The sequence below is a fragment of the Periplaneta americana genome, chromosome 2 (assembly GCF_040183065.1).
Source record: "Periplaneta americana isolate PAMFEO1 chromosome 2, P.americana_PAMFEO1_priV1, whole genome shotgun sequence".
In the NCBI taxonomy this organism is placed as follows: domain Eukaryota; kingdom Metazoa; phylum Arthropoda; class Insecta; order Blattodea; family Blattidae; genus Periplaneta; species Periplaneta americana.
The window spans coordinates 178,830,025-178,951,920 of NC_091118.1; the positions used below are offsets into that span (position 1 = coordinate 178,830,025).

At 36.1% G+C, this 121,896-nt stretch overlaps 3 protein-coding genes across 8 annotated transcripts; all 3 read right to left on the reverse strand.

Moving 5' to 3' along the window:
- Window positions 1–14,578: 14,578 nt before the first annotated feature.
- LOC138694878 (juvenile hormone acid O-methyltransferase-like) lies at window positions 14,579–41,236 on the reverse strand. 5 transcript variants are annotated; one of them, XM_069819036.1, is made up of 6 exons: window positions 36,564–36,655; window positions 30,286–30,453; window positions 27,012–27,382; window positions 19,906–20,038; window positions 16,945–17,089; window positions 14,579–14,991 (listed from the first exon to the last, which is right to left on the reverse strand). In XM_069819036.1, exons 3-6 carry the CDS (start codon window positions 27,377–27,379, stop codon window positions 14,813–14,815), a joined length of 825 nt encoding a protein of 274 aa, XP_069675137.1. In that variant the 5' UTR covers window positions 27,380–27,382; window positions 30,286–30,453; window positions 36,564–36,655; the 3' UTR covers window positions 14,579–14,812. The 5 variants fall into 5 exon arrangements, with proteins under 5 accessions (XP_069675137.1, XP_069675136.1, XP_069675135.1 ...); XM_069819035.1 differs by lacking the exons at window positions 30,286–30,453; window positions 36,564–36,655 and adding an exon at window positions 41,123–41,236; XM_069819034.1 differs by lacking the exon at window positions 30,286–30,453 and having other exon boundaries at window positions 36,564–36,691.
- Window positions 41,237–45,362: 4,126 nt separating this feature from the next.
- LOC138694883 (juvenile hormone acid O-methyltransferase-like) lies at window positions 45,363–62,640 on the reverse strand. 2 transcript variants are annotated; one of them, XM_069819045.1, is made up of 5 exons: window positions 61,918–62,640; window positions 53,597–53,967; window positions 51,128–51,260; window positions 50,758–50,905; window positions 45,363–50,358 (listed from the first exon to the last, which is right to left on the reverse strand). In XM_069819045.1, exons 2-5 carry the CDS (start codon window positions 53,959–53,961, stop codon window positions 50,180–50,182), a joined length of 825 nt encoding a protein of 274 aa, XP_069675146.1. In that variant the 5' UTR covers window positions 53,962–53,967; window positions 61,918–62,640; the 3' UTR covers window positions 45,363–50,179. The 2 variants fall into 2 exon arrangements, with proteins under 2 accessions (XP_069675146.1, XP_069675147.1); XM_069819046.1 differs by lacking the exon at window positions 61,918–62,640 and adding an exon at window positions 56,741–57,499.
- A 10,244-nt stretch (window positions 62,641–72,884) lies between these two features.
- LOC138694879 (juvenile hormone acid O-methyltransferase-like) lies at window positions 72,885–119,125 on the reverse strand. Its single transcript, XM_069819038.1, has 5 exons — window positions 119,020–119,125; window positions 106,825–107,195; window positions 97,795–97,927; window positions 80,737–80,884; window positions 72,885–73,459 (listed from the first exon to the last, which is right to left on the reverse strand). Exons 2-5 carry the CDS (start codon window positions 107,190–107,192, stop codon window positions 73,281–73,283), a joined length of 828 nt encoding a protein of 275 aa, XP_069675139.1. The 5' UTR covers window positions 107,193–107,195; window positions 119,020–119,125; the 3' UTR covers window positions 72,885–73,280.
- Between the last annotated feature and the right edge of the window lie 2,771 nt (window positions 119,126–121,896).

Below are 121,896 nucleotides of genomic sequence, written 5' to 3' on the forward strand. Positions count from 1 at the left end.
GTGAAAGTTCTTATAATTGAAACGTTTTACCGGTAATCTATATTTCGAAAATCTATACTAAGCGTTTGTATTTCATTTTATTGCTATTTACTCGTATATCAACTGGCACAATAAAAAGCTCTGAAAGCAGAAGATAAATGTTTTCTCCACCGCTAGTTGCTACTCTACAGCATGCACACTGGTACAATCTGCACTGTGTCGCTCCCCCCCCTGACTTCATAATACAAACTATCATTCCTTAATCTAATTAATTATTAGTTGAAAATACTGAAAGAACGACACTAAAATATACTCAAACATGTAATTGTCAAATATCTGTGTCACTGTATTTTATATCCACTTATGTACTTTATTTAATATTTTATTTTCTTGTGTGTACAACTTGGGGGGGGGGTGCAGGTTTAAGAGGTAACAGCTACCGGTCTGTTACAGACGACTCAGGGACAGTAGAAGGGGAAAGAAATGCGTTCGCATCCTCTCAACTTGTATGAAATGTCGTTTAGGTAACTTTGCTTTGTACTGTAATATTGTTTTGATTAGTTTATCTATTACTTTTATAAGGCTAAGAATACCATCAATATCAATTCCAACTTACCATGTCATCCTACTTAATCTCTTTCTTTGGGATATTACTTTCTTTATGAATGATGTTTCATTCACTTAATACAGTATAGTTTTACTACTATGAAATTTATGTGAATATTCCTTCTTATTCGTTATTATGTTATTAACTACATTATTAAGAAACTGGTGTTAGTATTTTGTTTTACAGACAATATAGATAATATCAAACAGCAAATAGCCATATAAAATAACGACATAAAATTTCACGTTCCGTTTGAAGTTTGTACACCACTGTTTTCTTAATCCAACAGGCTCCTTAATTATACACATAATCCTTGCTCCTTCCATACCTAGCGCTTGATGCCCGCGCACGACGTCAAGGTCAGAAAAATGCGCTTGCTTTGACATCACTGCTCTAGAGATTCATTTTGTTTGTTTATGTAATCATGTTAAACTTTTATTACATATCCACATGTCGGTTTGGGGCACATAGCTTTTTCAGTTTCTCCAGACTTAAATGTTTTTACATGAAATAAAATGTTTTTTCTTGATTTCTTAATGACTCACTGTATCACTGCATTTTATTCCAATATCAGCGACATACCTTTTTCTCATCCTAAACTTTCATCAGACGCACGGCCGCATGCTCTATCTGTACAGAGCTCCCACGGATCGTGTGTAGCGCTTGCAGGTGGACAGAATTCGCTACGCTAGGGAGTGACACTGCATAGGTACAATAAGGACGTAGTTAAAAATGTAAGGAAAAAGTTTTTGATATCACTGTACAATCTGAGGGATATTTTGGGAGGTGAAATAACAAAACAAAATACAAACTACAGAACTTCAATTCTGCCAAGAACGATTAGTTTTATTTCTCAGTTAAGAAGACAACTTCACAAATATACCATACCAATAAGTCGTTTCATGTGAACTCAACCATTTAAAAAAAAGTGTGAGTTCCGTGGACAAAATAAGTTTTTTAGTATTAAAAGTAAACATTTCGTTAATTAATATATGTTTTCTAACACAAAACCAGATTGTATTTGTTAATATGTTTCAAGTACGGTGTGTTCGCTATCATCTGGTGAGTAATAACATATTTTAACTTCCGTGATTTATTCGAATCTCTAGTTTTGGGAGCCATATTTGTTTCAAAGTGCACCCTCTTGCACCTTTGAACACAAACGATCTTGTACCATGGAACATGTTCCAAAGTACACGATACTATCGGTTTTTGTTTTTCTCTTATTTTAAGATCATGCCACGAAGTAAATCTGGAGTTAAGAGGCCCCAATTGATCCGGATGCCTTGAAGAAAGCTGTTGAAGCAGTTATTGCTCCTCTAGGAAATAAAATCTCAATCAGAGAAGCCTGCTCTGGTTTATGATGGCAAATACATTTTAAATATGATTGTTAGTTTTTACAGCAATATTCCCACATATATTCCATCTGTTTCAAATTACAAGAGGGTATGTTCCAAGGTACATGAACCTGTTGTACCTTTGAACACATTACATATCCCTTCATTTTATTTTTTCCATCCTTAATAGATCTGTAAAACAGGAAAATACATACAGGAAGGTGTAAAGGAATATTCAATAATTATTTCAAGTATTTTTTCAACAGTAATCTCACTAGAGGTTTTGATTTATCTAGAGAAAATCAAAACTCGAGTGGGATTTAATTGACTATTACACGATTAGAAGAAAGTATATAAAGATTAAAAGAAATAAAGTACTTCAATACAATAAAATATTAATTGGCTTATGAAAATACAACTGTATTCAAATGTATTATTGTACCATCTTAACATTACGCTAGATGGCAGTAGTGTTTTATGATTGTTTTCTTGTTATCAGTTGTGCCAACTATGGAATCTTCATTGAACTCTGTGGAAGGTTACTAGTCAAGAAGGCTTTGTTGATTCAGTTTCATTTTTATTAAAACATTTGCATTCCACTTCAATCATCCGGATCCCAGTAATCAACGTCACTTGACAGATGATTTTTCAATAAATCTTAGTATTAAACAATCTCTGATACGTAACTATCCATAATATCATATAGCAGAAGCTATAACAAACATAACCTAAATAATATAAACAAGTGTTAGAAAAGTTTTAATTAGGGATGATGAAATAAACAAGAAACGTTTTAATTAACGATGATGAAATAAAAAATAAACATGAATAATTTTAAAAGAAACAATAAAATTATTGAAAGTACAATTTTCAAATTTGAATGTTTTAGTGGTTGGTGGTTCAGTTGATGTTATATTGGACGTGTGCGTAAAAGAAGTGAACTCGTTGATGTACATGGTGTATCCCTCAACTTATTCAGGATTTCCGAATGGTGCTCTCCATTTATTTGTAAATAGAGTTTCAGGGAATATGCATAGCAATGACCAGTGATCTTTATTAATTCTTGTTCTTGAATGCCAATGCGAGTCATATTTGAAAGTGATGTGCATTGACTGGAGTGGTTTGTAATTTTCTGCTTTTGACGTCCAGACCAGTGCAGTTTGAAATGTTGGCAAACAAAGAAACAAATGATAGGGTAGTGATAAAAATAAACAAATGCTAGGGACGCGATATAATAGTGAGATAAGCAGCCATGATTGGTTGAAAGACGTCCTTTCGTACCGTTTTATTGGTCAAAAGTAGTATGACGTAGTAATAGTGTAATAGTCATAGTAATCATAACCATGTAGTGCTTGTGTACAAAACAAATTACACAGTCATCAGAGAAATGCTCTTCCAGATAGTAGTTATTTATAAGCCTACATGTTCGTAAATGTTCTCTTTTTGGCACGCGTGTAAATTTGTGAATCGAGGTGATACCGAGTTTGACACACACGAAAGCCAAAAAGATAACTTTACGAATGTGTATCATACAATTTTTTTTCTTCAACAGCCCAGATTTACACTAAATAAATACTTCAAGTTGGAGAGGTTATAAGAACGATTTCACTGCCATCTAAACTCAGAACCATTAAGAAATAATTATCCATGCAATTACAGAGTGTTTTGTTCATGATCACAATTTCATGGCCGTCTAAACCGGTCATATAATAAACAAAGCAGTTAGGAAAAGTTGAATGTTACATGTTGTTGCAATGAGTACAGATGTAACTTTAGGATAATAAGGGCTAAAATTAGGCTAAATATTAATGTTAAATTTGTTACTTATTTGTATTACGTGTAATATTTACGTTATGAAAAATCGAGGCAATATGTTAATTCCTTATTGAATGAAGTTTTGTAACATTGAATACTGCAGTGGCGTACGCAGAGTTATGTCAAGGCGGTTGTTATTTAAATGGTTTACAATTTACATTATCGGTATTTTAAATTTTGTGTATTAATAATAATAATAATAATAATAATAATAATAATAATAATAATAATAATAATAATTTATTTTATGGTATATTTATTAATATTACACTATGTTTCAATAGACCATATTCATGAATATCCTTATAAAATCTTTCAGACGTAATTTTTTCACATCCTCCCATTTTTTTTTTTAATTTTAACTTGTGTGTCATTTTGTGTAATAAAGCACGCTTGCGTCATTATGTGTATATATAGTGCATTTTGAATCTAATCTCAATTGGGATACACATATTAAATATTCATTTAAGGAGGCATTCTCTATTCTCCATTCACTAAAAAGATTGTATCATTATCCATACTTACTTACTTACTTATTGGCATTTAAGGAACCCGGAGGTTCATTGCCGCCCTCACATAAGCCCGCCATTGATCCTTATCCTGAGCAAGATTAATCCAGTCTCTACCATCCTATCCCACCTCCCTCAAATCCATTTTAATATTATCTTCCCATCTACGTCTCGGCCTCCCCAAAGGTCTTTTTCCCTCTGGCCTCCCAACTAATACTCTATATGCATTTCTGGATTCGCCCATACGTGCTACATGTCCTGCCCATCTCAAGCGTCTGGTTTTAATGTTCCTAATTATGTCAGGTGAAGAATACAATGCGTGCAGCTCTGCGTTGTGTAACTTTCTCCATTCTCCTATAACTTCATCCCTCTTAGCCCCAAATATTTTCCTAAGAACCTTATTCTCAAACACCCTTAATCTCTGTTCCTCTCTAAAAATGAGAGTCCAAGCTTCACAACCATATAGAACAACCGGTAATATAACTGTTTTATGAATTCTAACTTCAGATTTTTTGACAGCAGACTAGATGACATAAGCTTCTGAACCGAATAATAACAGGCGTTTCTCATATTTATTCTGCGTTTAATTTCCTCCTGAGTGTCATTTATATTTGTTACTGTTGCTCCCAGATATTTGAATTTTTCCACCTCTTCGAAGGATAAATCTCGTATCATTATCCATACAAATTAAAACTCACCTGGTACAGACACTCATTCTACCTCACTTCGATTATTGCGACGTTTTGTTCAGTGATCTCAGGATTGATTCCGCTCAGAAATTACAGCGTGTTCATAACGCTTGCGTCCGCTTCATTTGTAATGTTCGATAATATGATCATATCTCACCTTCTTTCGAGAAGTTATCATGGCTTAGATTACATGAGAGGAGAAATCTGCACTCGCTTTCTCTCTTACATCGAATTAGGCGCTTTTCATCCCTCTCTTATTTACTCGCCCGTTTTCATGCTCTTTCTCGCTCTCATAATATTAATACTCGATCACAACGCGATAACACGCTAGTAATTCCACTTCACACATCATCTCTGTATTCCTCATCTTTCACTGTTCCTACTTCTCGTCACTGGAACTCTCTGTCGTCTGAAGTCAAGGGCTGCCGAATATTGAAATCTTTCAAATCCAAGTTAGAAAATTATCTTATGACGAGTTGCCAAACTAACTTACTATTATGGCAAGTGTTGTATTGCTTGTTTCCACGTATTCACATTTTTTTATGTTCTAGTGATATTTAACTTATTGTATCTTTTTGTTTTCATATTTCCCGATAATGGTACATCTATGTGATAACTTGAGCTAAGCTTATATATAATCATAATTTTCCTTACTGTGTGTACCTAAAAATATTGCATTCATTGTAAGCTTTGTACTTCACTATATTATTATTATTATTATTATTATTATTATTATTATTATTATTATTATTATTATCATAATCAATAATTGTATTTTTTTATACTTTGTATGTCTCATTTGTTTTGACCTGCTGTTCACATTTTATTATGCTTTTACCTTCCTTTCTGTATGTTGCGAGTATATATTATGTCTGATTTCTACTTACTTGTTGTTTACATTATATTAATATCTTATTCAGTTTTGTGTGTAAAATTGTAGTGTACCTTGTAAATTTGTAGTGTTTTTTGTAACGCAATTTTAGAGAAGTGTTAGAGAAGGCCGTACGGCCTTAAATCTGTCAGGTTAAATGAACCATTATATAGGCCTATATATATATATATATATTCAGCAGTTATTTGTATGATAGGTAAGACACTTTACTTAATAGGAAAATCCATGGAAACAATAAAATAAATTGAAATAAATTTAATTATTATATATAATAATGGAACATGGAACTCGCCAAAGATGAAGAATGAAACTGTCATGATGAATATATTGAAGGTGGTGTAGGAAGACTATAACTTATGTCGATGTAGATTTTGTTACTCTGACAGTGAAAATTGCAGAACGGAGGACGATTATGGATAGTCTAAATATGTCATTTCTTTTTTAAATTCAAGGGGGTTCAAACTCGGTAAACTCCCCTTGTATAAGTCCCTGGAATATTGCATTTTCTTTGGCAATGGGTAAAGTGATTACTTAATTTTTTACGAACTGATGTTTTAAAGGATCACTTTACGCACTGATAACGTCCTGCTTTGCGCATTATCGTAGAAAAATACTATTTGGTGTCATTTAAAATGTGTTCGATGACGTCTCAAAATATTTTTTCATATCCATATTCCTTTGTAAATAAAAGGTTTGACGTATCTGTACTTCTTGTCCAACTTCCCCCAATTCAATTTTAATTACAATGATATATTACTTTAGAAAAACCCTGTGTATGACACTTAAGCGTCTTGATTGTGGGTTATCTAGAATTACTATTACTTGCACTTGTGTTGTTTCTAAGTGTACTTCGTGCAGCATACTTACAATTTGTTGAAAGTACCGTAGATGTAGTTACGAAGTATTAGGACTACTATTAACACAAGAAAAGTGAAGTACAGAAAGCCAGTGATTGGAGACAGACGGGGAAAGAAAATTGGGAAAGAAAAGCGAAAGAGAAGAGGGAGAGAGAGTGGAAGGGAAGAGAAAGAGAGAGGGAAATTACCCTCACGTAGGTAATTTCTTTTCCCGCTAATCTTCCCTTCCTTTTCCCTCACCCAACTTACCACGTCTCGTAGTGTCTCGGGGTTTGGATAACTGATGGTAACCGTGTTCTGGAAATTTTCCGAAGAGTCTTTGCGAGATCTGTTTTTATAGAATTGTTATGACATTACCCAAACTTATAGGTACCGGTAATTTGAAGAAACGATCTCATAGCTCACATAGATAAAGGCAGACTATTATTCTTTTTTATGTGCATTCTTGACTGATAGCCTACACAACCCACAACCTGTAAGAGACTAAGTCTGTAGTGTTATACATTATCTACAAGGTTGGTATGTTCATCAATTTCGGGATATTTTCGTCTTATCATCCTGAGTATATCAACTCGTGACAGTAATTAATGCCACTCTTACGCCCACGCTGTTTCTCAAGCGGTTGAATTATATTGTTGTTTTTACTTCAATAACTCCTATGTGACATAATCTTCGGTTTTCATATTTTTGCTCTATTAAATAACTCGAATAGTCATACAGAAAATAATAAAATCTCCTACATGTAATTATAATTATTTGTTTCGAAAATGTAAAAATTTACAATCTCCTGTGCACCACTGCCATAGAATGAATAAGTTGTTTTTTCTTCCTACTAAAAAAATTATTTTTTGCACATAGGATTTATTACAGGAACAACGACGATATGCTAATTTGTCTCTAAACATTTCTAGAGACGTGCTGTCTTTCATCTTATAAAACTTTTATTATTTAAAAGAAACATACATAACTTTTCCTATTAAAACACATTCTAAGCAGTAGACTACAGAAGAACCCCGATTATCCGTCACTCTATTAACCGATCAGCGGATTATCCGACCGTCTTTCTCTCACTCCATTCTTTCTTTCTTTGCTGCGGAAAAAAAGTATGTAGTGCTATTCCTTATATTAGTACCTATTCTTTTCTAGAGTCTATTATTATAAGCCTTTATCCTTACATATTACAAGTGTACTGTCAGCAATAGAAACAGTTACCGGTAGGACTATTTGAAGGTGTTTTTCCCAAATTGTAAAATAATCACTACCTGCTTTCAAAGAAATGGTCCCCAAAAACTTCCGCAAAATCTAGAGCAAACTCGTGCAGTCTTTATTCTACTGTTAGAGTGCTCGTACTACATAATTTCTATCCAAAATATCTTCCACAGGTGTCAAAAGTGTTTTACTAAATATCAAAATAAAATACAAATAACATAATCGATCGATTTGGGGAAAGACAAATCGCGTCTCCTCTCGCATCAGAATTCGAGATTGGTATTACAAATGTGAGCGATTTAATTAAAAACAAGAATGAAGTGTGTAAAATCTGTAAATTTACAACAAGAAACCTCTACTATTTCTATCTTTCCACAAGGAATCAACGCAAGGAATTTACTTGGCCCTTATAAAACCATTGTTGACAATCGGACACAAATTATTACCTGTAAACTTCTGATTCACTATCTAGCATGTTAAACACAAGAACCACGGTGGAAATTCTGGAACTGTGTTATGCACTTAATTTACGAAAATATTTTATGATACGGATTATCCGATTTTTTCGGTTAACCGTCCAGTCCACCCCTTTGATTACCACGGATAATAGAGGTTCTACTGTATAATTATGTAAGCCTGCGGTATCTTCAAAAGAACTAATCCAATTTTCTTGTGAAAGTCATAATATGGGGCTATTCAATGATTGGGAAACTTTAGATATCGAAGAACCTGTTATTAAAATGAGCTTAGTTCATGCATTCACAGCGTTCTGCCCAAGGGTAGGCAGATCTTTCACTGCAAACACAAACTATTTCCTACCTTCCGTGTATCTTAATGTCTATCATCTCATAACTTCTTCTGCTACGAGATTTCCTTCCGTTCACCATTCCTTCCAGTGCATCCTTCAGCAGACAGTTCCTTGTTAGCCAGTAAAAAGCAAATCCATGGCGCTACAGCCCATGAAGGGCCAAAACCGACCAGCCGGCTGCTGGCCTCACGTCCACATGCCAAAGCAGAGGTGGACGATCATCCAACCAGAATGGAGGTATCGTGTGGTTAACACGATGATCCCCCAGCCGTTATAGCTGGTTTACGAAATCGGATTTTCGCTATCTATCGTAGCTCCCCAAGTGCATCATGATGCTGGGTGGGCACCAGTCCCATACACTGGCCGAAATTTCATGAGAAAATTTCTCCCTCATGAGGACTCGAATCAGCGCGCATTCCGTAACGCGAGTCCCAGGCAGAATGCCTTAGGGCTATACTACACGAACGTTAAAAACGTTGCGTTGACAACGTTCTTTTATAGAAACTTGGTTTTTGGTAATATGATCGCTTGTATAATTGCATGACTATACTACACAAGCGTTAAAAGTGCTGCGTTTGGTTGCGTTGCTTCGACGTTGAGAAGTTTCAACGCATAGGTCTGCGTTGGCAACGCCATCTTTTGCAAACGTATTCATACTACATGTGCGTCACCAACGCAACGTCAACAACAGACTGGATATTGTCAAGCAAATGCAGTTTTTACTACCAACTCTTGGTGAAAATGAAACCATTTCGAATATACCTCCACCTAAGCAAGAAGACATACCGGATGTATTATTTCTCAGGTTACTTCGGCTCATGAGAGTAATGTAAACGATACCCAAACGAAATCGGGACCATCTCTTCGCTCGACAGGGACAGGAAGAAAAAAAAAATCTGAAAATATTCTAGTAACTACAACAAGGGATATTACAAATATACTATCAGAGAGCGTGGCCATACAAATACAAGACAGAGAGAATGACAAGGATGTAAACAAAGCTTTCCTATTATCATTTGTCAAAATCATGGACAATTTACCTCCAGAGCTTGCAATTAAAGCCAGTTTCAAATTTTCTGAAGTGTTCAGAAACCTGCTTATCGAGCAACGGGCAACATCAAGAATGTCCCAATTGTCAGATATGTTGCCGTTGAGTGTTATTGCCGATGGTTCAAATTATTCTGAGTTCATTGTTAATTTCAGTCAGTAGGCCTACTGATTTCTGCAGCTTGTAATGTTCTTAATTTTCAACATATTATGCATAAAATAAAAATATAATCATTTTCTGCAGCTTATAATGTTCTTAATTTTCAACATATTATGCATAAAATAAAAATATAATCATTTTCTGCAGCTTATAATGTTCTTAATTTTCAACATATTATGCATAAAATAAAAATATAATCATTACAAATTAAGGCAAATTTTATTACTTACCTTAATGTTACAACCAACTTTTCGACAGGCTAAATTGATTTTCTCATTACAGTATTAGTTATCCTAATTTTATGAGAAATTAAATTCAAAAGATCATCAAAACTTTTTATTGACGTTTTGTAATAGAGAAAAAAAACTTGACGGGGTAATGTCGGTGATATTCAAATGCAGTACAGTATAAAACTTTCCTGTCGAAAGTCTCTTAGAGTGCTATTCATAGACATTTCGCAGCACGCGCTACGAGCGTACTAAGCTAGCCCCGGCTATCCACTGGTTACTAGTACAGAATTCAAATCATATCCTATCGCTAACACTGGTTTATGAATACGAAAAACGCTGATCATCCACCGGAAACCCGCGCTAAAAATGTCTATGAATGCGGCCCTTAATGTTTGCGGAATGAATTCGCCATCTCCTTTTCCTCTTTTTTTTTGAGACAGACTTAACGCATAGCAGAGCTACAAATGCAGCTTGTATAACATCCATTGCAGTTCTGAAACCAAACACAGCGTCCCTAAAGCAACGTGTAGTTTATACATTTTTCATGCGTTACCAACGCCTGTCAACGCAACTACGCAACGTGTAGTTTATACATTTTTCACACGTTACCAACCCTGTCAACGCAACATTTTTAACGTTCGTGTAGTATAGCCCTTAGACCACGACTCCACGGCGCGGGACATGTTAGTCAGTGGCTCGGTCAATTTCTTTTTCTCTTCCTGTTCAGTTTTAGCATTGAGTGAGAGATGAAGTAAATAAGTAAATAAGCAGATAGCTAGACAGATAGACTGACAAATAAACAAATAAACAAAGAAATAGAGAAGTAAGTAAAAAAGTAAGTACAGAAGTAAGTAAGGAAATAAGTAAGTAAAGAAGTAAGTAAGGAAATAAGTAAGTAAATAATTAAGTAAATAAGTAACTAATAACTGAGTAAGTGAATAACTAAATAAGTAAATAACTAAAGAAGTAAATTAGTAAAAAAATTAAATTAATAAAATAGTAAATAAGTAAATGAGTAACTAAGTAAATAATAAATATCACCTTAAACTCTCTAGCAATATCCTAAATATTTCTGAGGTTTCAAAGGCGTTGACTAATATTTACTTTGACAATAAATATACAATTTGGTCTGTATTCAACAGTGTTCACTAAATTCATAAAATGCAATATAATATAGTAAATAATACAACAGTTGTGTATACAAGTGTACTTGTCGAGCTTCTTTAATTATTAAGATCAGACATGTTTCGGGGATTGCATCCCCATCATCAGTGATGGTGAAGACAGAGCGATTTCAGATATGTATCGTTTTGCGTGACATGTGTCTTAAACGATATGATTATGGCGAAGCACCGTTCAGGCGTATGTGTGAATTTTGCTTGATCCTATTACCTGGTTTGATATTTTCGAGGCTTTCCCGAACAATGTAAGACGAATGCCAGGTAATTCCAAAGTGTGTAATACTGAATCAATAATATTGACATTACGCATCAGTATTTTATACTGTCCTTACATAGTCAGTAGTGCTGATCAGTAAAACAGAGTCAGTAATAGTGACAGAACGCATCAATTTTTTTATTCTGTCCTTAAACGGTCAGTAGTACAAATCAATAATAGTGACAGTACGCATCAGTATTTTATGCTCTCCTTACACGGTAAGTAATAATGAATCAATAATAGTGACTGTAAACATCAGTATTTTAGCTGTCCTTACACTACCAGTAATACTGATCAGCAATACTGCATCAATAATAGTGACAGTAAGCATTAGTGTTTCATGCTGTCCTTACACGATCAGTAATACTGATCAGCAATACAGTATCAATAATAGTGACAGTAAGCATTAGTATTTTATGCTGTCCTTACACGATCAGTAATACTGGTCAGCAATACTGAATCAATAATAGTGACAGTAAGCATTAGTCTTTTATGCTGTCCTTACACGGTCAGTAATACTGATCAGCAATACTGAATCAATACTGGTGACAGTAAGCATTAGTATTTTATGCTGTCCTTACACGATCAGTAATACTGGTCAGCAATACTGAATCAATAATAGTGACAGTAAGCATTAGTCTTTATGCTGTCCTTACACGGTCAGTAATACTGGTCAGCAATACTGAATCAATAATAGTGACAGTAAGCATTAGTATTTTATGCTGGCCTTACACGGTCAGTAATACTGGTCAGCAATACTGAATCAATAATAGTGACAGTAAGCATTAGTATTTTATGCTGTCCTTACACGATCAGTAATATTGATCAGCAATACTGAATCAATACTGGTGACAGTAAGCATTAGTATTTTATGCTGGCCTTACACGGTCAGTAATACTGGTCAGCAATACTGAATCAATAATAGTGACAGTAAGCATTAGTATTTTATGCTGTCCTTACACGGTCAGTAATACTGGTCAGCAATACTGAATCAATAATAGTGACAGTAAGCATTAGTATTTTATGCTGTCCTTACACGATTAGTAATATTGATCAGCAATACTGAATCAGTAATAGTGACAGTAAGCATTAGTATTTTATGCTGTCCTTACACGATCAGTAATACTGGTCAGCAATACTGAATCAATAATAGTGACATTAGTCTTTTGTGCTGTCCTTCCACGATCAATAATACTGATCAGCAATACTGAATCAATACAGGTGACAGTAAGCATTAGTATTTTATGCTGTCCTTACACGGTCAGTAATACTGGTCAGCAATACTGAATCAATAATAGTGACAGTAAGCATTAGTATTTTATGCTGTCCTTACACGGTCAGTAATACTGGTCAGCAATACTGAATCAATAATAGTGACAGTAAGCATTAGTATTTTATGCTGTCCTTACACGGTCATTAATACTGATCAGCAACACTGAATATAATAGTGACAGTAAGCATCACTGTTGCCCCGCAAGGTCGTCTGTCATGATGGTTGGCCTTACACTGCGCTCCTCGTCATGCATATTTTGGTGTCCTGCAGCAGCAACGCACCATCTGCTTGCTCATGACGTTGGGCCCATAGACCTGGCACAGCTGACGATAAATTTCAATCGGCGCTATGCCCTGTGCATTCAAACCTGATCGCACTTCACACGCGGCGGGAGCTGGAATAGGAGCGTCCATCTTCAACCAATGAAACGAAGCTACTGAGAGCACTCGGGAAGTTCCGCTAGCGCATGCGCCGTGCCAGGACATTACTCTATCACTTACACGCAGTCGCTTCGCGCAACATATGAAGAGTTTGCGGGAAAAACGGTGAATGTCACAGTTTTCTTAAGGTTGATGTCATTATCAAATTCAATGGATCACTGGGAAATGTTGTTCTTATGAAAAATGGTAAAAAGGAGAATTATCTCCACGAATACAGTAATCCTTTCCTTTATTTTCTATAGAAACAGCACTACATCTTGCAGTTATAGATTCAATTAGATCATTATCTAATCCTTAATAGAAATGTGACATTCATCGTTTTTCCCGCAAGCTCTTCATATGGTTTTCTAGCTGTGGGACGAGTGAGAAAGTTACTTTATGGACGCGCCTCGTATTAAAGTTATTTATATTTTGTTATCCTTCTTTAGTGATATAAATAATATTCAAGTTATCATTTGTTTTCTGTTACCGTTCTTTAGCATTATAAATAATATTCAAGTTATTATTTATATTCTGTTTCATTCTTTAGCCATATAAATATTACTCATATTCTGTTATTGTTCTTAAGCGATACAAATAATATAAATTTAAATTTGGATTTGGAAGAAAGCAGTTGCATAATACTAGTGTTAGTTGTTTCTTCTCATATTATTACATTATACTATCCTGAAACACAATAAAATGAAACGGAGTCACGAGGATTTCAACCTGAAACTTTGACATCTAAATTCCGACGTTCTCCTGACGAAGCTACAGGAGCACAAGCATATACGGAGAAATTAGCCGAATCCCCCTCCAAGACGTCCTGATGATTATGGGAGCTCGTCCAGTATGCCTGGAATGCCGTGACTAAGAACAGTGTCTATTTGCAAAGGCCAGTCGATTTCATGCCCACTCGACTGCAAGAAGTGATAGAGATGGGAGGAAGATGTACTAAATATTGAATCGTGGCGTTTTGTTTTGTTTTTGAACTTTTAATTATTTGAATTTTCTATGGCAGGCGCTATTAAGTTTGTTTTGTTTATGCCACGAAAGACATTTTTGTTGAGAATAAAATCTTTGTTTCTTTCCATTTGGAACCATGATGTCATAATAAATAATGATAAAGTCATAGCATGTTACATTCATGACTTCATACCGACCGACTACCAAATCTCCGCATATCTCTGGGGATACGCGTACCAGAGTTTGAGAACTCCTGCACAAAGATATTATCTGTCACTGTAATAAAGAACACAAATAATGTTAATTCTGGTGTATAAGTTTAGTAATAAATTTGTACATACAGCTTTCCCAAAATATAATATTCTTTATTATATTGTAATGCCAAATTTGATTATCCATGTACATTTTCCAAACTAGATAAATCATTTCTAAAGTTATAAATGAGATTCATTTATATTAGATGCTCAAGTTTACGTATCATACACAAAAATAGCAAATACGAACACCAGTCCACATGAGGCAAGCAAAACTGACTTCACTAACACAAAAACAACCTATAGTCTATTGTTTGTTCAACTTCATGTTTTTTTGAGCAGTGCACCGATTTGTTCGTACTTTATTTCAGTGATGCTATCGTTATCGATGAATTCTTTTTTGAATTTGGCTTTCGTTAGTTCCATTAGAAAGTCGGTTATGTAAATGTCCTGCAGCTCTTTTGGTATCTTGGAATGAAAGGGGTTGATTCCAATCATTAAATCTGGTAAAAAAAAAGAAACATTTGTGAGTAATAATATTGTAACACTAGTTCACGTGAAGAACGGCAGAGTAATTCCATAATTATGTCAGGCCTGGAGCCTATTCCACAGAGGTATAGTGAGCATTACAAATTACTGACGAAAGATGTTGTAAAGTATGGAGTAGTACAGAGTGATTTATATAGAACTGACAGATTTCTTTCTTTAATTATTCCGTTGGAAATTAATTCAATGACCCAATTATAGCACCAAATTAAGCAGAATGTTCTGGAGTTTCGATTCCTTGTCACTAGATGCGCAGATGTTTATGTTTTATTCCTATTGTTGGCAGCACTGACCCAATTTTAGCACCAAATTAAGCAGAATGTTCTGGAGTTTCGATTCCTTGTCACTAGATGCGCAGATGTTTATGTTTTATTCCTATTGTTGGTAGCACTAGATGCGCAGATGTTTATGTTTTATTCCTATTGTTGGCAGCTGTTTCCGACATTTTGTGTCAACGTGAAAATGCAGTACACATTAAATCAACGACTCTTTATGTGAACTCACAGAACTCACGCCATTGGGCCATCGAAAATCCACATGTCATCCAAGAAGCACCTATGAACACGGTTAAAATCGGAGTTTGGTGCGCAATATCCGCACAGAGAATAGTGAGGCCAATTTTTTTTTAACCAGACTGTGAACACTGCAGAGTACCGACTGATTTTCATGGAGTTTGTTGAGCAACTGGACGATGTAGAGCTGAGTCAAGGATATTTTCAGCAAGATGGCGCTACATGCCATACATCAAATGAACATGGAACTAATTGCAAGTTTCTTTGACGACCGAATAATTTCCAGGCACCTGTGGCCACCGAGATCTCCGGATTTGACAACGCCGGATTTCTTTCTATGGGGTTACTTAAAAGACAGGGTTTACGCCACACGTCCCCAGATATTGTACGATCTAAAGCACAACATCACATAGGAGATTCAAACTATTGACAACAGAGTCCTCCAACGAGTGACCAGTAACATGGAACGACGTGTTGAGTTGTGCCTTATGCAGGATGGAGGACATTTTCAACATTTGCTACAGAGGTAAATAATCTCCCAAAATTCCTCTACATTTTAGGTATAATAAGTTGTCGCTAGCACAATTCGTTTTGAAACAATTAATGAAAGAAATGTGTCAGTTCTATATAAATCACTCTGTATCTTTCTGTTTCACGAAAGAATTAAAGCGTGTTGTATATTGCCAATGAATCGCTACTATAGGGGAACTACTTAGTAAACTCCGTTGGTCTGCGCATGCGCCAATCTTAAAAAGTGGCACAATCCTCGTTCCTAATTGTCAGCCAATAAGGGAACAAGGCGTTACTTACGCAAACTTTCAAAAACGCAGAATATTTTCACATTGTTTATACTTAATAATAAAAACTCAAAAAGTAGTTACAGTAAGGAAAAAAGCATGTTGAAGGGTATTGTTTGCAGATTTTTAAGATGTTTGAATCACCGAAATATAACAAATGTAAGACTTGTTAATTATAGTTTCTTTTATACTATTGTACTGTGAGAAGATATGTCAATCAGCGATAAACTTTTTTCTTGAAAAGATGAGTGGGTAGTTGCTGTTTATGAAATCGTCGAAATAGATTAAACTCTGTTGAGAAAAAAAAAACATATTAATTGAATGAGCCAACAAGCTGTCAAGAGAAAAGAAATTGGCTGGGTCACTGGCTAAGAAGAATCTGGCTACTGAAGGACCACTGGAAGGAATGGTGAAAGGGAGAAATGTACGGTGCAGAAGAAGATATTAGGTGACAGACAACATTAATATATTATTATGGGTCATATATGCTGAGACCAGAAGGAAGGCAGAAATTAGGAAAGATTGGAGATGGCTTTGCAGTGGAAGATTCGTCGTTGGACAGAAAACTATAAATGAATGAATGAATTAATGAAACATTCACCTCTCATTCTGCTAGTGAGCTTGAAATCGTAAGAAAGTTCCCTCCATTTAATGTCTACAATCTCGAACCCCGCACCTTTGTAGAGGCTTCTCAAATCTTCAACAGGGTCTTTTGAATGCTGATAGGGTGCTGGAATGTTTAAGTCCTGAAACAGTCATAAAATTTTTCTGAATAAATATAACCGGTCTCAAATTAGGTAAGAAAGAACTGCATGCACTCCTACACTATTAAGGATGCTTCACAATAAACCGGGAACAAAAACGACAACGAGAACGAGAACAGAAATATTGTTAAAATATATGTACTTAAATGTGAGTATTCACAATTAACTATTGTGAATGCTCACATTTAAATACATTCATTTTAACATTATTTCCGTTTTCGTTTTTGTTGTTTCCGTTTCCGGTTTATTGTGAACCAGCCATTATTCGTAAGCCCGTGAAATATATTGAAGATCGTATCGCCTTTAGTTAGAGATGTCGCCAAATAATTTGTCCGCGAGGTTCGCTGATGGTGATGGGAAGGCGGAGCTTACAGCCTGATCAATCGCATGAGAGCTGAAGGTGTCTTAGCGGCTGGGAGCAGTATCAGGAAAGGAGTGTGGAAAGGGTTAGACTCCCGTCACGTGATCTGAAGATATGAGTGACTAACCAGAAAATGATTTTTGCGTCGCGGACAAATACATGAGGGCTATTCCATAAGAAATCGATCAGTAAAAAACCTCGCATTTTTTATACCCTAATTTTTTCCCTATTTATACAAGGTGCTGAGGAGAGTGCATTTTCAAAAATATACTATCGAAAGTCAAACGGTTTTCGTATTATTGAGCGACAAATTTAGCGTATTTTATAAAAACAAGCCTCTTTCAGCGCTCAGAACTCTGGAACCATTTACTGCAGAACATTGAACGAGAGCTCATTTTGAAGCTGACATTTGGTAGGTTATGTTAAGAAGTAATCCTTATTTTTATTGTACACAGAGAGACAGATAATCTGATTTTACTTACTTTTAGGCTTTTTGCTCATTTGTAAAAATGTGAAAAAAAATATTGAGAAAATACCTTGCATTATTAAGAGGGATTCGGCATTGTTTGGTTAGTGGCTCGGCAATAAGTTTCGAGGGTATTAAATAAATTATTTTCACACGCCTAGACTTGAACGGCGCAGTCCCGCACGCACTGGCCGAGAGCTGTTTGGCGTTTGGCGTCATTTTACTCCTGTGTTTATGAAAACCTGTAATAGTCTAAACACAACTAACCTAATATCCTCAAGTTGTGGTATAAATTCCTACCTTTAATTATGACTAGGCTTAGTATTCCAGCTACCTAAAGACTGAAGTTAAAGACACATTGGATATATAGTACGTCGAACACAGGTAATGCAACGGATAAGGCTATAAACAAACAGTTCGTCGTTGCGTGTTCGTGGAGTACAGACATTCTGAAGCTATGTAGTAACACATGCTTGAGCCTTGACGTTCATTTTCGTCGTGATCTTTGCAGTGAATAATAACGTGCATTCGTAAGTTACGGAACTTGAACATATGCGGATGTCACTAGAAATTATTTTATATTGCAAGAAATTCCTTCAATAGCACATGACGTTATTGGTGTATGATGTAGTACAAGATATTCCTATTGTCTGATATTTTTTCATGTTTCATTAGGATATTGCATGTCGTTCATCACTGAAAACCCACTAATTTTATGTGTACTTTTCTAGAAATTTACTAAAATGTAAATTATTTAATTTAATAATTGGAATGTTGGCACTGAACAACATGGTAGGCTACACAACTCCATGCTAAATGTCGAGTTAATATCTTCATAGTTTTGAGATTTTGATGGTACTGGTTCTTTTTGATTGCGTTCAACACAATTTTCGTGTCTTTTGGTATTGCAGTGTCTTTCAGCGCACTGTTTTTGTCACGTTTACATCTATTTTACACAACTTACATGTAGTGAAAATATTAATTCAAATATCCTCAACTATGCCCTGCAATATTACACGCTTGAGCGTCTTACCTAAGGCTTTTTACCTCTGCAATGAACCATCAAACAGCAACAAAGCTGTAGTTATTTAAATAATACGACTAGTAAGAGCAGTGATCGATAAGACTATTCACTATAATTGCGTCCCGGTTTTCACTTTGTGGAGAAAGAGGGCAGAGGATGCGCAACTATTTTGTGTACGAACGTACTTATACCTGCGCTGTGACGTCACATATACTTAGAATGAGGCAACTTCATTCCAGTTTATTGGTAGCTGGAATACGAAGCCTAATTATGACACGAGTCTTTTTGTTCTGCCACCTATGAGTAATATTTTGTACTATTTTCTCTGATCAACTTCAGAACACTGCTACCTTTCCTTACCTCTTTCTGCAAATTTGAAACCTTGTGCACACAAAATAAATTATTGGCACTGAAAAGTTCCTTTTCATAAGCTTGAAGATACGCATTCGACAAATACAGACAAATCTGCTTTTTTTAGTATTTTGAAGGTATTGTTGTCAGTGAGATAACCGTTTACTGAATTTTTTTCCGTTTTACTCAATTGAAATCTATGATTGTCATTCTTCTAGTAAAATACTCACAATTTCTTTGTTCCACTCAACGAGCTAGAAGTAAGCTAGCCCGTTGGTTCCGCATAGTCGGCCATGTTTAATGTTTATGTTTGAACTTCAAAATCTGCACACTAGATAGCGCTGCTATCGCACACCTGCTTCACTGATTGGTTGGTGTCATCCAATATTTGACGAAAATAGGAACTGTTATGTTCAACATTAAACCAAAATCGATTTTACCATTATATGATTATGAGCAACAGGAATTTGATACAATTCAACTGAATTAAATTTAATGAACAATAAATTTAACGAAAAATTTGACCGTGAGCAACAGAAATAAATGTTTTTATAGTGATGCATGGTTATAGGCGTACTATTAAAAACGATTCTCACCTTTACATAAGGCTGCCATTCATCTTTCTTGCTTTGATTACTAAGTGCAACTAATACATTAGATTTTATCCCGACGCTAAGCACAGCCTCTCCTCCAGGTCGCAGCATGTTGTATATATTAGTTATAGCTCGCCTGAAAACAGACAGGAAACAGGGAGTCCTGAACAGAAATCGAAGACCACTTTCATCAACCAAATTTAAGACAGGTTGATTAACGTCAAGTGTTCAACGATTCAACAATGTCTAATGTGACAACTCAACAAGTTTAATATCTTAGTTATAACTAGCCGTACCCGTGCGCTCCGCTGTACCCGTTAGAAATAAATATAAAGTAATTACATAATTAAAATAGGACATTTGATCCAGGGAACATTTGTGTTTGATAGAAGGATAAATCGTTTAATATGTTAATTTAAATTGGATCCAAATAATTAAAATGCGATCATTTTGGTCCAGAGACCACTCATTTGGTGCAATGACAATTCCTTTAACATGTTTGTTAATTTTTATTACATGCAACCATAGTTTAATGAAGATTGACATCATTTAGATTTAATGTGTATATTTTATTTTACTTGCTATAGGTTTCCATTTAATTATGGTAATAACTTAATTTTAACCCTTGTTTTCTAAGTATTCAGTAAATGGCGCTTGGCCCACTATGGTTCTGAACCCTTCAAATAACTTAAATTATATTATATTATATTATATTATATTATATTATATTATATTATATTATATCAGAAGTTACTGTAATAACATTATAGCATTATGTCCATTTAGAGAAACTACACTTTCCAATGGTGAAATAATAATTATACAAATCGGTTAATTTAGCTTCCGATATTACTTCATACAAACACAGAAACATTTTCTGTAGGCTATCTTTCATAGCTTTCGATTGTTGCTGTCCAAGGCCACTTATAGTCGAAGTCATTTGTTTTTTAATTGATTACACGGCCTTAGATGGCAGTTATTTTAATTTTAAAACTCATTTATCTCATTAAATATCAGTCCTATCAAAATTTTTCAAGGAATAAAACTTATCGCATTTTTAAAGAAACTTTTGTTATGTAACATTTTTCACAAAAATCAATAATAAGCGAGATATTTCGATTTATTTAATTCAGGCCCCCTTATAACCCCCCTTTTAAATAATGTATTTTGAATGCCATATAGCCTAAAATCTAAGTTACAACGAATTTAATTTATATTCCAATTTTCATCGAAATCCGTTCAGCCATTATCGCGTGAAAAGGTAACAAACATACAGACAGCCAGACATACAAACAAAAATGTCAAAAAAAGCGATTTTCGGTTTCAGGGTGGTTAATTATATATGTTAGGACCAATTATTTTTGGAAAATCGAAAATTACCAGAAAAATTTCGGCTACAGATTTATTATTAGTATAGACTAGGGATCTTGTCCCAGGGGGTACGGAGATAAACTTAGTTGTTCATACACTATATAGGCGTAATGTCATGTTTCAGGCGCTACACAGGTTACTACAGTGCGATCAGTTTTGCTTTCCGCCGGAGTGTTTTGCCTATGGGCGAGCGCGCCGCTCATCAGCCGGTTAACCAGTTAGTCGGGTCTCCGTGATTAGCTGGAGCGTAAAACAATAAAACCAACCATACAACAATACACAAACAAATTTACGCCGCTCTTCAGCCGGTTATTCAGAGCCGGGTCTGGGTGATTAGCGAGAAGGTAAAACAAGCAAATAAAGAAACAGACAAACAAACCATACAACAATACACAAAGAAATTTAAGAGACTCGTTACTTACCAAATTATCAAATGAGGTGTTGAAACTGCCCGCTTTCATTCTCTACACATTGTTGGCATCTCGTTAGGAAATTATTAATCACTCGCTGTGGTTCATTTTGAGAAATCCGGACAATTTCCTGACGAATATTATCTTTGAGTTCTTGTATGGTGTGCTGGTTTTGTCTTGTATACGGCATTTTTTAATTTAACTCGGAGATAATTAACGCAGGATGTTAAATCGGGCGACCGTGGGGGCCACAAATCCCTACTAATAACTCACTCTTGTGGAAACACATTGTGAATTTCTCTCATGAAAATATTCGCAGTGTGAGAGTCCTGTTGAAAAAAATGGATAATCACGCTCACTATCGGTTAATTCTCTAAAAAAAGGGTTATTATGGTATTCACATAAATAACAGGATCAACTGTATTCTAAAAAAAATGATCCTATGATTCTTTCACCACAGATGGCGCACCATACGCCGATTTTGTCATCATGGAGAGGCACTTCATGGGCGAAGTCAGGTTTGTCAGTACTCCAGTAACGATTGTTTTGAATGCACACACAACCATGGAGACGGAACCACGCCTCGTCCGAGAAGAATATTAAATGTGGGTCTATTTGTCCAATGTACACATTTTTCAGAATCCACTTACAAAATATCCGCCTACGTAATGGGTCACCTGGCTGAAGAGCATATGCCACAGTTATTTTATACGCCTTGAAGTGCAATAATTTAATAGCCTTTTGCACAGACCCATATGAAATTCCTCTTGTTGTGCAAGACAACGAGATTTTCTAGGAGGATTTTCTAAACGATCACGAATGTCACGCAATCGTTCTTCGGTGAGAACCCTACGCTGCTTTTTTTGGTTTCTTAGGCTGAACATTTCCATTTTATTGAAATTTATTATAAAGATTATGGACTGTTTTACGACCTAGAGCGTCTATACCCGGGAATCTTTCTTGAAACCGTCTTCGAACTTCACGACCTGACAGAGTGAACACATTCATTCATTTCATTTAGTGTTCTTCCCAAAGGCAGGTCTTTCACTGCAAACTCAGCTTTCTACAATCTTTCCTATTTTTTGACTTCCTTCTCGTTTTATAATACGATCCATATATCTTAATGTCTTAATGTCGTCTATGATTTGGTATCTTATTCTACCCCGAACTCTTCTCCCGTTCACCATTCCTTCCAGTGCATCCTTCAGTAGGCAGTTTCTTCTCAGCCAGTGACCCAACCAATTTCTTTTCCTCTTCCTGATCAGTTTCAGTATCATTCTTTCTTCACACACTCTTTCCAACACAGCTTCATTTCTTATTCTGTCTGTCCACTTCACACGTTCTATTCTTGTTCATATCCACACTTAAAATGCTTCTATTCGCTTCGCTTCACTTCGTCGTAATGTCCATGTTTCTGCCTCATACAATGCCCACTCCATACAAAGTACATCACTATCTTCCTTAGTTCTTTTTCCAGAGGTCCTCAGAAGATGCTTCTTTTTCTCTGAAAAGATTTCTTGGCCATTGCTACCTTCCTTTTGACTTCATGGCAGCAGCTCATGTTACTGCTTATAGTACACCCCAAGTATTTGAAGCTGTACTGCCTCATTTAGAATTCGCAAGTGTATCTTCTGTATTTTTCTCCCTATGACCATGCCCTTTTCTTATTTGCATTTAACTTCATCCCATACTGGTCACAGCTGTCATTTAGCTCCAGTAGCATATCCTTTACTATCATTTCCTCTTCTGCTAACAACGCCATATCATTAGCAAATCTTATGCACTTTATTCTTCTTCCTCCTACCATCACTCCTCCCATGTTCTGAAAACAGTTCTTCACTAAATCCTCCAAGTAGATGATGAACAGGATAGGTGATAAAGGACATCCTTGACGTACTCCTCTCCCAATAATTATACTTCTTTATGATATTCCTTCTCCTATCCTGACTTTCACTAGTTGTTCCATATACAGGGAATTAACACATATGAATCATAATTAAAGACACACTGTGCCATTGTAAACTCACGAGGCATAATACACTTTATGTATACTGTCGAATTAAGAAGTGAAAATATAACACACACACACGGGAACAGCTGGGCTATGACTGCGAGTCAGCAAGGTCAACAAATAAGCAAGCAGGCTTGCTATCCCCTCCAGTGCGCGGCAATCGAGTAGGAACTCGCTCATAGCAAAAACCCCGCGCCGCGGGGGAAAGCATAACTGATCGCATGGTATTACGGAATATTTGCATCTTGATTGTGTGAGGTTGACGTATTCATGATTCAAAACTAGACCCCGCAGACCATTCACAATATATTCTAGTGATAAATAATGACACTGCGATGATCTTTCCTACAATTTAAATTCTTTATTCAATTACTAGCCGTACCCGTGCGCTCCGCTGCACCCGTTAGAAATAAATATAAAGTAATTACATAATTAAAATAGGACATTTGATCCAGGGAACATTCGTGTTTGATAGAAGGATAAATCGTTTAATATGTTATTTAATTTAAATTGTATTTAAATAATTAAAATGCGATCATTTTGGTCCAGAGGCCACTCGTTTGGTGCAATAAGAATTTAATATGTACATAAACATTATTTTAAGAAATACAGGAAACGAATATTCAGAATAGCCTATCAGGTTTTCTGTGCATAAGAAGTTATTTTAATATTACCTGTTCTCGATTCACTCAGAAGTTACTGTAATAACATTATAGCAATATGTCCATCTAGAAAAACTAATAATTAATTATATAAATCGGTTAATTTAGCTTCCGATATTACTTCATACAAACACAGAAACATTCTCTGTAGGCTATATTTCATAGCTTTCGATTGTTGTTGACCAAGGCCCCTTATAGACGAAGTCATTAGTATTTTATTTTATTACACCGCTTTAGATGGCAGTGATTTTAATTTTAAAACTCATTTATCTCATTAAATATCAGTCCTATCAAAATGTTTCAAAGAATAAAACTTATCGGAAATGATTTTTAAAGAAACTTTTTTATGTAGTATTTTTCACAAGTCAATAATAAGCGAGATATTTCGATTTATTTAATTCAGGCCCCCTTATAACCCCCCCCCTTTTAAATAAAGTATTTTGAATGCCATATAGCCTAAAATCTAAGTTACAACGAACTTAATTTATATTCGAGTTTTCATCGAAATCCGTTCAGCCATTATCGCGTGAAAAGGTAACAAACATCCAGACAGACAGACAGACAGACATACAAACAAAAATTTCAAATCGAAAATTACCAGAAAAATTTTGGCTACAGATTTATTATTAGTATAGATTTGATTGAATTATTTTTAATGGAAGAGTGAATACCTTAAGGCCTTCTCTTCCATTCAAACAGTATAAAATACATTGCAAATATTACATATTAAAAGCAATAAAGATAACAATGTAATAATAATAATAATAATAATAATAATAATAATAATAATAATAATAACAGTTACAGTAAAATGTACATGTGTTTAATTACAGTGACTCAAAGTGAAATTCATACACCATCATAACAATTAGTTATTATATAAACAGAAATGTAGGCATTAACATATTTCCACATCTTACTAGCAGAATAAAAGCCGCGGACATTGTATTTTTAAGTCGCCACTGTCATTTACCTTATTTCTAAATTTACACAGATGTCATAGTTCGATGTTGATAAGCCTCGTGAAAATACAACTCATACAGCTCTGAATTCATAGTTTAGGGGAAGGTACTATGTCCGTTAGTGTTGCGTATGCACTGAACAAAGAATACTTAGTTTGTGGTGGGGAGTTGCAGAGCACAGACGCGTACAGTCGAGTCGTCATGGGTAATGAAAGAAGTCAGCCTTCGAGAGCAGAAAGAGAACTGATGATTTTTCATTACAAAAAGGGAAAATCTCTCCGAGAAATAGCTAAAATTGTAAATAGGAGCCATGCAACTGTACAGTGTTTTATCGATAGATACAATAGTAATATGCGTTACAAGAGCGGTATGTTGAAGTTTTCATGTTCGAGGAAAAGTTTGAAAAAGCGAAACGTAGTCAAGCTTTTTTAATTTCCGAGAATTGAAAGAAAACACACCGCTCGTGTATCGTACATTATTTTGTGCGAAGATCGTTTATCACATACCTGAAAGAGGAATTTCTAATTAGTTGCAATGAAATCTCCATCTTGGTTTCTGTTCAGTGACGGCAAATTTGCAAAACAAAAATATCTATCTTCAACATTGTTGCTTTAAAATGTTTTCTGCATTTACTATACTCCTGCAGGCCGTGATATACGTCTGTCTTCCCCCCCCCCCTCCCAGTCCATAAATGCGAACTTAAAACAAACGATAAGGTTATGTAATGTTTTATTTTTCATTTTAATATTTTAACAATATTATTTATAATAACATATTGCAGTAATAACATCGGCATCTGGAATCTTGTTGATCTTTTCACGGCTTCCTTAAAGTTACTTGCATCACGAATGCAGTAACTTTAGTGGAGTTGTAGAGTTTACTTAATTTTTGCAAATATTTAAAAACAATAATTAACAGTGCAATTTAGGTGAAATTGCAGTGGTAAGTTTCCGATTTATAATTATTACTATATTGAACGTCTCTAAAAATAATATGTTAAAAGCCTAAAGCAGTAAAATCAATATGTCACTTACGCGGTAAGAAGAGGGAAATTGTTGTGTGTGTTCGGTTGGGAACACTGAATGTGGAATTTTAGACTTTCCGCGGATTGGTTTTGTGCGGAAACCAAGCAAATACGCACGATCTCGCACAAAAATACATACAGCATTCAAAATAAAGCAGAAATAAGTGAAAGAAAAAAGTTCAACCCAAGGGAGACGTTGTCTTCTTTCACATTTAATAAGAATACATTTCTGTATTATTATCTATTATTTACAACTGATCAACATTTTTTTCGCAGTTTTCAAGTGAGTTTCGAAGCGAGTTGCAACAAAATATCAAGTGAAGTCAAATTACATACCGTAACTAAATTATGTGTTGTCTTGTAAACCTGTGCTCTGTGTTCTCCGATCATTTGCAGCGCCTTATATCTGAGACTTCGAATATTCCAACGGCCCAATTTTCCTTTCAGTAACTATACATTAGCTCCTATATTAGAATATCTTGAAAAGTAGCGGTATTAACAATACAATAATTACTGCATGGGACTGAATTAAATATGTGGGTATAGAGTTCTGGGAGAGGCCAGAGTGATTTCTTTTTTTTTTATTTTACGTTACGCAAATTTCATGAAATGTCCTATGAAAAGATGCACACGTTTTACTGTGAGAGAAATAAAATCGTGTTCTCTAACCTCTGGTCAGGAATCCAGTGCAGGATGTACAAGCCAAATATCTTGTCGAAGCCTGGAGTCCTGAATTGGGAATGAGCTGGTATGTCCTCGCTGAGATCCAGGTGTAAGAACTTGAGTTTGGGGTGCTTGTACTTGCTGGAGGCAATCTGCAGCATGGGCTGCGATACGTCTGCTCCCACCAGAATCTGGAAATCATCAGGTAGACGAGGGAGCAGAACCTCTACAGTGTTCGTCCCTGGGCCACATCCCAAATCCAGTATCCGCTCGCCAGATGTCCATGTCATCAAGTGCATGTATTCAGATAAGATTTGTTCAGCATCTCTTTTTGTGAGATGGTTTTCCCTGGAGAACGCCTCTGCGTTTAACATTTTCTGCAAAGAATAGGATATTTATCAAAATCGTGTGAATTTAAAACTAATACAAGGTGGCGCGAGATAACGGGAGTTTTAATAACCGTGTATTAGTTCTTTAGATATATCAAATTTTCATAAGACTATGGTTGTTGAAGTGATAGAACTGTGTCGTCACTTGCCTAACGGCAAAGTAACTTCTTGAAGATTACATCACAGTCTACTATACTGGGTGTTCAGTTCAAAGTGTGTCATGGCTCGCTGTATACCGTCATGTGGCTAGCCGATGAGCCTAGAGAATTCAAACTTCCTACACTTCCGCAGAGGTGTATAACCTATGAGGCAGAGAAGTTGCCTAGCAAGTACGGCGTTCATTCTAAAGAGTACGTACCTTCTCTTTCTAACTCGTTGGTACGTACCGATACGTACGGTAACGCCGGTAGTGGCAGGAATGTGAACTGTTTGGAAATACGTACTGTCGGGATATGGGGAGAGGGTTAAGACGATTACTTACGTATTTGTTGACATTACTTTCGACGGTCAACATCAGGGGCGTATTTTGCGGGCTACCGGGGCTACCGGCGGTAGCCCAAGGAAATTGCGAAAGAAAAAGTTTATAATATAACATAATGTAATAATTTTGTATTATTAGTTTTACCATAGTAATTAAAATTAAAGTAATTGTTAGATATATTTTGTGTAATAATAGGGTCAGCGGTAGCCCAAACCCTTTAACCAGTATACGCGTCTGGTCAACATGGACACGGAGCATTTGATTTGTGTTGTGGAATGTTACCCTACGCAACCGATGATAACAAATACCCTGCGTACGACTTGCCGGATCAAAACACAGACCGTACAGACCGCCATCTGTTGCTACGACGTTCAAGTTATACCGTACACGTTCTCAAGTTCAGATTGAAGAACGCTTTAAATAATAGGCAACTTCTCTAACATATAAGCTGAAACTCGCTTCAAATCGGTGACCCAACAACAGTGACGTCATGACACACTTTGGAATGAACAGCCAGTATACAGTCACGAAGCTTAATACTTACTAAATATGCAAACGTAAACAGTTGAAATATGCATTCATAGATAGTTGCTCACCACCAGGATGCTACTATCGCCTCATCACAGACTCTTTCCCTAGCAGACGATAAAATGTATTGTATTTTCGATATCGTGTTCTTTTGAAAAAATTAGCACCTTCCTTCCACTATTGAAATATGAAATACATAAGATTTATATATTATTTTCATAAAATATATATTATATTCTATAAACTCAACTTCCTGGATCTTTCGGAAGAAGGATAGCTCTAACCTATTTTTCTTACAATTTATAGTACTAAAAACGTCTCCTTGTGCCATATTATTATTCAAATTATTGTATTATACCACTCCTATGAAATTAGTGTACTACGATTGTGTTACTTCGTCTCTTAGGTAGTAGATAAATAGCGTACTCAATTGTAGTACTAAAATATAGACAAATAGAATGTGACGGGTGTCATACATGACATTATGTTTAATTATAATGTATAATTGCGAATATAGGAATATAAGTTAAATGTAGTAAACATAACCTATAACATACATATGTAGTGGCAGGGCATTGGAGACTACTAAAATTAGACAGAAGGGGGCAACTGGTACAGTAAACATAACCTATAATTTCAACATATCTAAATATTCGTGCGGTGCAACTGAAAATTATTGAATCGTGCATAAATGAATGTACAAGAATTTCGCAATATTTAATCGAAATAAAGGCAGGTATCACATACACAAACAACGTAATTTTCACACCAAAAATAATATTATAAAAGAGTAATGGAACGGAGAAAAATGCTGATACTCGTAGAGCTGAAAACCCGGGTTCAAATCCCGGTGCCGGAGAGAATTTTTCTCCGTTCCATTACTCTTTCATCGTATGATGACGCAGAATATCTGCATGGAAATATTATATGTACTTCGATACATTAAAATAATATATAAAAAATAATATTACACATTAACTCGCAAGGAATTATGTCTGAAGTGTCCCCTAATCATTGTTTTAAATTTTATTAATGCAATTACACTACATTTTAGAGAAATATATGTTACTCTTTATGCATTCCAATTAATTTATATGGTTGAAACGCCGCCTTTCGTGATCGGGTTAAGCGAGTCACATGGCCTGCCTTATGGCCTGTATTAGATCACGATGGCAGTGACATAGTCTATTGTTCCTAGTACTCACAGCGCTCCAAGTGGCTAGCAACTATCGCGAGAAATGCAACTCGTTGGCAAAAAATCACCCCAAGCTTCGTGACGGTATATAGTAGACTGTGATTATATACTGTAAGTTGCCACATTATCTAACTGCATTCGCGAACATATATTCTCCGTAACCCGTTGCAATATCTGTTTGTCCACCGTATCCAAGGTCTGTGACTGTGCTGTTGTGAAATGGTCATTTAGTTCGTCAAGAGAAACTGGCACACTGTCTACCTGAGTTCTAGAATTTCCTGAACTAATTGTCCTTAAATTTCTCCACAGTTTGGAAGAATCAGGTCCCACCTTTAAGACGTTAAGAAAATGTCTAAGCTTTGCGTTTCTAATAGCTTGAGTAGTTCTGTTACGTAAGAGGTGATAATAATTATAGGAGATTTCTATCTTGTCATTATTAAACGTCTGTATGTAGCGTTTCTGTCATAATCGAACTACGTATGTCAACAGTCATCCATGTTTGCTTGTGTCGTTTTTACGCATTTAGATTTGATAGGAGCATGCTTATCATATAAATTTATAATATACTTAATTATTTTAACAACTTTCTCGTCAACAGTATATGTAAGGTCCATATTGAGTCGCAGGGACTCTTCATTGCGGTCTTGAAGTAGTTGAGTTGTATCAACACGTTTCAAGTCACTGTACCTTATAAGTAGGCTTCGAGACTTGGGACCCGATACAATAAGTTTACTGTGCATGTACTATAGGTTGTTGACTCGCTGCAGGTAGTGAAATGTAGAGATGTGTTGAGGTAGCAACGTTGATGTTTAGAGTAGAGTACGGTAGTATGGGGAACACACACATCTGTACATTCTGAAAGTAAATAATATACGTTACACGATGACAATGTCAAAAGAATGTGAAAAGCATTTATTCTCCTTTTATAAGCATTTGTGTTTAATTATTCATAGTATTAATTGTGGAAATAAACATGTAACAATTTCAATTTCTTCATTTATCCTATTGGTCTTCTTTAGGAAGTGTATTTACAGTACCGAATTGCAATGTACTACAAGATACATTCTCAGTGTCTCAAACGTAAATCTTTTTCGGTTATCTGCCAAACACAGTTTGTACTGTCAAAAACTGCGCTCTACGTCGCATGACGTGATAGGAGCAAAACGAAAAATACCTAACATTGCAGTTTCTAAGAGACTGTCCTTTATTCTCGGGTGACTGACTCTATGTCCACTAATTTTCTGTTTATGTTACACAATGTTCCATATCCGATATTTTTACATAAAATTGATTTCCACTTCTGTTTTACACGTTCATTAACCGGTGTATTTGGTGTCTCATTAATTCTCTGTGTCATGTCCTCAACTACTTCCGGCTTCCGGCTCTGACTTTTCTAACCGTGTAATAGTTTCAGACACAGTTTGAAAATGGGCTTGTATTAAACCAAATTATTCGTCAGAACCTTCAAATCTAGAGCTTTAATTATTCTGATTGCAGAACTGTCGTCACTCAATGTGTTGATTATCTGCACAACTGTACGGGAGTATTTGGCATAATAGGAATAGCTGCATTAAGCCATGTAGCCCATCTAGTAACAATTGGCTCTGGAGGTAGAGGAAGTGTGTGCCAGTTTCTTGAATTTCGCAACCGTCTTTGCGTATTTGTTGGCATTCATTCTACAGTACCCCCACCCACTGCACGGTTTACTACTATACTCAGTATGCCGTTATGCGGATTTCCCACTGAACTGCTCTATTGGGTTCGAAGTCTCGAAGCCTGCTTATAAGTAGAGCCCGGATATTTAGGCATTTATTTTGGTTGAAATAGGCAGGTATATAGGCACTAAAAAGTAAAAATAGTAACATTAATATCGAAGAATTGTTTTTATTGCAAGATGAATAGGTAATTCAATATCTGTGTATAGGGCTGGAGACGGAGCGATTTGGTTCGGAGCAGGTACTGTGACGTCATTACTCGGTTGATCCGAGTGCTGTACCGAGTACAAATTTGTGGCGGCAGATTTAAAATTTGGATAGATTGAGTCGATTTTAGGACATACTTTGAAAGTGAAACCAAGCGTGTTTTAAAAGCATTTTAGTAAAGCGGTCTCGCTTTGCCAATTGACGAGAAAAAGGTGCTCTTCATTGCAAAATGACGGTTGCAAATTTTATTTGCGTGATTACAGGTATTTGCGGAGTTACTTTATATGAAAGGCCTACTTAACCGTCGACCTCGTTGGCAAGTTGGTATAGCGCTGGCCTTCTATGCCCAATGTTGCGGGTTCGATCCCGGGCCAGGTCGATGGCATTTAAGTGTGCTTAAATGCGACAGGCTCATGTCAGTAGATTTACTGGCATGTAAAAGAACTCCTGCGGGACAAAATTTCGGCACATCCGGCGACGCTGATATAACCTCTGCAGTTGCGAGCGTCGTTAAATAAAAACATAACATTTAATCTACTTAACATTCAGTGTTGTTTATCCTCCGGACCCTTTACATCCGGAGGTTACATTTGTTGTTTTATATTTGATTTTACATTGTTGATATTCAGGACTCTATACATCCGAATATTTTATAAAATTTTATAGTTTGAAAATGTGATTCACAAGTTATCTCTGGTGGCCTTAGTTTTATTGTTTTATTTGTTCGTGTTGAATACCACCTAGTGTGGTAGAACTGCTCACTTTTATGATTCTGTAGAAATCACCTTATGTCTACTGCATTTGTGTGCCTCATTTTATCGTGACAACGCTTTTTAGTTATTTTAGCACTGATTATTATATTATTTATGTACTTGTTATATTAAGAATTTTAGATAAGGGCGCAAATAGCCATAGTAGCTGACGCGCCCTTCTTAAACCCTACTACTACTTCAGTGTTGTTATATATGACAGAAGAAATAAAATTGATAAAATTATATTTATAATACTAACTGCTAGTAAATTAACATGTGAGGTAAACGTTAAACGCTGAAGCTAAGTAAAAAAAGAAGATAGAAGGAAACGGGCTCCACGAAACGCTGCCTAAATCACTTAAAAATAACACAGAGGATTATTTACTATTACGGAAAGTGGATAAAATAATCAATAAAACATAGAATCTTGAACTGAAGAACATAATGTTTATAATATGACTAGCCTTTCATACAACCATATTCTCTTTAGTGATGAGTAATATTATTGATAAATTAAAGTAATTAAGTAACATAAATCACAGAAATAAATACAAATGAAATAACGACTGATGAGGTAAGATAAATCCAACAAACACAAATAGAAAAATATAATGCACTTCTTTTTTTAAACATATTTCAATATTAATCAAACACTCTAATATAATAATAATAATAATAATAATAATAATAATAATAATAATAATAATAATAATAATAATAATAAAACATTTATGGCTTTTAAGGAACCCAGAGGTTCATTGCCGTCCTCACATAAGCCCGCCATAGGTCCCTATCCTGAGCAAGATTAATCCAGTCTCTACAATCATATCCCACCTCTCTCAAATCCATTTTAATATTATCCTCCTATCTATGTCTCGGCCTTCCTAAAGGTCTTATTTCTTCCGACCTCCAAACTAACACTCTGTATGCATTTCTAGATTCGCCCATACGTGCTACATGCCCTACCCATCTCAAACGTCTGGATTTAATTTCTTAATTATATCAGGTGAAGAATAAAATGCGTACAGTTCTGCGTTATGTAACTTTCTCCGTTCTCCTGTAACTTCATCCTTCTTAGCCCCAAGTATTTTCCTAAGCACCTTATTCTCAAACACCTTTAACTCCTGTTCCTCTCTCAAAGTGAGAGTGTAAGTTTCACAACCACACACAAGAATCGGTAATATAATTGTTTTATAAATTCTAACCTTCAGCTTTTTTGTGAGAAGACTGGATGATAAAAGCTTCTCAACCGAATAATAACACACATTTCCCATATTTATTCTGCGTTTAATTTCCTCCTGAGTGTCATTTTATATCTGTACTGTTGCTTCAAGATATTTGAATTTTTCCACCTCTTCAAAGGATAAATTTCCAATTTTTATATTTCCATTTCGTACAATATTCTGGTCACGAGACGTAATCATGTAGGCCTACTTTGTCTTTTCGGGATTTACTTCTTTACTTGCTTCAAGTAAAATTCTCTTTTTTTTTCCCTAATAGTTTGTGGATTTTCTCCTAACAGTCACGTCATCCGCATAACCAAGGAGCTGATGTAACCCGTTCAATCCCAAACCTTCTCTGTTATCCTGGACTTTAATAATAATAATAAATACAGTAATATGTAGGCCTACAGACTGGCAGTGTTCATTAGGCCCACTTGACATGTCATAAATAGGATGAATCCCAATGAGGATAAGGATGATCTCCTGTCGGAAATAATTTGTCCTGCAGCAGAAAATATTTAAGTACAATAAATAGTACTTACGTCGTTGCCTAATAGAACTAAGTGAAACACGTGAACTCTGTTTGAACGTTTGAACTGACCGGTAACGGCTACGGTTAACCGAGTAACTTCGGTGCTCCGCGCCAAGCACATTAAACCGGTAGAACCGAGTTACTGAACAGTTCTACTCGCTCCGTCCCCAGTTCTATCTATGTACACTTGCGAGAGGGAAAATTTCAGATGGATTTTTACACAAGCACTGATTATGTAATTAAGACCTTTCTCGTAACTCTTCCTCTTTTTTTGAGGAAGTAGAATGACAACGAGTGGTATATATGGTGTTTTGTCTTGTCTCAGAATGCGTACCATACAGTGCTTGGTTTTGTTTTGTCGCAGAACGCGTTCTTGGATTATATTAAGTTTTAAAAAGTTAAGGTAACATCCTACACAGGCAGGTAGCTGTGGACGCACTGAAGTATAGGGACATCATTTTACTTTTACTTCAATTTTTATTGTACCTGAGTTTTTGAATGTACTTCATTCCCACCCCTTCTACTAATGAAGTTCAACCGTCCTCCACACAAATCCAAGACCGCATATACAGTCATAGTAACCTTACGGTTATAGTAAACAGTACGTTCCAAAAATATGTTCACGTTTTCCAGTGACGAAAGAACTTTCAATATTGCATCATTTTCCATTTTCCTACGTCGCATCCCGGTTTCCTCCACCTGCTTCTATTCGCCTCTCTGTAAAGGCTAGTGCCTGGGCTGTCTTAGCTCTTTTCTGAGAACATTAATTTCTGTTAGAAATTGGATGTCTACGTAATATTATACCCATACAATTGTTTAAAATAACTTAAATAAAAGGGCCTCGTTAAGTAATTAAATGTCACGTGATTTTCTCCCTTTCTACGACGCTGCGACGCAACCACTGGGACGGACAGTAGATAGCATGTCTGAGTAAATTTATCTTTTCGGATCGGGCAGAAGTAAAGATTGAATTTACAGTACGTAAGGTTTCTTTTATAGAGTAGGTACAGAATTATTTCAACATGAGTTACTGATACGAAGTACGAACCTGGTAATTGGAATTAGGTACAATAGTCTATATTGCGATAATATTCACACTAGAACTGAAGCCTGTATCGAAATGAACGGCCACCATTTTCAAAAATGTGTTTAAATATCCATATTATGATTATTTTTCAATTTAACTTCATTCTCTATATTGTACGCTAATGTGTTGTAGACAGTATAATATGCACTGCATAGTGAATACGTTAGCATGGACATCTCAATTCGTGAGTAAAAACACTTATTGTTAATACTGTACTGTATTTTGATTAAACTAAAACCTAATGAAAATTATCAAACTCAAAATTGCGGCATTTCCTAGTTTACGTAAATGGATGAACTACTTTTCTTCCCTCCTACACCTAGTAAAGTGATTTGTTTGTATATTACACCAGTATCATCGAACTCCAGTCGTGAAAGGGGGTAGCAAACGTGTTTCCGGTTCTTAATCGTTGATCCAAAGGTATAGCCAGGTTAATATTAGAAATGTTAGTAAAAATAAAATAATGTCCCTGTATATATTTTGAAACTCCCGGACGCAACTGAAGTATATACTTAAAAAACCCCGGACACAACTGAAGTATATACTTAAAAAACCCCGGACGCAACTGAAGTATATACTTAAAAAACCCCGGACGCAACTGAAGTATACACGTAAAAAACCCCGGACGCAACTGAAGTATATACTTAAAAAACCCCGGACGCAACTGAAGTATATACTTAAAAAACCCCGGACGCAACTGAAGTATATACTTAAAAAAACCCCGGACGCAACTGAAGTATATACTTAAAAACCCCGGACGCAACTGAAGTATACACTTAAAAAACCCCGGACGCAACTGAAGTATATACTTAAAAAACCCCGGACGCAACTGAAGTATATACTTAAAAAACCCCGGACGCAACTGAAGTATATACTTAAAAAACCCCGGACGCAACTGAAGTATTTACTTAAAAAACCCCGGACGCAACTGAAGTATATACTTAAAAAACCCCGGACGCAACTGAAGTAAATATTTAAAAAATCCCAGACGCAACTGACGTATTAATTTTTGTTCAACATATTTACGGGGACGTAACTGATACCTTCACTCACACGCTGGTGTTGAAAAGGCTCACTTCACAGACTGCTAACAGTGCGTATAATTGAACTTCATACTATCGCAGGCAAATAATTTTATTAGCCTTATAGCACTCTAACAAAGAATCAAACTTTCGATGATTGAGTTTAAAGTTGATAAAATTTGTCGAAAGCCAGTCAATATAGACCTACCGTGCTTAAATATTGATATGCATTTAACCAACAGATACTAATTAAAGTCAACACAGATTTTTAATTAGAGGCTGCCTCAATCTAGTATTTCAAGTCAAAACAAGGACTGAAAAAAGTAGTCCTGTCTGATTTGTAGAAGACTGACAATGTTATGATGAGTTTTATAGACCTTGCTCTCGCTTTTGTAGTCACAATAAATTCGAGACAAAACTCTCTCACCAGATGAAACACAAGAGGTTGTAGTAGGCCTTGTCCTGTACTCTAGATGCTGTATTATGACGAGGCCGTGTGTTGCAGCTATAAAATCTGAGTGCATACTGACGTCAGATGCCTTTGCAGTACAGAAATATGAGTTACTGACCTCTGATCTGCATCATACTGTATTGCAGGAAAGTTAAATAGAAACATTATTTTGTACTGCTTTCCTCAATTTGTAAAAACATATTATTCAACAATTCTTGAAATATGGACCCAGTTTCTGCCACGTTAAATTTATGTAATTTTATGTTAATTATATTAAAAATGAGTTTATTTACGCTGTCTCATTGTAATAAGTATCTCGATAGATATTTATGATGCTACAAAAATCTCTAAGCAGATAGTTTCAAGATAGAAAACATTAGGGTCCCTTCAGACTTAGCAGCGCCACTAGTGGTTGGTTAGTGGTGCTACGAAAGAGCGTTAGTAGAACTGAGAACGCACGTTAGTAAACCTGCGAACGAGTTGTTTGTATTGAGTAATAGAATAAAATTTAATGAATGCTACAGTATTCGGAAAAACATTGGAAAATAATTACAAAATAAAAATACAGTTTTCCAGACAGGATTATACATAAAATAAGTACTGGTAACCAATGGCGTTATTGTTTAAACGGTTTAATCAGTACATCATCTATATATTAAGCTAATAATAAATATGTAGCCAACATTTTTCTGGTGATTTTAGATTTTCCAAAAATAATTGGTGTTAACATGTATATTTAACCATCTTGAAACCGAAAATCGCTTTTTTGAAATTTTTGTTTGTATGTCTGTCTGTCTGGATGATTGTTACCTTTTCACGCGATAATGGCTGAACCGATTTATATGAAAATTGGAATATAAATTAAGTTCGTTGTAACTTAGATTTTAGGCTATAAGATATTCAAAATACATTATTTAAAAGGGGGGTTATAAGGGGGCTTGAATTAAATAAATCGAAATATCTCTCTTATTATTAATTTTCATGAAAAATTTTACATAACAAAAGGTTCTTTAAAAATAATTTCCGATAAGTTTTATTCTATACAAAAGTTTAATAGGACTGATATTTAATGAGATGAATGAGTTTTAAAATTACAAAAACAACGCCATCTAAGGCGCTGTACTGAAATAAAAACAAATGACATCGTCTATAAGGGGCCTTGGATAACAACAATCGAAAGCTATTAAACATGGCCTCACAGTGTACTATATACAGTCACGAAGCTTGAGTTTACGAAATGGCGTCTCTAGCTGCACATGAGTGACGAACCCACGTAATCTCTACTCCGTAGCCGTTAAGCCCCGTATCCACGAAGCGAGGCTGCCTCGCGAGGCAAGAACACTAAGCATCCAGAGCCACCAGTTAGTGCGCGGCAATTGAGGCAATTAATATCGGCTTGCGTGATAGCATCTTTACCAACGAACAGTCCAAACGGAACGAGTTAATCACTGCGAGGCACTTTTGATCGCATCCAAATACTGACTGGAAGGCTCACGGGCGAGGCAGCAACGCATGTTAAAATAGTAGATGAACGTTCCACTAAGACAGGCATATCAATTGATGCCCACAGGAGCAAGCGCGCGCTTTAGAGCCCAGGAGAGCCTGAGCGCTTTACAGCGGAAAGGAAAGAGACAGACGAAAGAGGTGGTATATGCCGCTTGGTCGAGCTATATTCAGGGATGGCCACCACTGATTCAATAGATGAAGGGAAGAAAACTTATTAAAACTGTATTCATGTTAATTTTTAGATTTGCCTGAGAAGTATAAGTGCATTATAAGAATGGAAGTTTTAATTTTAATGCTCATTTTTCACAAGTTTGATTTTTTTTTATTCAAAAGAAATATTTTCTCAACTTTTGGTATATAAAAGTGAAATTTTCAGGTATAGGCCTATTTATTTAGTAGCCTTACAGAATGTTTTCGTAAATCTAATATATCGTATATACGTATTACTGAAGATAGTGTATTGAACATTTTGAAAATATTCGCATGGAAATTGTTTGTAAGGAAATAAATTAACAAAGCAACTACTGTTACATCATAAGCAAAAGATACTTGTCCATGTGTTGTAAAAATGTCAGCTCTATAGCTTCAGCAGATTTCGAGAAAATAATTTAATATTCTGATGATAGGAAGTTGCTCACAAATATCACCTTAAAAGCATAATGCGATAAGAGTTTTGTTATGTAATATTAGTTACACTTAAAACAGATACAGTACCTAGGTAACTTTGCTTTGTACTGTAATATTGTTTTGATTACTTTATTGATTACTTTTGTAAGCCTAAGATACCATCAATATAAATTCCAACTTATCATGTTCATACTCAATCTCTTTCTTTGGAATATCACTTTCTTTATGAATGATGTGTTTCATCCACTTAATACAGTATAATATTATACTACTATGGAATTTAAGTGAATATTCCTTCTTAACTCTCTATTATGTTATTAAGATTTAAAACACAAGTGCAATATTAAGAAATCAGTATTAGTACTTTTGTTTTACAGATAATATAGGTATTATTAAACAGAATGAAGCCATATAAAATAACGACATAAAATTTCACGTTCCGTTTGAAGTTTGTGCACCACTGTTTTCTTAATCCAACAGGTTGCTTATTCATATACACAACTCTTACTCTTTCCATATTTAGCGCTTGCTGCCCGCGCACGATGTCAAGGTCAGAAAAATGTGCTTGCTTTGACATCACTGCACTAAGGTAATAGTTCTCAACCTTTGAAAGATTGCGGCCCGGTAAATTCTTTCTCTACAGAGTGTTAAAAAAGTATCCAATATTTTAGGAGATGATATTATGCTAGAATACGTCTCTCACTGTAACATATTTCGCCTAGTGTTATGAAATGTAGTACGTCATCTTTATACTTGCAACGATTTTTTATGAAAAGCTCAACAAATATAAATTGTAGATTTGTTCGACATTGTTCTTATTTAGTCAACTGTCCGGAGACAGGTTTGAATCTCACAAGTAACACAATGTTCGATATTAAGAACATAAAATTCTGAAGGAAAAAAGTTGGGTAAGCAACAGCTTTTGAGAAACATTTGTAAAAAAATACTGCTTTACGTATAATTCTCTAGCAATAAAACTATGCTGAATACAGTCCATCAAACGCTCCATTTCACAACAGAGATATTAATGAATAAGTAAGCCAAGTTTCATCACTCTGGATTTAAACACTGAGAAATAAAAAGAATACTTGTGGTTGAAAACGTAGAAGATTTCTTTTTTGAGATAATTATTTTTTGGTTACACATAAGTCGTGCACTAACACAACTACGACCAAATTCAAGGACAACGAAAAAAGTTGTGATTTAATACTTCCTCCCCAACCAGTTATACCATAAAGTTTGGTTGGATTCTCAATGCAAGAAAATCACAAGCAATCCTAGTGGGACATCAACGTCTATTATGCAATATTACTCCTGCTCTTCCAGTCAAGTTAAACGACACAATAATCCCTTTTGATTCCTGTGTTAAAAACCTTGGAGTTTACTTTGATACGCATTTAAACTGGAATAACCAAGTAACCCATATTACCAAAAAGTGCTTTCCATACTACATTCCTTAAACAGCATTCGAAAATTTCTTCCGCCATCACTCAAGAAAATACTAGTGGAAACACTAGTAATGCCTCACTTCGAGTATTGTGATATTCTGCTGACTGACCTCATTGTCAACCAGTCACAAAGATTACAACGTGTTCATAATTCTTGTGTTCGCTTCGTCTGCGATGTCCGTCGCGCTGACCACATCACCCCATCCTTCCAAACTCTAAACTGGCTACGGCTTAACGAACGTAGACATTTTCATTCTCTTCTCCTTTTCCAAGTCTTTCACACTTCTACACCTACCTAGCTTGCCTCCCGTTTCATTACCTGTCATCATATCATAATCTCTTCACACGCACGCAAAATAGCCGCATACTAGCCATACCAACACATAACACATCATCGTATTCATCATCATACACAATCTCGCTCTCGCGCTTGTGGAATACCCTACCTAGTGACATCAGAGACTGTCGGAATTTAGTAGCGTTCAAAAGCAAACTTATTAAGCATTTTCTTACTCCGTAGAGTAGGTTTAATTTTTACTTAATCAATAAAAGAAATGCTTCTCTCTTCTTAACTTTTAGAATAAACTGTCTAGCTTTTATTAATCAGTTAATCTTTCAGTACTTTGATTTTTATTGTATCTGTAAATTTAATATTATTTGTAATTATAATTGTAATTGTATTCATAATATTGTAGTTGTAATCCCCTGGTAGAGGGGAAAAGAAGGCCTGATGGCCTTATCTCTACCAGGTTAAATAAATAAATAAATAAATACTCAAACATTACTGAATATTATTCATAAACTATAAACGGGTAAATAATTTCAGAGAATGACAAATTTATAAATATTTGTACGGAGACTGTTACATTAGCATAAGATTATTTCATTAATAATTATGTGTTGAATAATAATTCATTTTGGTAAAAATCGAAGTTTATGTTTATCCCATCTTACCTGTTTTGATCAGCAATTCATTCACAGTTTTCTACTCAAGGGCAGGTTTTTCACTGCAAATCCAGCATTCTCCAATCTTTCCTATTTTCTGCCTTCCTTTTAGTCTTCGCATACGATCTATATATCTTAATGTCGTCTATCATCTTCTTCTGATTACAAAGGGTCTAAAAGGTTAAATTTGATTAGATAGTCCGATAACTACTTATGAATGTTGCGTTCAAGGACTTTAAATAAAACAGGAAGAATGGAAACTGACCTATAGTCTTTGGCAGAAGTATGTAAATTTACTTTAAAAAGTGGACGTACCAAAGCTGTTTTCCAGAGTTGCAGATAAACAAACGTGGATTAAAGACTAAGCTTATGTTATCAGTGCCTTGTACTTTGGATTTAATGCTTTTAAGAACCTTCCTTTTCTTCAGAAGCAGTAATATGCGAGAAGAAAACATTTTCGCGAGTAGGAGGAGAAGGATTAGCTAGGAGAGTATTAATTTATTGTAGTGTATTTAGTTTTGACTGTTACTTCACAGTAGATAATCAGCTCCTATCGTGGCTGTTGTGTCGCTCACTGCTATACTAACAAATGGTGAGAAAAAAGGAAGGATTGTTGTCTGTCTTGGAATGTAAGACAATGCTTATTCTGCACAACCCAGCGAGTTTGTGTTAAATTGCTGACAGACAGAGGAAAATGATATAATAATAATAATAATAATAATAATAATAATAATAATAATAATAATAATAATAATTTGTCCCGCAGGAATTCTTTTACATGCCAGTAAATCTACTGACATAAGCCTGTCGCATTTAAGAACACTTAAATACCATTGACCTGGACCGGTATCCAACCCTCAACCTCGAGCACAGAAGGCCAGCGCTATATCGACTACGCTCCCCAGGCCGACTGAAAGTAGGAATTTTTACATTGAAAGATTGTAAGAATGAGAAGGGGTGGCCCGGAGGTACTTCTCTATTGTGTTGTTCACTGCTAGGAAGGAGTTGTTGTTATCGGTCTTGGAATGTAAACGGTACAGGATGTTAAGAAAAACAGTAAAAAATTACGAAAAAGATGCACAAATTTTAAAACCTTAAAAATAAGCATTAACGTCGAAATTGGCATTTTAGGCACTATAAAACCCCTTTATTTATACCTGTATTTTCATGAAAAATGTAAATATTAAATTTTAAACCTGTATGTATCAAGGGGAAAAAAAAGATTTTTTGCCTAATTTGCGCTTTCTAGCGATTAGGCCTACATAATATTAATTGTTTTGTACCACTTAATGAATACCATGAATGACTAGGTACTTCACAAGCCAAATAAATTGACAGCCAGCTCTCGCATTCAAATACATACTTAACACGTGATTTAAGAGAGAGATCTGATGATGCCACAACACAGCGAAAGCGCTAGTCACATTATAATTATTGTAGCTATGGCCTAATGTTTTTATTTGTATAATTTATTAGGCTAATAAACTGAGACAGCTACTGAATTATGTTATATTACTGTATATATTTAACTTGTGGGACCAATAATGCCTCTCAAATCTAAATATGTAATTTTCTAAAAAAGTTCAAGGAGGGAGTTCAAACCCGGTAACTCCCCCTTCCCCTTTGCTTACGCCTTTGGCTGCCAGATAAGCACATTATCTAATTGACACACATAACAACAGAATTTTTTCATGTGTACCTGTGCTGGGATTATTATTACTTTATTCTTTAACACGGTATTAGTATATTAGAGCTATTCCATCTCAAATCGACCGAAACATAGAGAAAATTGACCTTACAATTTCTAAATACAATGAAACTTTTTTTGTACGTAGAGAACTGTGATACAATGCTTTGTGCAAAGTTTGAGGCATCAGAACTTCATAATGTTTAAATTAAACATATTTAAATTTATCGTATTTTCATAAAATTAGCAACTTTAAACTGTTGTAGCTCCGAAACCGTTTCACCCAATGATCAAAATCATGGTTTCTTTTGATGCTGAGAAATTAAATTTATATTGACATATAAACAGATTTTCTTACTTTTTATGGAAATGGAGAAATTTAGATTTTTCCTCATTAAATACCATTGCCTAGGAAAAATTATTTTAAAAATATATGGTTAGATTCCACATTGAAAGTACAAATAAACACATATTTTTTACTGATGGTATGTTGATAAGAAAGTATTGAAAATATCAAATAAAGAAAATAAATAGTGCGCGCGTGAACTAACCAGCTGACTGTGAGGCGGGAGCTAGCCGAGACAAGCAAGGCCAGGAGACAAACACGTGATGTTTCGTCTAGTAGCGCATAGCTGGGCTAGCTTTATCACAGGTTTTCATAAACACGGGAGTAAAATGACGCCCAACGGTCGCTTATCATCATCTCTCGGCCAGTGCGTGCGGTACTGCGCCGTTCAAGTCTAGGCGTGTGAAAATAATTTATTTAATACCCTCGAAACTTATTGCCGTACCAATAATCAAACAATGCCGAATTCCTCTTAATAATGCAAGGTTTTTTCCTCAATATATTTTTTTACATTTTTTTACAAATGATCAAAAAGCCTGAAAGTAAGTAAAATCAGATTATCTGTCTCTCTGTACACAATAAAAATGATTACTTCTTATCATAATCTACCAAATGTCACCTTCAAAATTAGCTCTCGTACAATGTTCTACAGTAACTGGTCCCAGAGTTCTGAGCGCTGAAAGAGGCTTGTTTTTCTAAAATACGCTAAATTTGTCGCTCAACAATACGAAAACCGTTTGACTTTCGATAGTATATTTTTGCAAATGCACTCTCCTCAGCACCTTGTATAAATAGGTAAAAAATTAGAGTATAAAAAAATGCGAAGTTTTTTACTGATCGATTTCATATGGAATAGCCCTGCATTCTTTTATTCGTTATGATGTGTGTTCATTAGAATCAGTAAATAAACCCGCCTAATATTTGACATTTATTGTTATGTTTTGTAAACCACTGAGTTCATCGTAGTTTGTTGCAAGTAATTAATCTATATCTGTATTTAAAAAGAAAGATTCATAACAACGATTATAAACCTTCAGCACTTTAATATGTTAATGACTTGCAAACAAAAAATCTCTGCCCTGTACCAGGTATGCACCGGCACATAGAATACGTCTCCCAGTGTTGGGAATGGAACTACAATTTGTGTTGGTTGAATGCTTTATTTTTGTTTCGGTTTACAAATAGAGAGTATAAGGGTCTATGATAACAGAAGTAATTAGTGAAGGCCATGCAATAGGCTATACAGATAGTGTCTCATAAATAATGTAATTTTTTTTAACAATTTTTGACCTATTGTAAGACGTGATACAGAATATATTTAGCCATTAAAGCAAGGATCGTTTGTTTCCATGGTCTTGATCCGTTTATCAGCCAGTGCCATGATTCAATGACGGTTAAAGTTCTCATTTATTTTTAGTCGAAGAATTTGCGGATACCGACCCAGACTTCCTCTAAGTTCTGGAAGTTTCTTCCCGGTAGAAAATGAGCCATGGGTTGAAACAAATCTTAATCCGAGGGTGCAAGATCAGAGCTATAGGCTGGATGTATAGGAGTTCGATTCCTCTATGATCCTAGATTTTTTCTCTGTTAATTTGAGATGTGTGGGGTCGTGAGTAGTCCTGCTTTAACGGAACTAGCTTAAGATTCACTAACGCCGGATATCTTTGAGCTAAAACAACGTAAACTTTCATGTTGGTCATAATATAACTAAGCATCAGTAGATCGTCTATTTGGAATGAGTTCAAAGTGTACCGCTCCTTCATAATTTCACCAGACATACAACATTTCTTTTCTCTCGAAGCGGCTCCGTTTAACAACGGCTTTAGCTGGTTGGTTAGGGTCAAGCCATTGTTTCTTGTCAGGATTGCGAAAAATACATCTATTTTTCAGCACATGGCACTATTCACTTAATAAATATCATTCCAACCATCTACGTACATCGACTCAAACATCCGGCTACTGTACAACCAGTGTTGCCAGATTCCCAGTAAAGAAAATTCCTCCCTTAGGACTTAAAAATCCATCAGATCTAAAGAAAATTCCTACATTTTTTGAATGGTCCTAATAAGACGCCTAAATTTTATACCACGTTTAACAGTTATATTACTGGTTGTTCTATATGGTTGTGAAACTTGGACTTTTACTTTGAGAGAGGAACAGAGGTTTAATAATAATAATAATAATAATAATAATAATAATAATAATAATAATAATAATAATAATAATAATAATAATGATTTATTTTAGTTGGCAGAGTTAAGGCCGTAAGGCCTTCTCTTCCACTCAACCAGCAAAAAATGTATATACATATGCATGAACTTACAAAGAATTCAACAATTTGATTTAGATGAGAGTTACATGTATACAAGAGTTATTTACGAATTAAAATACTATGAACTATTAATTAAACACCGAAATAAACTGTGTAACAGAATTAAACTAAAATACATAGAATGTTAATATATTTCAAATAATATTAGATAATAGAAAGAGATTATTATGAGACAATTTTGAAAATACAGCACAATCAGGATGATGTCTAAAGAAAAAAGTAACAATGTAGTCAGTGATAGTTTAAATCAGTATGATTGGAGTGAAATACTAATAAGGTTATCTTTTAAGCTGTTCTTAAAGGTGTTTGTTGTCTTGCAGCCCCTAATACTTTGTGACAAGGACTTCCATTGACGCGAGGTGGATATTGTAAAAGATGATGAATAACAAGATGTTCTATGAAGAGGTATACTTAGCGTGCCACAGATAAGTGATCTTGTATTTACGTCGTGGTTAGAGTATAGATAAGAGAAACGAGACGAAAGGTAATTTGGTGTTAAGGTGTGCAGAATTCGAAAGAGTAAAGACAAAGAGTGTAAAGTTCTACGTTCTTTAAGTCGGAGCCACGAGAGACTTGCGAAGGACGGTGATATGTGATCATATCGTCGGATGTTGCACACGTATCTGACACACATATTCTGAGCTCGCTGTAACTTGACTGACAGTTCAGAACTTAGGTCACTTAACAAAACGTCACAATAATCGAGGTGCGGCATTACTAGGGTTTGTACTAGGGCAAGTTTTAGTTGCTGGGGCAAGAAGTTTCTCAAGCGACTCAAACAGTGAATGGAGGAACAGACTTTTTTATCGTTTCTTTAACTTGAAAATTCCAACTTAGATTATTATCAAAAAAGAAGCCAAGATTTTTTACGACAGATGAATAAGGAATTAGCGTGTTGTTAAGGGTAACAACTGACAGATTACTGTTATTAAGGGAGTTAACTAAACGCTTATGTCCAATAATTATGGCTTGAGTCTTACTTGGGTTAAGTGCGAGTCCGAAATTGGCCGCCCAAGTGGAGACAGTGGCTAGGTCACAATTTAACTTATCAATCGATTCATTGACCGTATTGGGTCTGAAATGTATGTAAAGTTGTAGGTCGTCGGCATAGAGGTGATATCGGCAATACTGTAAGTTCTTTGATACGTCATTAATGTAGATATAGAAAAGTAGTGGTCCTAATACGGAGCCCTGCGGCACTCCCGCCTTTGTGTGTCGCCATTGGGAGAATTGATTATCAACTGAAACACACTGTTGGCGGTCCCGTAGGTAGGAGTCCATCCAGCTCAAGGTATTGTCTGACAGGTGCAAAGCCTTCATCTTTGCAAGAAGCAAGTCGATATCAACAGAACCAAAGGCATTGCTGAAATCGAGAAGAGTTAGTGCCGTTACTTCACCCCTATCCATAGCTTCACTGATGTCCTCAGTCACTTTAAGTAGGGCTGTAGTAGCGCTGTGTCCATGCCTAAAACCCGATTGATAGTCATCAAGGAGTTTGTGTTCGTCGAGATAGTTCGTAAGTTGTCCGTGTACAATATGTTCTAATGCTTTTGAAAGAGTGGGAAGAATTGATATCGGTCTGTATTGGTTTACTGTAGAAAGTGTGTTAGATTTAGGTAAAGGTTTCACTAATGCCATTTTCCAGAGTGAGGGGTAGGACCCAGTCATAATAGATGCGTTAAATATATGGGTGACGGTCGGCAGGATCGCATCTATTATTTTATACAGGAGAGTGATATTTATATTGTCTGTACCTTGGGCTTTAGATTTCATACGTCGCAGCGTCTTCATTACGTTAGTCGGGTTAATGTATTTAAAGAAGAATTTATCCCACACAGGTTGGGGGTAAGATCTGAGAAATTCAAGAGTCTCTTGTTTATGTAGGCTAATGGTTCAGGTGGAGCGACGAAAAGTTCATTTAGACTATTGAGTGACAAGTTGATGTTATCTACCCGAGGCTTTGCTTTTGTTAGACCCAGGTTATTAAGGTTACACCACAATTCTTTCGCACTGACCGAAGGTAGAATAAGGGAATGTGCATGGCGTAATTTAGCATTTCTTACTGGATGTTCCAGAATAAGGTGTCCAGGAAAATATTTGAAACTAAGAGGGATGAAGTAATAGGAGAATGGACTAAGTTACACAACACAGAACTGCACGCACTGTATTCTTCACCTGACATAATTAGGAACATTAAATCAAGACATTTGAGATGGGCAGGGCATGTAGCACGTATGGGTAAATCCAAAAATGTGTATGGAAGGTTAGTTGAGAGATCTGAAGGAAAAAGGTCTTTGGGGAGGCCGAGACGTAGATGTGAGGATGCTATTAAAATGGATTTAATGGAGGTGAGCTATAATGATAGAGATTGGATTAATCTTGCTCAGGAAAGGGACCGATAGCGGGCTTATGTGGGAGCGGAAATGAACCTCCGGGTTCTCTAAAAGTAATTTATTTGTAGGTAAGTTAGCTATTGTGGAGTCTGGCTAGCAGTTGGTTGTAACTCAATGACTCACAGAATTAAAGCTCCTAACATGTTAATAAAATTTGAAGTTCCGCAATGTTTTTAATTTTATCATTCACTAGTTTTCTAACAAACACATTTTTACTTGTAATTCATTTTTATGTGAGATCATTTTACTATTTATCTTATTTATGTGTTTATTTGGTAATAATTGTAACATAATAGTACATTATGCAACGAGCCTATAATGGTAGTAATTAAGACGCGAGGATGTTTATGAAAGAGCGCAAGCGAGTTTCATAATTTTCATACGAGCGTCTTAATTACCATTATAGGCAAGTTTCATACGACTTTTTATGCTCGACCATATTAAATTTCTAACTTGAAATTATTCATAAATATTCATGTTATTGTTATGTAAGTGAGCGCAATAGCCTACCTCATAAATTGTGAGATGTGCGCAGACGCGAAAGTATTGATTTTTTTTTCCGGGAAACGAATGTCGACGACCTTGGTATAATCTAGAGAGTAAGATAAAAATTAATCTTGATATAACCTTGAAATTGAATTCGACATTGAAAAACGAGATGACAAATTGAATTTATTTGAGTATTATTTACAATCTTCCGGTTCTCAGCCGATCCAAAGGTATAGACAGGTTAATATTAGAAATGTTAGTAAAAATAAAATGATGTCCCTGTACATCCGCTGTACCTAAATATGCAGGACGGAAACAAAATTGTAGAAAATTGTGGTAAACAATTCCTTAAGTTAAAGCTTGGTTTTGCTCTATGAAACAAACTGTAAAAGGGCTAGATGTAGGTTCTGGCTCTTGTGTTCCTGCTGTTGTTGATTCTTCTGAGGATCCTCCCTAGGTAAGGAGGCGAGGAAGTGTTAAAAATCATTTTATGTGCTGATATTTAATTTTTAACAATTATTTCTTTATGAAAATATTAAAAAATCGTTTAAATAAAACACTGTGGAAGGACTTTACATAAATTAATCAAAATAGTAATACAATATAAAATTGTTTGTTTATTCAGTCGTATGACAAATCAAATATTATTGAAACTAATGACACTTATTCATAATGTAGTCATTATGTTCTGTACAATGCAGATTACGAACGTTTTCGCCCTTCGGGCATCATCAGGCTCTGTGTATATCTCATTATTAGTCTCTGTAGTAAAATACAATGATAATTTAATGAAATGAACTGTTTAAAAATTAATATGTATAAAATAATGTACAGACTTATGTGCATAAAATTAAAACTGTGATTGCATTGCAATGATACATAAAATTATGAAAACTATGAACATGTAGTGATGTTCCTCATTTTAAACTTCATAATACTGATATGTGTAGATCTTGTCTCAAAGGTTCGACTTGGGCGGTGAATTCCATCTGAAATATATATTATAGAATAGAAAGGGGAAAAAACTTCAAACGTGAAAATGTGGTCAAATTGAGTTATCAAATGTACTCACGTTTTAAACGTGTATATTGCACAAGCAGTTGTGATATTTCATTGCGATTTGAAGTAGTATTTATCTGCAATGAAAACTTTAATATCAAAATATGTAAGTTTTGAAATGTGGAAGTATACCAATTATATGAACATACTTACGAGGACATGAGACGACCTTGTTGGACTGGATTCACCGACTAATGTGACGCGAGCGTTGTGTATTGTATTGTGCTCGCGTAGAAAGCTTACGCGGAAGGATATTACGTCGTAATCTGCATTGTACAGAACATAATGACTACATATATGAATAAGTGTCATTAGTTTTAGTAATATTGATTTGTCATATGACTGAATAAACAAACAATTTTGTATTGTATTATATTGTATTATAACATTGACAGTCTGAATCATCACAATATGCTTTCTAAGTTAATTAAAATAGGTTTATTTTATATGAAGTGTACGATCCTCCAGTCAAAAGTACGATAATTTGGAACCAATTGTGCGATTCAGTCAAGCCTCAGGGTTGGCAACGCTGGCAGTAATGCTCTTCATTTCGATAGAATTTTTAATTTTTTCTGTATTCATTGCTGCAAAATATTGAAATTAGAATTGCGGCCAGGTTTAATATTACCGACTTAAGAACTAACACTAAGTTTACATACTGGAAGAAAAAAAAAAGTGACAGCGAATACTAGAATCTGTCTGTATGATCAAGGCAAAACGGGCTCAGCAAGTCAAAAGTAGCTTCCGCCTTCTTGAATCTTTACACTTTCCTGAAGTATGCAATAATAATGTCGTGGTATACTTCAGTAATTTTGTTGTCTTTGTTATCTGATCTCTTGCTTTCGACTTTTGTGATTTCCATTAGAAGGTCGGTGATGTAGATGTCCCGCAGTTCTTTTGGCATGCGAGAAATAAATGGGTTGATTCCGTAGACAAACTCTGAAAAAGGAAATAATTTCTTAATAAATTCTAACATTTCTTATTGTTAAGTGTTCGCGTAGGCTTCCGCGGCTGGTGTACATGGTGTGTGGATAAGCTTCAGGGCTTCTACCGCGTTGTCTTGGTGTTGGTGGCTGACGTTTCGACCGCTGTGTTGTAGCCATCTTCAGAGCAGAGCAGAGCAACTGCTCTGAAGATGACCACAACACAGCGGTCGAAACGTCAGCCACCAACACCAAGACAACGCGGTAGAAGCCCTGAAGCTTATCCACACACCATTTCTTATTGTTGTTTAGTCAACTGTCCGAAGATAGGTTTGAACCTCATAAGTGACACTCATAATGCATCTATCATGCGGCAACTAAGCCAGGAGATAATGGGGTACTATGTAATATTTACCTTTCATGCGACTGGTGGTCACAAAATCGAATGAAAGTTCCTTCCATTTACAGTCGACAATCTGGAACCCCACGTCTTTCAGAATGATTTTGAAGTCTTCAGCAGGGTCTTCAGAATGATGGTAAGGTGCAACGGTTTGCTCAACGTCCTGAAACAAACAGGAATAGAGTGTCTTAGAAACTGTTCTGTGTCAGGTTAGATTTGCCTGGATAGTTACTATTAAATTAAATCCAGTATTAAAGTACTACTGATTAAGTATATGATTATGTCTCGTAATTTGGTACTGGTCTACTCACAATTTTGTTAGCTTCCATTCTGATATAGAATAAATTGTCCTTCTTAGATGAAGCAGAAGATGAACTTTTCTCACCTTTACATAAGACTGCCATTCTGTTTTTTTGCTTTGAGCAATATATGCAGCTATTATGGAAGTTCTTGCAATGATGGTGACCAGAGCCTCTCCTCCTGGTCGTAGCAAATTGTATATGTTACTTATAGCTAGCCTGAAAACAGTAAGGAAACATTATATGTTGGAGCGGACGTCACTGCAGAGTTTCAACAAACACATAACTAGATATGTTGATACATGTTAATGTTTAACGATCAGTGTCACCAACATTCCTTATTCCTCATATTTGTCAAGCATTACATAATAAAGTAGCATGGATACTTGGCTTAAGTCACTGTTGACAATTTTTTATATTGCAACTAGTCCGGATTATTAGCTTAACTTATCTGTTTAAAAATACTTCAGGTTAATTGGACCTTACATCATATCCATGTCATTATATTCTGAACTTATTTCATAACAAAATTTGCCTCGTATTACCTTTTAACTATTTTAACATTCTCCATGAAGATCAACTGTACAATCTACATCACATTTCTTTCTTGAGTGATTTTTCTCTAAAAGTGTTGGTCTTTCCTTGAGAAAACTATAGAAGTTCAAGCAAGACACATTTTTGAAATGACATTTTGTGATTGACGTGGCCTTTATGGTTTTAACTGAAAACTGGCTTCTTTCGTCAGACCAAATTGAATTCGTAAATGAAAACACTCTTTCTGATGATGCATTGGTGTCAGGTATTTCCAACACAAAACTTACAATCTGAATTGTATGTGAAACTAATGTCTTTGTCTTTTATAATTTGTATGTTTTTGTCCACCTTTCTGTAAATTTAAACATCACACTCCTTTCAATGTTCAATTTTTGTTCCATATTATGTTTTCTTCACATGATTCACTTGACTAAATAGGCCATCTTCATCTATCATTGAATTGAATTCGTTACTGTAACATCTGATAGAATTAATCAGTGTTTCACGTGATTATTAAATAAAATAAAGGAAGAAGAAATATTTTAACAATAACTTAGGGAAACAGGACGCCATGAAAAAAAAACGGGACATTTTACGTCCTAAGCATACTTTTCTCGGGACAGAGGATAACAGACTGAAAAAAGGGACAACCCCGTTAAAAAGGGAGGTCTGGTCACCTTACTGCAATTATAGCATACATTTATTTGCAAATGTTTATCATATATTTCTTATCTAGGGTAGACTCGATCCACCGTCCTCTGGAACTATTGGTGATACGTTAACTATTCAACCAACGTGGCACGTATTGATGAGACATGTAACTAAGTATTTTAATTTTGCTTGAGAGGTCCAGGTACAAATTTCTGATGACAGACTATTGTCGAAGGAGATCGTGTTTGGAATAATTAATAATCGTGTTTTACATTTGAATGATGATACCTTCACTCCTTGATATTTGTTGTGGACGTTATGGCGCCTGTATACTGCCGTACGTACAACATATAATAATAATAATAATAATAATAATAATAATAATAATAAAAAAAAAAAAATAATAATAATAATAATAATGATTTATTTTAGCTGGCAGAGTTAAGGCCATAAGACCTTCTTTTCCACTCAACCAGCATAAAATATACACAATATTTATAAACTTATAAGCTACAAATAATACAACAATTTGATTTCGATAAAATGTATGTGTATGTATACAAGAGATACTTATGAATTAAACAGTAAAATACTATGAACTATTAATTAAAGAATGAAATAAAAATTGTGTAGCAGAATTAAACTAAAACACATAGAATAGTAATATATTTTAAATAATGTTAGATAATAGGAAGAGATTATTATGAGACAATTGTGAAAATGAGGCTATTTCGGGTTAGATGGCCAAAGTTTTCAAAATCACATAGAACAGGATAACCGTTTGGTAAAAAATACGAAACAAATCAAATACGTTCCTTCAAGGTTATATTTCACCACTACAGTGCCTCAGGAAGCATAGAATTCAATGCTGTAATAAAAAAAACCTTTGAAATGTAATAAGCCGCTGGCCAACTCTCCCAACACGTATGGGTGAGATGGCCATAGAATATAGCGATAGATGAGCACCATTATTTTTAAACAAATTCATAACAATTTTGTCTGTATGGTTTAGGACTACATTTGTAAGAAATACTTTCTTTTTTAGCTTTGCATATACATGAAAAGCAAATATCGAAATCAGTTCAATGTCAAACCAGATTTACATATACATATTTTAAACAGTAAAATCTAATATTACATTATCTAGTGGCAAGAAAATAGCAACATCTTTCTCACAGCAAAGAGCAATGAATATATCTCAAATTTCACAAAAAAAAAATGTTGTAATTTATAACTTCCTTACTATTAAGAAAGCTAATTTTTGCAAACTTTGTAAACTAAACTTGAGTTTGTAATAATTTGCATAGCGAAAAATAAATAGCCTGTATACACGACAGTATTGAAACAAATATATTCCTTTGTAGTCTAACCTCTGGTCATAAATCCAATGGATGCAGTAGAATGAGAATATCTTGTCGAAACCGAGAATCCTGAGTTTGGAGTCTGCTGGTATTTCTTTGCTGAGGTCCAGCTGTAAGAACTCGAGTTTAGGGTGGGAGTACTTGCTAGATGCAAGCTGCAACATGTCGGACGATTTGTCTGCTCCCACCAGGACCTCGATGTCCTCTGGTAAGCGAGGTAGCAGTATCTCTGCGGTTATCGACCCAGGACCACATCCAATATCCAGGACTCTTTCTCCAGGTTTCCAAGTCATTGAGCCCATATATTCAGACATGATCTGTTCGGAATCTCTCATAGAAAGAGTTTGACTCTTCTGGTATTTGTCTGGATTCATAATTTTCTGCTAGACAATGGATATTTTTTAAAGACAAGTAATGTACAGCACTAGTCTAATTAATGTTCCTACAATAAACTTGCATTATTTTACATTATTCTGTTATACACAGAGCAAAATAAAATTAATTTTTCCTCTGAAAATATAATTTTCTTATACATAACTGGTGACCTACGTTTGGTTACCTAGACGTAGAGCCTGCAAGCAACTCGCGACAGTGTAGATATGTATAAAGTATAGATCGACGGCATCCAACTCTATCTACTTTCACATCTACTGTTCAGTTAACATGCGAAAACAAAACAAAGCTAAGCGGTTGGAAATGAGTGCTATAGTAGGCCTAGAATAATTTGGTAGCGTGTATTTCATTAGGAAAGAAGAAAACTATTTTATCAGAAGAAAGGAAAAATATTTAATTTGAAACACTTAAAATGTTTACAGTTATTGACTATAATGTGTAGAGACTCGTAAATACGCACTCGTAATTTGTTTTATTTTAAGTTTGTGCTGACATTGATGTTTTATTCATTTGATAATTCCAACCTTTAATTAGATATAAAGTATCTAGATTCGTTTTACTTATTGTAAAAATCAGTGATAGACAAATTCCGGGCGCCAGGTAGCCATGGCGACAAAGTATTTATATGGCGCCTGAATTGTTCATTGCCTTCAAAATTTTTTAAGACTTTGATTTCTTTTATGTAATTACGACTAATACATAATGTTAACAAAATCGGTTGTAGAAAGAAATTCGAATGTGCTTGTTAAATTTAATATCGTTATATTTGTTGCGCATCTCAAGATATTGTCATACATTGCTTCAGAGCGTCTCTGAGAGCGTATGTTTGCATTGCATATATATTTAATATTGTTTAAGTACACTGAACAACAAGAATTGAAGCAGTGACATCAATAACCATTCAAGTCCATTTACACAAGTTTCGAGAAAAATGCAAAATAACTCTTTTTATTTCTTACCTAATTATTATTTGTTTTGCACGTAATATTTCTGGTTATTTTACAAATCAGGACAAAGTAGTATACACACTTTTAAAGTCGTAACACTTGTGGAAATATCCAAAATTTATTTTCAAATTTGCGAAAAGTAAATGGCCAGAAGTGGACTTGGATGGCTATTGATCTCGCAGCTTCAATTTTGCTCCGACTTAAAAATTATGTGTCCCTTATGGTTTGATGTGAACTGAATCCGAACATTCATCCCTTTTCTTTGTATCACGTACGGTTTTTAAGATATACTATGATTTCTCTTTTCGATAATCGCTCTCCCAGGAAACATCTGGCGCTGGTTAGGGGGTTGTAAACCAAAACAAAAGCTAATTCATTTTCTGAGTTTTATGACTATTACCAGTTTCTTATGATTGTTGGTATTTTTTGTACTGTCAATAAATAAACAGATATTGGTCCTTTCTATTCAATAAATTTCTTAATAGTTCAAAGTGAGATCTACGCAATGAACAAACGAAGGTGTAGTTTTCAGTATTTACATGAAAAGTTTACCAATTTGAGTGAAGACAAATTAAAAGAGGGGATTTCCATCGGTCGACATATTCGCAAAGCTATTGTTGGTGGATAAAAACATGTCTCAATGTTCTTTGCGGTCAGTGAGATGGAAGTCCAATAGAAATCCGGTAACGAGATGTATCTCAATCGAGAGGTGGATAAAGTTTAAATGGATCTCGTATAGATGAGATTGATCTAAAATTTTCTGAGTTTCTTCAGTAGATGTCTCAACAGTTGACAGTAAGGCTGGAAAGTAGGATGGCAGAGTTTATGATGTTGGTTGAGAGGAGAAGGAAAATTTGCAAGATTCGGAGGAAATCTCATATTCAAAATTATAAAGAATTGTATCGATTTGAAAGACGTGCAGTGGCTCTTGTAATTTCTAGTGAGTACCACTGGTCTAATACATACAATCACGAAGCTTGAGGTGATTTTCTGCATTTCTCGCGATACAATGCTCCAAGCGATTAGCAACTGAGAGTACTAGGAACAATAGACTGTGCGATAGTAGTGATCCTTGTAGTTTGAGATTGGTTTGCACTTGATATGCAAATTTTTCTGATCGTCAGAAAATGGTTTGCTCACAGTCTAGTACGTACAATCACGAAGCTCAATACGTAGGGAATATAGGCCTACATCCAATGGCAGTTTCAAAGAGTCGAAAATAAGAAACAGTCTCTATTGGAGAGCCACATCAAATTTCACATTACTCAAACTTGGTAACACGCAGCCTTATACTCCAACCAGGAGAAAGTCTCCAGGGAAATGAGACGCAGCGGGGTAATGCTGTGAATGAATGTTGATGTCATAAGTTCACACACGTGGGTACACTCATCTCAATTGGCTAACTCTCAAAGCACAAACGATAACACTGATACACACATATTTATACTACCCTAATTACAAAATTAGATCACGGTTATTCTCCTGGTCTTTTAATCCCTCCATACAGGAAATAACATATGCAGGAGAGCGCATGTTTTTTTTAAACTGGTGTTATAACGGTAATATTATCTATCTACTTCGCTCCAATAGATGACGCAATAGTAAGCACATTCCTTTCATGGGTTATTTCCTGGTTGTAATACAGTACATTTATGGATAAACACAGTCATTGATTTTTATATTAATGATTAACTGTTTTATATTATTATTATTATTATTATTATTATTATTATTACTATTATTATTATTATTATTATTATTATTATTATTATTATCATCATCATCATTATTACATAATTTTAAGAAAACTTACAGTTATGTAGACTACTGCAGTGAAGTTGAAGGTCGATCTCTGCTACTCTCCTGCACAATTTTGTCAATACGAGCTGGTTGATTTGTGACAGATATCCTCAGCAGGTTTTCCAAGTTCACATTGGTGAGACGAGATCTATGTTTACTCCTGATGAACTTTAGTTTGCAGAAAGTCATTTCACAAATATACGTTGATCCAAAAAGACACAAAATTTTATATGCAATGACACCAACTTTTGGAACTGTTTTTCTGGAACTGTATTCCAAAACTCTAAAACTGAATTTGTTTTTCGTTTCTCTTAAAAATATCTTCTAGTTTTGAATCGTGCTGGAGATGAATAAGTTCATTTTTGAGTTTTCTAATCTCAGAACCAAAAATTGACAACCCAGTTACATCTGCTGTCATTTTTGATGTTCTTAGTTTTTTTTTGCTCTCAATTTAGAATCTTTAGGATACTTGCTGTCAAAATTTGAATGCACGGTATTAAAATGCCTATTAATATTAAATCGTTTATAACCTTGAACTATGTCACGATATAATAAAGGGCAGGGCATAGTTGCGCCCCACGGTCAGGTAAGATGCAGCAGATAAAAAAGGGTCCCTATTTTGTGGGCATAGTTGCGCCCCGTTCCTATCAGGTAGAGAAAAGGGCACGGCATAGTTGCGCCCCGATGAAATAGGTAGAGAAAAAGACATTACGCGAACTCGAGCCTCGTAATCAACCAACCTTATTGATAGATACCATTAAAATGAACACCATGAAGTTGGCAGTGCTTTATTAACTGTTTTTCTACTGTTTATGCAGTGATTATCAATAGCCTACCGTTAAAATGAACACCATGAAGTTGGCAGTACTTTATTAACTGACATATTCAAATGAGTGAGCCGTTGGAATATGGGGCCTTAGTTGTCTTGATATTTTATTAGTTATTTTCACACCGTCTGTGGCGTATAATGAGGTTAAATTAAAATGAATGTTAGGTTTAGTGAAAAGGGTAAAGAGTTAAACATTCACAATAGTTCTAAGTTTCAATTTTCGAAATCTTGTACCATAGGGTTAAGATATCGATGTACAAACAAAAAATGCAGTTCATTTATTGTGTGTGATCGATAAAGAAAGTGTTATTTTAAATAGCAAAAATTGATCATATGCTAGGCCTACCTGATTTCAATGCAGCTGTCACTAATATTTTCAAGTAATTTATTTATTTTATGACAATCACTTTCGTGTGTCCTATGCTCATCGGGGCGCAACTATGTCATGTCCATTCTGCTACCTGATTTCTTCGGGGCGCAACTATGCCATGACCCTTCTGCTACCTGATTTCTTCGGGGCGCAACTATGCCATGACCCTTCTGCTACCTGATTTCTTCGGGGCGCAATTATGCCATGTCTAGGTCTCCCAATTGACCGCGGGGTGCAACTATGCCACATGGCATTGCCTTCCTTTTTAGCAGGTATGAAGAAAAAATCATGCTCCCAACTATCTTGAAAAACTCTTCCTTCCTCTTCCAGTTTTTTTTTCTTTCGAAAAAAACACCAGCCATTATTGAACACTGCACTGCAATAAACTTACCACTATCAATTAACTGTTCAACTGAATATGAGTATGTATTCAACTACTTGTTCATAGAAACTAAGAAAAATGTATTTTGAAAGCTTCTGACGACAATGAACAAATTCAAACGATCTGCCAACAAACGTAACACCTCATAAAAATCAACAAAGCTGAACACAGAAATTTAATACATTGCATTGTTGAACACGTGGGCTACTACATTGCACTGCTAGGAATGGCATAGAGCAGACATGTCAACTTATGCCCATAGACGCAAGCGCGCGCTTTAGAACTCAGGAGAGCTTGAGGTACTACAGTAGATGCCGCTTGGTCAAGCTATATACAGGGATGGGCAGCACTGATTCAATGGATAAGGGGAAGAGAACTTATTAGAACTGTAACCATGTTACAGTTGGGACGGTCGTTCTGTGCCGGTGTGCAACAGAGTGAGTTTATGGAAACACGTGACTTACCGCCTCGGCTGGGATCTGCAGCGTGTAGTGACATCATCATGCGCAGTTGGTTCCAGGATGTGCGATGAACGGCGCATTCCACTCACAATTGTCCAGTATCACTTATCACATCACACGTGTTATCATAATAAATAAAAACTGATTATAAACATAACATGATTATCCATGGTTCAATTATATAGCAATGAAGAGAAACAGACGCAATCAATATATCTAATCATCAGACAAACTTTCGATAGCAGATATATCACCACCATTGTCGTCGTGATTTTCGTTATGATCATCTTCATCGTCGTCGCTTTCACTACTGCTGTCTCCGCGCGTAATTATGAAGCTTTCAATTACATTTTCCATAATTCCTTCCTGTTCAATATATTCATCTTCGATTTTTTCAACATGTTCACATACTTTTTCCCATTTTTCTACACTGATGTCATCAACCCGTTGTTGGCACAATTTCATCACTTGCTCTAATTTAAAAGTTGTGTTTTGACCGGCTACCCACTGCTTGATATCTGCCCAAATCAATTCCAATGGATTTAGCTCAGGTGAATACGGCGGCAATCTGAGTACACAGTGTCCATTCATAGCTAAGAGATTGTCAATCACGTAAGTTTTATGAAGTGGCTTATGTGTTTTAATGAGCCCGTAAAGCTCCACTTTCAGCATATTTTCCTGAAACTGCACATTGTTTCTTCTAAGCCAGTCCTGCATATCACTTTTCTTTGAATTACTTGAGGGAGCTTTATGCAACTGCACGTTATGGTAAGGTGCGTTATCCATTATAAAAACAGATCTAGGGGGCAAATTCGGAATCAACTTTTCCGTTATCCACTTCTGGTAATTGTTGGCATTCATTTCATGATGGTAGTCTCCAGTTTTCCTGTTCGATTTAAACATCAGAAATGCGCCAGGTACAAAACCCGCTCGACCCCCTGCATGAACAATAATAAGCCTAGGTCCTTTCGAAATAGGCGCCAGTAAACCTGAGGTTTTGTCATCACTCCAATTTTTTGGTCTTGTATGGGTGCTATGAATATACGTTTCATCCTCGTATATTAGAGGCCTACCTTCTTCTCTGTATTTCTTTATTGCGCGTAAATATGATACGCGCTGTTCTCGAATATCATGCCTTTCCTGTAATACCGCTTTATTATTTCTTGTCTTCTTCCATTTAAACCCCATATCACGTAAAATGATCTTTAAACTTGTACTACCGCCGTTAAAGTTTATGACATCTTTTAGTTTAGGTAGCAGTTTACTGACAGTGGGCACTGTTTTGTCATTTATATAAAAATTATAAATTGTCTGTCGTATAACTCTTTTATCAAAATCATCAACATCTGTGATGCGTTTCGGTACACGATGAACTTTACCGGGCGTTCCAAAAGAGGTCCCTTCTTCCTCACACTGTTTCCCTTCTTTAATTATCTTTCTTATTGTTCTTTCGGGCACTTTAGTTGCTGCACTCACTCGTTCTTGCACCTTTTTCAGCGGTATTAAAAAGTCTCCAGAAGCTGCTTCACTCTTCATGAAAGAATGTATATTGTTCACAACTTCCCGAGTTTGGCTATGCAGTGTTTTTGCGCCAAGTTTAGACTGAATAGGAGGCATTTTAGTCTACACAAACACACGCAACTGCAATTTGCCACGATAATAAATAAACAATATGAATATGAACTAACTAAACTAACAAAAAGCAATTATCACGCACGTGGCAGGACGATGTTACACAGCCAAGGCTTTCTGCGAGACTGGCCACTTGCCATATTCTGCGCATGCGCGAGAGTGTAGGCTCACTGGGTAGCTACCACATGATTCTCACCGGCACAGAACGAACGTCCCAACTGTAATTTTTAGATTTGTCTGAGAAGTACAACTGCATTATAAGAATATAAGTTTTAATTTTAATGCTTATTTTGTACAAGCTTGCTTTTCTATTCAAAAGGAATATTTTCTCAATTTTTTTTACAGAAAAGTGAAATTGTCAGATATTTTTCGTAAATCTAATATATCATAAATACGTATTACTGAAGGTAATATATTGACAAATGCTATGGTCAAAATTCTTACAGTGATCATTGAATTTTGTTTATTATCATACTGAAGATAGTGTATTGAAAATTTTGAAAATATTTGCATGGAAAATGTTTGTAAGGCAATTAATTAACAAAGCAACTACTGTTACATCATAAACAAAAGATATGTACCCATATGTTGTAAAAACGTCAGCTCTATAACTTCAGCAGAAAATAATTTAATATTCTGATGATAGGAAGTTGCGCAACAATATCACCTTAAAAGCATAATGCGATAAGAGTTTTGGTATGTAATATTAGTTACAGATAAAACATATACAGTACCTAGGTAACTTTTTTTTGTACTATAATATTATTTTGATTAGTTCATTGATTACTTTTATAAGGCTAAAGATACCATCAATATCAATTCCAACTTATCATGTCATACTCAGTCTCTTTCTTTGGAATATCACTTTCTTTGTGAATGATGTATTTCATTCACTTAGTACAGTATAGTTGTACTACTATGAAATTTATGTGAATATTCCTTCTTAACTCTTTATTATGTTATTAACGTTTACAACAGAACTGCAATATTAAGAAATTGATGTTAGTACTTTTGTTTTACAGACAATTCAGAAAATATCAAACAGAAAGAAGCCATATAAAAATAACGACATTAAATTTCACGTTCCATTTGAAGTTTGTTTTCTTAATCCAACATGATACTTATTCATATACATAATCCTTCCTCCTTCCATACCTACCGCTTAATGCGCGCGCACGACATAAAAGCGCTTTCTTTGACATCACTGGTATAGAGATATCCAAAGTTTTGTAGAATTTCAATAAAGATATATTTATACTTAGAATTTAGATGTAAATGTAATGAAAGTAAAATTATTCCAAGAGCCACAAAAATGTCCTCGAGAGACGCATGCGACCCGCGGGCCGCGTAATGAGTACCGCTCCCTAGACCTATCCAGAATATTCGCAGACCCCCAGAATGAGCTTTGAAGGCCCCACTTTGAGTATCACTAGTCTACAGCATCACTCTCGATCCTCATGACATTAAATACTATAAATACCTGATCTTCTATATTAAATTTGTGAAACGTACTTACAATGTGTTCGAAGTTCGACAATGGTTGTGGTTACACAGTGCCTGTATTACTGTTAATGCAGAATCTCTGGTGAATTAATATAATACGCAGAACATAATAAAAAATGAGACTCTGCAAACAGCACCGGCTTCCCTGTTGACGCATGCGCCCAGCTTTGTTGATAGGTGGGAGGGTGTGTTTTCGCGCGTATTCTCACTTGCTTTACTAATTCTTAGTATTTTTGTGCTTGTTTTGCTGTGTTTCTCTTAAGGTAAGCGTTCACTACATCGTATCGCACTCCTCGTACGAATCGCACGCAACGGATATTTTAAGTGCAGTGCGTTCACTGTAACGGCTCCACCTCATCGCCTCATCGGATTCTCCTATCAGCTGTTTAAAACATGACGTCGTACGATATTGACATTGCTGAAAACAGAGGAGTTGAGGTTAGGTCTATTAATTACGTCTGTTAGCGAATAAGAATTTGTAATTGCTTCATGCGTCTTAATTGAAGAGGAAGAAAAGAAAGAAATATTGGTTACATAATATATTTGCAAGAAACGACTTGATTACTGTAATGGGAACGCCTCAAATTATATAATTCTTCGCAATTCTCTACACGCGAAATAAGTTTTTCCGTCTGCCATTTTGGCGCGACACTGAACATGGCACAACATAATAGTAACAGTTGACCAATTAAAATTGATTTATTAAAGAAGGCCATGATTGTAAGCATCGGAAAAGTTGCTCATCCGAGAAACGTGGACGGATTTTCCGAGAGCCGATGCGTGCGATACGATGTAGTGAACGCGGTTACATAACAATTACAGCAAAAATTGTCTTTTTCCGATCCGTGCGATTCGTCCGATGAGTGCGATACGATGTAGTGAACGCTTACCTTTATATTTTATTTTATTGGGTTATTTTACGACGCTGTATCAACATCTAGGTTATTTAGCGTCTGAATGAAATGAAGGTGATAATGCCGGTGAAATGAGTCCGGGGTCCAGCACCGAAAGTTACCCAGCATTTGCTCGTATTGGGTTGAGGGAAAACCCCGGAAAAAACCTCAACCAGGTAACTTTCCCCGACCGGGATTCGAACCCGGGCCACCTGGTTTCGCGGCCAGACGCGCTGACCGTTACTCCACAGGTGTGGACCTTACCTTTATATGCTAATAGGAAGTTTTCGCATTTTTGTATTTGTTTGCTATGTATGCTTGCGTTTGTGGTGAAAACTTTAGGTACCTAATTGAGATTTGTTTTATTTCACGTATAATGCCGTAGATATTGTTATGGTTCCACACGATTTCTGTTTATGTAATACATCGTAACCCTTTCAAACCTCCCACACTTTAATTAACCATTGCTAACAAAGTATGCGGAATTATGAAATGAGACTGGTATTAAAAGAAAGAGAAACTCAAATAATTGTTATTTCATTTGTTTGAAGTTAATTCACCAGTAACATGTTGGGCAACAAGAGCATAAAACAAAATGGCTACTCCGCAGAAACTCGAATTGTTATTTCATTTGTTTGAAGTAATTCATCTGTCACATGTTGGGCAACAATGGCATTGAACTATTTTGTAACATGGTACAGTAAGGAGGCTTTGGAAAAGGTATTTTTATGCAATTCTGGTAATTAACTTTTCCTGCTTTACTGTTTGGCTAACCTGTGACAGTTTCAATGCATTGTGATTGTTTGAAGCTTTCCTATAACACATTTCTTGATTTTCGTGGTGGCCACTATGCAGTCGAGTTTAACAACTTTTAACTCTTTATGATCATGATAGACGTCTTCAATTTTATGATGGGCTCAACAACAAATTGAACAGGATCCGACATTTGCATTCAAGATAGTTTTTAGTGATGAAGCAAACTTTTATATGAATGGGGAAGTAAACAGACACAACACACGGTATTGGTCAGACACAAACCCAAATTGGATGGATCCTGTGAAATTGTAAGGTGCTGGTAAAATAATGGTTTGATGTGGAATTTGGGGAAATCGTATTGTTGAACCGTATTTTATTGAGGAGAACCTCAGTGTCATTTCTTATTTGAACATGTTGCAAGAAAACATATTTTCTGATTTGCTCAACAAGCTGGCGCTCTACCCCACTATGGTCTTGCCGTTCGAAACTATTCTGGACGAACACTTTCCTGGACATTGGATTGATCAGCGTGGACCAGTAGAATGGCCGGCCAGGTCTCCAGATTTAACATCCCATGATTTTTTCTTTTGAAGGTACATAAAGAGCTTAGTATATTCATCTTTTCCCAGTATTCACTCTCTAGTTTTTCTCCGTGTTTACAATATCCTTCCCAACCTTTTAGTAATACCAGAGATCGCCTTAATTCCAATTTCTCTGAGTTGACTGAGTTGTGAGAGACAAATCTCCAGTTACATTTTTTTATCACTCGTTTCGCTTTCGTCTATGCTACCTCTAAAGTAGGACTTGCCAAACTTTTCATAGGGAGATCCACATTAACCATCCAAGAAAGAATCGCTGGCCAAGCCACGTAAGTTTAAATTTAGGCCGTGTCTCGAAGCTCAAGTCTATACTAAATGCTAATGAGTAATGATTACCAACTAGCTGACTTGTTAACTACACACTAGAGAGCTTTGAACATGTATGCTGGAATCATGGTCTTCTTCAAAGATATTTTTCTGAAAACTGTGACTTTACAGTATAGCACTATATTAAGAAGGAAGTGTCCTATTTTACAATAGTTTACTTACGAGTTGTCAGCTGTTATTTTTTTATTTTAATTCTATGATTATAAACAGTTTCTCAGTAAACAGTTCATGCAACTTGATTATCAGGTTTATGAACTGGATGGTAGTTTCCTCAGATCCTAGAAAAGTAACTTAGAAAGATGTAGAAATTTAAAAGACGTTCAAAAGATATCTATGAAAATCACGTTTTGCTATCAGTGCTAGGCAGTGTTATTGTGACAGTTATTATCAAGCTTTTACAGGTGTGAAAATATGTTTGTGCGAGATCGTGCGTATTTGCTTGGTTTCCGCACAAAACCAATCCGCTGTAAGTCTAAAATTCCACATTCAGTATTCCCATCCGAACACACATAACAATTTCCCTCTTCTTACCGCTTAAGTGACATATTGATTTTACTGCTTTAGGCTTTTAACATGTTATTTTTAGAGACGTTCAATATAGTAATAATTATAAATTGGAAACTTACCACTGCAATTTCACCTAAATTACACTGTTAATTATTGTTTTTAAATATTTCCAAAAATTAAGTAAACTCTACAACTCCACTAAAGTTACTGCATTCGTGATGCATGTAACATTAAGGAAGCCGTTTGTTTTAAGTTCGCATTTATAGACTGGGGGAAAAAAAAGACAGACGTATATCACGGCCTGCTGGAGAATAGTAAACACAGAAAACATTTTAAAGCAACAATGTTGAAGATAGATATTTTTGTTTTGCAAATTTGCCGTCATTGAACAGAAACCAAGATGGAGATTTCATTGCAACTAATTAGAAATTCGTCTTTCAGGTATGTAATAAACGATCTTCGCACAAAATAATGTACGATACACGAGCGATATGTTTTCTTTCAATTCTCGGAAATTAAAAAAGCTCAACTACGTTTCGCTTTTTCAAACTTTTCCTCGAACATGAAAACTACAACATACCGCTCTTGTAACGCATATTACTTTTTGTCTTATTTTCACATTCCTTTCTTCACCTGTCATCTTCCTAAGCTCGTATTTCTGCTCTCAAGGCACATGAGGACATAAGACACTATGCTGTAAGAAGATTACTTGATGTTCATTATCTCCATTACGCAGCTTCCCATTCGCATAGATAAGAAATATATTGTCATATTTATCTCTATTATGAGATATACCTTATTTACAGAAACATTATTCGGTAAGCCATATTAGCAGATTTTTATAAACAGAATTATAATTATGTAAGTTATAGTATCATCATAATCTATTGTTTTCCTTCACTGTCGATCTGTACCGTTACCATTTATCCATTCTGTTATATAACTAGGGGGCGGATGTTGATGAAAAGTCATCTTCTTATTTTTAACATTAGGACGATGCCTATTAATATAGAAATCATTTCTATTGTAATAGCAACGTAAAACAGTAATTTGTTTTATTGCATTTTTTGACGTTTTTGAACTATTGGGTCATTTTTATATATATTTTGTAAATTTTTGGTCATTTTTAATACTTTGAAGAACTTTTAAATAATTTGGAATGCATTTTACATTTTTCTTTACCGATAGGTCTGTTAAATTATTTTCTAACCAAATAGGTCAGTAGTAATTACCTACTGAATAAGTGAATAACAGTGAAGTTTGAGTTTTATAGTTTGGAACAGACTCTGAAGTCCATCCCTCATTTCACTGAAGGCTTCACTTCACACAACGGAAGTAATATAAAATGTTTGACAGCAGCTTAATTTAAGTGAGGACTTTGACAGCTACTATTCTTTTGTTAGTACGAAGGTGTCTAGAATTTATGTTTGGAAGGGGGGAAACTTTCACCATATCCTGGACAGGACGTTGTGGCCTCAACATGGTTCGGAAGGGATGTCTACTGTAGTGGGCAGTATTTTTAACACAAAGATTGCAAGAATGCACGCTGCACCCACAATTTATTTTGTCATTCACACTCCCTCATCTGGAAGATGTGGTAGCAAAAGTGAAGCTCGAAAGGAGGAGGAGACGGAGAATGAAGGCACTGACATGGACCACCTCCGATTGAAACACATTATAAACTCTCATTAAAATCTATAGTTTTCCCTTAAAACCTCAATTTTGTTGCATGTTCTTCTCCTTTATCTTAGTCAAATTCCAGGAAGTTGCCTCCTCTCTTCGAGATTTGCAGGGCAGTCATTGAAACAAGGTGACTAATTTTTTAGAAGTTGTGGTGCGAGTACGGTGAATAATATTTAAATGACATTTTATTTTAATTTTATGTCATTTTTCCATTAGTTTAAGGGCATTTTAATGATGATTTTAAGTAGATTTTTAGGTCATCAACGTCCGCCTCCTAGTTGTAACTAACAACAGGAAGTTCAGACTGTAAACCATGAAGTTCAATGGAGATGAACTATGGAAAACTCGAAAAATCCTTTACATAGCAGTTTTAGACATAAGCAATCTGTATATACTTGGTGCCCATTTCTGTTAGAGGCTGAGTAAACCCCAAAGCTATAGTAAGGCCGGAAAGATGAGATTAAAGGGATAAAATCCATGGTCGCATCGGGAATCGAACTGGTAAACTTCGGACAATGTGCCGTTAGCCTTAAACACGACATTGCCGCACACCCCTAAACTTAAAGATGTGTGTAATTACTAATTACTTCCGGGAAACCCTCTTATAATGTGTTTAACTTTTCATTTTGTTTTTTTGGGAAATCCCAAATCATTTACAATCACATTGCCTGCAGAAAACTGGACCTGCAAACGGCACAGTTCGACATTCTATTATTTACCCAGTTTGCCATATTTAAATAAAACGTTATGAATTGTAGCATAGTTTTTGTTTTTATCATTCACTTGATATCCAACAGTGGGTGTCCTGGCTAATAGTATACATACTGTAAGTAACGTAAAATGCGAGAACTTTACATTATAATTTTGTAGCATAAAGTGCAGCCGATAAAAAATCTCCAGCGTTACGTCTCCTGCAGCGCAAACGCAGAAGCGGAATGAGGGCAGGTAATACATCAGACGTTTCCTTGTTAGTCACAGCGCCACAGCGTAAAGTGCAGTGCCTGCTCTGTTCTTTAGAATTTAATCAACTACAACGTGTTCAGCAGCGTGGACGAAGGGAATGGAATGTGGATCCTCCCACACGCGAATCCATTTACGAGTGGGATAGATCTCTACGAGAGACTGGAAGCTTCGATTTAAAAAACATGGGAACATTCTGAAAAGCATGTGACTAAAGAGGTTGTGGATTAGGTGCGCCAGTCATATGCTAGAGCCCATGTCATTCAATTAGACATTAGACAGACTAGCAGGGAATTGCAACTCCCTCGTTCAACAGTTTACGACATTCTTCATAGGCGTCTGTGTTTCTGTGCTTAGAAACTCCAACTTCAACATCTTAAACCAGACGATTTCCACAAAAATATCTGATTTCGGTGCTGAGATGATTTGCCAAATTAGTAAAAATTAGCACGCATTGCACTTTACGCTGTGGCGTCCACATCTCGATTGACAAAGAAACGACTGACGCATAACCTGTCCTCATTTCGTTTCTTTGTTTGCGCGGAAGGTGATGTTTGTAATGATCTTGCAAGTGTGATAGAACAAATCTCGGAGAGATTTTCTACCGATTAGGCTTTACGTTACAAAATTAGAATGTACAATTCTCCCATTATATGCTGTTATTTAAGTATACCATTAGTCGGGACACTCTGTATAAGATTCATGATATGCTTGTTTATCTTGTTAGTATGTGTTTATCGACTCTACTTTTGATATTGTTTGGACGGAAAATCCTATGTTATCTTGAAATATTTTCTTCTGGAACTGCCTCCAGCACGAACATATTATTTTAAATATATATAGTATAATTTCTTATTTCAATATATTCCAAATCATTAAGTCTAATCTAATTCACCTGTTTCCTCCAATTTTTTCTTCATGTTCTTCAGCCCATTAATTGACATGGGACCTCTTCTCAACTGTTTCTGTCGGCGATATTCCTGCGATGCAGCGTTGCTATTGCTGTCGTTCTGGTAAAACAACTTCACTAGCAGTACACGCACGGTCTCTCTTCTCAATAGCCATTGCGTTTTCATAAGGAAAAGTTCAACCTCCTAAATTTTCAACAAACATTCACTTCACTAACGGAATCAACACGCGTCACCAAGCAACAGGAAAGTGACAAAATGCAATGCAACCGGAAGAACATACTGACGTCAAAGTTACAAACAATTTATTGTAAGTTTTGACTGCTTACAGCGCCATATTTACACCTGATGGCGAGACTTGAAACTAATTATATTTTTGCAGGACCTCCTACATTACCGGACCTGACACTGTAAGCAGAAGTAAACAAACATGGTGGACAATAGAGTGGTTAACGCAACTGTGAAAGTATAGGCCTACGTACTTCATGTGAATGTTTATTGTGTTTCTTGTATCATTTGCCTCTAGTGTAGTCGTTGAAAGGTTTATAAGTAGGTATATAATAATAGAATTGTGATGATATAATTAATATAAATTGCTTTCGTAGAGAACAAAGCTTGAAAGTGTTATGTTGTTAATCTTAAAACGCCTCACACGTGTAGTGTCCCAGGTTGCAAATCGAATTACGATAAAGAAAGTCCGTTTGTACATGTATTTTTGTTTCCAAAAGATAAAGATTTAAGGGATAAGTGGACAAGAAGCATTCATCGTGAACGTTTTACCCCAACAAACAACTCAGTGGTAAGGAAACTAGCAGTGAAGTGTAGCTGGGTATTGGCCAACTTTTTTATTAATAATTACTGCAAGGTCCAAAATGAAAAGCAGGCATTGAAAGACAAAAATAAAACCCACCGAAAGTGTTCCAAGTTAAAAAAATAAGCTGATGTGCTCTCCAAGCCGTGAATTCTTCATCGTTCTTAGTTGTACAGCCTATCTAATCCCTTGTGTACGTATAAGTGGATATTACAGTGATAAGCTATAGTGAATAGTGTCATTTCATTCTGAATCAACATCAGTGGATATAGTGAGAAACTACAGTGAATAGTGCCATTTCATTCTAAATCAACATCAATGGGCACAGTGTTAAACTGTACGTAGTGAATAGCTAGTTTTATTTTCAACCAATCTCAGTGAATACAGTGACAAAGTTTAGTGACTAGGAAGACAGGACTCCATATTATATAATTTCCATTTGCTGATGAAATCTATTTGTATAATCCATGTACGATTTCCTAAATCCTGAAGTAGCAGCTATTCAGTATTGTATTACTGTCTTCTATTTCCTCACAAATCTGAATTTTACAGGCGTTAATTGGGCAATTGCCAATATTCATATATAAAAACATATAGGCCTAGGCCTAATATAATAACCAAAGCTCGGAAGTTGGGGAGTTGTGTCTTTGAACGTGGCTAAGCGACCGGATTTCAATGTCAACAAACTCCCGCTTCCAGCACGGAGGTACTGTCAGGTCTGCTATATAAGTGGTTCCTGGCTGGAACAACATAATGATAATATTATGATAGGTTGAAACATCTAATTTTATAGCATATATATAAATAAACATGCAAAATACATCAAATTTACAGTTCTGCTCTGTACATTTCATTACAGTGTATGACTACATGCATTCGAAGATTTTCGAACCCATAAATTCTTCGTCTGTTAGTTAAACATGATTTGAAACGAAGGAAACTTATTTCCACGTCACATGAAGTGACGGGAGCAAACTTTAATTTTTTTATTTTATTTATTTTAACTAGCTACCTAGTGAGTACAAATTGCATTTATAAAATAAAAATGTTTCTAGCCACTACCGTAAGAGTCAGGCTCGTGTACGGTGTGGTCTTAGTGAATAATATAACATAAAATTTACAAGGACAGTTTACTAAATACAGTAATTAACTTAATTCAAACCAATAAGTACAACACAAGAGCAAGAATAAAGAAGAAAGGGAAAACGAGAGAAAAATACACATTTAATATAAATTGACAATCCGACAGAAGCCAGTGATATTCAATAAAAACATGAATATAGTCGATAGAAATAAAAGGTAAAAAAAGTACATTTGTTACTATTATATATAATGGATAATTTTACAAAATTCTTTTTTAAAAGTTTCAATTTAAAAAAAATTCAAATTTGGAAAATGGTTTGAAATTTTATTATAAAGTCTTGGGCCTAAATAAAATACTGAATATTTCACTGTCACTGTTTCCTGTTCGATTTTCAGCAGATCTCGTATCTGAGAAAGATAAGTATATCCTAAATTGTTCTCGCAAATAGTTTTCAATTAGTGTATCATTACTAGGGAAGGTCCCTCTACGACTTGATCCATGGCTATGGACAAATTCTCCATCAATTTAAAGGACTGCAATGTCTTTCAATGAATGCCCGTTTCCAGCTCTAGTTTATGTGTGGTACAACTTACAAGATATAAACTCTGCATTAGAAGAAAATAATGTATCTCCTCAGAATTCCTCCACGAAATTCTGTACCTAAAATTTAAGAAATGCATTTTCAAACTTCCATAACACCCATTCGAATAACACGTATTTTCTAATTCCTCAAACAGACCGTTTACCTGTAATTCTCTTAATGTCATTGGCTTCGACGTGACACAGTTTATTCGTTCGTCTTCTTGCCATTCGATGTGACCACTTTCTTAGTACAAACGACTGTCCCTGAGCACTTGCAGCGTGAGCTTTGTGTACGTTATGCCTGTAACCTTACTCAAGCACACGACACACAAGTCCCCAAGATCCGAGCTTTGATAATAACATATTGAGGCTTTTAATCAGTTGTTTTCTTTTATTATTGGTGTATATGTAGGCTTATTTTTATGTTACTGAGTGTACTATATTCATTTATGTAGGTAAGGAACTTTATTATTTATTGTTTCATTGAGAATTTTGTTAAAATAATCTCATCGATACCGTATTTATTTTAACTCATTGCAATCTACGAAATCCCTCTTCCGGCCGCCATCTTGGATGCCAGTGTCAGGTCCGGTAATATAGGAGGTCCTGATTTTTGGCATAATTCGCGAGCGCATTGGTTAATTAGCATGTCTACGAGGTTTCACTATTCTACGATCATCACAGTCCGTGCTGTGCCACGCTAAACACCGTCAGTTTAATTATAGCCACTCTGTATAACAGGAACACTTACATTGAACGTAGTTGGGACTATGTTGAAAAGTGATTAAGTGTTTGTAGTCTTATTCAATTAATAAAAAAGTTAGTAAGGTTACTTTTAGACTCTCCCTCGTATTTTCGTCATCAAGGCTACTGATTGTGCTTAATATTTCAATATATTTTATGGAGTGGATGCTATTTACAGCCTAATGATTGCAAATTTATGTGGTTTTGAAAGTAGAAGTGAGGTTAGACATAGAACTACTCACACATTATATGCCAACACAAAGTTTATGTGCTACCACAGTCTACTACATACAGTCGCGAAGCTCAATATGTAGTAAAAATGCAAACATGGGTAGTTGCCCACCACTAGGATCGCTACTATCGCCTCATTATCACAGATCTCTCCTAGCAGATGACAAAATACGTTACACTTTCGTTGTCGTGTTCTTTTGGAAAAATTAGCACCTTCCTTCCATTATTGAAATTTTAAATGGATAAAGTTCATTTATTATTTTAATGAAGTATATTAAATTCCACCATAAACTCGAAGATACTTGCAAGAAATAGGTTAATATTATTTTTGTTTGTGCAAAACGAACTGAAATTTACTATAATCGCTTCACTCATTCAAGATTATAGCGATAATGAACTATGAAACCAATAAGTAAATATTAATTTGCATTTCCCTTTACAACAATAATATAATAACAATAATAATGGAAATATGAATTAATGGGAGTAACTTACGTGTACCGGTACTTGTAGTAGTTAACAAAGTGGGATGAGGTTAAGCAATAATAATCACACCAGAATTGGAAATAAAACGTGATCAATAAATTTTATTGTAACAGACTTACTTTTTCTACGTCTCTAGTAAAGTAACAAATAAAAATAACAACAAAATTAACAGCTATAATTAAAAACATATCCTTTGAAAAAAAAGTAGGCCTAAGTTGTCTGAAAATGTACAATTATTCAAGGAATCAGCTGATACAGACGTAGAATTAGTGCAAAGCTTTTGTTTCTCAGCTGCAGGTAATAACAGAACAGATTTATTTAAAACATCAAATAAAGTTGGAACTGCATTCCAGATTAATTTATTTTTGTTTTCATTCATAAATTGTGTGTTTTCGAAATGAAGAGAGCAAAACTTTATATTATTATAAAGATATGCTTCATTCTTTGTCATTAGATCTTCCTTCCTGCTGTTTATTAACCACTTTTTGCATCTATAAGTAAAATAAGAAATAGATGTTAGGATTTTTCTTCACGAGCATCAATGTGAAATACGCAATGACCTAGCACTCGATGGAAATGCGACTCAGTCCACTCTAAATCCGAAGTCGACCGTGGACAGTCTATTGTTTCTAGTTGCTAACCGCTTGGAGCGCTTTATCGCGAGATTTGCAAAAAAAAAACACCTCAAGCTTCGCGACTGTATATAGTAGACTGTGGTGCTACTGTAAACACAACACACAACAAGACAAAGCAGATAAAAGAGACGTTAACCAACACTGATGTAGCTACATTGTTTGATTAAATGTCACACTTTTTTGATGTATGCAACGATTTGGTCGTAATTTAATTCAGTGACGTTATTGTCTTCTTTCCCTTCCCTTGCGAATTTGATTTTTGTTAGCTCCATCAAATAGTCGGTGATACAAATGTCTTGTAGTTCTTTCGGCATCTGGGAAACAAATGGGTTGATCACGGTGATGAAATCTGGCAAAAAAAGAAATAGTACACACTGTACATAAAATAATGAAACAAATATACACAGCAATAACTTTGAAATCATTGTTTTTTTTTTTTTTTTTTTTAATTTTTGAAAGGCATGTTGGTCCGACAAGTTAACAACTAAATGAAGATAAATATCATAGGTCCTTCAATAACTGTCTATTTTTGACCTAATGCATGGTACAAAAGATTACATTAGGTTATACACATAAAACATATATACGATTAGCGCTTTCGCTATTAAGACAGCATCTTCAGTCTGGTTAGCATATTATGAAGCTTTTTACATAAAGACATAGATGGAATGCAACATAATGAAATGTAATAAAGTATACGACGTGAGAAAAAAATTACAATATTAAGATAACTGTGCAAACGAAGGCAAAGTAAAATAACTTGAAAAACAGGCAAATGGTTGTAATAATTCAAACCTCTATAAGATTTAGATATTAAAATTATAAAAACTGTGCCTTGAACATATTTTTATTCTGTTTCCTTTGTATTTTTTATTGGGTTATTTTACGACGCTGTATCAACATCTAGGTTATTTAGCGTCAGAATAATATGAAGGTGGTAATGCCGGTGAAATGAGTCCTGGGTCCAGCACCGAAAGTTAACCAGCATTTGCTCGTATTGGGTTGAGGGAACACCCCGGAAAAAACCTCAACCAGGTAACTTGCCCCGACCGGGATTCGAACCCGGGCCACCTGGTTTCGCAGCCAGACGCACTGACCGTTACTCCACAGGTGTGGACGTTTCCTTTATAAGTTTAATATAAGTTGAGACTTTAGTTACACAGTTTCCATATGCGCGCCTCTTGTTCAGAAAATGTTATGTTTTATTTAACGACGCTCGCAACTGCAGAGGTTATATCAGCGTCGCCGGATGTGCCGGAATTTTGTCCCGCGGGAGTTCTTTTACGTGTCAGTAAATCTACTGACATGAGCCTGTCGCATTTAAGCACACTTAAATGCCATCGACCTGGCCCGGGATCGAACCCGTAACCTTGGGCATAGAAGGCCAGCGCTATACCAACTCGCCAACCAGGTCGACTCTTGTTCAGATGTTGTCTACTCGATAATCAATTTTGATCAATTTTTTAAGTATATCTTGTGTGATTGTTGATATGGTATCTCCGATTCTTTTACGTAAGATCTGAACATTCCTTACGGGTGTTTTGTAGACCTTATCTTTTACGCCACCCTATATAAAAAAATCTAGCGGAGTTAAATCTGGTGACCGCGGAGCCAAGAAAATATCCATTCATCAGAAAACAACATTCTCTCTAAGAAATTATCGTGGTCTACTCTATTCAATACATCAACGACAAAATTAATGATTTTTCCATTATTCCCTGTATTTAATGTCTGTAGAATTTGTACTTTGTGTGCCAGAAGTTAAGGGTCGTATTCATAAACGACATAAAGGGGACTGTGGATGAAGACTTCCCGAAGTCGATTTTCGCAGCAAAATGTAACTTTATTTTAAGTTCTATTCATAGACAATAGGCCTACTTCTAAGACTTTGATTTTATTAAGCTGAGATTTGACGTCCTGGTTCTAATGTTGGCAATCACAATCATGGTCTTGTAACAGAATTAAATTAATGAGTAGTTGAAATAGAGTAAACATTGCCACAAGGAGAGCCATCTTTTGAGTGAGAAATCAAAGAAACAATTTGAACATCGCTTCACGTTACACGACTGTTAGCCATTCTTGCAGTCAGAAGTCTGGAACCATATAAATATGCTTTATTTTCGATTACTATAGGTGTTACCAGTATTTCTAAGACCAAATGCTCTGCCAGTGATAAATTCGATTCTAGCCCTCAGCTATCTCGAAAGCCGCTAATTTGGATGCAACTTTGAAATTTTAAATGGAAAGGGAGTCATGTAGGTACTCAAATTCATGTGAAATTTTCTGAAAAAAAAAAAACAGCGGTTCAATCTGTTTTGAGATATCTCTAATCGTTTTCAAGTTATTAAAGATAACTGTTTTAATGACACAAACATTAGTTACTGCATCTACAGATATTTTGTAACATGGTACAATACTAAGGAGGCTTTGCAAAAGGTATTTTTATTCAATTCTGATGAAGGTGAGGAAGGGATAAGGGGAAACCCGTTGCCGGCACGTAGCCTACTCCTGTCGAATATTTTAATCACAATTTTTGCACACTTTTAGTGATTATTAGTCCAATATTCTGTGTTTGTACAGTTATTTCATGTAATACTGTTTTTAACTCATCATCTTAACATTCACATTTATTATGCATTTTATCAAATCTTATTGTTTTTCCACACTATTCTTGTCTTTATACTTTCTCAATCTCACTATGATAAGTTTATGTTTTTAGACCTGATGATGCCACTAATTGGCGAAAGCGCTTGTCAGGTTTTAATTGCATAAATGACCTAATGTAATTTATTTGTATCACTCTTTAGGTAGAATAAGACAGTTATTTGAAGGATTTTTACACTTATTTTATTTGGGTTATTCAAGTCTTTAATTCGTGGTCATTTTACAAAATTAAGGAATATAACTGTTCTTTGCAAGGGGAATTTATATCGGAACAAACGCGGAATGAATCCGAACATTACAATCAAAAGGCATAGTACAGCCCTTAATATACCGAACACAAATCTTCGTTTTGAGACCCAAACCATTACTTCTATAAGGTGACCAGTGATGTGTTCAGTCTTCTTTTTCACATATTTTACAACATTCGAATATTAGGATTTTATAGAAATCAGTAATGAGAGTTAAATTGTTAAATTCTTCTAGATTAATCGTCTTGAGCAATATAGACTATAAATTAGCACTATATTTAATCAAAATAATTCAATGTTTCCCACTACAAGTCGACAAGTTTAATGTATATATTTATCGCTCTTTTACGGATTGAATTGATACAATTACCAATGCAATGTTTTATATCAACAAAAGTGACTAGCGCGGCGAGTATACTAAAAACAAAACACACTCTGAGTACTCTGACCTGTGATATCGTTCCCTTCATCCTGTCTGCTCGGATCAAGTCGCCAATCTGTTGTTCATTTGTCTCCGTTGGAATTATTTTAAAACTAGCCGTACCCGTGCGCTCCGCTGCACCCGTTAGAAATAAATATAAAGTAATTACATAATTAAAATAGGACATTTGATCCAGGGAACATTCGTGTTTGATAGAAGGATAAATCGTTTAATATGTTACTTAATTTAAATTGCATCCAAATAATTAAAACGCGATCATTTTGGTCCAGAGACACTCATTTGGTGCAATGACAATTTCCTTTAACATGTTTCTTAATTTTCATTACATGCAACCATAGTTTAATGAAGATTGACATCATTTAGATTTAATGTGTATATTATATTTTATTTGTTATAGGTTTCCATTGAATTATGGTAATAACTTAATTTTAACCCTTGTTTTCTACGTATTCAGTAAATGGCGCTTGGCCCACTATGGTTCTGAACCCTTCAAATAACTTAAATTATATAATATAATATAATATAATATAATATAATATAATATAATATAATATAATATAATATAATATAATATAATATAATATTATATTATATTATATTATATCAGAAGTTACTGTGATAACATTATAGCATTATGTCCATCTAGAGAAACTACACTTTCCAATGGTGAAATAATAATTAATTATACAAATCGGTTAATTTAGCTTCCGATATTACTTCATACAAACACAGAAACATTCTCTGTAGGCTATCTTTCATAGCTTTCGATTGTTGCTGTCCAAGGCCCCTTATAGACGAAGTCATTTGTTTTTTAATTCATTACACGGCCTTAGATGGCGGTTATTATAATTTTAAAACTCATTTATCTCGTTAAATATCAGTCCTATCAAACTTTTTCAAGGAATAAAACTTATCGCAACTTATTTTTAAAGAAACTTTTGTTATGTAACATTTTTCACAAACATCAATAATAAGCGAGATATTACGATTTATTTAATTCAGACCCCCTTATAACCCCCCCTTTTAAATTAAATAATGTATTTTGAATGCCATATAGCCTAAAATCTAAGTTACAACGAACTTAATTTATGTTCCAATTTTCATCGAAATCCGTTCAGCCATTATCGCGTGAAAAGGTAACAAACATACAGACAGACAGACAGACATACAAACAAAAACTTCAAAAAAGCGATTTTCGGTTTCAGGGTGGTTAATTATATGTGTTAGGACCAATAATTTTTGGAAAATCGAAAATTACCAGAAAAATTTCGGCTACAGATTTATTATTAGTAATAGGCATATGAGTCCCACGTGGAGCAAATATTGTACAATTTAGATTGGATCAGTGAAGTCATCAGAAAATGATATTTATCAGAGCATGTTCCTTAATCAGCATCAGTGTCATGGTAAAATAAACGTGATCTTGGCTTTTGTTTTTGACGCAGCCATAAGCTTAAGGCGATGCGCTACTGAATTAGCCGATTTTTGACAAATTTTATGATTTTTTTTTTTATTTTCGCGATAAAAATGTATGATTTCATGAGGAGTATTTTCGTGGAAATTTTATGGCATAATATCAGTATATTAAATCTATAAATGCATTCGGTAGAGAACTCCTGCGGGACAAAATTCCGACACGCGGACAGCGCTGATATAAACTCGGCAGTTGCGAGCGTCGTTAAAAAAAGAAGAAAAAAAGTTGTGTTAATGCACGAGTTATGTGTAATCAAAACTTTAAATTTAATTATCTCAAAAAATTAATTTTCTACGTTTTCAACGACAAGTAGGCCTAATCATTTTATTTCTTAGTGATTAAATCTAGAATGATGAAATTTGCATACTTATTTATTAAGTATATGATTATGTCTCGTGACGAGAATATTGTACGAAATGGAAATATAAATATTGGAAATTTATCTTTTGAAGAGGTGGAGAAGTTAAAATATCTTAGAGCTACAGTAACAAATATAAATGATACTCGGGAGGAAATTAAACTCAGAATAAATATGGGAAATGCCTGTTATTATTCGGTTGAGAAGCTTTTATCATCCAGTCTGCTGTAAAAAAATCTGAAAGTTAGAAGTTATAAAACAGTTATATTACCGGTTGTTCTTTATGGTTGTGAAAATTGGACTCCCACTTTGAGAGAGGAACATAGGTTAAGGGTGTTTGAGAATAAGGTGCTTAGGAAAATATTTGGGGCTAAGAGGATGAAGTTACAGGAGAATGCACGCATTCTATTCTTCACCTGACATAATTAGGAACATTAAATCCAGACGTTTGAGATGGGCAGGGCATGTAACACGTATGGGAGAATCCAGAAATGCATATAAAGTGTTAGTTGGGAGGCTGGAGGGAAAAAGACCTTTAATGAGGCCGAGATGTAGATAATATTAAAATGGATTTGAGGGAGGTGGGATATGATGATAGAGAATGGATTAATCTTGCTCAGGATAGAGACCAATGGCGGGCTTATGTGAGGGCGGCAATGAACCTCCGAGTTCCTTAAAAGCAAGTAAGTAAGTAAGTAAGTAAGTTGTGAAATGGAGCATCTGAGTGGCTGTATTCAGCATAGTTTTATTGCTAGGGAATTATACGTAAAGCAGAAAGGCCTATATATTTTTATTAATGTTTGAACATTGAAGGAATTATTTTTTTTACAAATGAACAAATTAGGGTATTAGAGCATTACTAATGCTCCGTGCTCCAATGTATTGTAAATATTCATAATTCAAATATGTACTTATGTAACTATTGTATTGATTAAGGTTGGTTGAGTGAAAGAGAAGACCTTATGGTCTTAACTCTCCCAGCGAAAATGAAACGTTCTATTCTATTGCACAATATGCAGTGTTACTCTTATGAAAAAATTAGAAAAAAAAAAAATATATATATATATATATATATTTTAGAAATAGGATTTTCACAAAGAAAATTGACAAAAAAAAGGAAACAAAATAAGTGTAATCTGTTTAGAATGTTTATGAGAAAAGATTGATATTTACGAGGCTTGTTCTTAACGTAAGTTCCGTTTTCAATTATAGCCGTCACATCGCTGCAATCGTTATTTTGCGCATGAATATTTTCTTCTTCAATCTTCAGACAAGCTGTGCATGCAGTTTCAGAGCTTCAGTCCGTGTGTGGGGTTAGTTATGATCAGTTGAAATGTTTAAAGTGATCGAGCACCCCGCCGACTGTGAGATGCGCTCTGTTATCCATTTCTTGAATGCGAGAAACATCAAACCAGCTGACATTCATCGTCAACTTTGTGAGGTGTATGGTGATGATGCCATTAGTGTTAGAATGGTCAGGAGATGGGTTAGGAAGTTCAAAGAGGGCCGCGTCTCTGTGTATGACGAGCAGCATACCGGTCGGCCATCTTTGGTCAATGACAATTTGGCGCGTGCTGTCGATGAAAAAAATCATGAGGACAGGAACAAATTGACCATCTCCCCTACAGCCCGGATTTGGTTCCGAGTGACTTTCATCTCTTCCTGCACCTCAAGAAGTTCCTCGGTGGTCAACGTTTTGATGGCGACGACACCCAAAATCTCATCTCGAAATTTGGTTGGGAACAAATTGACCATCCCCCCTACAGCCCGGATTTGGCTCCGAGTGACTTTCATCTCTTCCTGTTCCTCAAGAAGTTCCTCGGTGGTCAACGTTTTGATGGCGACGACACCCAAAATCTCATCTCGAAATTTGGCTGGGAACAAATTGACCAACCCCCCTACAGCCCGGATTTGGCTCCGAGTGACTTTCATCTCTTCCTGTACCTCAAGAAGTTCTTCTGTGGTCAACGTATTGATGGCGACGAAGTGAAAACAGCAGTGCGGGAGTGGTTCGCATTGCAGGCGGGCGAATTCTACAATGAGGGGATAGAAAGACTTGTGCCACGACTCGATAAATGCCTCAATAATGGTGAAGATTATGTTGAGAAGTAATTGAAGTGTGGGGAATACAATGCAACAAAAATAGTTTGTAAATATCTTCCCGTTTACTTACTACACCCTTTTGGAGCTTACTTTAAGAACACGCCTCGTATAATGTGTGATTATGATACCGTATTAATATGCATATTCAGTAAAAATTTCAACTCTTTATATAAAAAAAATTGTAGGTTTTAAAAATTTCAGTATCGCATCGCCTTAATGACTTAACATTTCATAAACTGGAACTTTATATTTTCCTTCTCGCATCAATGGCTATACGAAGATATGCATAAGTAAAACGCGCTTAATTTCTATTTTTATTTACTAATGTAAGATTCACCTTTCATTCTGCTAGTTAGCTTGAAATCGTATGTTAGTTCCCTGCATTTACAGTCAATAATTTCGAACCCCACATCTTTGAGAATGTTTTTAAAGTCTTCAGCTGGATCTTGTGAATACTGATAAGGCAAGAAAATCTTCTGAAAGTCCTGGAAAAAATCAGAAAGGAAATATGTTCCCATCAGTTAATCGTGAAATTCTTGAATAACAGGAAGTAATGTCCAAATAAAGCAGTATTAACAAGTGAAACATTTTGTTACATTTTGTATGCATTTCGCAACAGTTAAGTTCCTTTATCAGGAAGATGAACTTCCCTTCTCTGGATTGCACACAAAGAGTATTCTCACAAATCCCTAAGAGATTTAACTAATTATATAAATTATATGATTTAATTCAATTATGTAATTATTAATTGTTGTTGTATAGGCACCGTGCAAAGGAGTGGATCAGGACAGCACGTTTGCACATTTCCTTTTTATGTTAGGTTAGGTTCTTTTCAAACTGAAATGACGAGTGAAGCGTACAGTTAAAAAAAATTACTCTAACCTAACCTAACCTAACCTAACCTAACCTAACCTAACCTAACCTAACCTAACCTAACCTAACATAAAAAGGTTAGGTTAGGTTAGAGTAATTTTAACTGTACGCTTCACTCGTCATTTCAGTTTGAAAAGAACCTAACCTAACATAAAAAGGAGATGTGCAAACGTGCTGTCCTGATCCACTCCTCCGTGCAAGGGTCTGGAAATCGCACTGGTGGCGCCGTGCAGTGTCTCAATTCCTAATTAACTACAGGCTAGCATTCATTCACTAGTTATGTGTGATATAGAAATTACATGAGGCTTTCTGCCGATAAAAAGTTGTAATGATAGTAAGAATAGGTTCGTTCATTCATAGTGTTCTGATCAAGGACAGATCTTTCACTACAAACCCAGCATTCTCCAGTCTTTAAGTATTTAATAGACGCAGTGGAAAGTTCAGTACTTTTAGAGGAGTGTAAACATTTAACTAACTTACAGTGTTCCTGAAATATCAGTGTAGTTGTTTGGCATTTAAATCAGATTTCAGACCATTGAATGAGGCGGAATAGTCATATTACGAAAACATTGATACAGTATACTTATGATGTCATGACGTGTGTAATATTTATATGTGTATAATGTCTCTATAAATTACGTATTTTAATGTGATTTAATTCTAAAAGTAGTCTTTTTATGTTATGTTTTATTTAACGAGTAGTTTCTACTTCTTCAGCTGTTAATCTGTTATCATGCAGACACGGTAAAGTAACAATGATCCCTTTATCGGAGAGGTTTGTTTTTATTCCGGGAAAACCTGACTTATCGCCACCTTCTAATAGAGTAAATAATCCGCAATCAGCTGTTATGAATGTGTCACTCGATCTGCCACCGTAGAATTTAGATTTGAAGGCCACCATTTGATCCACGTTACGTGGCGTTTCACTTTAACTTCAGTACAATCAGTTATCACTCTGCATTTTGAGTAGTGTACTTTCTTTGCAATATTGCGGGCATTGTTTCCTGAATACTTTATCTGCTAGGCCAAAACACAAAACTACAGTAACCAACAGCAAGAAAGTGGTGGTAAAAATACATCATAATTATAGTTGTCCGATGAACTCCGAACATCACCCTCATAACAGAATACGATAATTCAGTTTTCAATTTAATTTGAAAATATATGTAGACGATTTTCTTCACTAATCTTACTGTATGATTGTGTTTCAATTGGCAGCAATTTTAACAATATAGTCAAAACCACAAAATGTCACTCCCAGTAAGTCTGATAGTTCTGTCTCATCTCTTTTTGAAGAATAATCTTGGAAACCTTGCATTTCATTAAACATATCATCTGTTCCTGAACTCTTGCCATAACATTTCTTATGTGACTTCAGTTCGGGACGTAATGGAATAGACACTTGAGTAGACAATTCTCACAATTCAATTGTGAAAGAAAAACCAAAATCACTAAGAATGGTTTCACTTATTTCTGCCTGTATGGCTGGCTATTTCATTTTTCGAAATAACACTTGTTGAGCATTCACCTTCCATAATACTTTAATTATCATCTTTTCTTCTCCTTTCTGCGTCCCTTTCATAACTTTTCTAAGCTAGTTGAGATGAGGCAACCTTTTTCTTTAATCTTTTGGAAAAATACTGGGAACGGTATGTTAGTTTTGGAAGTGTCCTGCTCTCTGTCCCAATAAAATGAATACTGCAAATTCTTATTGCGAGTGTTGGTTCCCAAGGTGAACCATTAGCACTTGAAGTCAAGAATTAAATATCGATATGAATACATTTAAAAATAAAGATATATTATTGTTTCTAATATTATACATACTATATATATATGTAAAGAACTCGGCAATTATGTACTACGGTTTTTTTTTTTACTTTTAAATATAATAGCATATACAACATTAGAATTGAAATTATAAATTCCCGTCGTTGTTAATTTAATGATTATTTATAAACATAATATAACATATTACATTCTATTTTTTACATTAATATGTAATACTATGATTATTTACAAGCAGTGTAGGCCTACTTACTTTCGTATGCGCTTGGATCCACAATTAACGTCGTTCCGCTTCAGTTTTCTGTTTTGGGAATGAATATTCCTATAAGCATTACTGCACCCAAGAACACAGTAATTTGTGTTACCTTTCCGCTTTTTAGGATTAGCCATATTTCTAATCATTTAACCTGAGACGTTAAAGTACATTCATACGCTTCAAGCATAACTCTATCGGTGCTGTCCTGCAGTTAGTAACAACAGTCGCCACCAGAGGAGCTTGCACGGTGCCTATAGTCAACTGTCCAAAGGTAGGTCTGAACCTCACAAGTGATACCAACAAGGTACAAGCTATGAGACAACTGGGCCAGGAGATAATGGGGCAAGGTGGCTAGTTCCTTTCTTCCTCCAATGTATACATCACTGATTAGCTATATATTACACTAATTAGACTTCAGATGTATACAAACAGTTGTTCTTCCTCTGATACATATCGTCAAGTGAGATGTACTGCCTGATAATAGATGTACAGTAGTGGCAAAAAAAAAAACCGGACCGACGGAATAATCAAACTCCCCGAAATGAGCCACTGCGCATTCCACGCCCGCATTCACAAGATAGCGAGTAAGCTATTGAAATTCCTGTAGTTTCGACAGCTGACGTAGCCCATTTCGAAAGCCATGGGAAATATAAGTTGATTAAGTAGTAAAATATCGCTGCAATCGAAAAGTATTGGGAACAAATTTGAATAAGGAACAAAAAAAGTTTCCTTCCAGGCAGGATTCGAACCAAAAAAGTCTTAGTTACCAGTCCATCGTGATGTCGCTGTGAACAAGGCTCTGAAATCAGCTACAAGGGTCGGTCCGGTTTTTTTTTTTTGCCACTGCTATACATATCAGCCAGAACCTCAATCAGAGGTAAATTAATGGTCGCATATTTAGATAAACTACAGAGGCGAGTGGGTGAGTTACTAATGTAAGCAGCTACCTGCATTTTTTAACGAGCTTCAGCTGCACAGAAGCTATCACTGCTGATTGGTAGATGTCAAGGTGAGCTGTATGCGCAGAAGCGTAACAAAGTATATATAGTAGCAAGATGACGTCACCCCTGCACGAATTTGCCATTGTCAAGCAGCGTTCTGTTAGGGTAAAAACATGTTGGAGTTGTTCATCTCGCCACGCATATCGCCGCGCATCTCGCCGTGTGGCGATTAGGAAACAAACCAACGATATGTAATGGGCACAAAATGCTGGAGTAGTTCATCTCGCCACGCATATCGCCGGGCATCTCGCCGTGTGGCGATTAGGAAACAAACCAACGATATGTAATGGGTACAAACATGCTGGAGTAGTTCATCTCGCCACGCATATCGCCGCGCATCTCGCCGTGTGGCGATTAGGAAACAAACCAACGATATGTAATGGGTACAAACATGCTGGAGTAGTTCATCTCGCCACGCATATCGCCGGGCATCTCGCCGTGTGGCGATTAGGAAGCAAACCAACGATATGTAATGGGTACAAACATGCTGGAGTAGTTCATCTCGCCACGCATATCGCCGCGCATCTCGCCGTGTGGCGATTAGGAAACAAACCAACGATATGTAATGGGTACAAACATGCTGGAGTAGTTCATCTCGCCACGCATATCGCCGCGCATCTCGCCGTGTGGCGATTAGGAAACAAGCCAACGATATGTAATGGGTACAAACATGCTGGAGTAGTTCATCTCGCCACGCATATCGCCGCGCATCTCGCCGTGTGGCGATTAGGAAACAAACCAACGATATGTAATGGGTACAAACATGCTGGAGTAGTTCATCTCGCCACGCATATCGCCGCGCATCTCGCCGTGTGGCGATTAGGAAACAAACCAACGATATGTAATGGGTACAAACATGCTGGAGTAGTTCATCTCGCCACGCATATCGCCGCGCATCTCGCCGTGTGGCGATTAGGAAACAAACCAACGATATGTAATGGGTACAAACATGCTGGAGTAGTTCATCTCGCTACGCATATCGCCGCGCATCTCGCTGTGTGGCGATTAGGAAACAAGCCAACGATATGTAATGGGTACAAACATGCTGGAGTAGTTCATCTCGCTACGCATATCGCCGCGCATCTCGCCGTGTGGCGATTAGGAAACAAGCCAACGATATGTAATGGGTACAAACATGCTGGAGTAGTTCATCTCGCCACGCATATCGCCGCGCATCTCGCCGTGTGGCGATTAGGAAACAGGCCAACGATATGTAATGGGTACAAACATGCTGGAGTAGTTCATCTCGCCACGCATATCGCCGGGCATCTCGCCGTGTGGCGATTAGGAAACAAGCCAACGATATGTAATGGGTACAAACATGCTGGAGTAGTTCATCTCGCCACGCATATCGCCGCGCATCTCGCCGTGTGGCGATTAGGAAACAAACCAACGATATGTAATGGGTACAAACATGCTGGAGTAGTTCATCTCGCTACGCATATCGCCGCGCATCTCGCCGTGTGGCGATTAGGAAATAAGCCAATGATATGTAATGGGTACAAACATGCTGGAGTAGTTCATCTCGCTACGCATATCGCCGCGCATCTCGCCGTGTGGCGATTAGGAAACAAGCCAACGATATGTAATGGAGTAGTTCATCTCGCTACGCATATCGCCGCGCATCTCGCCGTGTGGCGATTAGGAAACAAGCCAACGATATGTAATGGGTACAAACATGCTGGAGTAGTTCATCTCGCCACGCATATCGCCGCGCATCTCGCCGTGTGGCGATTAGGAAACAAACCAACGATATATAATGGGTACAAACATGCTGGAGTAGTTCATCTCGCTACGCATATCGCCGCGCATCTCGCCGTGTGGCGATTAAGAAACAAGCCAACGATATGTAATGGGTACAAACATGCTGGAGTAGTTCATCTCGCCACGCATATCGCCGCGCATCTCGCCGTGTGGCGATTAGGAAACAAGCCAACGATATGTAATGGGTACAAACATGCTGGAGTAGTTCATCTCGCTACGCATATCGCCGGGCATCTCGCCGTGTGGCGATTAGGAAACAAGCCAACGATATGTAATGGGTACAAACATGCTGGAGTAGTTCATCTCGCCACGCATATCGCCACGCATCTCGCCGTGTGGCGATTAGGAAACAAACCAACGATATGTAATGGGTACAAACATGCTGGAGTAGTTCATCTCGCCACGCATATCGCCGCGCATCTCGCCGTGTGGCGATTAGGAAACAAGCCAACGATATGTAATGGGTACAAACATGCTGGAGTAGTTCATCTCGCCACGCATATCGCCGCGCATCTCGCCGTGTGGCGATTAGGAAACAAACCAACGATATGTAATGGGTACAAACATGCTGGAGAAGTTCATCTCGCTACGCATATCGCCGGGCATCTCGCCGTGTGGCGATTAGGAAACAAACCAACGATATGTAATGGGTACAAACATGCTGGAGTAGTTCATCTCGCCACGCATATCGCCGCGCATCTCGCCGTGTGGCGATTAGGAAACAAACCAACGATATATAATGGGTACAAACATGCTGGAGTAGTTCATCTCGCCACGCATATCGCCGCGCATCTCGCCGTGTGGCGATTAGGAAACAAGCCAACGATATATAATGGGTACAAACATGCTGGAGTAGTTCATCTCGCTACGCATATCGCCGCGCATCTCGCCCTGTGGCGATTAGGAAACAAGCCAACGATATGTAATGGAGTAGTTCATCTCGCTACGCATATCGCCGCGCATCTCGCCGTGTGGCGATTAGGAAACAAGCCAACGATATGTAATGGGTACAAACATGCTGGAGTAGTTCATCTCGCTACGCATATCGCCGGGCATCTCGCCGTGTGGCGATTAGGAAACAAGCCAACGATATGTAATGGGTACAAACATGCTGGAGTAGTTCATCTCGCCACGCATATCGCCGCGCATCTCGCCGTGTGGCGATTAGGAAACAAGCCAACGATATGTAATGGGTACAAACATGCTGGAGTAGTTCATCTCGCCACGCATATCGCCGCGCATCTCGCCGTGTGGCGATTAGGAAACAAACCAACGATATGTAATGGGTACAAACATGCTGGAGTAGTTCATCTCGCTACGCATATCGCCGCGCATCTCGCCGTGTGGCGATTAGGAAATAAGCCAATGATATGTAATGGGTACAAACATGCTGGAGTAGTTCATCTCGCTACGCATATCGCCGCGCATCTCGCCGTGTGGCGATTAGGAAACAAGCCAACGATATGTAATGGGTACAAACATGCTGGAGTAGTTCATCTCGCTACGCATATCGCCGGGCATCTCGCCGTGTGGCGATTAGGAAACAAGCCAACGATATGTAATGGGTACAAACATGCTGGAGTAGTTCATCTCGCTACGCATATCGCCGCGCATCTCGCCGTGTGGCGATTAGGAAACAAGCCAACGATATGTAATGGGTACAAACATGCTGGAGTAGTTCATCTCGCCAAGCATATCGCCGCGCATCTCGCCGTGTGGCGATTAGGAAACAAACCAACGATATATAATGGGTACAAAACAAGCCAACGATATGTAATGGGTACAAAAATGCTTGAGTAGTTCACCTCGCCACGCATATCGCCACGCATCTCGCCGTGTGGCGATTAGGAAACAAACCAACGATATGTAATGGGTACAAACATGCTGGAGTAGTTCATCTCGCCACGCATATCGCCGCGCATCTCGCCGTGTGGCGATTAGGAAACAAGCCAACGATATGTAATGGGTACAAACATGCTGGAGTAGTTCATCTCGCCACGCATATCGCCGCGCATCTCGCCGTGTGGCGATTAGGAAACAAGCCAACGATATGTAATGGGTACAAACATGCTTGAGTAGTTCACCTCGCCACGCATATCGCCGCGCATCTCGCCGTGTGGCGATTAGGAAACAAGCCAACGATATGTAATGGGTACAAACATGCTGGAGTAGTTCACCTCGCCACGCATATCGCCGCGCATCTCGCCGTGTGGCGATTAGGAAACAAACCAACGATATGTAATGGGTACAAACATGCTGGAGTAGTTCATCTCGCTACGCATATCGCCGCGCATCTCGCCGTGTGGCGATTAGGAAACAAGCCAACGATATGTAATGGGTACAAACATGCTGGAGTAGTTCATCTCGCTACGCATATCGCCGGGCATCTCGCCGTGTGGCGATTAGGAAACAAGCCAATGATATGTAATGGGTACAAACATGCTGGAGTAGTTCATCTCGCCACGCATATCGCCACGCATCTCGCCGTGTGGCGATTAGGAAACAAACCAACGATATGTAATGGGTACAAACATGCTGGAGTAGTTCATCTCGCCACGCATATCGCCGCGCATCTCGCCGTGTGGCGATTAGGAAACAAGCCAACGATATGTAATGGGTACAAACATGCTGGAGTAGTTCATCTCGCCACGCATATCGCCGCGCATCTCGCCGTGTGGCGATTAGGAAACAAACCAACGATATGTAATGGGTACAAACATGCTGGAGTAGTTCATCTCGCTACGCATCTCGCCGCACATCTCCCCGTTCAGCGGGAATCAAACTGGTTTGATTTTCAAGATGCAGGTGCCTGAAACTAGCGTTCTGATTGGTCGGTTGTCGCCACGGAATGTCATGATTCTCTCCATCCGTCCTCTCAATGTAAATGCACAGTTGTGATACTGCTGGCCGTGTACATTGTTATTTATTAACAACAAATATTATCGTGTAGATTTACAGCAATGGATGAGGAGGAATTAATAAGGAAATAAGTCGTACCAAAACTTGACTAGTGTTAATGTAAATGAGAAAAATAAAGATTTTCAGTGGCATTAATTAGTTCATTTTCTGTTAACTTGTTGGGCAGTTTATTTTCTTATTTTTTTTTAATATTGCAGTTCTTAATTGCTTATTATGTTACAGTATGTTCATTTTAAAGCCGTTATTATTATTATTATTATTATTATTATTATTATTATTATTATTATTATTATTATTATTCATTTCGTTTTCAGAACAAAAAGTGTTTATACCGACGTCAAACTTTTGTACAATATTTTGAAAGCATATGTGTTTCTTATTGTGATTGACAGTGAAAGATTTTTGCTAATAATAAGTAATAAATTTTGATAATAGTACATTATTATATACTGTATAATTATTAATTTCCTGAGAGTCACTACCAACCTCTCGTCAGCACTGATTGGTTGTTTATGTATGTTAGTGTACACTTTTTGGATTTTAGGTTCTATTATCATCAAGATGTAATTGAACGTTGACTGAGACATTCTTAAATATTCGTAAAATCTATCTGGAAATGCCTTAAGCTGCTGATATAATTGAAAGAATTCACCAAGTTTAGAGCGTTCCTTATTGATTGGATGCACGCTGTATATTCTTCTTCTTTTGGAAAGTAACCACCACTTCATTGCAGTACGCGTAGATAAATCGCTATCACTGTAAGAATTTGTAAACATGTTTAAAGTACTAATAGGTACGACCAATAATTTTATTAGTATTTACCACGTTGTGTTTCATGGAGAATCTCGCATTTGTACTCATTGTCCGCGTAACGGCGAGAATCATGGCGAGGTGAATTGCTTCACTATGTTCTGCTGAGGCGAGATGCGAGATGCACGGCGAGTGAACGGCGAGGTGAGCTACTCGGAGAGGCGAAATGAACAACTCCAACATGTTTTTACACTTATGCGATTTTTCTAGGAGAAAGATCTGGCAACAATGGATATTCATAAATAAATGCTGCCCGTGTATGATGAGAATTTGCTACTACGTCAATCTGATGCGGAAGTTCTCGAAGGGTGAACAAGTTTCAAACATCGAATCGGTCGCCCATTGGAGATTGTCACGGAGGCAAATGTGCAACAGATTGGCTACTTGATCCTAGCAGACAGGATAAAGGGGACGATATGCTAGCCCGGATGTCAAAGGCGTTGAATCTTGAATGTATCATTGCCAGCCCGAGACAAAAGGTGCATCAATGCTCGGATCAAGTGGCTAATATATCAGACAGCGAAAAAAAAGTCAAAAGTCATCTTTACGGTTTACAAGTATCGTACGCATAGACCAGTGATGTCAAAGCAAGCGCATTTTTCTGACCTTGACGTCGTTCGCGGGCATTAAGCGCTAGGTATGCTAGGAGGAATAAGCAGCCTATTGGATTAAGAAAAGAGTGGTGCACAAACTTCAAACGGAACGTGAAATTTTATGTAGTTATTTTATATGGCTTCTTTCTGTTTGTTATTTTCTATATTGTCTGTAAACCAAAAGTACTAACACCTATTTCTTAGCCTAATATTGCACTTGTGTTTTAAACGTTAATAACATAATAAAGAGTAAAGAAGGAATATTCACACAAATTCCATAATGACTACAACTATACTGTACTGAGTGAATTAAACACATCATTCATAAAGAAAGTGTTATCCCAAAGAAAGATACTGAATATGACATGATAAGTTGAAATTGATATTGATGGTATCTTTAGCCTTATAAAAGTAATCAAAATAATATTATAGTACAAAGCAAAGTTGCCTAGGTATATGTTTTAACTGTAACTAATATTACATAATGAAACTCTTATCGCATTATGCTTTTAGGTGATATTGGTGCGCAACTTTCTGTTATCAGAACATTAAATTATGTCGAAATCTGTTGAAGCTATAAAGCTGACGTTTTACCAACATATAGTCACATATACTTTTTTTGTTTGTGATGTAACAGTATTTGCTTTGTTAATTCAATTCCTTACAAACATTTTCCATGCGAATATTTTCAAACATTTTAATACACTATCTTCAGTAATACGTATTTATGATATATTAGATATACGAAAACATTGTTTTAATACCTGTAAGGCTACTAAACAAATATGTCTGAAAATTTCACTTTTCTGTAAAAAAAGTTGAGAAAATATTCTTTTTGAATAAAAAAGCAAACTTGTGAAAAATGAGCATTAAAATTAAAACTTACATTCTTATAATGCACTTATACTTCTCAGACAAATCTAAAGATTAACATGGATACAGTTTTAATAAGTTTTCTTCTCTTTATCCATTGAATCAGTGCTGGCCATCCCTGTATATAGCTCGACCACGCGGCATATACGACCTCTCTCGTCTGACTCTTTCCTTTCCGCTGTAAAGCGCTCAGGCTCTCCTGGCCTCTAAAGCGCGCGCTTGTTCCTATGGGCATCAGTTGACATCACTGGCATAGACTATGGCATGAGGTGTGCACACATGCCAAGTAGGTACAACACGGTACCGTCCGCAGAGAGCACCACGCGAACACCGAAAACAACTGCCACTCTGCGTTCTCAGTCAGTCCTCATCCGTACGTGAACAGAGAACATTGAGATACGTAAATACAGGTTGTTTCAAAAATAGAGGGCATAATTTCAGATATGTATTCCCCATATGTAGATAATACAAAAAGTTCATTACAACATGTGTCCGGAAATGTTTGGTTTCCGAGTTATGACCTTCAAAACAGTGATATTCACCGGAACGTTTTTCTTCCCGCAGATAGGTGTCGTGACAGAAGATATAAACAGAGGACACTCTGACAGTTAATTCCGAGACGAAGGATACATTGAGTGTTGTGTTTGGCGTCGTACTGTGCGACATGTACTCAAATCAGGTGGCACAAGTGCACTTCATGTACGGTAAGGCGGACGGCAATGCTGCGCTGGCTCATCGTTCGTACCAGAAGTACCCCGATCGACGGATAGGTAGAGGTGGCCCAATTGCTTGGCCTCCACGCTCACCTGATTTGAACCCTATCGATTTCTATTTGTGGGGCTATTTAAAATCATTGGTGTATTCGTCTCCGGTGCCTGACATGGAATCCCTTCGGAATCGAATTGTGGCAGATTATGAGGAAATACGCAATACTCCTGGAATTTGGGATCGTGTTCGCAGGGCCATGAGACATCGATATGAGGACTGTATTCAAGCAGGAGATGGACATTTTGAACATCTGCTGTAAAGGCAACTAACTGCGGAAAGAAAGCCTTTCCGGTGAATATCACTGTTTTAAAGGCCATAACTCGGAAACCAAACATTTTAGGCCATATGTTGTAAAGAACTTTTTGTATTGCCTACATATGGGGAATACATACCTGAAATTATGTCCTGTATTTTTGAAACATCCTGTATATTCTTCATTTGTGTTCAGTGAAGTGATCATAATGCCGAAGACAGATGTTAAAAAACACAGGGTGTATTCTTTAATACAAGAATATTGTGTCCACATATTTAGTAGTGATACTGATGAGACAATTAAGTGTCTGTTATGTATGCGTGCATTAAAAAGATAACAGAACAATCGATAGAACATCACTGTAATATACAGAAACACGTGAAAAATGTTGCTCGTATGTTAGAAGAAAATAAGGGTTCAAGATCAAATTCCGCCTCAAATATGAAATATAACTTTTGCCAGGATTTGTGTCGAATGATGATAAGTTGCAATATTCCATTCAAAACGTTGAACAATCCTCACTTTAAAAGAGTTTATAGAAAATTACACCAAATATGCCATTACAATAGTTATATCAACGTAAACCAATATTCAGTGATTATTCCGTGTGTCAATTTACATTTCCCCCGGCCTATACCTGGACGCGCCTCTAGTATGCCTACTGTGCTTACGTAAACAACCAGCCTCTGACGAGACAAATTAGTCGCGTTGTAGTTACCTTCACATCCGAATGACTTTTTTTTTTTTTCCGCTGTCTAATCATGAGCTTTTGTAATGACATAAAGCCTATGTCCATCTAAAGAAACTATACTTTCCAATGATGAAATAACTATCCAATCGGTTAAATAATTTGTGCGATTGCCTCATACAAACTCACAAAGACACTCTCTTTTTGTAAATAATAATCAGACTATATTTAGTATAGATAAATACAAATGTAAATGTTATGTTTTATTTAACGACGCTCGCAACTGCAAAGGTTATATCAGCGTCGCCAGATGTGCCGGAATTTTGTCCCGCAGGAGTTCTTTTACATGCCAGTACTGACATGAGCCTGTCGCATTTAAGCACACTTAAATGCCATCGACCTGGCCCGGGATCGAACTCGCAACCTTGGGCATAGAAGGCCAGCGCTATACCAACTTGCCAACCAGGTCGACTATCGCCTGCTTAGAACCAAGTTTTTCTAACTCCATTTTTATCAAATTTTCAGGGGAGCACAATGAAGTTTTGGAGACTACCCAAATCATAGTAATACGACTATTTTGAGGAAAGGGGTTTGCAAAGCAATAAACACAGCATGGGAAAGCTTATTTTATTCTTCAGTTGCCTTATTTATAAATTGATTTTACAAAAAATAGAAAAAACGTTTGGAGTTAGAACAAACATGTTAACAGATTTTGACAATTCAATGTTCTAACTCCTTTCAGGTTACATTTTGAAGAGATAAGTGCATACATTATTACCTTTTTAACACTGAATCCGAAAAAAAATTTGTCCACGCCTGAAAAATATTTGTATAGGGACTTTATATCTTGAACTTTACTTGCTTCTATAACTGGTTTGACTGTTATTTGTTTCGGTGCAGGCAATATGTTATCAACTCGATACTGTTTTTGCCTTGCTCTTGTTGTAATAGGTTTCAGAAACTTTGTGATCTTAAGGGGACACTCAACTATATTTTGGAACTTTTTTCCTATTTGACCAATCTTTTTCAAATTTGGAGAAAAGGTTTACATGGAAAGTAACATGCAAAATCTCAGCTCATTAAATCCAATACTTTTCAAAATAAAAAAAATATTTCAATTTTTAATCAATCATTAATTGAAATATCACTTTTAATTATCATTTTTTATTTTTTTGGCTTTGTGCATTTGACGTGACTTCTCAATGAATAGGGGAAGAATTCTGCATATTGATTTAGTTCTGTCACGTAAATTAGTGTTAGAAATTTAATTTTTCATTTCTATGACACTTTTTCTCCAATTTTTAAGTTGAGTGTCCTCTTAAATATATTATCAGAGAATCAAAATTTGTACACAATATCTTCACAGCCTTTTGTGTATACAATATGCTTCACTTTACTGTATGGAATTATGTTCAAGTTACTTAGTTTAGCTACAGTCTTGAAGCCATAAACTATTAAATCTCATTTGATGTACTTTGTATTGCTTGTTAGTTCTACACGAAATCAGGGCCCTTATTATTGCTAAAGGAGAATGAAGTTCAAATCGTTTGATATGACGATCAATTACCCTGTGCATTGTGTCTACTTCCTGCACTGCACTATGCCCTGGTTCTTGATACTTGTGTTCTATTTTTTGTACTTCATGGTCATCCTCTTCCAAAAAATGTATCAGTGCAAGTGGCATTAAGCTGTTTATTAGTAAACGCACGCAGTATCACATTAACTTTCTCATGCAAGTTCAGGAAAAACCTTCTGCGCCAGCTTACCTCTCATTGGCTGTCTCAGCTCACACCATTCCATCATTGGTTGGTCATTGAATGGTGGAGTTATAATAATACGGAACTAAACAGAGCTTGGAAAATGGAGTTGGAACAATATGGAACAGTTATTTTTAACACTTTCTGATCACAAAATGTACAATTTTGTGTGTGAAACTGATACAGAAGAGGAGTTAGAACATAACGGATACAAAAAAACGAGTTTTTTTTTAAGTGGAGTTAGAACAACATGGTTCTAAGCAGGCGATATATGAATTACGAAGAATACAATGATATCCGTATAAAGAGGGTTTTAAAATAAATATTTTAAGATTGTTGTACAAGGCCGCCTTAAATAATTGCAAAGGCATTTGTTTCATCTTTACTATATTCGTATTTTAGTTTGGAAGGTAAACATAACCATTGTTATTTTTAAATTTATATAGGCTATCTCGTTAAATATCAGTCTTATCAAAATTTTGCACAGAACAAAACTTGTCGGAAACATATTTTACTTACTTACTTACTTACAAATGGCTTTTAAGGAACCCGCAGGTTCATTGCCGCTCTCACATAAGCCCGCCATCGGTCCCTATCCTGTGCAAGATTCATCCATCTCTATCATCATAACCCACCTCCCTCAAATCCATTTTAATATTATCCTCCCATCTACGTCTCGGCCTCCCTAAAGGTCTTTTTCCCTCCGTTCTCCCAACTAACACTCTATATGCATTTCTGGATTCGCCCATACGTGCTACATGCCCTGCCCATCTCAAACGTCTGGATTTTAAGTTCCTAATTATGTCAGGTGAAGAATACAATGCGTGCAGTTCTGTGTTGTGTAACTTTCTCCATTCTCCTGTAACTTCATCCCTTTTAGCCCCAAATATTTTCCTAAGCACCTTATTCTCAAACACCCTTAACCTATGTTCCTCTCTCAGAGTGAGAGTCACAACCATACAGGAGAACCGGTAATATAACTGTTTTATAAATTCTAACTTTCAGATTTTTTGACAGCAGACTGGATGATAAGAGCTTCTCAACCGAGTAATAACACGCATTTCCCATATTTATTCTGCGTTTAATTTCCTCTCGAATGTCATTTATATTTGTTACTGTTGCTCCAAGATATTTGAATTTTTCCACCTCTTCGAAGGATGTCTCCAATTTTTATATTTCCATTTCGTACAATATTCTGGTCACGAGACATAATCATATACTTTGTCTTTTCGGGATTTACTTCCAAACCGATCGCTTTACTTGCTTCAAGTAAAATTTCCGTGTTTTCCCTAATCGTTTGTGTATTTTCTCCTAACATATTCACGTCATCCGCATAGACAAGAAGCTGATGTAACCCGTTCAATTCCAAACCCTGCCTGTTATCCTGAACTTTCCTAATGGCATATTCTAGAGCGAAGTTAAAAAGTAAAGGTGATAGTGCATCTCTCTGCTTTAGCCCGCAGTGAATTGGAAAAGCATCAGATAGAAACTGACCTATACGGACTCTGCTGTATGTTTCACTGAGACACATTTTAATTAATCGAACTAGTTTCTTGGGAATACCAAATTCAAAAGAATATCATATAATACTTCCATCTTAACCGAGTCATATGCCTTTTTGAAATCTATGAATAACTGATGCACTGTACCCTTATACTCCCATTTTTTCTCCATTATTTGTCGAATACAAAAAATCTGATCAATAGTCGATCTATTACGCCGAAAACCGCACTGATGATTTTAAAGAAACTTTTTTATGTAACATTCTACTAAAATCAATAATAAGCTATATATTTCTATTTATTTACTTCAGGCCCCTTATAAACCTCCCTTTCAAAGAAAGTATTTCAATGCCATAAGTTAATATAACCTAAAATTTAAGTGGGAACGTACTTATCTTACATACCAATTTTCATAGAAATCCGTTCAGCCATTTCCGAGTGAAAAGGTAACAAACACACAGACATACATACAAACAGACATACAAACAAAAATAAAAAAAAAATGCAATTTTCGGTCTCAGGATAGTTAATTATACATGTTTAGCAAAATCGAAAATTGACAGAAAAATTTAGTTACAGTTTTATTATTTAGTTACAGTTAGTATAGATGACAAATGTAGTTTATCAGTTATTTGTTCCAATCATCTCAGTTGCATGCACAGGAATGAAAACCAATATCTGTGCTCGTATTGGAATATACACTATCCTCTTAAAGAAGTAGTATTTATGGAATTATGTATATTTTATCTTAGAGTTTTTAAATCGTCCAATGAGAGGGAGGTTAAGATTTCACCATGGCTTGTTGCTGATGGTATATGCAGTTGAGTGCTACTCTATAAATGATTTTATGCTCGACCATGCCGAAATGTAGTAATTATACACCTCGTATCAGCCCTTTAATGGACCTCATTAAAGTACACCTATTCATTAAAGTTCAGGTGTTCCACCAATCAGAAACCACCATTGTAGCAATATGAAAGCGCAAGTATCGATTATTCTCGGATATGCAATCGAAAGACAACTAGCGAAACGTCACGGAGGCTGGAAATCCAATACTATCGCAGAAGGTTATGTTCTGTTACTATAATAATTAGCGTTAATTGTAAATAATATTGAAATAATTTCAATTTGTCATCTCGTTTTTCAATGTCTAAATCAATTTCAAGGTTATATCAAGATTAATCTTTATTTTACTCTCTAGATTATATCAAGGTCAATTACATTTGTTTCTAGGAAAAAATCAATGCTTTCGCGTCTGCGCACATCTCACAATTTACGAGATATTGCACAAGGCCAATTCCGCTCCCCAGTCAGATAAGAATAACATGAATACTTATGAATAATTTCAAGTTAGAAATATGGTCGAGCATAAAAGTTCGTATGAAACTTGTCTATAATGGTAATTAAGACGCTCGTATGAAAATTATGAAACTCGCTTGCGCTCGTTTCATAAACATAATCGCATCTTAATTACTACCATTATAGGCTCGTTGCATAATGTACTATTTTAACGTTATTAATATGATACTACTTAAAAAAGTAACGATTCTCACCTCTACATAAGGCTGCCACTCCTTTTTCCGGCTCTGATTAAGAAATGCTGTTCCTACGTAAGACCTTGCTACTAAGCTAAGCAAGGCAACTCCTCCAGGTCGTAACATGTTGTATATGTTAGTTACAACTTGTCTGAAAACAGACAGAAAGCATGGCTTAATAAACAGAGGATGAAGGACCAGTTTTACTAACTTTTTTTTTTCTAAGGCAGTGGTTTGGTTTATTATATATAATAGATCACAGACACATTACATACACCAATTTTACACAAAGATATATTATTATTTAAATACAATGACCAGTTTTACTAATTATGATTAAGACAAGTTGAAGGATGTAAATGCTTTAATATTTGTAAAAAAAACTAGTTCTTATTGAATCAGTGTACGTTAGTTTCAACATCTGTCAAACGTTTGTTAGATTTAAACATGAGATTTCGGTACATGGAGTTAACTGTTTTTAAGTTATTGATGACGTTGTACGGCACTGTAGTCCGTTTCTGAAATCTGTGGAGTATAGGAGATGAAACAAGCTCTTTACGCAAGTGGTGAGTGGAGGGGGACAGTTCAATGACCGCTCTGAGGGAAAACATTATTTGAAAACGAGCGTCTAAAATGCTACCCTACCTATCACCTTCTGCCACGCGCATCTTATCCCTTAGTGGCCGTGAATCGATGCAGCCCGCAACACTCTCCCGCACTGATAGCCTCCGCCCATTCACTTGTCATCGGCTCCACCCAAATGCGTCGACTTACTCTACAGATTTCAGATACGGAGTGTAGATAGTCTCAAACCCTCCTTGCTACTGCTCAATGGCGGATCGTATATGAAACAGTACAAACCCATTGCTATCCTTAATGAAAACTGAACTAGTTTATCGATATTAAAAATTGAATTTTACGAAAAAAATATTTTTGCTCATCGTAAATGGTCTTTTTAAAAATTCGTATTTTCTCGAATGCATACAACTTGTGCTACTTCAATGAGGCACTTTTTAACTAGTTCTCCTTTTCGTTTACGTTTTTTTTTTCTCTAGACATTTCACACGCATCTTCATAGGTCGCTTAAAGAATGTTTTTCCTCATGAATTCCACCTTGATTGTTGTATTTGGTTCATTGTTGGTTGTTTTTCTATTTTTTCTCATAAAACCCGCGTTTTAGTTCTACTAGTTGTTTAGCACAATCAGCACACGCCAAGAGATAAAGTCTGTAAATATAATGATGTATGTTGTCGTCATGCATTTTATATCGAAATTAAATAGATGCGTATACAGGATGTATCTAAATTCAATACTCAAACTTTGGAACCAATTATTTAGTGACAAAACCAGAAACTGTACTGTAAGAAATAAAGAATATAGTTGCAACGTTACTTATGACATTCATTCCTCAAAACCATTTCAATTTGCAATCATTTACAAACATTGTTCAAAATGGCGCCTCCTACGTCAATACAAATTCTGCAGCGACGTGTCATTGGTTGTATACGTCAAGGCATTTGTTGTAGAGCGTCAGCAGCTGCGAGCACCCTAGCGACGAGCTCTTTTTCCGATTCAATTAAAGTCTCGTATACCAGTCTCTTCAAGTGTCCCCACACTAGAGTCCTGCAAAACCGGTTGAGAGCCGAACCAACTTGCATAGCGCTACTGAACGCCTGGCTTTATAGGCAGTATGCGAAGTACATCTGCTTGCGTACTGCCTGAGTATTCGGTTTAACGTGTATTCGAGTTGATTCGATCTCTCTGTGGGTGGACGGCTCTGGCGTATAAAATGAAGATCACAGTGAACCATCCAGTTATTATAGCTGCGGATCATCAAGAGGAACAAACAACATGCAGCGTGAAACTACAGACGTTGTAAAGCGTAAATTGCAGAAAAAAAACCTTCGGTATCCACAAATTACCAAGGTTGTAATTTTTGCTTACACTAGAAAACTGAATTATAATATTACAATAATGACACACTTAAAAACACTAAACTCGATCAATAGTAAAACTAAAACAAAAATAACTTTACTGAAACCTACTACAACCAATGCTTTTAATATGTTTACTATGACTAGAGAATTAAACGTAATATAGGTTTTCCATTCATTTAAGTGAACCTTATCGCCCCGTACAATCTGCAGGGTTATTTCACTTCTACCCTGTTAATGAATAGCTACTGTTTTGGAGGAATGCATTTAGAGTTAATAATTATTTAATTTTATGTTTTGTGATTAATTGTAATTGTATTTTGCATTTATTTACTTATTATATTTCACATTATAAATTAAGCTCATTTCATTTTCTACATACTAAATTGGTGGAAAGATCACCATATAACTCTAGCCTCTCTAGCAACACTTGTGAAACGAATATTGGCCATTCCATGAATAAGTGTTTCCACCGAGCGTAACTTTAGACTAGTAAAAGAGATTTATTAATACATAAACACAAGAAGTCAACTCTGATCATGTAGTCTATGATAATAGGCCCTAATAATAATTGTGAACATCAAATAGTTGATATTAGCACGTGTGTAATAAAATAGTACTTTGAATGACACTTGTTTTCTCTGAAGTAGATCTTTTCTATACAGAATGATTTGTTTCTAAACCTTACTATTCTTATGTTATTCGTAATTTAGAAATGTGTAAATTATACTTATTTTGTACAGAACAACCACCATTGGGAGCCAAAGTAATCGTATTGTTGAAAATAACATTACTGTTTATCTTTTCAAATTAATTTTTAATAAATAATATTGCAACTGATTGGAATAATTAAAAAGCATGCAACTATTGTTTTAGAGGTAGGCTTATACATTTTTTTTTAGTTTAAAGTACAAACGTCATAATTGGCTTATGTACTTATTTCCTATTTTGTTTTATAATGAATTGTAATTATATTTTTGAATATGTTTACATTATGATATTTCACATTATACATTACGTCTATTGCCTTCGATGTCACTGTGTCCATTGTTCATTTATTTGTTACTAGTCAAATTACTGCAAGTTTGAAATACAAAAATAAATGTATTAAAGTGTCAAATTATTTGTATTCCTATTTGAAGCAAACATATTTTTGTAATTAAACAAAATAAATAACCTTCAATATTATTACTCTGTTTGTTGTGAAACTTGGGCTCTCAATCTGAGAGAGGAACATAGGTTAAGGGTGTTTGAGAATAAGGTGCTTAGGAAAATATTTGGGGCTAAGCGAGATGAAGTTACAGGAGAATGGAGAAAGTTACACAACACAGAACTGCACGCATTGTATTCTTCACCTGACATAATTAGGAACATAAAAGCCAGACGTTTGAGATGGGCAGGGCATGTAGCACGTATGGGCGAATCCAGAAATGCATATAGAGTGTTAGTTGGGAGACCGGAGGGAAAAAGACCTTTAGGGAGGCCGAGACGTAGATGGGAGGATAATATTAAAATGGATTTGAGGGAGGTGGGGTATGATGATAGAGACTGGATTAATCTTGCACAGGATAGGGACCGATGGCGGGCTTATGTGAGGGCGGCAATGAACCTTCGGGTTCCTTAAAAGCCATTTGTAAGTAAGTAAGTAAGTTTGTATAGCCTACTGAGAAACTGTTAAAAAGTTATTGTATAATGAAATATACCTGGTGTTATTTGGAGATCGTATTTTCTTCCTCCTTGCCATTTCTTTCTGTGTGAGATTTGTGTTCTAAATAATTCGCGATCTTACATGAACTTATGTAATATCGATCATTGGATTATACAAATCGAACAAGATTCAGTCAATATGTGACGAGAAAGAGTTACGACGTAATCAAATGATGAAGTTATGACGTACAGTATACTGTTTAACACTGGTATGGAAAAACGCCAGCTATATAGCGTTTATTGGTAAGAAAAATATACATGGCTTGTGCAAGTCTTGTTCTGTGAAAAACTATAACATTGTTTAACATATCTATAAGCAACTTTCATTAGTAAAACTCCAAAAGTTTAAAATATAAACGATACTTATAAAGTTACTGCAAGTTCAGAATAATAAAGAAAATATATGTGTTATAGTGTCGAATGAACTGTAAGAATACTTGCAAACACTTTTTTTTTTTTTTCAATAAGACAACGTAAATTTCCTTGTTACTCCGGTTGTGTACTCGAAAAACGTTATTTTCATGTAAATGCGCCTGATATTCTGTCTACTCTGCAATACATCAGGCGTAATAGCTCGACAACCGAGTTATTCGGCCTGATGTTCATCGTAGCCGGTTGAGCTCCCGACCGGACGAATCTAAACCGGATGTGTGCGCAGTTTTGCAGGTCTCTACCCCACACACAAAAATCAAGCGGACGAATTTGGCAGAGATCTGTATGAAATGACGATGCGTGCCAACATTCCTTTCAACAAAGTTGAGGACAACCACTTTAAAAGTTTTGTTGGAAAGTATACTTTTATACAAGAGCAGTACCTGTGTTATAGTAGTACCGGTATTTTAAGTTAAATTTTGCAGAAAAGATTATTGTAATATAGACTTAAACATCTTGTTAAGAGAAGTGTCTCTGATACAGTAACATTTTAAGTTAAAATTTTAAATTAAAACTTGTTGTAATGTAGGCTTAAACATTTAATTAAGAATAGTGCCTGTGAAACAGTAGGATCTAGGCAACAACCAGTATCTGGATCAGCTGTACGCTCGGCTTAGACATCACTGGGAGAACATTCCTCACGATGAGATTTCCCATCTTATTTCGTCAATGCCAATCGCCTTAAACATTTCATCATGGTTTAAATGACGACGTTCTTCCACCATTAAAACTATTCTTAACTCTGTATTACGATTTTCCACGTTTTTAGTTACATATGTCCCCTTTTAAAACACACTAATTTAATTCTTTCCAATATAACAATACAAAATAACAATGTTGGTTACTATGGTAACCTGGTAGAATGACAAATGACTAATAATTTAACCCTCTATGGCCCGAATTATTATTCTTTGAGAAAAAAAATTTTTTAGTGCTATAGCAACTTATATAGACTTAGTTAAGAATAAAATTTGATTTTTTGGAAATTTTCATTTTTGTATTTTTCAAAATCGGTTTGTGACTTTGAGGACACAGTGGGCTGTAAGGTTATCATTTCGTACTCGTATTCCCAAAAAAATATTTATTCCTTTTATTTGTATACAAGTGAATTGGCAATAATAGTTTGGTAAATATTACAGTACAGGGTAGAAGAAAAGTAATATAGATTTAATAGAAAATCTGGACTGATTTACAAACATGTGAAAGTCTTTTTTCAACATTCTGACAACTGCGTCTATGTGGTATGGAATTCCAAGAAACAGTTGCTGGTTGGTGTGAAGCACAGGTGGACTTTGCATTTGGAACACATAACTTTTGGAGTTCCACCACACTTTGGCTTTTTGCAGCGTCCCCTCTTTTCAGAGAAATGTGGCCAATGTGCTACTTCATCCTTTCTCACTACTTTATCCGGCAAAGCGGCACTGGGTCCTCTTCTTTTCTTTACCTCAATTTCAACCTGCAATGAGGAGGAACTTCGTCGTCCTCGTTTCTTAGTCCTCCCTTTCTTCTCCTGACATAGGCAAGCTGCGACTGAAACTTTGAAGTCACGTAGACTGATCTGGTCCTTCGTGTTTACACTGCAGGATCTACAGTCTCTTCTGTAAAGTAACCATGCATTTACCACTGTCAGATCCAACAAGTGGAAGACAATACGATGGTACCATTTCTTGGACCGAATGGTTGTCCGATACAGGGCTATAAGTGAATCCATAAGGTCAACACCACCCATAAATTTGTTGTAATATATTACAACAGAGGGACACTGAACATCGATGATTGTTTTTTCTTTCCTGTCCCATCTCTGGACAGTAGTAGTAGGATACACCCCAACAAAAGTGCTCAGCAAATGAACTGCTTTGTTGTCATACCACTTCGTTGCCGTGAGACTGATGCCATCAATCTTCGTTGTGGCTTCTTCTACAGTCCCTCTTCCCTGCTGCTTCATATCCTTATCGGAGGAAAACTTGCAGCCACGAAGTCTATTTGGTCTTACAGTACCAAGGGACAGAATACCAATCTTCGCTAGTTCCACTTGCAACTGAATACTGGTAAACCAGTTGTCAAAATAAACTTTATGAAAATGATTTCGTGGCACTATTTGAGTGAGGCGAAGTACAACATTACCACTGATACCAACGTCTGGTAAATTAGGATCATGCTCCACTGCACCACTATAAAGTTCGAAATTTTGCACTATACCGAAGGAATCACACAGTACAAAAGCTTTGTAGCCCCACTTTTTTGGTTTGTTCTTCATGTACTGTTTCAGATTATGTCTTCCCTTGAACGGTATCATTTGCTCATCAACACAAAGTTTTTCATTCATAGGAATGGAGTTGAAATTCTTCACTAAGGTATCTAGAAATGGTCTTATTTTGTATAATTTGTCATTACTCCTTTCTACGTTTTCATTATTATTGAAGTGAAGATTAGACTTTATTTCCTCCCACCTATTGCGGGTCATTGTATCAGCGACTGCTGGAACTCGAGTACCTTCTTTCCAATACATTCTGGAACCCGGCAACCCATATATTGACATATAAAAGCAGCAACCAATGAACTGCTCAATCTCTTCTAGAGAAAGTTGTATTTGGTTCGTAGGATCAGGACTTGCTGCATAAAGGTTACTTTCGTTCACCACGTTGTTCAATATATCCTCATCCAACAGATTTCTGAAATAATGTATAGGCTCATTAGGACAGTTGGTTCCATCAGGAAGTGTCCCTTTCCATGGTTGAACTGGTTGTGATTGCCTACTTTGTTTCGCTTTCCAAGTAATATCAACTGTGCCACCACGTCTTTCTGGATAAATTCCTGCTTGGGCATTATCGTTTCCATCATCACTAGCATCGTCCGAAACTTGGTGGTGGTCACCGGTAACTTCCTCATTCTCATCTGTATCGCTTTCTGGAATAATTATATTTTCTTGGGTCCTAAGGTTCTGATGCAGTACCACATCTTCTTCACTATCAGATGCTAAATCAGTGTCGTCAGATGCGTAACCTCCTACAGGTTTCACTTTAGTCTCGCTTCTCTTGTTGTGTCCATAAAACCGCTTTGGATCCATTCCTGAATAGACTGTGTAAGAGAAATATTGACGGTATAAATACACTACAGTGATAAGAAAATTATGCAACATAGGGCTGAAAGTAAATAATATGTTATAACTATAAAACACCAAGATCGTAAAATTTTACCGGTACCGTTATTTAATTTCGTTTCAGTAATCAGAAATGGTCATAAAAGACAATATAACACATTATTGTTTAAAAATTATAAAAGAGGATTTCGACTGATCATTCTATATTTGCATTACCATGCTACACGTGCATAACCTCAAATGTAGTAGCCCAATGTTGCTTGAAAGACACAAACGTATATTTATGAAATAATGCAAGATAAAATGGATTAACTGAATTTTGTATTGCATAAATGTTAAATTTAATACTTACAAATATTGTGTATATTTTTTACCACTTAAATTCACAAAGAAATATCACAAAAAATACACGTAAAGTTCGTCGATTTCAAAACCTTCTCTCTGGGAGCAAACGCTAGGTTTCCTTTGTTATCTGGTGAGAACAAATTACACTACATACACCAACAAGGCATGGATTCTTAGCTGCCATACTGTGGCTTCAAAGGCACATTGGGATACAGTGGTGCTTCATCAGAAACGTATAAAAATTGAATAAAAAGGGATTGTTACTTTCAAGTCACATTGGGCCATAGAGGGTTAATATTCACTTCCGTCCAGTTTTGTAACCTGGTCAATTTTCTTAATATTTCAAAATTTTTAGTAGTTCCTTAGACAATTTTGATCTGTGTATAACCCATCGAAAGCGTATGACTCGGTTAAGAGAGAAGTTTTATATAATATTCTTATTGAATTTGGTATCCCCAAGAAACTAGTTCGATTAATTAAAATGTGTCTTAGTGAAACTTACAGCAGAGTCCGTATAGGCCAGTTTCTATCTGATGCTTTTCCAATTCACTGCGGGCTAAAGCAAGGAGATGCACTATCACCTTTACTTTTTAACTTCGCTCTAGAATATGCCATTAGGAAAGTTCAGGATAACACAGAGGGCTTGGAATTGAACAGGTTACATCAGCTTCTTGTCTTTGCGGATGACGTGAATATGTTAGGAAAAAATCCACAAACGATTAGGGAAAACGCGGAAATTCTACTTGAAGCAAGTAAAGAGATAGGGTTGGAAGTAAATCCCAAAAAGACAAAGTATATGATTATGTCTCGTGATCAGGATATTGTACGAAATGGAACTATAAAAGTAGGAGATTTATACTTCGAAGAGGTGGAAAAATTTAAATATCTTGGAGCAACAGTAACAGATATAAATGACACTCGGGAGGAAATTAAACGCAGAATAAATATGGGAAATGCGTGTTATTATTCGGTTGAGAAGCTTTTGTCATCTAGTCTGCTCTCAAAAAATCTGAAAGTTAGAATTTATAAAACAGTTATATTACCGGTTGTTCTGTATGGCTGTGAAACTTGGACTCTCACTTTGAGAGAAGAACAGCGATTGAGGGTTTTTGAGAATAAGGTGCTTAGGAAAATATTTGGGGCTAAAAGGGATGAAGTTACAGGAGCATGGAGAAAGTTACGCAACGCAGAGCTGCAGGCATTGTATTCTTCACCTGACATAATTAGGAACATTAAATCCAGACGTTTGAGATGGGCAGGGCATGTAGCACGTATGGGCGAATCCAGAAATGCATATAGAGTGTTAATTGGAAGGCCAGAGGGGAAAAGACCTTTGAGGAGGCCGAGACGTAGATGGGAAGATAATATTAAAATGGATTTGAGGGAGGTGTGATATGATGATAGAGACTGGATTAATCTTGCTCAGGATAGGGACCAATGGCGGGCTTATGTGAGGGCGGCAATGAACCTCCGGGTTCCTTAAAAGCCAGTGGATATATAGATATAAGTATAACCCATCGCATAGTCTACCTCTGGTCAGGAATCCAATGCAGAGCGTGGAAGGAGAATATCTTGTCGAAGCCGGGAGTTCTAAGCTCGGATACTGCAGGTATTTCCTTGCCGAGGTCCATCTGAATCAACTTGAGTTTCGGATGGGGATACTTGCTAGATGCAAGCTGCAACATGTCGGACGACACGTCTGTTCCCACTAGAATCTCGATATCTTCTGGCAAGCGGGGCAGAAGGACCTTCATGGTTACCAAACAAGGACCACATCCGAGATCCAGTACTCTCTCTCCAGCTTTCCATGTCATCGAGACCAAATATTCAGATAACAAGTCTTCGGAGTCTCTTTCAGAGAGAGAAGTTACTTTCACGTAATCCTCTGCTTTTAGCATTTCCTGCAAAGAATTGAATATTTGTCATATACAGTACGGAACTTATCTAATTTACTTAGCAAAAGAAAAGGCAGAGTATACCTACAAAGTGGAAGTAATATAACTGTGTAGATTCTAATGCTTATTCTTTGGATAGACTATAACAAAAATGTATAATACAATATTGATCCCAAATGAATATGTTTCTTAGAAAAAATAATTTTCTCGTAAATGTTAACACTTTTACTTTATAAGTGATGAATGATTTATCGCTTTGCATTTTTTTCAATAAATATGGACGGTTTCCTTGCAAATTAAATATTAATATATTCAAAAGACACTCAAGTTGACACCACACCGGTGTTGAAACGGGACCCGTCTGTCATAAGATACATGGCCTCTTTAAATCCCGTCTGTCATAAGATACATGGCCTCTTTAAATCCCGTCTGTCATAAGATACATGGCCTCTTTAAATCCCGTCTGTCATAAGATACATGACCTCTTTAAATCCCGTCTGTTATAAGATACATGGCCTCTTTAAATCCCGTCTGTCATAAGATACATGACCTCTTCAAATCCCGTCTGTCATAAGATACATGGCCTCTTTAAATCACAACACTTTAAAGTTTTAACTCTGAAAGTTTTAAGTTTTAAACTAGTGTTAACGTTAACATAAGAAAGAATGAATATTAACATCGTGACGTCCTGGCATTCGGAAGTTTGACAACACTGCTGCAGTGATTAAGGGACAGAATGTTACTATTCATACCACTATTCCTGATGTCTTGGTTTCCTCCCTCATGTTTGAACATTGCATAATACTAGTCGGTACTATGAATATAAATGTGCGTTTTTTTCTTTAATATATTTAGTTTGATTTATTTACACGTATATTTTGTGAATGCTTGGCCATATCAGTAACAACAAAAATTATCTATACTCATTACTAGACTTCGTTGAATTGCCACACGCAGCATGCGACCAGGTTACCGATGTACGGTAGTATAGAGGAGGTGAGCGACCGCCCTGTCTCGTAGTATGAGCAGTTCATGTTAAGAGATGTGACCGGTCCAAATAGATAGAGCAGCTACAGCTAATGTATACCTATGTAAGCACTCGTTTTTGCATTACTGTGGTTGGAATAGTCAAAGCTTAACATTTGTTCAGTGCAGACAAGAATTCAATCAAACATACTACAATGAGTGTGTTGCTGTTCCAAACAATTACCACTGGAATACCCTTATCCCCGCAGCCAGTCTTGACTCGTTGGGGAACGTGGTTGGATGCTGTTAATTATTATACAGAACATTACGGCAAAATAATGGAGGTAATTGATGCGTTGGATAGCACAGACAGTTCCGGTGCTGCATCTGTAAAATCATTGCCTCCTGAACAGCTATCGGAAGATATTCTGTTCATTGATTCTAATTTTAAAATCGTGTCCAAAAGCATCACCCTATTAATATCTTCTAAACTACAACTCTCAGAAGCCCTTAATATAGTGGATAAAGTGTCACAAACCGTTATCAAAAATAACAATTCACTAATTTCAGAAAAAGTTAAATATAAGTTGAAACATTATGGCTAAAAATTCTGCCTATTCACAACTTCGTATTATAAATTATATACTATTGGGTCACTACAAGACGTCTGAAGTTGGTGTACTAAAAAGTAGTGACTTCCCGTTCTTCAAATATGCACCTATTACATCGTGTGATGTTGAACATACATTTTCCCAAAATAAAAACTGTTCAAGTGACCATCGGAGGAGGTTCACTTTGCAGTCGCTCAAAATGTACGTAACTCTTCACTGCAATGCACGTATTGAAGGATGATGTGAGTATCTTACATTAAATTTTAAGACAATATATCTCACTACAAAATAATTGTGTATTTACATGTTTAGGCAATTCGTACTGCAGTGGTCATTCATTATATTTCTTGAATGCAGGATAGAGGTTTTATTGTAACCGCAGTATACTGCTCAGTGTTTACATCAGGGGCATTGCACGCCCCCTTCTCATACAGTCTATACTGCGTGCGCAGTAAACCTTGCGATTCTCGTGGCAATTCCACGAAGTCTACTCATTACTATGCGTCACTTCGCATGTTATGTACCTGACATTCTTACACAGCTAAAGCATAAAGGAGCAGGGTAGGAGAAACTAAGGAGAAAGGCAACGAACGTATGTAAGAATGGAGAAAAATTGAACAAACGCGAAGGGAGCTTCGGTTCTACAGAGACTCGGCAAACTTGAACCGAACGTAAGGACTCTGACCGGTTTTCATAAGACTCGATTATTTTACTTTATATGGTTCATTTCCATGTACTGCTGGATGCCTAAGGAGTAGGGCGAAGTTCGTAGTATCTCTCATGTTCGAACATTGCATGATCCTATTGCAGACGGACATATTTCCTCTTTCCTGAGGTACAGTGGAACTCCACAAATAGACGCTCACTCTCGTATACTTCACGATACAAGGTAAGTCAACGCATCCTGTCCCGTGCTGCACAGGATTAACCAGTTGAACCAGTGCAGTAGTTTGCAGATACTCGTACACGTGGATGGGCAACTCGTGCTCTCAAAGTGTCAACACAATCTCAGTGCAGGTAGAACGGACTCTGTACTAGCTGTACTATCTGTGTGCGGTTCTTTCAAGACACAAGTTCGATCGCGTCCGCAATAAGTGGCGGCTCGTTTTAAGTGAAAAACAATATAATTCCCAGATCATTTCTCTTTAGTTACGAGTAAAAAGAGAATTTTTTTTATTAAGAAGAGAGGTAAAGCTTTTATTCTATTACACTTTCTTACGCATGACATTTTATGTTACAAATAAACAGTGAAGGTTTTAGTAAAGAAATGCTGTCTGCATCTGCTTTAGAAGAGCTAAAGGTAAAAATGGGATATCAACAAGGTGAGACTGATATCAAATATCATTAGCACGTTGTGCGTGCGAGTTGCAGAATTGCAAGACGTATAATCGACTAGCTAAGAACAATTATGGATAAATTTGAAATGTGGCAGTATCATGTAGAACACAGACAACTTCACTTTCTTTGACTATAAACTATCTTGAAGAGGGATAAGAAAATCTTCTTGTCAAATATAAGACCCAACTTCAAGACCTACAGCAGAATTCACTGGAAAGTTTGGAGAAACATTGACAATTGACAAGGAATCGAAATTTTTCTGAAATCTTAATGGCTTACGTCGATAGAAAATCCTGAAAATTTATAGTTTTAATTAATAAATCTACAGAACAGCACGCCACTCAGATTCCAGCAAAATCAGGAATCGAACTGTTCGTAATGTTGCCTAAGTCAGAATTTCCAAATATACTCTTTGCTTCCATATATACTGTATGTGCTTGAGGCAGAGTTTAATACAAGAAAGAAGTGTAAAATTTCTCAAAGTAAAAAATACCTCCTTGAATTTGTTATTGTTTGCGAATACAGACTATTACCTTTCTGAGAACAGGGGAATACTCTTTAATGTATAAAGACTTGTAAATTCTAGCGTTCTACGTTTCAAATAAGACCTATAATACGAAATATTAACAAATAGTGTAATAATAAGTGTTAGAGCTATATATGTTGTAACTTGAAAAGGTTGTATTCAGTTTGTGTTTCCAGTACTAAACTAATTTACAAAGCTAGAATATAATATAATTTTGTTATGTGTTCAGGTATAGTCTGTCTAAAATTACTATAATTATTGTACCATGCGTCATTCTGAAATTCAAATCATGGAATAGATATCACGATCACCTGCATGAGCCGCCAGAGCGCACCGTGGCTTTCGCAGCGAAACTACAAACAACTTGTAACTGCTGTGGCTGGCTCCGTCTGCCTTTCTCTCTTTCAAGGTTTTTTAACACTTTGGGAGCACGAGTTGCCCATCCATGCTCATACACGTTGGCAGCAAGGCAGGGAACAAAAAATGTGCACTTATGTTGAAGCAGAAGTTACATCTATTGGAACGGTTTAAAAAGGTGAATCAATCAGAGCCATCCCTCAGGAATTTGACATTTCTATCAGAACAGTGCATGGGATAAAACAAAATTCATCTAATTACGAGGCATTCCGTAGTAATTATAAGAAGCTTTGTTATTATCAGTTGATTGTAGGATGAAAACACAGCTTATTTTGTGTATTTCCTAAATTTAATCAATAGGGATGATTTATGTTCTCTCTTGAAAGGTGTACACCATTTTAAAATAATTTAATACACAAACACAACTATTTCAAGAAATGCTCAATAAGTTTTTGTAGCTTTATTCTCTTCGGCTCTAATCAACATTAACAAAAATGCAGGTTACCAGGCGACGATAGAAAAGAAAAGATGCGAAAACAAATTAATGTGGTGTATAAACAATTGAATGCTCTTTCATATTCAAGTAGCCTATAAAAATATAGGGGTGCCATTTGAAATTTCAAATTGGGAGTGGCTGGGGGTGGGAGGTGAAATCTAAAATGCAATTAAGCCTTGTTTAAGACTTCCCCCTTGATATCTAAATTTACGTGTTTTTTTGGTTTACATTGAATTCAATTAATTAACTAGTTATTTAGAGTGGGAAGTTTTGAAATGAAAGCCCCGTATGTAGATATAGTTAGAGTTTTTCCTCTAGAAGTTTGTTTTACGTTTCAGATGTATCACGATATATTATACTTAACCATGGGTTTGTTTTGTTTTATATTTTGCATATACTACAATATACAGTGTGTCCACCATGAACCTGACTCATTTCATTTGGCTGCCAAAAATCAATGAATAGAAGTAAGTTGGTAACATGCATTGCAATATGTAGAGAAACTGTGGAAATTTCGTTGGCTATTTTTAAAAACCCGTGCGAGAGGTTGTACGTGGCGCTGCGGTAGCTTAAGTCAAAATGGCGACAGCGCAAGAGCGAGCACAAGCGATCTGGTGGTATGCTGAAACCCACGCTGCATTGTGGAACACATTCGTGACAGCCCGAAATTAAATGTGTGGTGCGGATTGATGCACAATTTGATCAACGGCCCCTTTTTCTTTGCAGAACAAACAGTTACGCGCAATACCTACCTCGACATGTTGAATCAATTTGTTGTGCCTCAGTTAATGCATTTGCAGCCGAACGTCATCTTTCAACAGGACGGCGCCCCACCACATTGGAGTCTGATCGTTCGAGAATTTCTCGACACACAATTTCCCGGTCGCTGGATTGGGCGTGATGGACCGACAAGATGACCACCTCGATCACCGGATATTACACCTCTAGACTTTTTCTTGTGGCAATATGTCAAGAACAAAGTATATACAGGCCACAAAATTCGTGATCTTCAACAGCTACGCGGCCGCATAAGAGATGCCGTCAATTCCGTTACGCCCGAGATGCTTCAGAAGACCTGGCAGGAAATTGAATTCAGGCTAGATGTTCTTCGTGCAACGAGAGGATCTCATGTTGAGGTGTACTGATTTTTTAAATAAAACTTGGTTAGTTACTCTTGATATTGCATGCATTCTTTTCTTTTTACCCCAAGCAGTATGAATTATACAGCAATTTCAAATGTGTCAGGTTCATGGTGGACACCCTGTATTATTTAAAATTATATACGTTAATTATTTATGTTTCGGTTCGCACGCCATAAAAAACATTGTACAGCCCTTATGTTTACTAATGTCCGCAGTACTCCGTAGAAAGACAGCGCTCGTACCTCGTCTCGCACATGGACCATAGCTGTGTCTATTGTGGAGTTACATTGTACATGGTTTAGAGAGCAACATTGTAATCCGACACGTACAAAAAACGGTGAACAAGTAACCTACTGACTTTTCAGACATCATCACAGAGCGAAGGAATACTGCTGCGGAGAGAAGGCATCCAGATGCTGTGGGCATGTAGGCCTAAACAGATTCATAAATGATCGCGATTCACGATTTGAGCATCTATGGCAGTGGCGTATACTGGTTAAAGGGTTTGGGCTACCGCTGACCCTATTATTACACAAAATATATCTAACAATTACTTTAATTTTAATTACTATGGTAAAACTAATAATACAAAATTATTACATTATGTTATATTATAAACTTTTTCTTTTGTAATTTCCTTGGGCTACCGCCGGTAGCCCCGGTAGCCCGCAAAATACGCCCCTGACTATGGTTTACTCTAACAGAGTGAGCCCCTAGCAAAACCCTGTCCAAACAGTGCTCATTGAAGGCGAGCATTCAGCTGAAAGAGGAGAGTGGAAGAAATAACTCGAGAGCGCATAGTTGGGATGATATCGTTGCGGTGAAGGAGTGGGGTGCTCTAGTTAACTGTTCAGAATTCTTCAATATTCTCTTGTCTCTTGAGATGTAATTACCTGTAGTGCATAATGGACGTAGGGAATGAAAGAAACATGATCACCAACCATGCTCTTTTCATATTGTAACTTTTGTTTAATAACAATGTGATTTATATTTCTAACTTGAATCACACACCCGTCAACAATGGGTATTCCACTGAACACGGCGACACAGTAGTCGTTATTGCACTCCTCCCAACGACAATGACCATTCACGTGTATTATTGAGAACAACAATGTACTACTAATTTCAACTAATGTTCACAAAACACTATGCACAAACAAAACTGTCAGTTCTCAGTTCACAGTTCGTTCGCCTTGGCTAGTTCTTCTAGCTCACGCATTCAAGTTCACTGTACGTCGAACCCCAAGCCTTCCAGACACAATTCACTTCACTTCGAACCCAAGACTACCAGAGACAGTCCACTACACTTCGAACCCAAGACTTCCGGACGCGTTGCCTTCGCCTGGACGCTGCCACAGTTACTCAAGTTCACTGCACTTCGAATCCAAGACTTCCAGAGACAGTTCACTGCACTTCGAACCCAAGACTACCAGAGACAGTCCACTGCACTTCGAACCCAAGACTTCCGGATGCGTTGCCTTCGCCTGGACGCTGCCACAGTTACTCAAGTTCACTGCACTTCGAATCCAAGACTTCCAGAGACAGTTCACTGCACTTCGAACTCAGATCCACTGGATACGTCTCCGCTAACTAGCTCTCTCGCAGCTGACTGGCTGACAAACTAAACTAAACTGACTCTTATGGCTCGCTTGCCCCTTTTTTATTTATTAGATTACACGTTCTCGAATGTACTGCGTCGCGTAGCTTCTACAAGAATCGGCTCGCGTGGCTTTGCGAAACGTCCAGATATCCCCCCCTTTTCCTTCTGCTCAGCGTCACACCGCAACTTCCCTCGCACTAGATGCGCGCGCAACTTCCCCGACGCGACCAGGTCTTCCAACATGGCGCCACAATATGTTATGGGAAAGCTGTTATTTCTTTGTAGCAGCTGGAAAAGAGCTTTATATGTCAGAAAATTATAAAAGGAAGACGAAAACATAATATAATGCGCCACTACGACACCATACATAAAGCTGTGTATGAAGATTTTGTTGGCGAAGATCGCAAGAGAAAAGTTAACGAGTTAAAACTATCTCTGTACCCTGAAGTAGGTTATAAATGTATCGTCACATGTTGAGTAGTTTTAATCATTGAAAATATATTTTAGTTTTATTTATAAAATGCTACAAATTTAAAAGCACATAATTGAGGCACTCAGAAGCAAAGTGATACAAGTGACATTTTTTTAAAAATTTAGAAGTGTATATTCTAAGTCTTTAATGTCACTTCTGTTCGGAAAAAATGTAATATAAGTGCAGTTCCAGTCAATGCTGCTCCATGTTGGCCTTACTCTTGTATTACAATGCATACAGAGTTTTGACTGAGCGGCAAACTAATACAAGTGCGTTGTTTACATAGCGTTGTTGCGTTTCTTCTGTTTGTAACTAATTCATTTGCCACATTGAAGAGAGGTAACATATTACATATTCGAAATATCTTCGTGGAAGGCCTGCACACATTGAGCTGGACCAACTATACAATAAGGATAACTTTTGCTAAGTGTACCAACTTGCAATAGCTAAAGAAATTCATCCCACCCATACACTACTCTTTATTTGATGACCTGAAGCATGAAGGATGGGCCTATAATAAGGACTGCAGGACGTGGAAGAGTGCGTGGAAGAGAAAGTTCAAGGAATACTCGCGGTAGGAGTCCTACAGACGCACTTCATGACAGAAACATAGATGCTGCAGCAGAGAGAGATGTGACTTCTTCAGATGAGGTAGTGACGTAATGAACAGCGACTAAGGCTGAATTTCATTTAAAATTAAACATTTTCTTAACCCTCTTATTCGGAGTACTAAAAACGACATCAACTCTTGCCCTATAAATTGAATGTAATATTCAACCTATCAGACATTATGTATTAAAAAAGGATCTAAAATACATTTAAAATTGCAAGCCTCATCCAGATCTCAGATGTTCTTCAAACTGTCAGATAATATCCTGTGTAATTTCTACAGAATAAACAAAGAAGAAATACTAGTCTATATCACAGACACACTCATTGTTAAAACTTTAGTTGTGAAATTCCTCCATGGAAATGGGTAATTCCAGAACATAGCATACAAATTCCAGGAAATCATTCCCAAAATGATCCTCCATACATTCTTAAGTTAGATGCCATGGAACTACTCTGCAGCACATATAAGGATCATATTCAAATTTATGCAGATGGATCTCTAAACCCTGATGATGGGACATCAGGAGCAGGGTATTACTGTATATTCCAAAATATCAAGAAAGTTACTTCATACCATGTTCATCCTCCTCCGTCTTGACACTGAATTGCTAGCTATTGATGCTGCTCTTCAATGTGTTACTCAAATTTCTAAAAAATCTATTTGCATACTTACCGACTACAATAGTTAAATATGTACCAAACCCAAACGCACATAGAACTATTCCAATTCAGAAACAACTAAGTAAACTAAAAAAAACTCCAAAAGGAAATAACATTTCAATGAATATCTAGTCATTGTAGTGTACCTGGAACCGAGAAAGTCAATAACGTTGGGAAATAAGCAACATATTTGCAACCAAGTGATATCTCGAATAATTTCGAGGGAAAAATTGTTCCGGAGCCGGGTATCGAACCCGAGACCTTTGTTTTACGTACCAACGTTCTACCACTGAGCTACCCAGGAACTCTAACCGACACCGATCCATAAACCACAAAAGAAGTAAATTAAAATCATCAATACCAATTGCAGAAGACACAGCTCTGGAGTATATATTGACTATTCTGGCTAGTAGCAACAGGCATCTATAATGAACACCATTCAAAATACTCCTCACTTTTCATGAAGAACAAAAACTGAATAGACTATAGTGGATTTTATGATGTCAGCAAACAGCGGGATACGTTAAGAAGACTGACTGAGTGATTCTTTCGGTTATACTGACACATTTTGTGTTATAATATGATAATCAGAAAGCTCAAATGCTGCTAAGACAGGAATGTTTGAATGTTGTAAACATTGTTCTTGTTCTTGTTTTAAATAATATAATAATACTGAAAACTGTTGCACTTATATTACTTCTCCACAAAAATATTTTCGTGGAAAAATAATACAAGTGACTTTAGGACCATATTTTACCTAAAATGTTTTAGAATAGATAATTTCTATATAGAAGTTAAAAAATACAGGTACCAACATACACAACTGTAAATTTACAGAAACATAGTCCTGTAACAGATTTTTTAATTTCCTTTTCAACTTCAAAGTCATTTATCTCAAATCTTACTAAATATCACTTGTATCACTTTGCTTCTGAGTGCCTCAAATCATTTTATTTAGCAATTCTATATTACAATTTTAAAATATTATAATATTTATTAATTTCTGTGCAATATGTTTCTACAGTTCATAAAAATTATTTAAATCAGAAATGCAATAGTTAGAAGAAGGCAACAACCTACACAATAATAATAATAATAATAATAATAATAATAATAATAATAATAATAATAATAATAATAATAATAGTGATCATGATAATAATAATGAAACAACTACTACTACTAATATATTTTTTTATTTTAGTAGGTTATTTTACGATGCTTTATCGACAGCTTAGGTTATTTAGCGTCTGAATGAGATGAGATAATGCCGGTGAAATGAGTCCGGGGTCCAACACCTAAAGTTACCCAGCATTTGCTCATATTGGGTTGAGGGAAAACCCCGGAAAAAACCTCAACCAAATAACTAGCCCTGACCGTGAATCGAACCCGGGCCGCCTGGTTGCAAGGCTGGACGCACTAATCGTTACTCCACAGGTGTGGACTACTACTAATACTACTACTACTACTAATAATATTAATAATAATACTAATAATAATAATACTAATAATACTAATAATAATAATATAATAATACTAATAATAATACTACTAATAATACTACTACTAATACTACTACTACTACTACTACTACTACTAATAATAATAATAATAATAATAATAATAATAATAATAATAATAATAACGGAACAGAATCGCTGTATGGGAGGAGAGTTCGAGATAGAAGAAGATATATATTATCAGTTTGTCTCATCCTGTATGTAGAAGAGTTTTACATTATACTAGTACAACACAAGGGGTTAGTATCGAATTATCGATACTTAAAACAAGACGTAGGCCTAAATATTCACGCAGCGTTGTTGAATGTCATAAATTTACCTACAGAATAGAAGGCGTGAGAAATTAGGTACTTATTTAATTTGGCTCTAAATAATCTTATATTTTAAGTTTAATGTTTTATATGTTTTATAGAAATGTTTTTTTTTTATCCAATGCCACCAGGTTGTCTTTTCGACATTTCTGATCTTCTCTCCTGGCATAACCCACTTCTGAGGATGGGGCGCCTGGAAGGCGGAGTTACATTACCCCGATGATGTGATAGGATGATTATGATAATGTGGTGCCAGGAGAGGTCTTAAATCTAAACTTAACCTAAATTCCAGACCATGGACGAACAAAGGAATAATCCCCTTTAAGGAAAAATTCCTGTGCTCTAACCGGGAATCGAACCCGGGACCTCATGAGCTATAGTCAGAAGCTCTGACCACTAGCCATGAAGCTTGTCTCCATAGAAATGTTTACTGCCATATAACGCACTCCTTTTTGATAGCATGATAGAAGTCACTTTTTTTTTTTGACGAGAATGTATGTTATGAACTTTTGAATTAGTTACAAAGCTTTCACGATTGCATACCAGAAAGTTTATTAATGAAAAATATACTGGCAAGCCATGGCGATTATTTGTAGTTCTTTTTTTTTAATTGTCCTACCTAATTCCCTAGATTTGGCACCTATTACAGTATTATTCTAATTACTCTTTTTGTAGTAGAAATATACTGTTAATATCTTTAGATTTTCCCCAGAATATTATTCTAAAACTCATTACCGAGTGGAAGTAAGTGGAAGTATGCGAAGTATATTGTTTTTAAGGTATTTATATTTATTATCTCTTGCATAGATCTAATTTCAAAACATGCTGAATTTAGTTTGGGGATAAATTCTTTAATATGATTTTCCCAGTTTAATGTATTATCGATTTGTAAGCTAAGAAATTTGGTGGTTGTTACATTACTAATATTACAATATAAATCATTCATCAATATAAAAAATAAAAATGATTCCAAAATACATTCTGAAGAACTCCAATCTCAAGTTTTTGAAGACTGAAATATTTATCATCGATATAAACTTGTTGAGTATGAGAAGTTAAAGAAAACTTGCATATAAGTCCAATTCAGAGTCGGTAATTTCATAATATTGAAGATTACTAATAATGTTCGAGTTTACTGTGTTCCTGTAACGGAACCAAGCCACTTGGATATTACAATAATTATTTGGCTTTCATAAGTAAAATTTCGAAGCAAACTCACAGTCTGTTCGACGTTCGTTGATGGTTATAGTTACGCCACACTACTGCTACTGGATAGTCTCTAAAAGTTGTAGAGTTTTAACCTAATATTTAACTGCTTCACTTTCAACTTGTACTAGATACAAATAAGAGAAATGTCATGTTTATCTGTATTTCCAAGGGTACATTTTATATAGAACGTTTTTTATTAAAACCGGTTTCACATGTTCAATAACTGGAAAGAACTACGTCAGCAGTTAGATAGATTGAAATATAACGTGTGACGTTATCCATTTCAATGTAATGTCTGGCTTTAAACGATTATAAACCTGTGGAACATAAGTATAGTACTTCTTGTTCGATCTCATAAACACATCCATCCATAGTAACTTTACGAAAGTAATTTGTGTATATATTAATTATATCTCGAAAGTTCGACCTCAAAAGATGCAGATCATGGATACCATTTTGTATATAACAATAAATTGTTATGCTGAATTAGAAAATTTGTATGATGAAGTTAGACTCTTTTACTTAACTTGACTTTTATTTAAGAAAGCATTCTTATAACCAGTTTTGAAAAAAATCAATATTTTATATAATATGAGCATGACGACTTCAAATTAAATAATACTTAATTACTTATGGCTTTTAAGGAACCCGGAGTTTCATTGCCGCCCTCACATAAGCTCGCATCAGTGATTATCCTGAGAAGATTAATCCAGTCTCTATCATCATATCCCACCTTCCTCAAATCCATCTTAATAATATTCTCCGATCTATGTCTCGGCCTCCCCAAAGGTCTTCTTCCCTCCGGCCTTCCAACTAACACTCTACATGCATTTTTGGATTCGCTCATACGTGCTTCATGTCATGCCAATCTCAAACGTCTGGATTTAATGTCAGGTGAAGAATACAATGTCATGCCAATCTCAAACGTCTGGATTTAATGTCAGGTGAAGAATACAATGCATGCAGTTTTGCGTTGTGTAACTTCCTCCATTCTCCTGTAAATTCATCTCTCTCTTAGCCCCAAATATTTTTCTAAGCACCTTATTCTCAAAGACCCTTAATCTCTGTTCCTCTCTCAAGGTGAGAGTTCAAATTTCACAATAATAAAAAACAACCGGTAATATAACTGTTTTATGAATTCTAACTTAAAGATTTTTTGAGAGCAGACTGGATGACAGAAGCTTCTCAACCGAATAATAACAGACATTTCCCATATTTGTTCTGCGTTTAATTTCTTCCCGAGTGTCATTTATATTTGTTGCTGTTGCTCCAAGATATTTGAATTTTTCCACCTCATCAAAGGATATATTTTCAATTTTTATATTTCCATTTCGTACAATATTCTGGTCACGAGGCATAATTATATACTTTCTCTTTTCGGGATTTACTTCTAACCTATATCTTTACTTGCTTCAAGTAAAATTCCCGTGTTTTCTCTAATCGTTTGTGCATTTTCTCCTAACATATTCACGTCATCCGCATACACAAGCAGCTGATGTAATGCATTAAATTCCAAACCCACTGTGTTATCCTGGATTTTCCTAATGGCATACTCTACAGCAAAGTTAAAAAGTAAAGGCGATAGTGCATCTCCTTACTTCAGCCCGCAGTGAATTGGTAAAGTACCTGTCAGAAACTGATCTATACGGACTCTTGTGTACGTGTCACTGAGACACATTTTAATTAATCGAACTAACTTAGTTTCTTGAGAATACCAAATGCAATAGGAATATCATATGAAACTTTTCTCTTAACCGAGTCATATGCCTTTTTTAAATCTATGAATAACTGAAGGTTATTTATTACTTATATGTAAGAAATACACAAATGTAAAACGTTTACACACACAAGTTGCATTCACAATTTCGTTTATTAGCATAAAAATACATTTCCTAGAATAAGGTTATTCTACTCGCATAATCAGAGCTGCGACTAAATGTCCCTAGACAAGATGTCAGCCTACGTAGGACTCTGGGTAGCCAGGCAAAGCCGGAGGAAGGAGAGCTGCGGTGAGTGGACTGAGGAAGTACTGTACTCCAACCACGAGAAAGTCTCCAGGGAATGAGACGCAGTGGGGTGATCCTGTGAATGAATGTTGATGTCGTAAAATGTCATAAGGTCACACACGTGGGTACTCGTATTTCTGTTGGCTATTTCTCAAAGCACAAACGATAACACTGATATACACATTTCTATACTAGCCTAGTTACAAAATTAGTTCACGGTTAATTTCCTGGTCTTTTAATCCCTCCATAAAGGAAATAACATATGCAGGAGAGCGCAAGATTTTTAAACCCTAGTAATGCCGCACTTCGATTATTGTGACGTTTTGTTAAGTGACCTAAGTTCTGAACTGTCAGTCAAGTTACAGCGAGCTCAGAATATGTGCGTCAGATACATGTGCAACATTCGACGATATGATCACATATCACCTTCCTTCGCAAGTCTTTCGTGGCTCCGACTTAAAGAACTCAGAACTTTACACTCTTTGTCTTTACTCTTTCGAATTCTGCATACCTTAACACCAAATTACCTTTCTTCTCGTTTCTCTTATCTATACTCTAACCACGACGTAAATACCAGATCACTTATCTGTGGCACGCCAAGTATACCTCTTCATAGAACATCTTGTTATTCATCATCTTTTACAATATCCACCTCGCGCCAATGGAATTCCTTGTCACAAAGTATTAGGGGCTGCAAGACAACAAACACCTTTAAGAACAGCTTAAAAGATAACCTTATTAGCATTTCACTCCAATCATACTGATTTTAACTATCACTGACTACATTGTTACTTTTTTCTTTAGACATCATCCTGATTGTGCTGTATTTTCAAAATTGTCTCATAATAATCTCTTTCTATTATCTAATGTTATTTGTAATA

Excerpts from the sequence above, each read along its gene's own strand:
- LOC138694879 (XM_069819038.1), bottom strand. The coding sequence starts at position 107,192 with ATGCTAAAAGCAGAGGATTACGTGAAAGTAACTTCTCTCTCTGAAAGA. Across the intron at positions 97,928-106,824 it reads CATTGGATTCCTGACCAGAG|ACAAGTTGTAACTAACATAT; the intron begins GTAGACTATGCG and ends GTCTGTTTTCAG. Across the intron at positions 73,460-80,736 it reads GCTAACTAGCAGAATGAAAG|ATTTCATCACCGTGATCAAC; the intron begins GTGAATCTTACA and ends TTTTTTTGCCAG.
- LOC138694883 (XM_069819045.1), bottom strand. The coding sequence starts at position 53,961 with ATGAATCCAGACAAATACCAGAAGAGTCAAACTCTTTCTATGAGAGAT. Across the intron at positions 50,906-51,127 it reads AATGGCAGTCTTATGTAAAG|GACGTTGAGCAAACCGTTGC; the intron begins GTGAGAAAAGTT and ends TGTTTGTTTCAG. Across the intron at positions 50,359-50,757 it reads GACCACCAGTCGCATGAAAG|AGTTTGTCTACGGAATCAAC; the intron begins GTAAATATTACA and ends TTCCTTTTTCAG.
- LOC138694878 (XM_069819033.1), bottom strand. The coding sequence starts at position 33,936 with ATGTCAAGTGGGCCTAATGAACACTGCCAGTCT. Across the intron at positions 27,383-33,903 it reads CTAATGAACACTGCCAGTCT|AAAATGTTAAACGCAGAGGC; the intron begins GTAGGCCTACAT and ends TATTCTTTGCAG. Across the intron at positions 17,090-19,905 it reads AATGGCAGCCTTATGTAAAG|GACTTAAACATTCCAGCACC; the intron begins GTGAGAATCGTT and ends TGACTGTTTCAG.